This window comes from Mobula hypostoma, chromosome 3, assembly GCF_963921235.1.
Source record: "Mobula hypostoma chromosome 3, sMobHyp1.1, whole genome shotgun sequence".
NCBI lineage: Eukaryota > Metazoa > Chordata > Chondrichthyes > Myliobatiformes > Myliobatidae > Mobula > Mobula hypostoma.
Genome location: NC_086099.1, coordinates 43,448,402 through 43,592,580, shown reverse-complemented (window position 1 = coordinate 43,592,580; position 144,179 = coordinate 43,448,402). Strand labels below are relative to the sequence as shown.

The following is a 144,179-nucleotide window of genomic DNA, read 5'->3' as shown; positions in this document are numbered from 1 at the left end:
ACAGGCTTTATTTTCTGAAGACTGGTTCTGAAGTTTCTTCTGATCTGATATTAATTAATATCTGCTATTCATGATCTCATAATTCCAGAATAATCTCAAACATCTTGATCAAAGATGAGCGTTCATTCCGTTTTATTTTATCTGTGTTTTAAAGCAGCAGTCTTAATACCATCGAATGCTTTGATGGGTCATTTCAGAAAGCTGTTGGCGAAGAATTACACACTGCTCAGGTATTTCCTGAACCATATTGATGATCTTGGTAGGTTTCTAACGACAATCTGCTGATGATAGTGTCTAGCAATTTTTTTAAATTCCCCATACACCACAGTAGGATTTGACTGGTCTCCAGATAATTAGTCCGGGTTTATTGGATTATTGGTGCAGCAGTTAATCCACAATGTCAGTCTTTGATTGTACTTTTGTTCTACATTTAAATAATATGTACCTTCTCTTTGCCCCCACACTCCAAAGTATTCCATTTTCCCCTTAGGTTCAAAGACCTTAACTTATCCAGGATGAAAACTCCTGAGAACTGAACAAAATTAAATGTCTATAGAGAAAGGTTTGTTTTTCATTGAATGCATTTCACTTCCATCTTATAGGAGCACAGTGCAAATAAAAGTCCGCATCACGTCTGTTTTCTTCAATGTCTTGCCTATTCAAGTGCCTTTATAAATGTATCTTACATACAGAAATTCTATTCAGCAACATTCATCAGTACATCATCATTTCCTATATATGCTCTACTCCTATATGACATCACCCCACAAGTATCAGGTTTAAGTTCCATGTACAACCTTTCTCCCTATCCACAAAACCTCAAAACCAATCCTGTATCAGCCAAAAACTTACTAATTATTCCTTTTATGTTCTCATCCAAGTCATTAGTATATTTCACAAACAGCAAAGGCCCCAGCACCAGGCCCTGTGGTACACCATTAATCACAGACTTCCAATCTGAAAAGCACCTTCCACTTTCACCCCCCACCACCACTCCCAGCTTCCTGTTACAAAGACAATTTTCAATCTAATTAGCTGGTTCACCTTGGATCACATGTGCCTTAATTTTAGGACCCTGCCAAATGTATTACAAAAGCCCCTGTAGATAATGACTGCTGTTTTCCCTCAGTAATCTTCATAGTTACCTTTAAAAATACATCAAATTAGTGAGACACAATTTCTTTTGCATAAAGCAATGTTGACTTTACCCAAATCAGCCTCAGCCTGTCCAAATATACTGGGGAATATAAATCCTACCCTTAGAATTTTCTCCATTAACTTCCCTCCCAATAGTGTGACAACATTAGGCATTCTCCACTCTTCTGTTACCTCACCTGTGCTAAAATCTCTGCTAGGGCCCTTGTTTTCTTTTTCTTTACTTCTCATAGTATCCTAGAGTAGATTTCATCTGGCCCTTGGGATTTATCAATAGTTAATCATTCCATGACATCTAACAGCTATTTATTTAGGATTTATTCCTGGATCTACATGGATTACCCCGAGGGGGCCTATTCTTTCCTTGACTCCTGATATACTCAGAGAATGTTTTCCTGGAAGCATTTCCTGGTGAGCCTGTGTATGCTATTCAAATCCAAGACAAGGCTATGGTATAAATAGATTACAATATTAGTTTCATATTTCATATTTTCCTGGAATTTTGTGTTTCTCTATTTTCAACATCATTGCCCCTGAGGAAAACAGGACAACAATTTCATAGTTCCACCCAATAAATGCATGAGCAATCCCCGTTTTTGTGAAATAATGACAATGTTATGTATAGAATTAAAGTTGACAGTCTACAAATTTGAGGGACAATCAATTTTCCAAATTAAGGTGCAATGACCCAGAAATATTAATTACTGTGTTTCACTCCAGTGAATGTCCATTTTTGACGGCACTGTCGAGAAATAAGTGGCCTGTACCATGAAATTTCTAAGTTGGTGGAGCACTTGAAACATTCACTAAATCAGATTTTTACCAAACATTTGATAATTTTCAAGTTCATTGAAAATAACATTGAAATCTGAATGTATTTGCAATTTTCAGTAACTTTAAGTTTCCTTGGTGTTATCACTTCAGAGGATCTGTCCCTGACCCACAGCAAAGAAAGTACAGCACTGTCTCTCCTTCTTTAGAAGTTTGTGAAGATGAGGCATGACATCTAAAACTTTGACAGACTTCTATAGATGTGCAATGGAGAGCATGTTGACTGGTGCGTCACAGACTAGTATAGAAATTCTGATGCCCTTGAATGGAAAATTCTACAAAAAGTAGTGGATATAACCAAGTCCATCACAGCTAAAGCCCTCCCCACCATTGACCACATCTACATTGAGCATTGTTGCAGGAAAGCAGCAGAGGTCATCAGGGACCCCTACCATACAGGCCATGTTCTCTACCTTCTTACTAACGGCAGCAATGAGAACAGGAGACTCAGGATTCACACCCCCAGGTTCAGGAGCAGTTATTAATTACCCCTCAACCATCAGGCTCTTGAACCAAAGGGGATAATTTCACTCAACTTTACTTGCCCCGTCACTAAACTATTTCCATAACCTATGGACTTACTTTCCAGGAATTTTCAACACATGTTCTCGGTATTTATTGCTTATTTATTTATTATTATCATTTCTTTCTTTTCTCTTGCATTTGCACAGTTTGTTGTCTGTTGCACACTGGTTGTTGACCCTGTTAGGTGTCTATGATTCTATATGATTATAGGGTTTATTGAGTATGCCCACAACAAAACAAATTACAGGGTTGTATCTGGTGGCATATCTGTACTTTGATGACAAATTTATTTTGTGCCTTGGTACAGTCTCTGAGCCATCAACATAACAAAAAAAGTAGGTCAAATATGATGGTAGAATACAGTATTAATGGTAAGACTCTTGGCAGTGTGGAGGATCAGAGGGTCCTTGGGGTCCGAGTCCATAGGACACTCAAAGCTGCTGCGCAGGTTAACACACATCAAAGTTGCTGGTGAACGCAGCAGGCCAGGCAGCATCTCTAGAAAGAGGTACAGTCGACGTTTCAGGCCGAGAACCTCGTCAGGGGGGTCTCAGTCTGGAGTGTCGACTGTAGCTCTTCTTAGAGATGCTGCCTGGTGTGCTGCGTTCACCAGCAACTTTGATGTGTGTTGCTTGAATTTCCAGCATCTGCAGAATTCCTCATGTTTGCGTAGGTTAACTCTGTGTTTAAGAAGGTGCACTAGCCTTCATCAACCGTGGGATTGAGTATAAGAGCCGAGACGTAATGTTACAGCGATATAGGACCCTGATCAGACCCCACTTGCAGTACTGTGCTCAGTTCTGGTCACCTCACTACAGGAAGGATGTGGAAACTATAGAAAGGGTGCAGAGGAGACTTACAAGGATGTTGCCTGGATTGGGGAACATGCCTTATGAGACTAGGTTAAGTGAACTCGGCCTTTTCTTCTTGGAGCAGCGGAGCAATGAGGTGACCTGATAGAGGTGTATTGAGCTGTAGGTTTTCTATGTTTCTAGAAAGGTGCTAAAGCAAAGTTCAAGGTACAATTATATAAAGTAAAAAGTATATAAAGATTACCTGTAAGTCCAGTAATTTACTAATTCACCTATATGAAACCTCAACCCCTCTACTGGTTTTTAAAGGCAAATGATTCAGCACACTCCTCAAAATATTTTTAAAGTACAATTTGCCATGAACATGGGCAGTCAAAGTGCAATATAAACCTCTCTTTCTCTCAGGTATACCAGAGGAAATTGATAACATAGTAGTAAATTCAATAACAAAATACAGACAGCACACTTAAAACCACAATATTTAGCTACAGATTCCAGGAGAATTGTTTTTTGGTCATCTTTTAATATAAGTGAACAACTTGCTTTCTGGTCTCTGCAGAGTTGAACTGAAGATATAGAATATAGAACATAGAACATAGAATAGTACAGCACAGTACAGGCCCTTCGGCCCACAATGTTGTGCCGACCCTCAAACCCTGCCTCCCATATAACCCCCCACCTTAAATTCTTCCATATATCTGTCTAGTAGTCTCTTAAACTTCATGAGTGTATCTGCCTCCACCACTGACTCAGGCAATGCATTCCCTGCACCAACCACTCTCTGAGTAAAAAACCTTCCTCTAATATCCCCCTTGAACTTCCCACCCCTTACCTTAAAGCCATGTCCTCTTGTATTGAGCAGTGGTGCCCTGGGGAAGAGGCGCTGGCTATCCACTCTATCTATTCCTCTTATTATCTTGTACACCTCTATCATGTCTCCTCTCACCCTCCTTCTCTCCAAAGAGTAAAGCCCTAGCTCCCTTAATCTCTGATCATAATGTATAGTCTCTAAACCAGGCAGCATCCTGGTAAATCTCCTCTGTACCCTTTCCAATGCTTCCACATCCTTCCTATAGTGAGGTGACCAGAACTGGACACAGTACTCCAATTGTGGCCTAACCAGAGTTTTGCCCACCCTACCTCCAAATAATCCAATCACCTCCTCAATTGCTTGCTGTAATGTCACCGAAGTCTGAGAAAATAATAAAAAGAATACTTGTTCACTTGAATGGGCTATTTTATAATAAGAAAATTCCAATATGCATTTTCCTATATATGGAAATACGTTTGTTTTTGGACTTGGCAGTGTTTGAAGTATGGAACTAAGTTGCCAAATGTTATAGATTTTCTCCCCTACCATTTTTTTTTAAATAGAACTAGTGGATTAGACTTGGATAATTATTTTCTTTTATTCATTAAAGAAATTGGCAATTATTAACAAAACTAGTGATTTTTTTTACAAATTGAACAAAATAGAAGATCCAGAACAATGTCTAAATGAGGACCGATGTGTCTATTCTCATCTCATATTCTGTATGAAGGAGAGCTGTATGCATTAGCTTGTCATTTGTTGGAATTTTTATTTAATTGTCTGTACTAAAGTAACTGCATCTTGCAGTCTGTACATTACCTTCTCCTTTCTTAAGTGTGGGTAACAAAATCATACTATATTTTTATTGTTATATCAGAAAATCACAGCTCACAATGATATTAACTATTCAGTGTGAAGCTGTGCAATTGGAATCTTCTTCCCAGTTAATAAAAACATCAGCTATTTTGTCCCACGACCTTCATTCTCTCTAACCCACAACATATGCTGCTCCTCTGCGAGAGGTCATGTCTGGAATTTATTCCCAGGGGCACGTGCATGCTTTTCTTGAGCTGTCAGCTCAGAACTGAGTGAAGGAGTGCATGTTTATTCACTGGGTTCCTTTACGTTCTTTTGCATGGGACAGTTTATGGCTGTGATCAGGAATTTACTTTCTGAAAACTGTGCACATTTGCTGTCAGCAAGGTGATTTTCTGTCTCAAAGAACATTGTTGAAGCTGTAATCCACATTCTGAGTTAAGACCATAAGATATAGGAGCAGATTAAGGCCATTCGGCCCATCGAGTCTGCTCTGCCATTTTGTCTTGGCAGATGTAATTTTCCTCTTAGCGCCAATCTCCTGCCTTCTCCCATATCCCTTCATGCCCTGACCAATCAAGAATCTATCAACCTCTGCCTTAATTATACATATTTAAGCTGCCTGTGGTAATGAATTCCACAGAAAGATAAGGGCACAAACCTGCTCCCAATACTCTGTGAGGCCACACCAGTGCTTTATAAAATTTCAACCTTACATCCTTGCTTCTATATTCTAGTCCACTTGAAATGAATGCTAACATTGCCTTTGCCTTCCTCACCACGGACACAAGCTGCAAATTAACCTTTAGGGAATCCTGCACAAGGACTCCCAACTCCCTTTGCACCTCAGCTTTTTGTGTTTTCTCTCCAATTATAAAATAGTCAACCCTTTCAGTTCTCTGACTTAAGATGAGATATAACTTAATTAAATGAATATTGCTGTCCTTAATTCAAATGGACATCTCCATGGTTGAAGTGGTTGATAGCAGGAACTGTCACTATGTAGGGCCTCTCCTGATTCTTTGCAGTAACTCCAATGGAAGATTCTTGTGAAAAGGTATATAAGTAATATACAGAAGCCAAACAGAAACTTGGATCACTTAAGTGTATAGAAACATAGAAACATAGAAAATAGGTGCAGGAGTAGGCCATTCGGCCCTTCGAGCCTGCACCGTCATTTATTATGATCATGGCTGATCATCCAACTCAGAACCCCGCCCCAGCCTTCCCTCCATACCCCCTGACCCCTGTAGCCACAAGGGCCATATCTAACTCCCTCTTAAATATAGCCAATGAACTGGCCTCAACTGTTTCCTGTGGCAGAGAATTCCACAGATTCACCACTCTCTGTGTGAAGAAGTTTTTCCTAATCTCGGTCCTAAAAGGCTTCCCCTCTATCCTCAAACTGTGACCCCTCGTTCTGGACTTCCCCAACATCGGGAACAATCTTCCTGCATCTAGCCTGTCCAATCCCTTTAGGATCTTATACGTTTCAATCAGATCCCCCCTCAATCTTCTAAATTCCAACGAGTACAAGCCCAGTTCATCCAGTCTTTCTTCATATGAAAGACCTGCCATCCCAGGAATCAATCTGGTGAACCTTCTTTGTACTCCCTCTATGGCAAAGATGTCTTTCCTCAGATTAGGGGACCAAAACTGCACACAATACTCCAGGTGTGGTCTCACCAAGGCCTTGTACAACTGCAGTAGTACCTCCCTGCTCCTGTACTCGAATCCTCTCGCTATAAATGCCAGCATACCATTTGCCTTTTTCACCGCCTGCTGTACCTGCATGCCCACTTTCAATGACTGGTGTATAATGACACCCAGGTCTCGTTGCACCTCCCCTTTTCCTAATTGGCCACCATTCAGATAATAATCTGTTTTCCTATTTTTGCCACCAAAGTGGATAACTTCACATTTATCCACATTAAATTGCATCTGCCATGAATTTGCCCACTCACCCAACCTATCCAAGTCACCCTGCATCCTCTTAGCATCCTCTTCACTGCTAACACTGCCACCCAGCTTCATGTCATCCGCAAACTTGGAGATGCTGCATTTAATTTCCTCATCCAAGTCATTAATATATATTGTAAACAACTGGGGTCCCAGCACTGAGCCTTGCGGTACCCCACTAGTCACCGCCTGCCATTCTGAAAAGGTCCCGTTTATTCCCACTTTTTGCTTCCTGTCTGCTAACCAATTCTCCACCCACACCAATACCTTACCCCCAATACCGTGTGCTTTAAGTTTGCACACTAATCTCCTGTGTGGGACCTTGTCAAAAGCCTTTTGAAAATCCAAATATACCACATCCACTGGTTCTCCCCTATCCACTCTACTAGTTACATCCTCAAAAAATTCTATGAGATTCGTCAGACATGATTTTCCTTTCACAAATCCATGCTGACTTTGTCCGATCATTTCACCGCTTTCCAAATGTGCTGTTATCACATCTTTGATAACTGACTCCAGCAGTTTCCCCACCACCGACGTTAGGCTAACCGGTCTATAATTCCCCGGTTTCTCTCTCCCTCCTTTTTTAAAAAGTGGGGTTACATTAGCCACCCTCCAATCCTCAGGAACTAGTCCAGAATCTAATGAGTTTTGAAAAATTATCACTAATGCATCCACTATTTCTTGGGCTACTTCCTTAAGCACTCTAGGATGCAGACCATCTGGCCCTGGGGATTTATCTGCCTTCAATCCCTTCAATTTACCTAACACCACTTCCCTACTAACTTGTATTTCGCTCAGTTCCTCCATCTCACTGGACCCTCTGTCCCTTACTATTTCTGGAAGATTATTTATGTCCTCCTTAGTGAAGACAGAACCAAAGTAATTATTCAATTGGTCTGCCATGTCCTTGCTCCCCATAATCAATTCACCTGTTTCTGTCTGCAGGGGACCTACATTTGTTTTTACCAGTCTTTTCCTTTTTACATATCTATAAAAGCTTTTACAGTCCGTTTTTATGTTCCCTGCCAGTTTTCTCTCATAATCTTTTTTCCCCTTCCTAATTAAGCCCTTTGTCCTCCTCTGCTGAACTCTGAATTTCTCCCAGTCCTCAGGTGAGCCACTTTCTCTGGCTAATTTGTATGCTTCTTCTTTGGAATTGATACTATCCCTAATTTCTCTTGTCAGCCACGGGTGCACTACCTTCCTTGATTTATTCTTTTGCCAAACTGGGATGAACAATTGTTGTAGTTCATCCATGCAACCTTTAAATGCTTGCCACTGCATATCCACCGTCAATCCTTTAAGTGTCATTTGCCAGTCTATCTTAGCTAATTCATGTCTCATACCTTCAAAGTTACCCCTCTTTAAGTTCAGAACCTTTGTTTCTGAATTAACTATGTCACTCTCCATCTTAATGAAGAATTCCACCATATTATGGTCACTCTTACCCAAGGGGCCTCTCACGACAAGATCGCTAATTAACCCTTCCTCATTGCTCAAAACCCAGTCCAGAATAACCTGCTCTCTAGTTGGTTCCTCGACATGTTGGTTCAAAAAACCATCCCGCATACATTCCAAGAAATCCTCTTCCTCAGCACCTTTACCAATTTGGTTCACCCAGTCTACATGACTTGGCTGAAAGAGTAGGCATCTCCGGTCTTTCATGGTACAATCTCAGTTGCTGCAGAGAAAGCTGTGAATTGTGCTAGAGAATGGGATTTTTATGGATGGATACTTTCTGTCTCATGTGTATATGGTGAGTCAAAGGGCCTGTTTCCCAGTTATATAATCTGTAATTCCAATAGAATGAATAGCTACAGTACATTTTCTGATAACATGAGTCACATCATAAAACCAGGCTCCCTTTAATGGACTCTGTTTACATTTCTCACTGCTTGGGTAACATAGCCAATATAATCAAAGAACTCTGTCACCCCAGTCACTCTCTCTTCTCCCCCACTCTCAAGTCTGAAAGTACATACCATCTATTCTATCCTGCTATTGAAAGGTCCTCTTGTTTGGTAAGATGGACTCCTGACCTCAAAGTATATCTCATCATGGCCTTCCACCATACTGTCTGCCTTCCTGGAGCTTCTTTTGTAACTGTAACATTATATTCTGCATTATGCCAATGTGTTACCTCAATGTACTGATGTACTGATGATCTGAAATGATTTGTATGCATGGCATGCAAAATAAGGGTTTTCACTACGTGTGACAATAATAAACCAATTTACCAAGCTGTTGATTTTGTATGCAAATGAAAGGAGGAAATAACAATTGAGAATTTAAGAACATAGACAAAACAATACAAGGTTGAGAAAGTATCTTGCTTGTACCTAATGTAGTTAAATTAGATATGCTGACAAGCCTGGAAGTAATGAAATGGAGACATTTAGTGGTCCAAGAAATGAATTCAGTAAACATCTGTGCCAAGCTGCAAAAAGTAATCAAAAACATTCATTGGATCAATGGGACTGGATTTCTAAAGGGTAGAAAGTCTGTATTCTAGAGAAAGCTTGGTTTAGACCCCATCAAAGAATTGAAATCAGTCTTGTGTAGCATTATGAAAGAACTAAAATGGCCTTTACGTAATACAGATTCATAAGTGATGAAAGCGATAAATTATGAGGACATTTTCTGTATATTGGATGTTCAAATTCCAAAGTTCAAAGTAAATTTATTATCAGAGTACAAACATATCCCTATGAACACCCCTGAGATTTACTTTCTTATGACCATTCACAGCAAATACAAAGAAACACAATAGAAGCAATGGAAGACAGCATACAAGACGAACAAACAACCAATGTGCAAAAGGCAACAAATTGCAGAAATACAAAAAGAAAATAAATAAATAAATATCGAGAACATGAGACGAATTGTCCTTGAAAGTGAGTCCATAGGTTGAGGGAACATTAGCCTAATCACAGGACAATTTGCAATAATCAATGCACCTATTGAGATAAGAAGAAACTTCATCACTCAGTGAATGGTTGTGGAGGCTCATTGCTGGATATATTTAATGCAGGAATTAATATCAAGGGAATGTAGGATATGGGAACTGTGCAGCGAAGTGGCTCTGAGGAAGACAGTGAGCCCTGAGATTATTGAATGGGAAATCAGGCACAAGAGATCAAATGGCCAACTTCGTTTCAGTTTTTTTTTAATGTTCTAATGTCCTTTTTGTTCCATTGGCCAGCAGAGTATGCCAATCATGTTAAAAACAAACATGCTTTTACATGTTTAACAATCATGTTAAATTCAATGTCAGTACAACCACGGAATTGATTGTGGACTTCAAGAAGGGGAACTTGGGAGAACACACACCAGTCCTCACTGTGGGGTCAGCAGTGGAAAGGGTGAACAGTTTCAAATTTCTGAATGTCAACATCTCTGAAGATCTATGCTGGGCCCAACATGTTGATGTAATTATGAAGAATGCAGAGAGTCGTCAGCTCCATCATGAGCACTAGTCTCCCCAACACTGGCGACATCTTCAAAAAACAGTGCCTCATCAAGGTGGCATCCATCATTAAGGACACTCATCATGCAGGACATGCCCTCTTCTAATTGCTACCATCAGGGAGGAGGCACAGGAGTCAGAAGACACAGACACTATATTTTAAGAATAGCTTCTTCCTCCCCACCATCAGATTTCTGAGTGGTCCATGAACCCATGAACACTACCTTACTATCCTGCTCTCTTTTTGCACTAATTTAATTTTTATATATTTCTTGTAACTTGCAATATAGTTTTTTATGTATTGCTCTGTATTGCTGCAACAAAACAACAAATTTCCTAACATATGTGTGTGTATTATTATTCTGTACTTTATTATTAGTTATTATTATTATTATTATTATTATTATTACTAAATGTGGTTTTAAATATTGCTGCTGTAACAAAATAATTTCCTACTTGGGATCAATAAAGTACTTACTATTATTATATGATTCTGATGTGGCTTTTATCTCACTCATGCTTACATGGATGGATTTGTTACTAGCACACTAATTCAACTGAAAAAGGTCAGCTTTACTACCAATGAGTGTAGAATGTAAAGAAGCAATTATGCACAATCTAAGACATCACATTGCACAGTTTAAATAAATGGAGAAAAAATTGCCACGTTATTTGTATAAAAGGCTTTTGAGTCATAACAAAATTCAAGAATACATGTAAACAACTTAAGTTCCAAAGAAATACACAGTGATAACTGAAAAAAAAACACAGCATTAAGACAAAAGGATGGAAAGGACCAACAAAAATTATTTGAATGTTCATATGCATGCTCCATCATAGTCTCTTAGCGTTACCAAAAAGACAATCTTAGCATCTGACCAGGTTCAGAAGTATAATTATTACCAACATTCATCACATACTCACAAAACCTTTTTGACAACAATGTAATAAAGTTACAATGCACAGTTATGCCCTTGGATTATTTCAGCTACAGACAAGAAGCAAGGTAAGCAACTGCCAACTCAGTGATTAAGGTAATGGGAAATTTAATCTCTTTGCTTCATTCCAGATCAGAGCAAAATACAAACATATTTTTATCTAAATTTCTATTCTCTTGGAAGCATGACTCAGAGGTGTATTTCCATGGTGGCAGTGATTCATCCAGGCAGTACAGTTCTATAGTATACAACGCACATTTGCAAGTATCAGCAGACTAATAGACATGGAGGAGTGTTGCAGCTGCTCATAATTGTATTCTTAGTTGACTTTAACATGCCAGAACTTTTCATTCAGAACTGCTGGAAAATATTCAGGACTGGGCCTCGGACCCAGATTCCTCCCCTGGTCCATACACATCAAAGATTATCAGAACACCAAGGGGAAGCCATTTTCTGCTCTGTATTGGTTAAATGAGAAATATTTGTTTACAATTTTTACAATAAAAATGCCAAGATTATTAAAGGAAAGTCAATCCAATTAATCCAATTAAGGCACTCATGAGACCACACTTGGAGTATTGTATGCAGTTTCGGGCTCCTTATTTTAGAAATGATATACTGACATTGGAGAGGGTTCACAGCAGATTCACAAGAATGATTCTAGGAATGAAAGGGTTACTGTATGAAGAACATCTGGCAGCTCTTTGGCTGTATTCCCTGGAATTCAGGAAAATGAGGGGGGGATCTCATAGAAACATTCCAAATGTTAAAAGGCCTGAACAGATTAGATATGGCAAAGTTATTTCCCATCATAGGGGATTCTAGGACAAGAGGGCATGACTTCAGGATTGAAGGACATCCATTTAGAACTGAGATGCAGAGAAATTACTTTAGTCAGAGGGTGGTAAATCTGTGGAATTTGTTGCCACGAGCGGCTCTGGAGGCCAAGTTACTGGGTGTATTTAAGGCAGAGGTAGATAGGTTCTTGATTACCCAGGGCATCAAAGGGTATGGGGAGAAGACAGGGGAGTGGGGATGACTGGAAGAATTGGATCAGCCCATGATTGAATGGCGGAGTGGACTCGATGGGCCGAATGGCCCACTTCTGCTCCTATAGCTTATGGTCATATGGTCAATTAGTCCAGCACGGTAATTATATCTGGTCCCTCAGATCGATGTGGTTTCCTGTATTGTCAGATATTGTTTTGACTATCAACATATGAAGGAAGTTGAAAGTATTTGCTCAACAGAATTAGTTCCTAAGACCTTGAATGCGTATTCTGCACCTACAGTGCGTACAAAAAGTATTCACCCCTTCCCCCTTGGAAGTTTTCATATTTTTACAACTTTGAGTCACTGTAGATTCAGTTTGACTTTTTTTGACACTGAGCAACAGAAAATGATCTAAATTAATTGCAAATATAAAACACAAACTAATTAATTGCATAAGTATTTACCCCCCTTTTAACATGACACACCAAATTATCACTGGTGGTGCCAATTGGTTTTAGAAGTCATATAATTAGTTAAATGGAGATCTGTTTTTGGAGACCTGTGTGCAGTCAAGGTGTTTCAATTGATTGGAGTAAAAATACATCTTTATCTGGAAGGCCCAACTGCAGGTGAGTCAGTTTCTGGCAAAATTATGATAGCAATGTTATGATAGTCATGGGAGATTTCAGCAGGCAAGTCAATTAGAAAAATTAGGTTGGCAATGGATCTCAAGAGAGTGAGTTTGTTGAATGCTTAAGAGGTAGCTTTTGAGAGCAGTTTGTCATTAAGCCTGCTAAGGGATCCACTATACTGGATTGGATGCTATGTGATGAACCAGAGGTGATTAGTGAGATTAAGGTAAAAGAACCCTTAGGAGACAGTGATAACAATATGATTGAGTTCAATTTGAAATTTGATAGGAAGAAAGTAAAGTCTGATGTAGCAGTATTTCAGTGGAGTAAAGGAAAGTACAGTGGTATGAGAGCAGAGCTGGCCAAGGTAAAATGGAAGGAGATACTGGCAGGGATGACAGAAGAGCAGTAATGGCGTGAGTTTCTGGGAAAAATAAGGAATTTAATAAATGCATATTTGGCAGCAATTACAGCCTTGAGTCTGTGTGGATAGGTCGCTATCAACTTTGCACATCTGGACATTGCACTTTTCCCCCATTCTTCTTAACAAAACTGCTCAAGTTCTGTCAGATTTCATGGGGATCATGAGTGAAAAGCCATTTTCAAGTTCAGCCACGAATTCTCAATTGGATTGAGATCCCGACTCTGACTTGGCCACTCCAGGACATTAGCTTTGTTTTTAAGCCATTTATATGTAGCTTTGGCTTTATGCTTGGACTCATTGTCTTGCTGGAAAAACCATGTCGCTGTTCTCTTGCAGACTTCATCAAGACTTCCACCAGGATTTCCCTGTATTTTGTTGCATTCATTCTACCTGCTACCTTCACAAGTCTTCCAGGGCCTGCTGCACTGAACCATCCCAACAGCATGATGCAGCCACCACCATGCTTCACAGCAGGGATGGTGTGCTTTTGATTATATGAGATGTTTGGCTAATCCAAATATAGCATTTATTCTGATGGCCAAAAAGCTCGATTTTGGTTTCATCAGACCATAGAACCTTCTTCCAGCTGACTTCGGAGTCTCCCAGATGCCTTCTGGCAAACTGTAGCTGAGATTTCATGTGAGTTTTTTTCAACCATGGCTTTCTCTTTGCCACTCTCCCATAAAGTTGTGACTGTTCAAGCACACAGGCAACAGCTGTGTGTGTAGTCTCTCCCATCGCAGCCACTGAAGCTTGTAAGTCATCCAGAACTGTCATGGGTCTCTTGGTGGCCTCCTTCACTAGTTCCCTTCTTACATGGTCACTCAGCTTTTAAGGACAGCCTGCTGTAGGCAGATTTACAACTGAGCCATATTCTTTCCATTTCTTTATGATTGACTTGACTGTACTCTGAGGGATATTCAGTAACTTGGACATTTTCTTGTATCCATCTCCTGACTTGTGCATTTCAATAACTTTTTTGCAGAGTGGCTTGGAGTGTTCTTTTGCCTTCATGGTGTAGTTTCTGCCAGGATAGTGACTCACCAGCAGCTGGACCTGTGTATTACCTGTGTATTTCTACTACAATCAATTGACATGCCCTGACTGCACACAGGCCTCCAAAAAAAAAACTCCATAAAACTAATTTTTTCATTAACTTTTATGGCAGCAGTACAATGAAATGCATAACAAATAAATATAGAGAAAAAAACTGTTACATTAAGTATATACATGTCTATTAAATAATTAAGTTAAAATAGGTAATGCAAAGAACAGTAATAAAAAAGTAGTGAGGTCGTGTTTATGGGCTCAATGTCCATTTAGGAATCGCATGGCAGAGGGGAAGAACCTGTTGCTGAATCGTTGAGTGTGTGCCTTCAGGCTTCTGTACCTCCCACCTGATGGTAACAGTGTGAAGAGAACATATCCTGGGTGGTGGGGATCCTTAAAGGTGGATGACACCTCCTAAGACATCACTCTTTGAAGATGTCTTGGATACTACAAAGGCTACTACTCATGATGGAGCTGACTAATTTTACAAGTTTCTACAACTTAATTCGATCTTTTGCAGAAGGCCCCCTGCCATACCAGATGGTGATGCAGCCAGTCAGAATGCTCTCCACAGTACATTTTCGGGCGTTTTAGTTGATAAACCATTTATTCTCAAACTCCTAATGAAATAAGCCGCTGTCTTATCTTCTTTATATCTGTGTCGATATGTTGTGTCCAGGGTAGGTCCTCGGAGATACTGAAACCCAGGAACTTGAAATTTCTCACTCTGTCTACTGCTGATCCCTCTATGAGGATTGGTTTGAGTTTCCTCGTCTTACCCTTTCTGAAGTCCACAATTGGATCTTTGGTCTTGCTGACGTTGAGTGCAAGGTTCTTGCTGTGACAGGTTCAGTAACTGATATAGAAACATAGAAACATAGAAAATAGGTGCAGGAGTAGGCCATTCGGCCCTTCAAGCCTGCACTGCCATTCAGTATGATCATGGCTGATCATCCAACTCAGAACCCTGTACCAGCCTTCTCTCCATACCCCCAATCCCTTTAGCCACAAGGGCCATATCTAACTCCCTCTTAAATATAGCCAATGAACTGGTCTCAACTGTTTCCTGTGGCAGAGAAATCCACAGATTCACCACTCTCTGTGTGAAGAAGTTTTTCCTAATCTCAGTCCTAAAAGGCGTCCCCTTTATCCTCAAACTGTGACCCCTCGTTCTGGACTTCCCCAACATCGGGAACAATCTTCCTGCATCTAGCCTGTCCAATCCCTTCAGGATTTTATACGTTTCAATAAGATCCCCCCTCAATCTTCTAAGTTCCAACAAGTATAAGCCGAGTCGATCATATGAAAGTCCTGCCATCCCAGGAATCAATCTGGTGAACCTTCTTTGTACTCCCTCTATGGCAAGGATGTCTTTCCTCAGATTAGGGGACCAAAACTGCACACAATTCTCCAGGTGTGGTCTCACCAAGGCCTTGTACAACTGCAGTAGTACCTCCCTGCTCCTGTACTCGAATCCTCTTGCTATAAATGCCAGCATACCATTCGCCTTTTTCACCGCCTGCTGTACCTGCATGCCCACTTTCAATGACTGGTGTATAATGACACCCAGGCCTCGTTGCACCTCCCCTTTTCCTAATCGGCCACCGTTCAGATGATAATCTGTTTTCCTGTTTTTGCCACCAAAGTGGATAACCTCACATTTATCCACATTAAATTGCATCTGCTATGAATTTGCCCACTCACCTAACCTATCCAAGTCACCCTGCATCCTCTTAGCATCCTCCTCACAGCTAACACTGCCGCCCAGTTTCGTGTCATCCGCAAACTTGGAGATGCTGCATTTAATTCCCTCGTCTAAGTCATTAATAGATATTGTGAGCAACTGGGGTCCCAACACTGAGCCTTGCGGTACCCCACTAGTCACTGCCTGCCATTCTGAAAAGGTCCCGTTTATTCCCACTTTTTGCTTCCTGTCTGCCAACCAATTCTCTATCCACATCAATACCTTACCCCCAATACCGTGTGCTTTAAGTTTGCACACTAATCTCCTGTGTGGGACCTTGTCAAAAGCCTTTTGAAAATCCAAATTTACCACATCCACTGGTTCTCCCCTATCCACTCTACTAGTTACATCCTCAAAAAATTCTATGAGATTCATCAGACATGATTTTCCTTTCACAAATCCATACTGACTTTGTCCGATGATATCACCACTTTCCAAATGTGCTGTTATCACACCTTTGATAACTGACTCTAGCAGTTTCCCCACCACCGATGTTAAGCTAACCGGTCTATAATTCCCCGGTTTCTCTCTCCCTCCTTTTTTAAAAAGTGGGGTTACATTAGTCACCCTCCAATCCTCAGGAACTAGTCCAGAATCTAAAGAGATTTGAAAAATTATCACTAATCCGGTTCCTGTACGCCCTGTCGTCATGGTGATGATCCCCATTAAACGGGGCACAATTTTGCAGAGTGCTGTGTTCAGATGTAATGAAATCAACTGAACATGGTTGAATCAGGTTTCACAGGTTTTCTGTGACAAAACCTAGTCCATCTCAGGTGCCATGGTAGCGTGATGGTTAACGTAACGTTATTACAGCTTGGGGTATCAGAGTTCAATTCAGGTGTCCTCTGTAAGGACTGTCTGTATGTCCTCCCTGTGGAATGTGTGGGTTTCCTCCTGGTCCTCTGGTTTCCTCCCTCAGTCCACAGATGTACCAGGTATGTCAATTGATCATTGTGAATGATTAGATCAGGGTCAAGTCAGATTTGTCGGGGTTACTGCACAGTGATCAGGGTCAAGTCAGTTTTGTCGGGGGTTACTGCGTGGTGCAGTACGATCAGATCAGGGTCAAGTCAGATTTGTCGGGGGTTACTGCGCGATGCAGCATGATCAGATCAGGGTCAAGTCAGATTTGTCGGGGTTACTGCACGGTGCAGCATGATCATATCAGGGTCAAATCAGATTTGTCGGGGTTACTGCGCGATGATCAGGGTCAAGTCAGATTTGTCGGGGGTTACTGCGCGGTGCAGTATGATCAGATCAGGGTCAAGTCAGATTTGTCGGGGTTACTGCACGGTGCAGCATGATCAGATCAGGGTCAAGTCAGATTTGTTGGGGTTACTGCGCGATGATCAGGGTCAAGTCAGATTTGTCAGGGTTACTGCGTGGTGCAGTATGATCAGATCAGAGTCAAGTCAGATTTGTTGGGGTTACTGCACGGTGCAGTATGATCAGATCAGGGTCAAATCAGATTTGTCGGGGTTATTGCACGATGATCAGGGTCAAATCAGATTTGTCGGGGTTACTGCACGGTGCAGCATGATCAGATCAGGGTCAAGTCAGATTTGTCGGGGGTTACTGCACGGTGCAGCATGATCAGATCAGGGTCAAGTCAGATTTGTCGGGGGTTACTCCACAGTGCAGTATGATCAGATCAGGGTCAAGTCAGATTTGTCGGGGGTTACTGCGTGGTGCAGTATGATTAGATCAGGGTCAAGTCAGATTTGTCGGGGGTTACTGCGCAGTGCAGTATGATCAGATCAGGGTCAAGTCAGATTTATCGGGGGTTACTGCGTGGTGCAGTATGATTAGATCAGGGTCAAGTCAGATTTGTCGGGGGTTACTGCGCGATGATCAGGGTCAAGTCAGATTTGTCGGGGGTTACTGCGCGATGATCAGGGTTAAGTCAGATTTGTCGGGGGTTACTGCGTGGTGCTGCTCGAAGTTCCAGAAGGGACTGTTCCACACTGTACCACTAAATACAATAAACAAATCTTGACTTCTACATCTTTCAATCCCTCCACTGCTTACTTTACAAAACTGTGTAACCCATATTCTGTTCTGAAGAAATGAAACCCCTGCTTCCTATTAAACATTTGGAAAAATAACCCCATTTTCATCAGTGACTACCAAAAACTCCACCTAAACTCCCAATATCACCCTCAGCCAATTCATCCCCTTGCAACTATTTGAGCTCAACCATGGGAAGTTACTTGACCCAAGCTGAACTTTCAATTCGACCTCTTTCCACTACAGAAACTATTCACTTTCACCATGGTCAACGACCCATTAACATGCTTCCGCCATTTGCCAATGCAGCATTCACTCATGATTTTGCGTCTCATATATTCTACCCCAGAAACATGGGCATTCCCCTAGCTAATCCAGCGTTTGCTTCCAACATAACCTTCATTCTCTTTCAATATTTTTATTGATATTATACAGATTGCAAGAATACAAATACAAAATTCGTAAGGATACAAGTAAATAATATGAATTATATTACATTTAAATCACAGTAGTCACAGTATCCCATATTCCAAATCAATCATGTAGAAAAAAAAGATTGAATTATGAAATGAAATGAAATAAAATAAAATAATTGTATTTTATTAAAAAAATCTACCCCCACTACCAAAATGAGCTGGTTGGTAAAAAAAAAAGAGAAGAAAAAAGAAAAATACCTTACCCTATGATATTATAATAATAATGGCTCAGATCCATACTTTAATAACAGTTCAAAGATTATGAAAATAATTCAGAAAGGGTCCCCATAACATTAGAAAATCATGTTTAGAATCAGAAGTGCGCATGCGCCGGTCGTGCATGCAGCCTGGTACAGCCGTTCCGATCTATTCTTACTTTCTTCTTCTTACTTTTTAATTTACGTTATTTTTTTAATTCTTTTTCTCACGGTAACACGTCGAAGCTGCACCCTCTCTAACATGCCGGAGGATTGGAGAGTGGCTCAGGTTGATCCGTTGTTTAAAAAAGGATCGAAAAGTAATCCGGGAAATTATAGGCCGGTGAGTTTAACGTCAGTAGTAGGTAAGTTTTTGGACGGAGTACTAAGAGACAGAATCTACAAGCATTTGGACAGACAGGGGCTTATTAGGGAGAGTCAACATGGCTTTGTGCGTGGTAGGTCACATTTGACCAATCTATTGGAGTTTTTCGAGGAGGTTACCAGGAAAGTAGATGAAGGGAAGGCAGTGGATATTGTCTACATGGACTTCAGTAAGGCCTTTGACAAGGTCCCGCATGGGAGGTTAGTTCGGAAAATTCAGTCGCTAGGTATACATGGAGAGGTGGTAAATTGGATTAGACATTGGCTCGATGCAAGAAGCCAGAGAGTAGTGGTAGAGAATTGCTTCTCCGAGTGGAGGCCTGTGACTAGTGGTGTGCCACAGGGATCAGTGCTGGGTCCATTGTTATTTGTCATCTATATCAATGATCTGGATGATAATGTGGTAAACTGGATCAGCAAGTTTGCTGATGATACAAAGATTGGAGGTGTAGTAGACAGTGAGGAAGGTTTTCAGAGCCTGCAGAGGGACTTGGACCAGCTGGAAAAATGGGCTGAAAAATGGCAGATGGAGTTTAATACTGACAAGTGTGAGGTATTGCACGTTGGAAGGACAAACCAACGTAGAACATACAGGGTTAATGGTAAGGCACTGAGGAGTGCAGTGGAACAGAGGGATCTGGGAATACAGATACAAAATTCCCTAAAAGTGTCGTCACAGGTAGATAGGGTCGTAAAGAGAGCTTTTGGTACATTGGCCTTTATTAATCGAAGTATTGAGTATAAGAGCTGGAATGTTATGATGAGGTTGTATAAGGCATTGGTGAGGCCGAATCTGGAGCATTGTGTTCAGTTTTGGTCACCAAATTACAGGAAGGACATAAATAAGGTTGAAAGAATGCAGAGAAGGTTTACAAGGATGTTGCCGGGACTTGAGAAACTCAGTTACAGAGAAAGGTTGAATAGGTTAGGACTTTATTCCCTGGAGCGTAGAAGAATGAGGGGAGATTTGATAGAGGTATATAAAATTATGATGGGTATAGATAGAGTGAATGCAAGCAGGCTTTTTCCACTGAGGCAAGGGGAGAAAAAAACCAGAGGACATGGGTTAAGGGTGAGGGGGGAAAAGTTTAAAGGGAACATTAGGAGGGGCTTCTTCACACAGAGAGTGGTGGGAGTATGGAATGAGCTGCCGGATGAGGTGCTAAATGCGGGTTCTTTTTTAACATTTAAGAATAAATTGGACAGATACATGGATGGGAGGTGTATGGAGGGATATGGTCCGTGTGCAGGTCAGTGGGACTAGGCAGAAAATGGTTCGGCACAGCGAAGAAGGGCCAAAGGGCCTGTTTCTGTGCTAAGTTTCTATGGTTTCTATGGTTTCTAAGGTTTCTATGCTGGTAGAAAGAGTTTTATTTGGGTTTTCTTTAGCGCTGGAAATCGTTACATCCCGACAGGCGGGACAGAAGCAAGGTCGCATTGTGTATTCCACGGACCAGCAAAGACCAGCCGGCTTAGTGAACAGAGCGGTGGACACTCCTGCTGAAATCCGGAGGAAAACACACAGAGGTGGATCACAAAGCCGAGGGAAGAGGACCGGGTTGAAACAACAGAGTCTTTTGGAGAGGAGGAGTTCAGTGGGTAATACCGTTCCGGCTGACCAGAAGTGCACTGAGAGTGGTAAGCATAAAGGAATTGGGTGCTTACTGTTCTGGCTAACAACGGACGGTGCAATCCGTGGTATATTACGATCGAGGAACGCATTTGCAGACTGGATATTGAACTTTTTAACTGTTGGACTTCGGCCACATTCCACCGTGATACAACACTTGGTGGGACGGGAGATCGTTCCTGCCTGTGGCCATCGAACGTGCAGCTCCTCCTGTGGAGGGTCAGACACCCTGAGCCAATAGACTGGTCCTGGACTTATTTTCCATCTGGCATAGTTTGCATTTTGGTGTTTGATTGTTGGGGTTTTTTGTATTGCTATATTTACGCTCTACTCTTGGTTGGTGTGGCTGTAATGAAACCAAATTTCCCTCAGGATTAATAAAATATATCTATCTATCTATCTATCTAAATCGATCAACGAATCTTCTCTAGATCAAGGCATAACGTAACATTAGATAGTCATTGAACATGAGGGGGCAGGGCGGCCTCCTTCCACTTGAGCAAGATCGCCCTCCTGGCCATAAGAGACATAGAAAACATAGAAAATAGGTGCAGGAGTAGGCCATTCGGCCCTTCGAGCCTGCACCGCCATTTATTATGATCATGGCTGATCATCCAACTCAGAACCCTGCCCCAGCCTTCCCTCCATACCCCCTGATCCCCGTAGCCACAAGGGCCATATCTAACTCCCTCTTAAATATAGCCAATGAACTGGCCTCAACTGTTTCCTGTGGCAGAGAATTCCACAGATTCACCACTCTCTGTGTGAAGAAGTTTTTCCTAATCTCAGTCCTAAAAGGCTTCGCCTTTATCCTCAAACCGTGACCCCTCGTTCTGGACTTCCCCAACATCGGGAACAATCTTCCTGCATCTAGCCTGTCCAATCCCTTTAGGATTTTATACGTTTCAATCAGATCCCCCCTCAATCTTCTAAATTCCAACGAGTACAAGCCTAGTTCATCCAGTCTTTCTTCATATGAAAGTCCTGCCATCCCAGGAATCAATCTGGTGAACCTTCTTTGTACTCCCTCTATGGCAAGGATGTCTTTCCTCAGATTAGGGGACCAAAACTGCACACAATACTCCAGGTGTGGTCTCACCAAGGCCTTGTACAACTGCAGTAGTACCTTCCTGCTCCTGTACTCTAATCCTCTTGCTATAAATGCCAGCATACCATTCGCCTTTTTCACCGCCTGCTGTACCTGCATGCCCACTTTCAATGACTGGTGTATAATGACACCCAGGTCTCATTGCACCTCCCCTTTTCCTAATCGACCACCATTCAGATAATAATCTGTTTTCCTATTTTTGCCACCAAAGTGGATAACTTCACATTTATCCACATTAAATTGCATCTGCCATGAATTTGACCACTCACCTAACCTATCCAAGTCACCCTGCATCCTCTTAGCATCCTCCTCACAGCTAACACTGCCGCCCAGCTTCGTGTCATCCGCAAACTTGGAGATGCTGCATTTAATTCCCTCATCCAAGTCATTAATATATATTGTAAACAACTGGGGTCCCAGCACTGAGCCTTCCGGTACCCCACTAGTTACTGCCTGCCATTCTGAAAAGGTCCCGTTTATTCCCACTCTTTGCTTCCTGTCTGCTAACCAATTCTCTATCCACGTCAATACCTTACCCCCAATACCGTGTGCTTTAAGTTTGCACACTAACCTCCTGTGTGGGACCTTGTCAAAAGCCTTTTGAAAATCCAAATATACCACATCCACTGCTTCTCCCCTGTCCACTCTACTAGTTACATCCTCAAAAAATTCCTTAAGCACTCTGGGATGCAGACCATCTGGTCCTGGGGATTTATCTGCCTTTAATCCCTTCAATTTACCTAACACCACTTCCCTACTAACATGTATTTCGCTCAGTTCCTTCATCTCACTGGACCCTCTGTCCCCTACTATTTCTGGAAGATTATTTATGTCCTCCTTAGTGAAGACAGAACCAAAGTAATTATTCAATTGGTCTGCCATGTCCTTGCTCCCCATAATCAATTCACTGTTTTCTGTCTGTAGGGGACCTACATTTGTCTTTACCAGTCCTTTCCTTTTTTCCATAGAGGCCAATACCCACAAATTAGATGGCTTCAATTTTGTAGCACTATCCTCAACAATACCAAACATGGCAGTCAAAGGAATAACCTTCATTCAAACCTCTGTAATAAAAAGTCACATGTGCAGGCAAGTAACAAATAATGGTGACATTTAAGTTTTTTGGATGTTGGTCAAGTGATAAATAATGACTAAAACTTGTGGTAGAACTCTCTAGTTCTTCAAAATAATTCCAAGGTGTTTTAAGTGGAAAATATAGCCTCAACAAGCAACTGAACCAAACCTTGTGATGACCACAAGAAAGGGCCTTTAGGCATTTCTTCCACATTCCAAATGCTGTGTGAATGCAAGTTGGTCCCAATGTATCAGATAATAGGTTGGCTGCATTTTTTTGTCTAAGTGTTAAAGAAATAGCCAGAGTGTAAATTGCTGATGGTAAAAAATATAAAATATTTAGTCTGTCATAGAGTCATAGAAAACTACAGCAACAAAACAGGCCCTTTGGCCTATCTAGTCTATACTGAAACATTCACCTACAAAGTCCTGACAATAGCCCTCCATACTCCTCCCATCCATGTACCTATCCAAATTTCTCTTCAATGTTGAAATCGAACCTGCCTCCGTCTCTTGCACTGTCAGTTCGTTCCACACTCTCATCGCCCTCTCAGTGAAAAAGTTTCCTTTCATGTTTCCATTAAACATTCTCCTTAGCCATTCATGTTCTCCTTAGCCATGACCTTACTGGATTAAAAGAAGCCTTAGTACACCAATAAAGGTATTTTAGGTATTTGAATATAAACAAGGATCAATTCAGAAAAAAAGTCAAGATCAGCACCAACAGAGAAGAAAACAAGATTTATAGTCTGTCGTATGCTGATAACATGCATCATAACCTTATCTGAAGTAGGTTTAGAAATTATACATGAAGGTAAATCTCAAACTTATAAATAAACTATATAATTTACAATCCAAATCTTAATTTTCATCTCACCAGAGATAATACTGAAAACACACATTAAAGCTTTATAAGTTTTCAGAATATAGAACAGGACAGCACAGGAGTAGACACTTTGGCCCATGATCGCTATGACAACCATAATGCTAATTTAAACTGCATGTGGTCAACATCCCACATTGCTTGCCTGTTCATGTGCCTGTCTGAAATGTTGCTATTGTACCTGCTTCCATCACCTCCCTTGCAGCAGATTCCAGACCCTTTCTACTCTGCTTCATATGATACATTTTCCAGTATTGTTCAGTTCTCTTTCATGGTCTCTCCAGCTTTCCTTAAAGATTTTCTGGTACCATTACCCTAACAATTTGCACAATAACAAGATATTATCAGTGATGCCGGACAACGTTGCTATATACTGTTGGACAATAGAAAGCATCACAGCCTTTCCTACTTTCAGTCAATACCTGGGACATTGGTGTTCAAATGTTAAAGATGACCATGAATTCTTGCCAATGCTTTTCCACTCTGGGTGAAATTAATGGTTTAGGTCAGTCCCAGAATCAGTCTGGCTTATTTTATTAGTGTGTGATGTGGTGTTACTCAAACCCAGTAGGGAAACAAAGAAAAAGACCTCAACGGGTGGACATTTTTATCATTGCATTGTTCTTTAAACAGGAAACATGATATTGGTGAACAGCAAGATACCAATTATTTCATACAAAGAAGCCCTGCTGGTTTGGCAGATTGGGGACTTTATTGGATTGGCAGATTTTCCAGTTATTGTATTTTAATCATGCTAATATCCAACTCACACATTTTTACATCATACAATGCAGTATAATAAATTTTCCAGTCAATCTAGTGAGCTTAAAAGGAATGGGAGATTTTCAAGCACTCTGGATCCTCGTTGTCAAGCTACCCGCTTTCCAGACCCCGAGTGTTCAGGAACCCCTACCCGGCATCAGTCACACACCTAGTCCACAGTACAGACCCTGGTCCTGCATCCACTCTGGACAATGGCTTTGTCTATGCTCCCAACTTGCACTTCGGATTCCAGGCTCACATTCCTGGCTAATAACTGAGCCAGATGCTGGACCATCAAAATTTCCGAACAATCAAACACTAGATTAATTGAGCTTTACTGTAGTTACATGAAATAAAGTATGCTTTGTGTATAGACAGGAAGCACCACTGAGAGACTAGACAAGTTGAAAAGCTCTCACATCTGCACAACTGAAGTTTCGTTTATAAATTACAAGTTAGGGTTTAAGGGCACCACCTGGTGGAAAATCTATTAATTACATCCACCTCTCCCTCGTTTTACATTGCTGAGTTAAAAACATTGCATCTTGCAATAGATATTGCAAAGGAATTTTCAAGATCGAAGTAAATTTATTATCAAAATACATATATGTCAATTTCTTCTGGGCATTCACAGTAAATACAAAGAAACAGAATGGAATTAATGAAAGACTGCACACAAGACGGATGAACAACTAAAGACAACAGCGCAAATAGAAAAAAATAAATACTCAACAAATATTGAGAACATGCAATGAAGAGTCCTAAAAAGTGAGTCCATAAGTTGTGGGAACAGATCAGTGACTGGGACGAGGGATGTTAAATGAAATTATCCCTTCTGGTTTAAGAGTCTGATGATTGAGGGGTAATAACTGTTCCTGAACCTGGTGGTGTGAGTCCTGAGGCTCCTGTACCTTCTTCCTACTGGCGGCAGCAAGAAGAGAACATAGCCCGGATGGTGGGGGTCTTTGATGATGAAGGCTGCTTTCCTGTGACAGCGCTCCAGGTAGATGTTCTCAATGCTGGGGAAGGCTTTGCCTTTGATGAATTGAGCCATATCAAATACTTTTTGTAAGATTTTTCATTCAAAGCATTTGGTGTTTCCATAACAGTCAATGTACTAAGCACTACACATCCATAGAAGGCAGTCAAAGTTTTAGATGTCATGCTGAAACTTTTCAAATTTCTAAGGAAGTAGAGGCACTACCATGTTTTCTTCATAATGGCATTTACATGTTGGACCCAGAGCAAATCGCCTAAAATGATAACACTGAGGAATTTTAAGCAGCCGATTCTCTCCACCTCTGAATGATGATTGGCTCATGGGCCTGTTTTCCTCCTCCTGAAGTCAATAATCATCTCTTTGGTTTTGCTGACTTTGAGTGAGAGGTTATTGTGGCACCACTCAGCCAGATTTTCAATTTCCCTCCTATATGCTGATTCATCACCACCTATGATTCAGTCAACGACAGCGATGTCATCGGCAAACTGAAATACAGCATTGGAGCTGTGGTTAGCCTCACAGTCATAAGTATAAAGCAAGTAGAACAGGGGGCTAAGCATACAGCCTTGTGGTGCCTTGTAGCTTAGGGGAGGTGACAGTGTTGAGTGCACAGCTGTAGTCAAAGAAGAACATCTGATGTATGCATCTTTATTGTCTAGATGTTCCAGGATTGAGTGAAAAGCAAATGAAATGGCATCTGCTATGGACCTTTAGTGACAGTAGGGAAATTGGAGCAGATCGAAGTTGTGTCTCAGGCAGGAATGTAAGTTAGTTTTCCTCTTCACCTTATGGATTGTATTATTTTTTGCAGAAGCAATTGTCAAAGAATATCTCCCATTAACTAATGGAAGTCACTGAGCAAATGATGGACAATGAAATAGACTGAACTAGAGTCAAATGCAGGAAAAGTGAGACAAAAAAGATCTGCATGAAAATATGCAGGAATGAAAAGTAATATTAAAACTATAGGAACATCTTGCCACCAGCAGTAGGATTCCAATTTCACATGTTTCTGGTCCCAGCTTTCGTGGTTGCAGCCCTATTAGAAGAACGCATGTAATGGGAGATAAGGAGATGGCGGAGGAACTGAATGAGTATCTTGCATCAGTCTTCACTGAGGAAGATATCAGCAGTATACCGGACACTCAAGGGTGTCAGGGAAGTGAAGTGTGCGCAGTCACAATTACGACAGAGAAAGTACTCAGGAAGCTGAATAGTCTAAGGGTAGACAAATCTCCGGGACCAGATGGAATGCACCCTCGTTTTCTGAAGGAAGTAGCTGTGGAGATTGCGGAGGCATTAGCAATAATCTTTCAAAAATCGATAGATTCTGGCATGGTTCCGGAGGACTGGAAGATTGCAAATGTCACTCCGCTATTTAAGAAGGGGGCAAGGAAGCAAAAAGGAAATTATGGACCTGTTAGCTTGACATCGGTGGTTGGGAAGTTGTTGGAGTCGATTGTCAAGGATGAGGTTACAGAGTACCTGGAGGCATATGACAAGATAGGCAGAACTCAGCGTGGTTTCCTTAAAGGAAGATCCTGCCTGATAAACCTATTGCAATTTTTCGAGGAAGTTACAAGTAGGCTAGACAAGGGAGATGCAGTGGATATTGTGTATTTGGATTTTCAGAAGGCCTTTGACAAGGTGCCACACATGAGGTTGCTAAACGAGATAAGAGCCCATGGAATTATGGGAAAACTACATACACGGATAGAGCATTGGCTGATTGGTAGGAAACAGAGAGTGGGAATAAAGGGATCCCATTCTGATTGGCTGCCGGTTACCAGTGGTGTTCCACAGGGGTCCGTGTTGGGGCCGCTTCTTTTTACATTGTACATCAACGACTTGGATTATAGAATAGATGGCTTTGTGGCTAAGTTTGCTGATGATACAAAGATAGGTGGAGGGGCCGGTAGTGCTGAGGAAACAGAGAGTCTGCAGAAGAATGGGCAAAGAAGTGGCAAATGAAATACAATGTTGGAAAGTGTATGGTTATGCACTTTGGCAGAAGAAATAAACGGACAGACTATTATTTAAATAGGGAGAGAATTCAAAGTTCTGAGATGCAACAGGACTTGGGAGTCCTCGTGCAGGATACCCTTAAGGTTAACCTCCAGGTTAAGTCGGTGGTGAAGGCGAATGCAATGTTGGCATTCATTTCTAGAGGAATAGAGTATAGGAGCAGGGATCTGATGTTGAGGTTCTATAAGGCACTGGTAAGACCTCACTTGGAGTACTGTGTGCAGTTTTGGGCTCCTTATTTAAGAAAGGATGTGCTGACATTAGAGAGGGTTCAGAGAAGATTCACTAGAATTATTCCGGGACTGAGAGGGTTAACATATAAGGAACATTTGACCACTCTCAGACAGTACTCCTTGGAGTTTAGAAGAATGAGGGGGGAACCTCATAGAAACATTTCGAATGTTGAAAGGCATGGACAGAGTGGATGTAGCAAAGTTGTTTCCTGTGGTGGGAAAGTCTAGTATGAGAGGGCATGACTTAAGGATTGAAGGGCGCACATTCAGAACAGAGATGCAAAGATACTTTTTTAGCCAGAGGATGGTGAATCTGTGGAATTTGTTGCCACGGGCAGCAGTGGAAGTCAAGTCATTGGGTGTATTTAAGGCAGAGATTGATAGGTATCTGAGTAGCCAGGGCATCAAAGGTTATGGAGAGAAGGCGGGGGAGTAGGACTAAGTGGGAGAATGGATCAGCTCATGATAAAATGGTGGAGCAGACTCGATGGGCCGAATGGCTGACTTCTGCTCCTTTATCTTATGGTCTTATGTCATCAAGATGTGTCCCTTAAAATATGAAATAACTGATTAGTAAGTCTACAATGAGATACTTTCAATTTCAGAGCACAAATTCATCCATTTGTTGACATTGACTAAGAAGTTGACAGAAAACAACCCGATTTTCAAAAGGAAATGTAATTAGTGCAAGGAAATGTTTTAGTAAAATATATAAGAATTGAACATTCCAGGCAGAGCCCTTCCAATCATCAAGAACATCTTCAAAAGGCAGTTCCTCAAGAGGCAGCATCCATCATTTCGGACCCTCACCATATGGAACATTCCCACTCCTCATTAGTCTCATCGGTGAGGAGCCGCAGGAGCTTTTAGACCCACATTTAAAGTTTTAAGTACAGCTTCTTCCACTCTGATATCTGTCAGAGATTGTAAACCTGATTCCGGTTCTGAAAGAAAATACCGGTAAAGTAGTCCCTAAATACAGACCAGAGACATTTTTGAAGTTTTTATAGAGATATATTAATAGCAGTTATGTTAGTAATGGGATAATGTAATGCAAATTGCTTACTTTTAAAACTAAGGATCTGCTAAGAAATTGTGGGAGTCATTGAAAAGATAAATTAGGAAAAAGTAAGGTAGCAATTCAATCATTATTAAAATTGGATAGGTGTTTCATGGATTTTACTGGATAAGTAAATAACATTTTTTTAATCCTCTTATTGAATTGAATTAAATTGACTTCATTTCTTACATCCTTCACATAAATGAGGAGTAAAAATCTTTACACTATGTCCCTGTCTAAATGTGCAATGTGCAATCATAGTAATTTATAATAATTTATAATAAATAGAACAGTCAATGTAATGTAGAAATACACTCAAATCAACATGAATTGAGCAGTCTGATGGCCTGGTGGAAGAAGCTATCCCGGAGTTTGTTGGTCCTGTCTTTTATGCTGCAGTACCGTTTCCCAGATGGTAGTAGCTGGAATAGATTGTGGTTGGGGTGACTCGGGTCCCCAATGATCCTACAGGCCCTTTTTTTCACACCTGTCTTTGTAAATGTCCTGAATAGTGGGAAATTCACAACTACAGACGGGCTGGGCTGTCCACACCACTCTCTGCAGAGTCCTGCGATTAAGGGAGGTACAGTTCTCAAACCAGGCAGCGATGCAGCCAGTCAGGATGCTCTCAATTGTTCCCCTGTAGAATGTTCTTAGGATTTATATAGGTAAAGTTCTTCGACTTTATATAGATAAATTCTTCATGTAAACTGGCATTTTTGCAAACCAAAAGAATTGGGTGAGTTCAAAAGCCTACTCTGCAACATTATACAATAAAGTGCCAGCAATAAAATACTGCTCAAATCATTTTAGACTACTAAGCGGTCACCAGAAGCCTTGAACTAAAACATATGAGCCTAGTAAAAATGTTTTTTGAAATACAGAGCAACAGGTAATACAACCTTGCTCTGATAGCCATTAGCCTGAACCCTTGGTTGAGGAAATTTGGACTCCTGACTGACAGAAGATGAGATTCTATGGACAAGGAAGCAAATTGCAACATTGTGTCACAAATATTTGGAAGGATGCCTCCAAGAAGATAGGAATTCTTAAGAAACTCACAAAGGTAAATCAGGGATATCAAGCAACACACATCAAGGTTGCTGGTGAACGCAGCAGGCCAGGCAGCATCTCTAGGAAGAGGTACAGTCGACGTTTCAGGCCGAGACCCTTTGTCCTGACTGTGTTCACCAGCTGTGTTCACCAGCAACCTTGGTGTGTGTTGCTTGAATTTCCAGCATCTGCAGAATTCCTGTTGTCAGGGATATTAATATGCTTGATAAGTATACATGGTTACATATGAAAGCCAAGCCTCTAAGTCTAAAAGTTCTCACTCTTAATAGATACTGAATGAAAAGCATGTGACTCCTACTGTAAAGCTTTCATAACAGACCATGAGAATGAACGAGAAAGGAAGAAAAGACAGAAAGATTTTATGGGAGGAGTCCTACATGAATAAACAAGCAATAAAGTTAATATCTGAAAACAATTATAACATAAAGAGCATCCACCAAAAAACTCTTGAGAAGGTCAATTATTAGAGTGATGTCAATTTGAAGAGAGAGGATAGGGTTGTGTTGATTTAGCATCTTTCATAATCTCAGGATATCTGAAAATGCTTCACAACTAACGCAATTTTTTGAAGTTTATTAACAGATATAATGTAGAAAATGTAGCTAGCATTCAGTTCACACCAACCTCTCACAAACGATAATGAATATATCACAAGATAATCTAGTTCAAGTGTGGATCTTATGTTCACTCTGTCCAGAGGCTGTTTATGATATCGAAACTAAATGATGCAGATTCACAACCTTCTGGATATGCAATTTATGAGCATTGAAATTTAATTGACCCTGAATGAAAGTAAGTTGCCAGACAGTACATCTATTGCCTTCAGAAAGGAATAACCCAAGAGTTTTGGCGGCTTGTGCCCTTCGCTGCATCCATACAGGCAGCACAGAGGTAACACACTGACATCCATGAGCAACAGAATTGTTGAGATTATAACACTTCATTTGACTTGTGTTTTGTGAAGAGCATTAATTTTTCAGTACTCAGGATATAGCGGCAGTACAAAATCATAAGTAGATATTTTGGAAACAACCTAAGATTAGAGAAGCTAATAGTATGTGCTGGAGAGAAATCTGTGGGAAATGAATGAATTTAAGCTAATTACTATATTTATTCAAAGGAATCAAGTATTAATCCTTGCTGAATCTGTCTTCCTTGCTGGACTGTTGGTCTTCAAATGGTTCTTCATCATCGCTCTCAGCCTCCTGCTCTGCCATACTGTCTTCATCCTGTTCTTCCTCTAGGTTGAAGCCCCTTTGTAGGGCAAAGGTATGGAGCATATTGCAGGCTATGAACATTTTTTAGACCTTGTGGGGATTATATTGTAAAACACCCCTTGATTGTTCCAAGCATCTGAAGCATCGCCTGAGAATCCAGATTGTGTATTCAACAGTAATCAGCGTTTTGAATGTGCCTTGTTGTGCCTTTGCTCTGCTTCAGTCTGAGGGCAACGTAGAGGTGTCACGAACCATGGCTGCAGAGGGTACTCTTTGCCACCCAGCAGCCAACCTTCCAGTCGTCCTTCCCCTTCAAATAGCGCTGGCACTGAGGAATTTTTAAAATAACAGTAAGATGTGCATTAACCCACACAATTCTAAGCTGGTGGTCACAAAGAAACTGCATATTTATTGCATAATAGCCCTAACGGTTCACGTAGGCCATGGCATCATGCACAGGTGCACAAATATTAACGTGCATGCATTTAGCGGCTCCTGGGACTTCAGGGAAGCCAGCAGGCTTGCAGAAATACATAAACCCCTTTGCTGCTGCTGTTGCTGATCCATTAGAAAATAAATTAAATAGTCAACCAACAAAATAAAGCATCTTTCACCTCTGTGTTTGGTCCGTCTACAACAAATTGACAAACACTGCATACGTTACCCACGCTTGCTTGGAATGATCCCAGAACGTAGAAGTTCAGGGCTGTGGAGGCTTGCACTGCTACTGGAAGCGTACTGATAGTAGACGGGGTCAGTCAATCTGTGTTCAGCAGATGGCACAGTCCTGTTGCAACCTCCCAGCTAAATCTGAGTCTCTGTAGGCTCCGTTCTTCAGTCACTCCGAGGTAGCTTTGCCTGGGACGATAAATCAGATGGACTGGGTATTGGCGGGATCTGACTGTCGCCTTCTGTGCCATCTTACATCGCGGGCTGCCCTTTCTTGTTCTTCCTGGCCCTCTTCAGCTAGCTAAAGTGCAAGTGACGCGTTGAATCCATTTCCCATAGCTTTCAATGCAGACGAAGAATTTCCTTTCAATCTAGCTAATGACTTCTGACAAAAGTTGTTAATAGCAGCTGTTGCATAACCAGTCATTACTCAACAATCCTAACATTCAACACTAAACATTGCAGGATGGTATGAGGTGATTATTCACTAGGGCTACTGATAAAACTCAGTGCTAAAATATAAATTTGACACTTTCTGCCAACTGCAATCTTTTAGCACCTGCTAAATCCAGGTATTAAGCACACACCATGTTTGAAATTCCTTGCTGTTGTTACAAAAAACAATTTGCAACATTATTAGAGGGGTCAACAGTAGTTTCCATATTGTAAAATTATACTACTTTGCAAAGTATTCCTACTTTGTACTCGTATAATTAAGTGGCCAGATCTGCTGCAAACATGCATATTTATGGGTATCTCTACAACGTTCCAAAATATGTCACAAATTTACAAAGCTTTGACAGATTTGTGAATATTCCATTTTGGAGTTAGTTTACTATAAATCTAAAAGATGCTGGTGAACGCAGCAGGCCAGGCAGCATCTCTAGGAAGAGGTACAGTTGACGTTTCAGGCCGAGACCCTTCGTCAGGACTAACTGAAGGAAGAGTGAGTAAGGGATTTGAAAGTTGGAGGGAGAAGGGGAGATCCAAAATGATAGGAGAAGACAGGAGGGGGAGGGATGGAGCCAAGAGCTGGACAGGTGATAGGCAAAAGGGGATATGAGAGAATCATGGGACAGGAGGCCTAGGGAGAAAGAAAAGGGGGAGGGGGAACCCAGAGGTGGCATGAACATTGACTTCTCAAACTTCCGCTAATGCCCCACCTCCCCCTCATACCCCATCCGTTATTTATTTATTTATTTATTTATTATTTACACACATTCTTTTTCTCTCTCTTCTTTTTCTCCGTCTGTCCCTCTCACTATACCCCTTGCCCATCCTCTGGGTTTTTCTCCCCCTCCCCCTTTTCTTTCTCCTTAGGCCTCCTGTCCCATGATCCTCTCATATCCCTTTTGCCAATCAACTGACCAGCTCTTGGCTCCATCCCTCCCCCTCCTGTCTTCTCCTATCATTTTGGATCTCCTCCTCCCCCTCTCACTTTTAAATCTCTTACTATCTCTTCTTTCAGTTAGTACTGACGAAGGGTCTCAGCATGAAAGGTCGACTGTTCCTCTTCCTATAGATGCTGCCTGGCCTGCTGCGTTCACCAGCAACTTTGATGTGTATTGCTTGAAATTCCAGCATCTGCAGAATTCCTCGTGTTTGCCTTACTATAAATCTGCTGCCCTTGCATAAATTATGCAGCAAAATGTCCCTTTAGTGGAGAACAAAAAAATTATCCCACATTGACATTATTTCGCATCCACAATGTGTACATATAACATACTCCACTGGTACTGCAATCCATTCTGGTATTCTTTTTTGGTTAAATCAAGATAGATTTTAAGAAACGGAGAAATTTAATTAATTCCATTTTGAAATATCTTACACTACCCAGCTGTGTTCCTGGATCAGTCAAGTATTCAGGAATCAGGGAATTTAAGCAATGTCAAAGCTCAGTGAAGAGGTGAAGGAGAACCTTGCACGTGACATTCCCAAACATGTTGGTCAATGCTTTTTCTGTTAGGTTTCAGGAGCTGGTGGTGGAAGATGTAGCTGAGCTCATTCAGGTTGCAATAAATTTTAGATAACTGCCCACCCTGTCAAGAGAGAAGAAAAGGGTTTACTAGTTGGTTCCCTACAAATGTACTGAATTAGTGCTTAAATAACAAAATGTTCAAATTGTCTGGAACCTTTGAACAAGCCACTACGTGAACAACCCAAACAAATTGACAATTTCACTCAAGAATACTTCCCCTCTGCCATCCGATTCCTAAATGGACATTGAAGCTTTGGACAACACCTCACTCACTTTTTTTTAATACACAATATTTCTGTCTTTGCACATTTTTAGTCTATTTATAATTTAAAATAATTTAGAAGTGGAGAGTTCATTATTGTGCCTGACGCCGGCCCCCTAGGCCTGAGTCGACGTAGTAGTAGTAGTTAATCTATTCAATATACGTAATTGATTTACTTGTTTATTTATTATCATTCTGTTTTATTTTTTTTTTCTCTCTGCTATATTATGTATTGCATTGAACTGCTGCTGCTAAGTTAACAAGTTTCATGTCACATGCCGGTGATAATAAACCTGATTCTGATTATTTGAGAACAAGCACTTTGGCAGCAAAGTCAAGCCCAAAGTGGAAGCATGGTGGGTAATTATTGTTTTGCATGTCATGTTTACAGGATAATATGGTGATAATACTTTTCCAAAAAAAATAAGATAAGACACTGGAGCAGATTTAGGCCATTCAGCCCATTGAGTCTGCTCCACCATTCCATCATGGCTGATTTATTATCCCTCTCAACCCCATTCTCCTGCTTCTCCCCATAACGTTTGATGCCCTTACTAATCAAAAACAATATCAACTTCCACTTTAAATATACCCAATGACTTGGCCTTCTGTGGCAATGAATTCCACAGATTCACCACCCATTGGGTAAACAAATTCTTCCTCATCTCTGTTCTAAAGAGATGTCCTTCTATTCTGAGACTGTGCCCTCTGGTCCTAGATTTGACCACTATAGGATGCATCCTTTTCATCTCCACTCCACCTATCGGTAAGTAAACCCAACCAAGCAAATGACCCATTGTGGACATTAAAGAAAGGTGTTTGAAGCATTTTATGAAATTAATATAGCCAGATCTCCATGTGCATCTAAACTGCAACATCAGAAATAAATTTCCAAGAAGAATTCACATCGGGAAACGGGAGGTGAAAATTTAAGGAGTTAATGAAATTATTGTGCTGACATCTTCAATCAATTCAGCTGAACTTCAGAAAAAAACTTACTGGAGGAGTCTTTGAAGGTATTTACTGGCTGCAGTGGATCTTTATGGCATGAATTGACATTTACATTTTTACAGACCTTCACACATAACCTTTTATTTTTTTTTATTGCATCTCTTTTCTTTTACATGAGATAAACTCTTCTTTTCCATGATGCTATCTCTGATGACTGGGCACTTATTAGTAAAGTTCCATTCCAATTAAAATTTCAACTGAACTCTATTGCTGGCAGCAACTCGTGCACACTATTATTGCAAGTACACAACATAATTGTTCCACATCTAAGTAATTGTGCCTCCTGCAAATCCACCTACTACTATTTCTAACATTAATACCAATCTACTGCTTTCATTGTCATACTTGTCAAAAAGTTTTTTTCTCTCTGCTCTTTTTAGCCTGGGTACATCTAAGTTTTGCAGCTCCCATTGCCACATCTATTGTCATATCAATGACATTTCCCCAAACATGACCATTATATCTGGCTGACTCACAAACAACTTCACAAAACAAAGTGCTTTAGATTTTCCATTTACCTTTGTTGCATTTGTTAAACAGATTGTGAAATCAGACAGAAAGAGACAATAGGAAGTTGCATTGACTAAAGTAATGTCTGAAGGCCACTTAAAGATATGAGTGAATAGAACGGCTATACAATTGTAATTACCTTACCTTATAAGTAAAGTAAATTTTAGCAATAACAATGGTGTACTGTACGAAATACGCATTTAAAGCAAATTCTGCTGCTGAAATCCCATTGTTGTCCTTGGAATAAGGGCAACTGAGTCTGTCTCATGCTCCGTTTGAGGGTTCATACCAATGCCTTCCTAACTTCCATCTTTGAGTGCACACCATCTACAAAATGCATTGAAATTTCCTGCCTGGACACTCAATAATGCATCCCTGATCTCCATTGCCTAAAAGGGCATGAAGGGCTGCAAGCATTTGGGAACACCCCAACTTAGGTTCATGTCCTAGTGACACCAGGAAAACATCACTGTTGCTTCAGTTTTGTCAGTTCCAAATCTTGAACATCCTAGTAAGCAATATAGTGGGTTAATTTCACCAGAAGTACTATTGTGGTTCAAGAAGTTAGCTCATCCGGTAGCTCTTAAGCAAAAGAGACCTATCTGGTTGGCTGCTGGTAACCAGTGAGGTTCCACAGGAAGCTGTGTTGGGACCACTTATTTTTGCATTGTATGTCAACTTTTTTGGATGACAGAATTGATAGCTTTGTAGCCAAGTTTGCAGATGATACAATGATTAATGGAGGGGCAGGTCATCTTGAGGAAGAATGGGGTCTGGAGAGGACTTGAACAGATTAAGAGAATGGGCAAAGAAGTGGCAGATGGAACACAGTGTAGGGAAGTGTATGGTCATACACTTTGGTAGAAGGAATAAAGGCATAGATCACTTTCTAAACTGGGAGAAAATTCAGAAATTGAAGGAGTATAGGGATTTGGGAGTCCTTGTGCAGGATTCCCTGAAGATTAGCTTGCAGGATTAGTTGTTAGTAAGGAAGGCAAATGCTATGTTTGCATTCATTTCGAGAAGACTAGAATTTAAGAGCAAGGATGTAATGCTGAGCTTTTATAAGGCATTGGTCAGATTGCACCTGGAGTATTGTGAGCAGGTTTGGGCTCCTTATCTGAGAAGGGATGAGCTGGCATCGAAGAGGGTTCAGAGGAGGTTCACGAGAATGATCCCAGGAATGAAAGGGTTTACATAAGATGAGTGTTTGATGGTTCTGGGCCTGTACGTGTTTGAGTTTAGAAGAGTGGAGCACAGAGTGGTCTCACTGAAATGTATCGAATATTGAAAGGACTGAGTAGACTGGACATGGAGAGGATGTTTCCAATAGTAGGAGAGTCTAGGACAAGGGCGACATAACAAAGATGTGCCGGTTGGTGGGTTAATTGGCCGCTGTAAGTGGTTAGTAAATTTGACGGAAATGTGGACAGACTGAGCTGCTGAGGTAATTAGTGGGGGGGGGGTGAGTGCTGTGAGAGCTGGCATAGACTCGATAGGCTGAATGACCTCCTTCCATGTGATGAAGAAAGATGGAAGAAATATGATAGATGCAATTTAATGAAGATAAAGATAACCTGATGCACACTGGGAGGCCAGTAAGAAATAATGTTAAGTTGTACTGCTTGGGGATGGTGTCTATTTACAAATCCTTGGAAGTGAAAGAAGTTGATGATAACTGATGATACAAAAGGTATATTTGGTCTTATAAAGAAAGACTTTAAATACAAAGGCAAGGAAGTCATGCTGGGTCTTTACAAATAATATTAGCATTAAAATTTTGGGCTAATCATTGATTCCTGGTCATGTGACATTCCATCACATGACATTTAATAAAGTGTCTTTTTGTGCAGACTTCTACAAATAAAACTAATTTGTTACCAAATAAAATTTGTCCTCAGTAACTGAGCACATTTGATTGTTATGTTGCATCAGTAGCTATTGCGTAACAAGTTTAATTAACCAAGACCTCGTCCGTGAGTGTGCAAAATGAAGAAACTGAAGCCGAGGAAGAGAAGAAATAAAAAATAAACATCCTTTGATTCAGGGTTCTTCTAACAATTAGGAATTCCTTATCAGTGAGAACTAGTTTATGAAACCTGCGCTTCTGGAACCTTTCAGATTCACGACTCTCACAGTGATACCAGGCAGTGGTGCACAGGGTGGTTAAGGAAGGTGGAGGCAATTGGTGCCATTGAATCATTCTGGACAGAAACTTGCCTTTCAGCCCATCACGTCCATGCTGATCACCAAGTACCTATCTGTACTAACCCTATTTTCCAGATCTTTGTCTGCTGTTCACCACGCCTTTGTGATTCAAGTACACACCCAGGTGCTTTTTAAATATTGGATTATCCATCATCTCCCAGGAGTGTTGAAATGCACTAAGATGGGAAACTTAAATTGCTGCCAATCTCTCCATTGCTCCCTAATTCTGGGAAGTGCAGTGATTCAGGCAAGGTTGGTGACTCTAGGCCTCAGCAAGGGTAATGTGTACAATTCTGGGCACCACACCTAAGCGAAGACTTCAGGGATATTACTGAGATTATATCAAAATTTGGAAGCTTCAACTATGGAGATATTGGTGCTCTGCTTAGAGCAATGAAGTTTGGGAGGAAAAGTCTTTCAACTTTTTGAGCACCTTCTCCCTTGAAATAGTACCTGCCCTCACTTCTCTTCCCTCACATCCTTCAACACCTGGCACATTGGTAGTCTCTTCCACAGTGAAGACTGATGCAAAGATGTCCTATCATCTGCCTGCCCTCCTAACAGTCTGATTGCACTGTCTTTGTTTTTTAACCATCTGTCCTCTGTTGAGTCTCTTTACTCCTGTTTCCATCACCCTGCCAAATTAGTTTAAACCCACACCCACAGCTCTAACAAACCTGCCTGCAAGAATATTGATCCCCCTTGGGTTCAGGTGCAACCCATCCCTTTTGAACAGGTCATACCTCCCTCAGAGGTGATCCCAATGATCCAAGAACCTGAAGCCCTGCCCCCTGCACCAGCTTCTCAGCCACGCATTTATCTGCCACATCATCCTGTTTCTATCCACCCTGGTAGCAATCCAAAAATGACTACCCTGGCAGTCCGTTCCTGCTTCTCAGCTTTCTACCTAGCTCTCTAAATTCTCTCTTCAGGACTCTTTGCTTTTCCTTCCTATGTCATTGCTACCAATATGTAGCAAGACATCCAACTGCTCGCCCTCCCCCTCCAAAATGCTATGGACATGATCCAAGACATCCCTGACCCTGGCACTGGGAGGTAACATACCATACAGGTGTCCCATTCATGTCCACAGAATCTCCTGTCTGTTACCCTGACTATTGAGTCCCCTATCACTACCGCTCCCCTCTTCTCCCTCTTTCCCTTCTGCACCACGGACCCATGCTCAGTGTCATTCCCCTGGTCTCCACGGCATTTCCCTTGGGATGTCATCCCCTACAACAGTATCTAAAACGGTATACCTATTTTTGAGGGGAACGGCCACAGAGGTGCTCTGTGTTAACTGCCTATTCACATTTCCATTTCTCCTGACCGTCACCCAGCTACCTGCCTCCTGCAACTTAGGGGTGACTACTTCCCTGTAACTCTGATCAATGATCTCCTCACTCTCCCATACAAGCCAAAGGTCATCCAGTTGTTGCTCCAGATCCCCAACAAGGTCTTCAAGGAATTGCAGCTGGATGCACTTCATGCAGATGCAATTTCCTGGAAGTCTCAGGGTCTCCCAGGGCTCCAACATCCAGCATGAAGAACATACAATGGCCATTTAAACTACACTAAGTACTCCTGACACAGCAAGAGAAAAGGAAACTTAACAGAAACTTACCCAGACAACTTACCCAGAGCTGAATCCTCTTCTGAGCCAAAATCTCCTTTGAGCCAAAGCCTGACACTCCCATTCTCACCACTGGCCCACTCACAACAATGGCCGCTCCACGTGTCCATTCTGTACTTCTACTTACTCCTCTCTGCGCTGTTCCCACCATTGACTGGGTTGCTGGAATGACACAGAATGTCTCATGGCTCTGGAGACGGGTGGATCAAAGGTTGGTGTCCGGGCAGGAGATCGGTGTGTCAGGGGAGAGGGAAGATCTAAGGCTGTGTGCCCAGAGACCCGATATCTTTGGGCACAGAGTTTGGAAAAAGCAACGCAACAGCCTTTTAACATCGTAAACCAACAAGTTGTTTGTTATGTCTCCCCTCTCGCTGTGAAACGGAGACATCTCTTTCTCCCTTATTAGGAAGAGAGAGAGCCTGTGGTATGTTGAATACCGGGTGAAGCAAGTAGTCTTTGAAGTACTGCAAGTCTGTGTCTTTACTGTTGCTTTGCTCATGCTTGAGTGCTCGGTGGTGGGTGCCAATGCTTTTTTTTGCCAGTGGGGGTAGGGGGGGATCATTGCTTGCTGTAGCTTATGCACGGGTAGGGGGAGTTGGGGTGACTTCGGGGTTCTAAGATTTAATTGCTATTCATTCTTTGGGGGCACTCCTCTGTTTTTCATGGATGGTTGTGAAGAAAAAGTATTTCAGGATGTATATTGTATCCATTTCTCTGACATTAAATGTACCTTTGAAACTTTTGATCTTCTTCTGTAATACTATGCAATTCTAGGCATAGTAGCTCACCTTTGTCAGACTCTGTGTTGTATGATTCTGTTTTACATTCGGTCTCTTTATGCATTTGCTTAGTTTAGTGTTTGAAACTTTTCACTCGGTTGTGTTTTTTGGCTGCCTTGCACACTCTCTTTGTGTGACCTTATCTGTGGCATTTTCTGCAAACTTTTCCTTTGAATCAACAGTCATTTGCATCATGGAAGGATTTGCCACATCAATGACATTTCTGGCTTTTTGCACTAGTCAGGGATATTTTGTGCATCTCACATTCTAACCCCTTTTTCTGTAATTCTGCTACATCCTTTGCTGCAGTCTCTAATGATATTACAATGGTCAATACCTGTTCTAAGGTTAGGCCTCTTTCTTACGGTAGCCTCTTTTGAGTGCTTTGACTATGCATGCCACATACAATCCTGTCTCCTAAAGCATCGGGAAGTCTCTAAAGTCACAGTACTGGGAAAGTTTGTGTAGTCCTGCAATGTATTCAGAAATGCTTTCAAGCTTTGACTGGTTCCTTTAGTAAAATCTAAATCACTCAGCTATTACCAGTGGTTTAGGGCTCAAGTGATTTTGTAAAATTGTAACAATTTCATCAAACACCTTGCTTGCTGGCTTTTCAGGGGTTACTAAGTTACTTAATAGACTGTGTGTTGTTGCATCCATTAAGCTATGAAGCGTGAGGGCTTTCTTTTGCTCAACCATGTCATTCACCTTACAATACAGTTCAACCCTCTCAATATACGACTCCCAGCCTTCATTAGCACTCTCAAATTTGTTAACTTTCCCTACTGAAGCCACCAAAAACAGCCAGCAATACAGTACCAAGTCAGAGCAGTGCATGATTCGGAGGGGAAAACGTTAAACCAGATATTGGTGAGTAGGTTATCAGGGAGTAACTTCTGTTGAATATCACTGTTGACAGCTTCAATCACATTGTTGGTGATGAGGAATGGACTATTTGGCAGTAATTAGCTGGATTGGATTTAACCCTCCCTGTGCCAGCCAGTGATCATCTCCAAAATCAGCTGAGCTTCACTGAGACGGTTCAATTGAGTTTAACCCATGGAATTTATTAATCTGACTCAGCACCCACACATTCTGAGAGGGTGGAACAGAAGTAATCAGGATATGGGGCCGAAAGTATTAACTGTCTCTCTTTCCACAGATGCTACCTAACCTGCTGAGTGTTTCCAGCACTTTCTACTTTTATTATTAGGAAGAGTGTGGGAGGGAATGTGCCGCATATGAACGGGCGGGGTGACGTCCTGAGTTCGTCAGGAAACTTACTCAGCAAGTCAGGCAACATCTGTTGAGAGTGAGAGAACACTGAGTTAACATCACAGGTTGATGATCTCTTATCCGAAGTAGCCAGTTCTGCAGATGTACAGTATTCTCCAAAACAGTTATGCAATTTGTGTTTACCATCACTGTCCGGGGGGGGGGGGGGGAATACCTAATCATGATCAATTCATCAGGAAGGACTGCGTAGGAGCTGCTATTCTATCTGCAGTGATGGTCCTGAGTGGCTATTTGCCTATTACTTTAATTTTCTGAGACATTTCCCTTTCCATGTAAACACAAGGAATTCTGCAGATGCTGGAAATTCAAGCAACACACATCAAAGTTGCTGGTGAACGCAGCAGGCCAGGCAGCATCTCTTTGAAGGGGTACAGCTCCTTCAGTTAGTCCTGACGAAGGGTCTCGGCCTGAAACGTCGACTGTACCTCTTCCTAGAGATGCTGCCTGGTCTGCTGTGTTCACCAGCAACTTTGATCTGTGTTTCTCCCTTTCCATGTAGATTGCTTGAAGTGCTGAATATTTACTATACTTTCTGCTCGTATTTCAAACTTACTCCAACTTTAATTTGGTTGCATTCTCATATCCTTTTTATTTTTAGTCAGTGCTATTATTATTTGCATTCTTATTGACCTTTGGTTTCGGCTGGAGACATGCCATAGGCAATAATGCTTAACATGGTGCAGCATATCTTTTTTTTCCCCCAAACATTAGTTTATTTGATCAATATTCATGACTAATTACAACTGTGCATATTTTCTTATAGCAGTTTTGTTATATTATTAATCTTTGGAAATGTGCAATGTAATTTCCCAAACTGTAAAAACAACATGTCCTGAAAAAGGACAGATTGTGTAGAATTCTGAAACATCATCGTTCAGTGGCTTCTCTGAATGTTTCTGCAGCCTAGCAATGCAAATTATTGATTCACATATTCTTCAAACAAATGAGAATTGCATTCTTACATTAGTAATAGGCAACGAATTATCTTACCACTACTAGTTATTTTGGATTATTTTTAAATACTCATAAAATAAGCATCTTTTCTGCCATTTAATATTCTGTATACCCAAAGTGCACTGCCAGTTTGCTCATGCTCAGTCTGGATATGAAAACCCTTGTTCATGATAAGATACTGCTATTTTGTTTCAGGAAGTATTCCTATGCTGCTTTCACCTGCACCTTCCTCAAGTGGGAGATTCCTGGTGGCTGTTTCTCGTCCTGATAAAATGTATGTTGAGCAGTCTTCCCCACATCTCTAGGAGGAACTCCTAGATGTTCTTCACTCGGATATTGTCTGGATTCATTCAGTGAGCTCATCTGTTCACATCAGATGTAACCTTCCAGAAGCAGCCTGTGGAAAACAATTTGTTTCAGTGATAGTACAGGCCAGCACTATTACTCTCCTCGACAACCAGTGGCCGTAAAGTGATTTATTCCCCAAAATATTGCTTGACGACAGATGCTATTCTATTTACTGTAATCTCAATTTTCTGCTTGAAACAGTGGAGGTGACATTCACTTGATCCTGTTAAATAATGATATAGAAAATGGATTTTAGTTCCTCATCTGTCTTTGATCAGCATAAAGGTATGTTTCTTTTTGTTCTGAATTAAAGTAATAGCAGTCTGCAATCCAGCTGTAATTTCTACTGAGATGTACATTGTTTTGAATCATCTGTTTTCCTCAAATAAAAGTAAATGGACTGACTACCTGGGTATCAAAAATGCTACCTATGTTTTACTTCACTTGATGAGCTTCTGAAGCAGAAATAGCAGTTTTTCATATTTATATTTGTTTAACATGTTAAAATTAGAGCTTTTGTAGTGATTATTCTACAATGATTGGGATATTACACATTAGAGAAAAGACAGTTCAGAGAGAAAAATAAGGGCAAATTGCTATCTACAATCTGGTTATACAGTACATAGTAATGATGGAGGTCTACTATTCAGTTTTGTAACTTATTGGTAATTTGCTACAAACGTATTTAAATTTAATCAACTGACTTTATTTGTAAAACTAAACTAATTACATTAATATTCTGCTGGGGTGATTGTGTTACTAAGCAATATCTTTTGCAAAGAGGAAATATATTCATTTTGTTTGATAACAATTACATTTTGTCTTATTATGATCCAGATTAGATCAGCCACGATCTTACTGAATGGTAAGGCTGACTTGAACAGCCAGATGTCCTAATTCTGATCCAGTTTCTTTCATTTATTAATTGTGTAAATTCTTCATGTTACTAGCTTACATGATCAGTAATGTAACAGTATTTTTTTAATTGTGCCAAGAATACTATCTGTTCGCAAACAACAGGAATTCTGCAGATGCTGGAAATTCAAGCAACACACATCAAAGTTGCTGGTGAACGCAGCAGGCCAGGCAGCATCTATAGGAAGAGGCGGTCTCGGCCTGAAACGTCGACTGCGCCTCTTCCTATAGATGCTGCCTGGCCTGCTGCGTTCACCAGCAACTTTGATGTGTGTTGCTTGATACTATCTGTTCATTTGCTTATGGTGTTGCATATTTCACTTATTTTGTGCCACCTGACACACAAAGGATTTTAACTTTTTAGCAAGTAATTTTGTGGTGAAGGGAAGGTTGTTCTCTATTTACTTTCAAGTTATTTTAACATGGGCAGATGCTGTAATGAGTTTCATAACCTCAGAAGGGTACCTCTAACAGCACTGTCGTGGTATTTCTTCAATTTTTCACCCATCATCTTTCTTTCAAGTGCACATTAGTGCTCACTTAGGGAGAGTGATATAGGGCCAAGTAAACTTTATTGAACTTCAGATCACAGAGCAGAAATGAACACTAAGCATCTGACATTTTGTACTGACCAACTCTCAGGCATCAACTTCTCAAATCAATTGTGATGTTATGCAAGAAAATATTACCGGAACTCTGAGTTAAAAATACCTTTTTACATTCTTTATAAAAGTAAAAATGTGTACAAAGAATGCTTCATTGCAAAATAATTGATTTCACTTTGGTGAGAAAGAAGCTGGGAGTGAAAACTGATCTATTTCCCACTTCAAAGCCGTAACAATCACATATCAAGAAAGTGAACCTTCCATTTTTTGTGCAATCAATGATCTGTGAATACTTGTTGAGAACATTAAAAAAGAATCTTCTACTACCTCTATTATATTGCAGTCAAATGTTTTGCTCAACCAGTGGTTGCTCTTACCCACAAGCTTGCCTTCATCACCTCCGATTATTTTAATTCTTCTCTGACTAGCATTCTGACTCCTTTACCTTAAGCTCGTTCAAGGCCCTGCAGCCCATTTCTTACCCTCAGTCCCAGAAATCAATCATTAGAGTCCCAATAGCCTAATGCCCTATTTAAATTTTGAAGTAATATCACATAATCCTGCAATCATCCATTTTAGACTCTTGTTCTTCAACATTGGTCCTATGCAAACTCTCAACTCACCGATGGCCATTTTTTTCAGCATGAATGCCTTTGATTATGTCCTTTTGTTAATTCCCATGCACATCCACACAGTACCCAGTCTGAAGAATGTCTAGCTGTTACATCTAGTAATTGTTTAATTTTTATATCATCCTTTATGTAAAGCTGTCTGAAAACTCATATACGTGAAAACATTAACTTGGGTTGATGATCCCCACTATCGAGGACAGCTTCAGAAATCTATGCCTCAGAAAGGCATCATCCATCGTTCAAGGCCCCCACCACCCAGGATATGCCCTCTTCTTACTACCATCAAGGAGGAGGTACAAGATCCTGAAGACACACACTCAACATTTTAGGAACAGCTTCTTCCTCACCACCGTCAGATTTCTGAATGGACAATAAACCCATGTATAGTACCTCATTATTTTTTCTCTTCATTTGGTCTCTTTCTGCACTAAATTTAATTTTTAATATATATTCCCTTTTGTAAATCATATTTTTTTTCTTATGTATTGCAATTTACTGCTGCCACAAAACAACTTACTTCACGGCATATACCAGTGATCACTTAATTCTGATTCGGATTCTGATGTACTTTTAACAAGACTAAATTTCTAGTTGTTGTTTTGATGTAACGGACATTGGCAAGGTCGCATTTATTGCCCATTCCCCACTACCCTGAACTATGTGTCTTGCTAGCCTATTAAGTTCACAGGAACATAATCAAACAAATATTAACTAAATTTGCGAAAGAGACACAAGATTTTAAAAGTATGTCCAAAGGAATGACTTAAAGAAATATAGAGTAGTAGAGGGGTTTAAGAAGAAAATTCTGAAGCTTTAGGTTTAATTTCCCCAAAATTAGAAGCCACTACGGGGGGTAAAAGAACAGCAAAAATTATGTAGTAGAGTTGAATACAAGGCTGGATAAAAGTGGAAAACCATAGGATTTGAATCTGAAGGTAATAATTTTAAAATGAAAGCATTGGTAGACTATGAGATAGCATGAATCAGCAAAAAGGATACAAAAAGTTATTATAGAGGCAGCAAAGCTTTAAATGAAATCTTATTAATGGTGAGAGTAACCTTGTAAATATTTGTCAATGCTGGTTCATGGAGAAAACAGGTAATTAGTGAAATAATTAAACGTGAACTGCTCATCCTAATTGGATAACACCAATAGCCAGAACTTTGTGGTCAGCGGCTCACCTGGCATTAAATTTTCCACAAGGATCTATGATCTCTGGCATTAATTTTATTCTAAAGTCAGCTGTATCTTATATACAAATGCTATTAGGTTGCCTGAGCAACGAAACATGTTGAAGAATTTTCATTAATTTTAAATTCACAAAAATAGAGTAATAAGGATTAGGATAAACAAGTAAGATTAAGGCAGAAGCTAAATGCTATAGTTTTTAAAAAATAATTGTTTTAAAAAACAAGGGATTATGAAACGATTATTCTTACAGAATTTGACCATGTGCAGAAAATTAGTATTTTGTAACTAGAATGAGGTTAAGGATCAACAAAGGCTTTCGATACCTTTAAAAACTCTCATATATACCAATCAGGCCTAAAATTTCAATAAATTTTGAAAATGGCTCTAATAATTACTGGTTGATTCTATCTCTAAAGGTTACAATCATTGCTGGAAAAGGAGCATGGTCATGTACATTTGACGATGAGTCCTAAATTTCCTAAAAATTCCATTTTGACATTCTACTTTAAAGTATTTTTTACATTAAAAAAATCAACACATCAAATACATACAAAAAGTACACCTTAAAACTTAATTAAAACCATCGAAGCTAAAAAAAAACTAAAGTAAAAAAGCAAAAACCCCTTTCTTTTCTCCTGGTATTAGATTTGACTCATTCTTGTCAATTGGAACTATTGTAACTTGTGCCATTTTGAACACAGTCAGACTCAGCAGACAGATTTCTGAGCCTGAGAACAGGGAGGCCTACAAAATATAATGTCAACTACATTGGATTTCATGAGAACTTACTTGGGTAACCAAGTGGTAGCCACAGAGTAAAATTACCACCGCTCACTTCAGCTGACTCAGTGCTGAAAATTGGATACCTAGGGAAATTACATTAGTTCTAACATCAGTGTGGGAAACATAAATATGCTCATATGTTCAATTACTGACTGCTTGTTTATTGGTGAACCTCACACTAGGTGACTCCTCAGAGGAAATTGATCTCACTGTGGTTTATCAGGCAGCATCCAGTGGAGATATCAACACCCTTACTGCAGTGATCCGTGAGGACCCTGCCATTTTGGAATGCTGTGACAATGAAGGCAAGGTTTTTATTATTAATACTCCAAGCTTAAGATTAGACTAACTTTTATAATCATTCGAAATATTCAGGGTGCAAAATTAAATATACATTTCTGCCAATGGTAAAGGATAAGTTAATTTACTGGTATTGTGTACAACAACCAAGAGGTGCAGGTTCATGGTTTGCTTTCTTCTTGGTGCTCAGTTAGCTGATGCCATGCGGGGCAATAGTTGGAATTCATTAAACCTCCCCGTACATAAAGGCCTGGTGTATTGATGGGCTGAGTTTGTCATACTGGAAATGGTAGCATCGTTACCCAGCACCAGAAAGATCATGTCTTAGGTTGGAAGGACTTCTTAAGATATCACTTTACTTATTTGGCATAAAGTTAATGTTACATCCATAAAATTTACAGATGTTCTGCCACAGCTACTCATTTGGACAACTCAGATTAGATTCATGGTGTTATACAGCCCAGAAACCATCATACAACCCTGTACACTAATCCTACCCTTATCCCATTTTCAAACAAGAGAAAATCTGCAGATTCTGGAAATCTGAGCAACACACACAAACTCAGCAGGCCAGGCATCATCCTTGGAAAAGAGTACAGTCACTGTTTCAGGCTGAGATCCTTCATCAGTGATGCACTATCAATTACTCCAAAAGACTGGAAGTACAGTAAATACTGAAAGGCTTTTATTAGCAGTAAAATGTGACCTTGACCATGCTGAGTATCTGCCCCTGGACTGAGAGGAGGAGCAATGGTGCAGTCGCCTTTATTCAGGGGTCTGTGGGAGGAGCCACAGGAGCAGTCAGCAGAGGGGCCTGTCCAGACAGGTAACCCAGTTACAACGCATATATATGGTTTACCACAATCAGGACACCCATTGTATTCTCCCACACTCCACCCAACTGTTCCTATATTCTACATATGCCTACACACTGAAGGTGATTTACAGTAGCCAATTAAACTACAAACCCACATCTTTGGGATTAGGGAAAAGAAAACAAGCACCTGGAGCAAACCCGGAAGGTCATTGGGAGGACATACAAGTTCCACATATGCCAGAGATCAGGTTGAACTTGGGTCACTGGAGCCGTGAGGTAACAACTCTACTCACCATGCCACAGTGCGACCCATGTGCTTTCAAACTGTCGTAACTGGATCATAAAAGGAGAATCCAACATTTATCAATGAGCTGGATTCCTGATATTTTTGTTCTGTTTTGATTTTTAGACATTACATTAATGGTATTCCCCTAATTCAGTATGTACCTACTTTTGAAAAGAACATGAACAACAGACTGAAAAAATTAAATTAGGATAAACAAAGTAACGTAACAGGTTGATAACTGATGTCAAGACCAAGCAATTATAAAAATATTATTATTATAATTTATTGTAAGCCACTATTGAGGACAGCCCAGAAGTTATTCCTCAACTTATCAATATGACATGTTAATCATAGTAATAATAGCGTTAAAATATCTTATTCCAATATGCTTATATCTGAAGATAAAGCAGTAAAATAAAATCCTCATGCATTTCTGAGTTTGTAATACAACTGCAGAGGTACAGCTAAGAACTTTAGAGGTAGTATTATATATGATTCTTGCTGGTGGAATTTTGAGAACATTTTAAATATTGCAATTGTGAGAACCTTACTAGATCAACTGTTTAAAATATTTCAGGCTCAACTCCATTGATGCATGCAATATCAGGCCGGCAACTAGATACAGTAAAGCTGCTACTCAAGATGGGGGCTTCTATCAATACTGAAGATGCCTGTGGAAGAACTGCCCTATCTTTAGCTACGTACTTGGTACACATTTCCTACCATTTTATTTACCTTAATTGCAATGAATATTTGCATCACATATTCTTACATACTTATTAAGATTAGAAAGCATTTTAGATGTTTTTCTACATCCTGTTTTCCATGCATTTTTTTGTTGTGTTTATAAATTAAAAACAACAAACCAGATTTTGCTGTGGCAAGGCATTTCATGTGTTCAATTTAAAGACTTTGTTGATGAGCAATTCAGCCCTAATTATGTCCTGCACAGTTATTGCAGCACATTGAAATTTCTCTTTGAAATTCATTCCATTATAGACAAAGCATATCAAGATTTTGTTTGTTGAATCAGAACCAGAATTAGATTTAATATCGTCGGTATATATGGTGAAATTTGTCAACTTTCAGTCAAGATGGCACCTGTGCACAACGTTCCTTTGGTCGACATCTTCTGAATAGATCATGAAACCATATATTTCACTCTTTTATGTCTTTTGTGTTTGTTTTTTTGTCTTGAATGTAATTCTGGAACAGTTTAAGCCTGTGATTTGCAGTTCAGAGATTATTTGGGTGTTTCAGTGCTCTGCAGTGCCTGAGAGGAGGTTCTGGGAGGCAGAGGCAGCATGCACAAACCTCATGCTTCCATTATTTGCCGATTAAAGCGATGAGAGAGATTGAAAAATTGAGGCAAATGCAGAAGGTGAGGGCTGGCTGCCTGCCTTTTGATCACCCTGCTACCGGAGAGAGAACACTGCCTTTTAATCGCTGGGGGATCGCTCTGCTACCGGAGAGAAGAGACCGCCTTTTGATCACTGGGGGAATCACTCTGCTACTGGAGCGAGAACACTGCCTTTTGATCACTGGGGGACCACTCTGCTACTGGAGCGAGACTGCCATTTTGATCGCTGGTGGAATTGCTCTACTGCCACAAAGAGAAAGGCCTGCCATGATGCCCAGAGAATGTTACCCAGCTTTTCTGCATTTTGAAAATGGACTTGGAATATGGAATTTTTTTTCAGCCTTAGAGTTTTTTACATTCTGTGTTTTTCACCCAATCTTTCTCGTATTTTTGTGTGCGGGAAGGGGATGTGGGGGTCAACGTGCCTGTTCCATTTTTTTTGAGCAGGGAGGAGGGATGTGGGGGTTGATAATCATGATGACATTTTTTTTCTTTCCTGGTTTCGTGGCCATCTGGAGAAGAAGAATTTTAGAGTTGTATACTTTGATAATAAACGAACCTTTGAACCATTCAATTTTGCAGCAGCAGTCCAATCCATGATAAATATAGAAGAAAAGAACTAAAATACAGTAAATACGTGAAAATATACATTAAATAGTTAAATAAGTAGTGCAAAAACAAGAGTAAGAGGTAGTGAGGTAGTGTTTGTTCATGGGTTCAGTGTCCATTTAAAAACTGGATGGCAGAGTGAAAGCTGTTCCTGAATCATTGAGTGTATGCCTTCAAACTTCATTACCTTCTTCCTGACGGTAGCAATGAGAAGAGGGCATGTCTTGGGTGGTGGAGATCCTGAATGATGGATGCCGCCTTCCTGAGGCACCGCTCCTTGAAGATGTCTTGGATACCATGAAGGCTAGTACCCATGATGCAGCTGAATAAATATTCCCACAAAATTTCTGGTAGTGCGAGCTGTGAAAAGTAAAACAAAGATAAAAGTATATCTGGATTTCAGTGAATAATGAAACAAACGCTGTATCTCCTTAACCAATATGATATGAAGGTTGAGAAACCAATTGAGAGAAGACAGTTTGAGCAGATGAATTCAATAGCAAATCAGATGCCAAAGATAACTAAAGAGAGGGAATGAAAGGCTGCAGTGAAAATAGGCCACAAGAAACTTGAAAAAAATAATATCTAAGTATTATAATTATTGGCCTTCTCCAGAGGTTTACTGACAATCAGATGTTCGTGCCTACCAACCCACCTCTATAAGTAGAATGTACATTGTTGAAAGGGCTCTTTTATAATCACTACTTACTTTTTGTGGCTAATTTAGCAGGCAATTACGGTGCAAATGCAGCTAATTTGAGAAAATGTTTGCTGCGGCTTATACAAAGCTAACAATGAAGCAGTGCAAATCATCCAGCAATTTACAATGACTCACAGAATGTATATCAGATAGGTAAAAGTACAGTACTTTGACTGCTTTTTTTATTCTAATAAGGGCTGAGCAACCACAAATCTTTTTCACCATTATTTATTTATATTATTGGCGAGTTCAGAATCTGACTTGGTCCCACTTATTTCTCAAGTACTTTTTTAAGTCAATGCTATACTTAATGCAGCTCCTCATTTTCTCCAATTTTGCCAATTTCTATTACTCCTAAGAGTATTTTTATACCTTCTGACATAAAGACATACACAACGTAATTGCTGAACTTCAGTCTGTTTTATATTTTGCACCAGATTACTTTTGTATTCTGCTTTCCTAATCAATTTATTGGTTTCCCTTTGCTGAACTCTTGGTTTTTTCTCAATCCTCAGTTTATTTCTGTTTTTGGCACAATATGGTTGAGCATTTGCTAGGAAGACAACACAATGCAGCATTATAAACCAACACAAGTGTAAAACTAGATTATTTTAAAGCAAGATTTATTTTTAATTGCCCCTTAAATGCTAATTTTCAATGTGATCCTTTTATCATAGCTTAAGCCTGTGATAGCACATGACCTTCAAGTTCACAACTCCTATTAACTGGGTGTCAATATGATGCCAGGATCCAACCAGCTCAAAGCTCAATAAATGGAGCATAAGGAATCCACTGAATGGGATTTTGTCCCACTGCTTCTATTTCCACAACAAATCCACTATTTTTACAGTTTTGCTTGTTGAGGGAAAGGGCTGCACTTCAGGCAGAGAACTGCTGTTACAAAGTTGTAAGTATAAATAGACTTGTCTTGATATTTCCAAGTAGTTTACTTCCTGGTTGACCTAAGTAGGCTATCCTTCCAATATCTTATTGAAAAGGGATCTTACTTAAATCTATGTATTTCCTAAAGTACTTGATGAATAAATATTGAATCAATTACAAATCTAATCAATGCACTTAGTTAACCATAAAGAAGGCAAGACAGTGGGTATATTTCATTAAATGCTTGAGGAGATTAGGTATGTCACCAAAAACACTTGCAAATTTCTACAGATTTGTGGATAGCATTCTAACTGGCTGCATCACCATTTGGTATGGGGTGGCGGGGAGTGGGCGACTGTACAAGATCCAAGTAAACCGCAGAGAGATGTAAAATTAGCCTGCACCATCACGGATACCAGCCTCCATAGTATCCAGGACACCTTCAAGGAGCGATTCCTTAAAAAGGCGGTGTGCATCATTGAGGACCCCCATTACCCAAGATGTGCCCTGTTCTCATTGCTACCATCAGGAAGAAGGTACAGAAGCCTGAAGGCACACATTCAACAATTCAGGAACAGCTTCTTCCCCCCGCCATCTGATTTCTGAATGGACATTGAACCCATGAGCACTACCTGACAACTTCTTTACTTCTATTTTTTTCACACTAAGTTAATTTAACTATTTTATATAACATACACATACATATACACACACACACACACACACACACGCACTTACTGCAATTCACAGTTTTTTCTTTCTCTATTATTTTGTATTGCATTGTACTGCTGCTGCAAAGTTAACAAACTTCACAACATATGCGGGTGATATTAAACCTGATTCTGATTCCTATTACAGTACAAATCTTTTCTTTCCAATTCTCTATCTCAAAGAGTTATGGATTATTGAGTATATTTAAAACTGAGACTGACAGATCTCGGAGTACTAAGGGAATTAAGGGGTATGAGGAGAAGGTTGAAATTCAGCCATGATATCATTGACTGACAAAGCAAATTTAGAGGACCATAGGCTCACACTTGCTCATATTTCTTAAGTTTTTATCTGCTGAATCATTGGCTCCTGCCAATCCAGAATCAGACTGTCTTTCTACCTTGGTAATCTTAGTTTCCTCTACAATAATTTTGATCTTAATATTCACTAGAAGTTTAAAGATTAAAAAGAGAAGTCTATGCAAAAACACCAATTATAGAAAGCAGATTGACTGACATTATCATTTATAGGGCTGGCTAGATGGTTGTGTAACACTACTCCGAAATGGTGCCAAACAAAATATCCCAGATAAAAATGGAAGACTTCCCCTTCATGCAGCCACTGCTGAAAATAATGTCAGGTAAAGCTATTTTTTTTTCCTATTTTTAAACAAGAAATAGTGCATCTGATTAAATTCCATTGTTATTTTGTTTATGGAAAGAAATATGATGGGGGTATTTTTCTTGGTTATGAGAATATTTTAAAGTCTCTGTGTTAATGGCAAGACTTTATCAGTGTTGATGAGCGGAGGAGTGTAGTGGTCCAAGTCCACAGCTCCCTGGAAGTGTCTGCACAGGTTAATAGGGTAGTAAGAATCAGGAAGTTAGGTTGCAACTTTGTAAAGTTCTAGTTAGGTCACACCTGGAGAATTATATTCAATCCTAGTCACCCCATTATAGGATGGATGTTAAGGCTTTGTGGAGAGTGCAGAAGAGGTTTCCCATGAATGTTGCCTGGATTAGGGGGCATGTGCTCATAAGGAGAAGTTGGACAAATTTGTTTTCTTGAGAGCAGCAGAGGCTGAGGAGAGGTTCAAAGGTTGATAAGATAGAAGCATAGATAGAGTAGGAAGCCAGTATCTTTTACTCGTTGTTAAAATGTCTAATACTCCAGGACGTACATTTAACATGAGGGGGTAAATTCAAAGTCGATGTGCGTGGGAAGTTTTGTTACACAGAGAGTGATGGGTGGCTGGAACGCGCTGCAAGGGGTGGTGATGGAGGTAAATGCAGCTGAGGCATTCAAGAGGCTCTTAGACACATGAATGTGCAGGAAAGACTTTGTGTAAGCAGAAGGGATTAGTTGAGTTGGGGATTTGATTAATTTTGGCACAACATTGTAGACCGAAGAGTTGGTTCATGTGCTGTACTATTCTGTATTCTATGTTCCAGATATAAGGTTGATCCAGTGTTTCTCTGATCCACACCAACCTTCTTTCAGTGTAATCAATTTCCTTAATTAATGAATATCTCAAATGAGATTAGAGTGAGAATGTGTATCAAACACATAGAATAGTTTGCGTCAGAAGTTTGCTTTTCATGGAGCCCAGTCAGATTGGGAAGGAGAGAGGAGGCTGCTCTCTGGTCTGTGAGTGAGATTTAAAGACAGAGTGTTTGCGGGCTTTCAGCGTTTTTCCAGCAGCCCAGTCAAATCACAATTCATTAGCAAGAGCAAACAAAAATAAGACTAGGGCAAGTGGAGTGCTCATTGTGTGAGTGGACCAGTGTTGGAGTGGGAAGGGTCTGGTTCATCAGGCTTCAGCGAATACAGGTTTGGGCAAGGGTAAGCTTCTGGTAAATTTCTTCTTCACTCTTCCTCTATTAGTACACAGTTCGTGCAGTGAGGATGGCTCCGGCGGTGGTGCTCTGTTCTTTGTGTGAGATGTGGGAATTCTGGGAGAGCTCCAGCCTCATGGAGAACCACATCTGCACCAGGTGCAGCTCCTCAGAAAACACGTTAAGGAACTGGAGCAGCAGCTTGATGACCTTTGGCTCATACGGGAAACAGAGGAAGCGATAGATAAAAGCTTCAAGGAGGCAGTCACTACTAAGTTACAGGAAGAAGGTAGCTGGGTGACTGTCAGGAGAGGGAAAGGAAATGGGCAGCGGTAGAGAGACTCCTGCGGCTTTTCCCATCAATAATAGGCATACTGCTTTGGATAATGTTGCAGGGGGAGGACCTGTGGGGGGTGGGGGGAAGCTGCAGCGATTGGGTCTCTGGTACTGTGGCTCAGAAGGGAAATGAGGAAAAGAGAACTGCAGTATAATAAGGGATTCCATAGTTAGAGGAATAGACACAAGAGTCTGTGGATGCAATAGAGACACCCTGATAGTATATTGCCTCCCAGGTGCCAGGGTCAGGATGCCTTGGATTGTGTCCACAGCATTCTAAATGGGGATGGTGAGCAGCCAGAAGTCTTGGTACATATTAGTGCCAATGACATGGGGAGGAAAAGTGAGGAGGTCCTGAAGAGAAAATTTAGGGAGCTAGGTAGAAAGCTGAAATGCAGGACCTCCAGGGCAACCATCTCTGGATTGCTGCCTGTGGTACGCACCAGTGAGGGCAAGAGTTTGACAGTTGAATGCATAGCTAAGGAACTGGTACAGGGGCCTGGGTTTCAGATTTCTGGATCATTGGGGTATTTTCTGGGGAAGGTATGATCTGTCCTGGACAGGTTAGACCGAACCCAAGGGAGACCAATATATATCGTTGAGGGCAGGTTTGCTAGAACTGGTGGTGGGGTAGGGGAGTTTAAACTGATTTATTGGGGAGGGGGGTTAAAAGCCGAGTGATAGGGCTGAGGATAGGGCAATTGGCAACCTTAACAGAATCAATGAAGTACCACCTAACATGAGCGTTCAACTGGAGTGTCGAAGACAACAAACTGTGCAAATGCAAAAAGAAGAAACAATAATATAAATAAATAGGCAATAAATATCGCAAATATGTAATGAAGAGTCCTTGAAAGTGAGTCAGTTGGATGAGGGAACATTTTAATGATGGGTCAAGTGAAATTGAGTGAAGTTCTCCCCTTTGTTCAAGAACCTGGTTGAGGGGTAGTAACTGTTCCTGAACCTGGTGGTGTGAGTCCTGAGGTTCTTGTACCTTCTTCCTGATGGCAGCAGAGAGAAGAGAGCCTGACCTGAGTGGTGGGGATCCTGATGATGGTGCTTCCTTCCTGCAACAATGTTTCATGCTCAATGATTGGGAGTGCTTTACCTATGATGGACGAGGATGTATCCACTACGTTCTGTAGAATTTTCTGTTCAAGGGCTTTGGTGTTTCCATACCAAGCTGTGATGCAGTCAGTTAATATACTCTCCACTAAACATCTATAGAAATTTGTCAAAGTTTAAGATGTTATGCCAAATCTTTGAAAACTCCTAAGGAAGCAGAGGCACTGTCATGCTTTCTTCATAATTGCACTGACATGCTGGGAGCAGGACAGCTCCTCTGGAACAACAACACCTCAGAACCAACAAATTGGAGTGGATATAAGTCGCTTCTCAGGCAGGACTCGAAATGTGTCATCATCAACCTCTCAAAACACTTTGTCACTGTGGATGTAAGTTCTACTGGGCAATAGTCACTGAGCCAGGTCACCTCCCTCAGTTTGAGCACTGGTGTGACTGAAGTCTGCTTGAAGCAGGTGGGTAGCACACACTGTCGAAGCGATCTCAGTGAGCACACCAGCAAGTTGATCAGCACAGGTCTTTAGTACGTGGCCAGGCCGAATGCTCTTTGTGAGCTCACCCTCCACAAGGCAGCTCGCACATTGGCCTCACTGACAGAAATCATAGAATCATTGAGGGATATTGGAGGTTATGACGGTTCCTCCATCTTTCGATGATCAAAGCAAGCAGGGAAAGCATTGAGTTAATCTGGAAGTGAAGTCTTGCTATCTCCCATATCACTTGATTTTACTTTATAAGAGGTGATAGCTTTCAAGCCTTGCCACAAATGTTGAGCATCCTTTGTTGATTCAAGTTTGGTCCGGAATTTCCACTTTACCTGTGAGAAGATTTTCCAGAGATCGTACTCCCTGGACCTTGTGTAACTTTGTTGTCACCAGACTTGAAAGCCTCTGACCTAGCTCTCAGCAGATTTTGGATCTTGTGCTTGATCCAGGGCTTCTGATTGTGGAAAACTCTGAGTGATTTAATGGGGACACACTCATTTACAGCTGTTTTAATAAAGTCCAGTACAGCCATGATGTATTCATTCAGATCCATAGATGAGTGCTTGAACACGGCCCAGTCTGTTGACTCAAAGCAATTCTGTAGTTGCTCCTCTACCTCCTGCGAGTACCCCTTTGTTGTCCTGATCTCTGGAGCTTTGCACTTTAGCCTCTGCCTGTATGCAGATAAGAGGAGGACAGCCAAGTGATCCGATTTACCAAAATACAGTCTGGACATGGAACGGCAGGCATTCCTGCTTTTAGTATAACAGTGGTCTAGTATGTTGGGACCTCTGGTGCTACAAATTATATGCTGATGGCAGTTGGGCAGGGTTTCCTTCAAACAAGCCCAGTTGAAGACAAGCTTGGTTGAGTTGAAATGTGTTGGGATGGATTGTTTCTTGTTTGGAGACGTCATCACGCAGTATCACAAGCGCTTGATTATAGTTGGCCACTGGTGGTATGTAAACTGCGGTCAGGATAATGGAGAGCTCTAGGTAAATAGAACGGATGGCATTTGAATGTTAGGTGTTCAATAAAACTGCCACAGCGGAGCACAAATGGGAGTTTATCATAAAACACACACTTTCTCCTTTTGCCTTTCCCAAATCAGTAGTTCAGTCCATTCTGTAAATCGAAAAGCCTTTGGATTTGATCAATGTATCTGGTGGGCCTGGAGAAAGCCACATTTCAATCAAGCATACAACAGAACAGGCTCTCAGTTCTCTCTAATACAACAGTCTTGCCCTCAGCTCCTCAATTTTGTTCTCCAGTGACGACACATTTACCAACAAGTTGCTCTTCAAGAAGGGAGGGAGGGAGAAGAAAGGAAATGATAGGCCAGTTAGTCTGACCTCAGTGGTTGGGAAGATGTTAGAGTCAATTTTTAAGGGTGAGGTTTCGGGGTACTTGGAGGCACACAATAAAATGGGCCTAAGTCAGCAAGGTTTCCTTAAGGGAAAACCTTATCTGACAAGTCTATCAGAATGCTTTGAGGAAATAACAAGCAGGATGGTCAAAGGAGAACTGGTAGACATTGTGTACTTGGATTTTCAAAAAGCTCTTGACAAGGTGCCACACATGAGGCTGCTTAGCAAAATAAGAGCCCTGGTATTACAGGAAAGGTACTAACATGGATAGAGCATTAGATGATTGGCAGGAAAGAAAGAGTAGTAATAAAGGGAGACTTTTCTGATTTGCCAACAGTGACTAGACATTTTTTGCGGAGGTCGGGGCTGGAACCGTTTCTTTTTATGTTGTATGTCAATGATTTTGATGAGAGAATTGATGGCTTTGTGGCCATGATTGCAGATGATATGAAGATCGGTGGAGGGGCAAGTAGAGTTGAGGAAGCAAGGGGCTGCAGAAAGACTTAGACAGATTAGGAGAATGGGTAAAGAAGTGGCAGATGGAATACAGTGTTGGGAAGTGTATGGTTATGCACTTTGGTAGAAGGAATAAAAACCTATAATATTATCTAAGTGGGGAGAAAATTCAAAAATCTGAGGTGCAAAGGAAGTTGGGAGTCCTTGTGCAGGATTCCCTAAATGTTAACTTGCAGGTTGAGTCAGTGGTGAGGAAGGCAAATTCAACGTTAGCATTCACTCCGAGAGGACTAAAATATAAAAACAAGAAAATAAAGCTGAGGCCTCACTTGGAGTATTGTGAGCAGTTTTGGGCCCCTTATCTAAGAAAGAGTGTGCTGTCATTGGAGAGAGTTCAAAGGAGATGAGGTTCATGAAAATTATTCCAGGATTGAAAGTCTCATCAGATGAAGAATATTTGATACCCTGGGCCTGTACTCACTGGAATTTGAAGAATGAGGGGGGAATCTCATTGAAACCTACTGAATGTTGAAGAGTCAATGTAGAGAGGATGTTTCCTATAGCGGGGAAGTCTAGGATCAGAGGGCGCAACCTCATAATAGAGGGATATCCATTTAGGATGATAAGGAGGAATTTCTTTAGCCAGAAGTTGCTGAATCTGTGGAATCTGTTACCATAGGAGGCTGTGGAGGCCAGATCATAGAGTGTATTTAAAGCAGAGGTTAATAGATTCTTGATAAGCCAGGGCATGAAAGGTTACGGGGAGATGGCAGGAGAATGGATTTGAGAGGGAAATGGATCAGCCTTGATCAAATGGTGAAGCAGATTTGATAGGGCAAATGGCCTAATTCTGTTCCAATATCTTATGGTCTTTTTAATAGTGATATCATACAATAATCAGTAAGCCATTTATTGGCACTATTATCAACAATGATTCATTAATGCTGCGAAAGGTAGAAGATACAAGATATTCTGATGCTGGGGCCAGCAGTGTCCCTTGTTTGGATATTTGCAATGCCATTTGCTTTTTGCACATCTTAGACACAAATCAATGAAGGTATGGTTACTTTTCTCCAGACGGATAATGATATTAATTTTAATACTGATTTGGGACCAAAGCTGTAATTCTTATAGGTCAACATCAGTTCTTGCCCATCCTGAAGCAACTAAGCATACACTGAACAGCAGGAAACAAACCTACCAGCACTACTTAAAGTGAACATCAAATGATCGGAAATCAAAGCAATTACAGATGCTGGAAATCTGAAATAAAAACAGAAACTGCTGGAAGCACTTACCATATCAGACAGTTATTCGAGTCAAGTCAAGTATTGTGGAAAGAGGAGCAGGATTAGTGTTTCAGATTGAAGATTGTACTTTAGAGCTTTCCTTCTCTTTCCATAAATGCTGCCTGAACCCGCTGAGTGTTGCCACCATTTTCCGTTTTTCTTTCATGAACAACTTAGAAGTTATTTAGTGTTTGATATTTTTTCTGAATGCTGATATAGGTCCGCAATATAATGCTTTTTTTTCTGTAGTTGCACTGTTGTAAAACTCTATGAGAAATGTTGAAAGACTGTTTTCAGACCTGAGGAATCCTGTACAAACCAGTTGCTACAAACAAATTAGTAGGAATTCCTGTTGGAACATTTCATGACTGGAGGAATGAACAGAGAGAGGGCAGAGCAAAAATAACCTGTTAGTGAAGAGTGGGGCTGGTAAGAATAGTAAAGGATTATATAGGGCTTTAACGGATACCAATTATTAACCTATTCTTTAGGATGGAGAAATAGATCAATAAAGGGAAAGAAAAAATCTCAAAGTTGGACTGTGTATAAGTGTATACAAGGAGAAAATTGGCATTAAAATGATGGAACTCTTGAACCACGTAAAGCAGCGCCAATACATTATCGATGTACTGGAAAGCGGGCCAAAGTAGAATTAAAACAAATATTTCTCCATGAATCAACAATAGACATATTTGTTATATAACCCATTTTATGATACGGTTCGAATATGGCCCAAGGGCAGAGTGAGAGACACTGAAGCAGGTCGATAGTTCACAGACTTTAATACGAACCGTATTAAAGTGAAAATAAAACAATAAACACTAGGCCAAACAGGGCTATTAACTAAATCTCTTAAAGGAAAACGAAGCTTACTGAAAAGAACATCTAAACATTAAACGAATACTGCTAGTCTTCAGAGTCAGTTAATTTGGAAGTCCAATATCTCAGGGAAGGTCGAATACAAAACAGCAGCAAAGTGTTGCTATGCTATGTCCAAGTCTCAACAAGCACCACGATGACAAGAATGGAGTTAAATACTATCACAATTAAATAATAATTACCTGGCACGTGCAAATTCACAAGCACAATTGCCGTATCTACTGCCCTGTTGAATCCGTGGTTGTGACACATACAGTTCAACCATGTTTGTTTCCCATAGCTTCACTTTTGATCTAGAGAAAGTCAGCAGAGTAAAAAGAGACGCTGTTCTAAAGGAAAATGCGCTCAGCCAGGTGAAGGAGGTTGGTGATGGGGGGAGCAGCTTTGACTTCTATTCAAAGAAGTGACAGCCTAGTGTTGGGAGTATACTGTATATATTCTTGATGAAATTCTGCTGGGTATGACCAAAACTGTACACGGAGAAATCACTGAAGGGCATCAGAGGTGACTTCAGGTGCAATTTGGAAGAAAATAAACAATGGTACAAAAAATGAAGTCAGGGTACAAAGAAATCAGTGGGAAAACAATGAGGTGACCAGGATGATCAAGACTGTGTATCTTGGGAAGGAGATAGGAAATGTGTGTTTGAGAAAGTATGAAGTTAGCGATGTATAGTGAGGTTTTTCAGAGGAAATTTGGCCATTGACAATTTGGGAGAATGTGCCCCGATGTTCAGTGTTGGTGCCTTTGTCCTAAGATGAATGGTTACATTATTTATACCTTGCAAATCTAAAGAGACTATGGGTCAAAGTGTAAAGGCAAAGTAAGAAGGAAGATTAGGTATGAGAATACCATACTCTTCAATCAGTTCAGCCTGATACAGCATTAGAAAAGGTTTCCACATTGATGGTGAGCATCATTTCCTCTATGGGATAAATCATGCTGTGGCTGCTGCCATTTGTGTATTATATTGTCCCTTACAAGAAAGGGAAGTGTTTTACTGAATAACATACTGCTTGGGGAGTTGCTAAGGCTAATCAGCTGGTTGCAAGCTGTGATAAGTGAATGCAAGGTGTATGTGAAATGAAGTGGAGGGGTGAAAGTAGATAGTGAACCGCTGGAAAACGACGCTGGTGAGATAGTAAAGGGGGACAAAAAATGGCGGACCAAATGATTAAGTATTTTTTCTGCTGTGGAGGCCAGACCTTTGGGTGTATTTAAGGCAGAAATTGATAGGTTCATGATTGGACACAGCAAAAATGGTTCTGGGGAGAAGGCCAGGAAGTGGGTCTGAGGAGGGGATCAACCATGATTGAAGGGCAGAGCAGATGCAATGTGCCAAATGGCCTAATTCTGCTCCAATGTCATGGGCTTATTGTATTTTGCATCAGTCTTCACTGTGGAAGACACTAGAAGTGTGCTGGAAGTTCGCGAGTGTCAGGGGTCAGAAGTGTGTGAGGTTGCCATTACTAGGGGAAAGGTTCTTGGGAAACGCATTTGATGTACTAAACGAGCTCTTTCTAACGCAACCCTGCTGGTGCACCCACTCCTCAGTGCACCCATAGTTATTACAACTGATGCCTCAGACTGCGCTGTGGGTGCTGTGGACGAACAGTTGGTCGGAGGTGTGTGGTACCCTCTCGCCTTCTTCAGTCGGCAGCTCCGTCCCCCCGAAAGGAAGGACAGCTCGTTTGACCGTGAACTTCTCAATTTCTATCTGGCTGTCTGCCATTTTCATTTTCTTCAAATGGGTCTCCATTTCACAACATTCGTTGACAACAAAACCTTCATGCATATGATGGCCAAAATAACAGACCTTTGGTCTACACGGCAGCAACGTCCCCTGGCCTACATATCTGAGTTCCCAACGGATATACAACATATCAAGGGGAAAAGTAATGCCACGGCCAATTGTCTCCCATGGCCAGCCGTTGAGGCCGTACACATAGATTATGTTGGCATGGCAGCTGACCAAGTGACTGACCCAGAGGTCCGGGCTTACTGAACAGCAATCGCGAACCTGCTGTTGGCTGACATTAAGTTCAGGGAAGCTGGGATTTTTCTCCTGTTCAACGTCTCCACCAGTTGCCCTTGCCCACTGTGCCCGCAAACTGGAGATGGACCATTTTCGACTCCATACATGGCCTCTTGCATCCAGGCCAGAAGGCCTCACAGAAACTGAATGCACTAAAGTTTGTTTGGCGCAGCCTCAGAAAGGACGTGCGCGATCGGACTGCAGCTTGTGTGGAGTGTCAGAGGGCAAAAATTAACCGTCATATTCGGGTGCCATTGGAACCTTTTGAGGTCCCTGAACGACGGTTTGACCATGTCAATGTGGATCTTGTTGGTCCTCTTGCCCCCCACCCACCAATTTCATGCAACTTCTTACCATGATGCACTGTACCCCCAGCTGGACAGAGGTCATCCCTCTAGCACCGATGACAGCCACAGTTATGACTCAGGCATTCATCAGTACCTGGGTTGCTCAGTTTGGTACTCCATCTGATATTTCCTCTGACCACGGTCCCCAATTCATTTCAGACCTCTGGGCAGTCATGGCCCAGAAATTTGCTGTTAGGGTACATCACACACGGCATATCACCTGCAGTCCAATGGCCTAAGCGAGCGGTTTTACTGCTCTTTGAAGACTGCTCTGAGAACTTCCCAGACCGACAGGTGTTAGCATGATCAGCTCCCATGGGTCCGGCTGGGGTTCAGAACTGCCCCAAAAGAGAAGCTGCAGTCGGCCACGGCTGAGTTGGTGTACGGGCAGCCAATACGAGTGCCAGGTGATTTCATTCCTGACCCCACGGCCACCTAGTCGGCCTCTCGATAACGTTCCACCCTCCTCAGTACATTCAATTCCTTCTCACCTAATCCTACTTCCCGTCATGGCATACACCATTCTTGGGTTCCTGTTAACCTACATGACACCTCATTTGTTTTCATCCACCGTGGTGCACAATTGGAGCACTGCGCAGACGCAACAGAAGTGTTCCTGCACAGGTCTGGTAGAGAGCTTTAAAAACCCAGTCTCTATAAAAGAGAGGTACCACCTAGCAGAGCATCATGGGTGTAGCCGTCATCGGAGTAGTCTGAGTAAAGCCTTGGCTCAGCAAGAAAAGGCAGAGGCAAGGTAAGTAGGTAAGTTCATTACTTATTTCTTACTTCTTTTTTTCTGAAATGAACTCCTGAGAGAATAGGGGGTATGTCTGCAGGCCACTGTTCTGTTCTGAGTGTCAGATGTGGGATTTCCTGGAGATTACCAGTCTCCCCGATGGTCACATCTGCACCAGGTGCATCCGGATGCAGCTCCTTAGAGACCGTGTTAGAGAACTGGAGCTGCAGCTCGGTGACCTTCGGCTTGTTAGGGAAACTGAAGCAGTGATATAAACAGGACCCTCAGGGAGGCAGTCACCCCAAGGCCACAGGAGACAGATAAATGGGTGACTATCAGGAGAGGGAAGGGAGAATGCCAGATAGTGGAGAGCTGTCCCCCTCAACAATAAGTTTTGAGCACTGCTAGGAGGTGGGACATCCTACCTGAAGGAAGCAACAGCGGCCGTGCCTCTGGCACTGAGTCTGGCCCTGTGGCTCAGAAGGGGAGGGAACTGAAGAGGATGGCAGCAGTAATAGGGGACTCTATAGTTAGGCAGACAGATTCTGTGGACATGAAAAAGAAACACGGATGGTAGTTTGCCTCCCAGGTGCAGGGTCTGTGATGTTTCTGAACGCACCCGCAATATCCTGAAAAGGGAGGGAGAGCAACCAGCAGTCGAGGTACATATTAGTACCAACAACATAGGTAGGAAAAGGGAGGAGGTCCTGAAAACTAGAATACAGGGAGTTGAGTAGGAAGCTGAAAAGCAGGACCTCAAGGTTGTAATCTCGCGATTGCTGCCTGTGCCACGTGACAGTGTGGATGGGAATAGAATGAGGTGGCAGATAAATGCGCAGCTGAAAAATTGCAACAGGGGTAGAGATTCAGATTTCTGGATAACTGGGACCTCTTCTGGGGCAGGTATGACCTGTAAAAAAGGGACAAGTTGCACCTGAATCTGAAGGAGACCAATTTATCCTTGCGGTTTTCTAGAGCTGTTGGGAATGGTTTAAACTCATATGGCCGGGGGATGGGAATGAGTATGATAGAGCTGAGGACAAGCCAGCAGGTTTTTAAGATGATTTAATATGTTATATGAATGTAAGGAACAACAAGCCAATTGGGTACAAATGCAGACAAAGCAAAGATTTAAATTGTACCACAGAGGCAAAATTCATAAGGGCGAAGAATGCAGGACTGAAGGTGTTGTATTTAAATGCACGTAGCATTTGGAATAAGGTGGACGAACTCATGGCGCAATTAGAGATTGTTCGGTATGACATTGCGGGCATCACTGAGTCATGGCTGAAAGAAGGTCATAGTTGGGAGTTTAACCTCAAAAGATGTACATTCAATCAAAAGGACAGACAGGAAGGCATTGGCAGTGGTGTGGCTCTATTGGTAAGAGATGGAATTACATCTTCAGAAAGAGGTGACAGGGTCAGAGAATGCTGAATTTTTGTGGGTGGAGTTAAAGAAACTGCAAAGGTAAAAAAAATTATGGGAATCATATATAGGCCTCCAAATAGTAGCCAAAATGTGGGATTGAGATTGCAAAAGGAGCTGGAAAGGGCATGTAATAAGGGTACTGACACAATTGTAATGGGGTCTTCAATATGCAAATGGATTGGGAAAATCAGGTTGGTGTCAGAGAGAAAGAGAGAAAATTTGTTGAATGCCTACGAGATGGCTTTTTAGAACACCTTGAGCTCAAGCCTACTAAGGGAAAGGTTATCTTAGATTAGGTCTTGTGTAACGACCCATATCTTATTAGTCAGCTTAACATAAAGAAACCCTTAGAAGGCAGTGATCATAATATGATTGAATTCATCAGCAATTTGAAAGGGAGAAGCATGTCATGTGTATCAGTCTCTCAATGGAATAAAGGGAATTACAGAGGCATGAGAGAGGAGTTTGCTCTGGCAGAATGGACGGGGATGACGGCAGAACAGAGGTGGCTGAAGTTTCTGGGAATAGTTCACAAGACGCAGGATAGATATGTCCCACAGAAGAAGTAGTTCTAAAATGGCAGGGCTAGACAAATGTGGATGACAAGGGATGTTAAGGACTGCATAAAAGCCAAAGATAGAAGCTTTTAAAATCCAACAAAAGGCAATTAAAAAGGCCAGAAGGGGAATTATGGAATATGAGGGCAGACTAGCAGATAATACAAAGCAGGATATTAAAAGTTTTTTCAGTTATGTAAAGAATAAAAGGGAAAGTGAGAGTTGATATTGGAACACTAGAAAGTGATGCTGGTGAGGTAGTAATGGGGGATAAAGAAATGGCAGATGAACTTAATAAGTAATTTACTTCAGTCTTTACTGTGGAAGACACTATCAGTGTGCCAGAGGTCTGCGAGTGTCAGGGAACAGGAGTGAGTGCCATTGTTATTACAAAAGAAAAAGTTCCAGTTAAACTCAAAGGTCTTTAGGTGGATATGTCATCTGGACGAGCTGGACTACATCCCAAAGTCTTGAGAGAGATTGCTGAAGAGATAATGGATGCATTGGTCATGATCTTTCAAGAGTCACTTGATTCTGGCACGGTTCCAAGGGACTGGAAAATTGCAAATGTCACTCCACTCCTTAAGAAGGGAGGAAGACAAAAGAGAAGAAATTATAGGCCTATTCACCTAACCTCAGTGGTTGGGAAAGTGTTGGAGTCTATTATTAAGAATGAGGTTTCAGAGTACTTGGAGACTAATAATAAAGTAAGTCAAAGTCATCATGCTTTCTGTAAAGAGAGATCTTGCCTGACAAACCTGTTAGAGTTCTTTGAGGAAGTAACAAGCAGGGTGGACAAAGGAGATGAAGTGGATGTCATTTACTTAGATCTTCAGAAGGCATTTGATAAGGTGCCTCACATGAGGCTGCTTAACAAGATAAAATCCTGTGGTGTTACAGGAAAGATAATGGCATGGACAGAGGAATGGCTGACAGGCAGGAGGCAGCAAGTGGGAATAAAGGGGGCCTTTTCTGGTTGGCTACTAGTAACTAGTGGTGTTTCTCAGGGGTCAGTATTGGGACCACTACTTTTCACATTCTTCGTCAATGATTTAGATAATGGAATTGATGACTTTGTGGCAAAGTTTGTAGATGATATGAGGATAGGGGGGTGTAGGTAGTGCTGAGGAAGCAATGCAATTGCAGCAGGACTTAGACCAATTGGAAGAATGGGCAAAAAAGTGGCAGATGGAATACAGTGTTGGGAAATCTTTGATTATGTGTTTTGGTAAAAGGAACAATAGTGCGGACTATTACCTAAATGGGGTGAAAATTCAATCATTGGAGGTGCAGAGGGACTTAGCTGTCCCCATGCAAGACTCCCAGAAGGTTAATTCACAGGTTGAGTCTGTGGTAAAGAAGGCAAATGCAATGTTGGCATTCATTTCCAGGGGAGTAGAATATAAAAACAGGGAGATAATGCTTTATAAGACACTAGTCAAGATGCACTTGGAGTATTGTCAACAGATTTGGGCCCCATATCTCAGAAGGGATGTGTTGTCATTGAATAGTCCAGAGGAGGTTCAGTGGATGATTCTGGGAATGGAGGATTAACATGTGAGGAGTGTTTGGCAGCGTTGGGCCTGTACCCACTGGAATTTAGAAGAATGCATGGGGATCTCAATGAAACCTACCAAATGTAGATAAGGTGGATGTAGAGTGGATGTAGAGAGGATGTTTCGTCTTCTGGGGGTATCGAGAACAAGAGGGCACAGCCTCAAAATTGAGTAGTGACCTTTTACAACAGAAGTAAGGAGGAATTTTTTTAGACCAAGAGTGGAATGCTCTGGCACAGACTGCTGTGGAGGCCAAGTTCATGGGTATATTTAAAGTGGAAGTTGATAGATTCCGGATTGGTTGAGGCATTAAGGGATATGGTGGGAGGGCAGGTGTATGGGGTTGAATGGGATCCAGGATCAGACATGATGAAATGGTGAAGCAGACTAGATGGGCTGAATGGCCTAATTCTGCCCCTATATCTTATGGTCTTAAGGACACACACCAACTTCCCCTTAGGCCCCCTTACAATGGCCTGTTCGGCACTTTGGAAAGGAGAGAAAAGACTTTTATCGTAGATAAGATGGGTCAACCTGAACATATTTCAATAGATCACCTTAAACTGGCCCACCAAGATTTGAAGTATTCTGCTGCGTTGCCCCGGCATAAGCATGTTAACGCACCTCTGGACGAGCTAGCGGCACCTGCATTTCCTCCAACCATGGAACTCAGGACCTAAGCCAGCCAGCTCGTCCAAGCTCCAGACAGGCCCAACATAATGATGTTATTATGAAAAAGGTTTTTAGCGTGCTTTCGTTGTGTAAGTTTTGGAGTTCAATAAAATGTGTTATGGGTTTCGATAAACATAAAACGCCTCACTTCGTTTTATTTGCGGAAAGCTACGATACTGCCAAACAGCGCAAGGCGCTTGCAGCCCTGCAGCAGTCATTCCTCCAAATGCTTATTTGTGTGCAAAGGCTGTGCGCAGGTCGAACACTCACAGCCCGGGAAGGACCTGCACTTCATCAATAATTAAAGGTTGAACAAATCTACTTGAGAGACTAAAGCAAAACCTCAAGGATTCATAGATGCCATACTGAACAAGCCTGCAGAAGAGGTCAATAGCTCTAGCGAAGTCTCTTCAAGATAAGAATTTCAGAGATCCTTTTCTGCTTAGTTCCATTCAGTGCTGAACTAAGAGTCTGTGGTTGGGCTCTCTGTGGACTTCAGTTCAGAATGCTATTTGCTTGCATTTATTGTTAGCATGAGTTGTTTTTTTTCTCTGCACATTGAGTGTTGACAGGCTTTTTATGAGTTTTTTTCTTGATTTCTTTGTTTTGTGGCTTCCTGTTAGATAAAGAGTTATGGCAAAGTTATTGATGTGGAAAAGGTATTTCCCATGGTAGGGCACGACTTCAGGATTAAAGGACGTCCATTTAGAACAGAGGTGTGGAGGAATTACTTTAGTCAGAAGGTGGTAAATCTGTGGAATTTGTTGCCACGAGCGGCTGTGGAGGCCAAGTCATTGGGTGTACTTAAGGCAGAGATAGACAGGTTCTTGATTAGCCAGGGCATCAAAGGGTATGAGGAGAAGGTAGGGAAGTGGGGATGACCAGAAGAATTGGATTAGCCCATGATTGAATGGCGGAGCAGACTAGATGGGCTGAATGGCCTTCCTCTGCTCCTATTTCACAAGATCACAAGACGAAGGAGCAGAAGTAGGCCATTCGGCCCATCGAGTCTGCTTCACAGCTCCCCCATGAGCTAAACTATTCACCCATCTAGTTCCAATTTCCGGCTTTTTCCCCATATCCCTTGATACCCTGACTAATTAGATACCTGTCAATCTCCTCCTTAAACACCCTCAATGATCAGGCCTCCACAGCCATATGTGGCAATGAATTCCACAAATCCACGACCCTCTGGCTAAAAAAATTTCTCCTCATCTCTGTTTTAACTGGGTACCCTCTAATTCTAAGACTATGGCCTCTTGTCCTGGACTCACCCACCAAGGGAAACAATCTTTCCACATCTGCTCTGTCCAACCCTTTCAACATTCGAAACGTTTCTATGAGATCCCCTCTCATTCTTCTATTCTAATGAATACAATCCAAGAGCCGACGGACGCTCCTCATATGTTAGCCCCTGCATTCCAGGAATCATCCTCGTAAATCTTCTCTGAACTCTCTCCAACATCAGTACATCCTTTCTAAGATAGGGGGCCCAAAACTGCACACAGTATTCCAAATGAGGTCTCACTAATGCCCCATAGAGCCTCATCAACACCTCCTTACTCTTATACACTATTCCTCTTGAAATGAATGCCAACATAGCATTCGCTTTCCTTACCGCCGATCCAACTTGGTGGTTAACCTTTAGGGTATCCTGCACGAGGGCCCCCAAGTCCCTTTGCACTTCCGATTTTTGAATTTTCTCCCCATCTAAATAATAATCTGCCCGATTATTTCTTCTTCCGAAATGTACAACCGTACATTTATCAACGTTGTATCTCATCTGCCATTTCTTTGCCCACTCTCCTAAACTGACTAAGTCTCTCTGCAACCTTTCCATTTCTTCAACATTTCCTGCTCCTCCACCTACCTTGGTGTCATCCGCAAACTTGGCCACAAAACCATTTAATCCATAATCCAAATTATCGATATACATCGTAAAAAGAAGCGGCCCCAACACTGACCCCTGCGGAACACCACTAGTAACCGGCAACCAATCAGAATAGGATCCCTTTATTCCCACCCTTTGCTTTCTGCCTATCAGCCAATGCTCCACCCATTTCAATATCTTTCCGATAATTCCATGGGCTCTCATCTTACTAAGCAGCCTCATATGCGGCACCTTATCGAAGGCCTTTTGAAAATCCAAATACACAACATCCACAGCCTCTCCCTTGTCAATCTTATTTGAGATTACCTCAAAAAATTCCAATAAGTTGGTAAGGCAGGATCTTCCCTTCATGAAACCATGCTGGCTTCGGCCTATCTTGTCATGCACCTCGAGGTGTTTCATAACCTCGTCCTTGAGGATTGACTCCAATATCTTTCCAACCACCGATGTCAGACTAATAGTTCTGTAATTTTCTTTTTGCTGCCTCCTTCCTTTCTTAAATAGCAGAACTACATTTGCAACCTTCCAGACCTCCGGAATCATGCCAGAGTCTATTGATTCCTGGAAGATCATTTCCAATGCTTCCATAATCTCCAAAGCCACCTCCTTCATAACCCTTGGGTGCACCTCATCCGGGCCAGGAGACTTATCTATTCTTAGTCCACTTAGCTTCCCAAGCACTTTCTCTCTAGTTATCTTGACTGTACCTATTTCTATTCCCTGATACCTCTGGCTATCAGGTATATTGCTCATGTCTTCCACTGTGAAGACTGATGCAAAATACTCATTCAGTTCCTCCGCCATCTCTTTGTTATCCATTATAATTACTCCAGCATCATTTTCAATCGGTCCCATATCTACCCTTGTCACTCTTTTACTCTTCATATATTTTAAAAAACTCTTAGTATCCTTTTTTATGTTAATCGCCAACTTCCTTTCATAATTCATCTTTTCTTTCCTAATGACTTTCTTAGTTTCTTTCTGTAAGTTTTTAAAGGTTTTCCAGTCCTCATTTTCCCCACTTATTTTTGCTTCCTTGTACGCCGTTTCTTTTGCTTTTATTTTTGCCTTAACCTCTCTCGTTAGCCACATTTGTGCCATTTTTCCATTCATGATTTTCTTTTTTGTTGGAATATATTTTTCCTGCATTTTCCTTATTTCTTGTAGGAATTTCATCCAATTCTGCTCCGCCATCCGTCCATTTAGTTTACTTTTCCAATTGACTTGGGCCAGTTCCTCTCTCATACCACTGTAATTTCCCCTGTTCCACTGAAATATCGATACACCTGATACCAGCTTCTCCTTTTCAAATTTGAAACTGAACTCAATCATATTATGATCACTTCAAATGGTCTTATGGTCTAAGCCTCAAGATTGTATAATGTATACATACTTTGATTTTAAATATACCTTGAACTTTGAACTTCTCCACATCAGCCCAAGATAAAGCATCAAAAGTGTTGGAAAGCGATATAAACAATAGGAATATAACACTTCTGAAACTAGTCCCACGGTGGGAAGAAATTTAATGACCACATCAATCTATCAAAGTTAGTGGGATTAGCCTCAAATTCCATTTAAGAAGAAAAATAGTGTTACATTTGCACACCTAACACTCATTTTACAGGCATAAATCTCATACCACACATATACAGGCGATTTCTCAACACTGACGGATAAGCACATGGCAACAAATTCACAATCTTCCCTCTTTCTTGCAATCAGTGCTGCAAGGCATAACAGGAAAAGGCTCCTTACAGTCTCAAAAGTTCATGAACTTGGACAGAAGTTGTTAGTTGTTATAGCCTCTGCCTCTATGTAGCCAATCACCACTGGATATTTAGAAAACATTGAATATATGCACAACACGTATTCAATCAGTCCCTTCACATTCCCTCATCCAACAATATCTCCTTTCTCTTATTTGTCTTTTGAAGCATGAGACTTGAATGCATTAATGATAATTTTTCAAAACTCGTTAGATTCTGGACTAGTTCCTGAGGATTGGAGGGTGGCTAATATAACCCCACTTTTTAAAAAAGGAGGGAGAGAGAAACCGGGGAATTATAGACCGGTTAGCCTAACGTCAGTGGTGGGGAAACTGCTGGAGTCAGTTATCAAAGATGTGATAACAGCACATTTGGAAAGCGGTGAAATCATCGGACAAAGTCAGCATGGATTTGTGAAAGGAAAATCGTGTCTGACGAATCTCATAGAATTTTTTGAGGATGTAACTAGTAGAGTGGATGGGGAGAACCAGTGGATGTGGTATATTTGGATTTTCAAAAGGCTTTTGACAAGGTCCCACACAGGAGGTTAGTGTGCAAACTTAAAGCACACGGTATTGGGGGTAAGGTATTGACGTGGATAGAGAATTGGTTAGCAGACAGGAAGCAAAGAGTGGGAATAAACGGGACCTTTTCAGAATGGCAGGCAGTGACTAGTGGGGTACCGCAAGGCTCAGTGCTGGGACCCCAGTTGTTTACAATATATATTAATGACTTGGATGAGGGAATTAAATGCAGCATCTCCAAGTTTGCGGATGACACGAAGCTGGGCGGCAGTGTTAGCTGTGAGGAGGATGCTAAGAGGATGCAGGGTGACTTGGATAGGTTGAGTGAGTGGGCAAATTCATGGCAGATGCAATTTAATGTGGATAAATGTGAAGTTATCCACTTTGGTGGCAAAAATAGGAAAACAGATTATTATCTGAATGGTGGCCGATTAGGAAAAGGGGAGGTGCAACGAGACCTGGGTGTCATTATACACCAGTCATTGAAAGTGGGCATGCAGGTACAGCAGGCGGTGAAAAAGGCGAATGGTATGCTGGCATTTATAGCAAGAGGATTCGAGTACAGGAGCAGGGAGGTACTACTGCAGTTGTACAAGGCCTTGGTGAGACCACACCTGGAGTATTGTGTGCAGTTTTGGTCCCCTAATCTGAGGAAAGACATCCTTGCCATAGAGGGAGTACAAAGAAGGTTCACCAGATTGATTCCTGGGATGGCAGGACTTTCATTAGAAGAAAGACTGGATGAACTAGGCTTGTACTCGTTGGAATTTAGAAGATTGAAGGGGGATCTGATTGAAACGTATAAAATCCTAAAAGGATTGGACAGGCTAGATGCAGGAAGATTGTTCCCGATGTTGGGGAAGTCCAGAACGAGGGGTCACAGTTTGAGGATAAGGGAGACGCCTTTTAGGACTGAGATTAGGAAAAACTTCTTCACACAGAGAGTGGTGAATCTGTGGAATTCTCTGTCACAGGAAACAGTTGAGGCCAGTTCATTGGCTATATTTAAGAGGGAGTTAGATATGGCCCTTGTGGCTACGGGGATCAGGGAGTATGGAGGGAAGGCTGGTGCAGGGTTCTGAGTTGGATGATCAGCCATGATCATAATAAATGGCGGTGCAGGCTCGAAGGGCCGAACGGCCTACTCCTGCACCTATTTTCTATGTTTCTATGTTTCTATTACCTGGAGTGAATAGTAACAAAGATATTAGAATACCAATTTACTCATCTGGTGAAATATTCCAGTGACATGAGTTCAATCCAGCTAGAGAATCTGCACTCAATCAAATAAAGCCTTAAACAAGAGAAAATCTGCAGATGCTGGAAATCCAAGCAACTCACACACAAAATGCCAGGCAACATCTATGGAAAAGAGTACAGTTGCCGTTTTGGGCCGAGACCCTTCAGCAGGACTGGAGAAAAAAGATGAGGAGTCTGAGTTAGAAGGGGGGAGGAGGGGAGGAGAACCACAAGGTTGTAGGTGAAACCAGGAGCGGGGCGAGGGGTGAAGTAAAGAGCTGGGAAGCTGATTGATGAGAGAGATACAGGATTGAAGAAGGGGGAAATTAATAGGAAAGGTCAGAAGGCCACGGAAGAAAGACAAAGGGGAGGAGTACCAGAGGGAGGCAATGGGCAGGCAAGGAGATGAGGTGAGAGGGGGAAAAGGGGTGGGGAATGGTGAAGTGAGGGGCATTACCGGAAATTCGAGAAATTGATGTTTATGCCATCAGGTTGGTGTCTACCCAGATGAAATGCAAGGTGCTGTTCCTCCAACCTAAGCATGGCCTCATCACGACAGTAGGGGAGGCCATGGATTGACATGTTGAAATGGGAAGTGGAATTAAAATGGGTGGCCACTGGGAGGTCTGCTTTTTCCGGTAGATGGGGGATAGGTGCTCGGCAAAGCTGTCTTCCAATCTACGTCAGATCTCACGTTATTCAGGAGGCCACACCAGGAGCACCAAGTACAGTAGATGATCCCAACAGACTCACAGGTGGAGTGTCACCTCACCTGGATGAACTGTTTGGGGCTCTGAATGGTAGTGAGGGAGGAGGTGTAGCACTTGCTCCATTTGCAAGGGTAAGTGCAAGGAGGGAGATCAGTGGGGAGGGACGAATGACAATGGAGTTGTGTAGGGAGCAATCCCTGTGGAAAGCAGAAAGTGGAAGAGAGGGAAAGATGTGCTTCTGTTGGACATGGTGGAAGTTTTGGAGAATTATGTGCTGGATGCAGAGATTGGTGTGGTGGTAGGTGAGGACAAGAGGAACCCTATCCCTGTTGGGGTGGCAAGAGGATAGGGTGAGTGTAAATGTGAGTGAAATGGAAGCGATGCAGTTGAGGGAGTGTTGATGGTGCTTTCGTACTTTTTATTTATTTTTAAACTGTACTACCACTAGAAAAAAAAATCAGGACCTATCTCAGTGCTAATAAATATCATTCTGATTCTGGGAAATGTTCCAGTATTCAAACTGCTCTGAGAACAATGAGAATTAAATTGACTCTTTATTGCCTTAAAAATGGCCTTGCAAATCATATACAGTAATTGTGCCAAAACAACTATGTCAAAGCATAAGGATGAACAAATCAAGCAAAATGCACTGAACAGATGATACAACATTGATATAAGCATCATCTACCATTATGATATCCCTAATTCATAATCATTGGATAAACTAGATAGCATCAATACAGATGTAGCAAAGAGATAACTAAAATAGTCAAGTCCTCTCCACAAATGGCTGCGAACGTGTTTAAACTGAAAAGGGTAAATTCATAAATGAATCAAGCCTAGAGTCACAGGATCATTCATTTTAGTCAATGTGCCATACTCCTCTAAAAGAATCTCTAGGTATGTTCTAACCCACCAGATGTGGCAAGAATCAATTTGTATTGTGACCAGATATATAAAGTCAGAAGACAGGATGGGACAGGACAGCATGGTAGCACTGCAGTTAGCACCATTGTTTTTCAGTGCCAACTGTAAGATCAAATTCGATTCCTGCTGCATTCTTCCTGTGACTGCATGGGTTGCCTGCAGATGCTCCAGTGTCCTCACTCATTCTAAAGACATACAGTTAGGGATAATGAGCTGTGGGCATGCCATATTGGTGCTGTAAGTGAGCTGCCCAGCACAGTCTTCGCTGATTTGATTTGATGTAAATGACGCATTTCACCATGTTTTGGTGTACATGTGACAAATCAATCTAATCTAAAAGTGAAATGAATTGAATTGACTTTATTCTTATACCCTTCACATACATGAGGAGTAAAAATCTTTACGTTATGTCTCCTTCTAAATGTGCAATGTGCAATCATAGTAATTTATAATAAATAGAACAGTCAATGTAATATAGAGCACATTCAAATCAACATGAGTTAATCAGTCTGATGGCCTGGTGGAAGAAGTTGTCCCGGAACCTGCTGGTCCTGGCTTTTATACTGCGGTACCGCTTCCCAGATGGTAGCAGCTGGAATAGATTGTGGTTGGGGTGACTCGGGTATCCAATGATCCCACGGGCCCTTTTTTCACACCTGTCCTTGTAAATGTCCTGAATCACGGGAAGTTCACATCTACAGATGCGCTGGGCTGTCCGCACCACTCTCTGCAGAATCCTGTGATTAAGGGAGCTACAGTTCCCATACCAGGCAGTGATGCAGCCAGTCAGGATGCTCTCAATTGTGCCCCTGTAGAAAGTTCTTAGGATATGGGGGCCTCTGATTGGCTATAGGAGACTTCTGTATTGATTCTGGACTCCATGAGATTTCATGGACCAGGTCAAACACAATCAGGTAAATTCCCTGATGATTACTACCAATAATCTCATCTATTGACTATTGATTATTGAACGGACTGTCCTATGAATCAGTACTTTTCCTTAATAAACTATACTTGGAAACTATATATGAAGCTGGAAAATATGAATGAGATTCTTCACAAATACTTTGTATCTCTTCATCCAAGAGGAAGACAATATCAACACCATGGAATGTTGATTGTGGACAAACCTCCAACCCCAGGTGAAGTATATCCTAGGGTATTATTAGATACAAGGAAGAAAACTGCAGAGACTTATTTTTCAGTACCCTCTGGTTACAGGAGTGGCAGTGTGCAGGAAGAAGTAAACTGAGTAATTATAAACAAATTAGTTTAGCTTCATTGGTGGAAAACTAATTGGAAATAAATGTGAGACACACCATAAAACTCAATTTAAATGGAAACTAACCAGGGATAGTCCATATAGATTTGTTAAGGGAAAATTGTGGCTAACTCAAAAGTGAAAGTTTTTGACTACAACATCAATGAGGATAGCGCATTTGATATTGTTGACATTGATTTTGGCGAGGCTTTTGACATGAACTCATGTAGCAGACAGGCTAAAATAGCAAAGGCCATGAGATTTAAAGGATTCTGGCAGGTTAAATCCAAAGTTGATAATGTCAGTAAACAAAAGATAATGTTTGATATTTGTTTTGGCGAGTGGAAGGCTTTCACCAGTGGAGTTTCATATGGCTCTCAGACCCTTACTTCTTACAATGAACATCAATGGTTTGAATTAAAATATAGACAATATCATAAAGAGAGTGTACTGAGGTTAGTTGTGATTGGGAGGAGAAACATTTTCAAAAGAAAGAATGTTTAGATGGCCTGATCAATAGAGCAGAAAAGTAATAAACAAAATTCATCCACGGAAGGTGGAGGTGCAGGTAGGCAAGTCAATCAAGTTCAACCTCAGTTTAATTGTCATTCAACCATACATGAAACCCATGAATACAGCCAGACGAAACAGTGATACTCCAAGGTCAAGGTTCAAAACACAGTGCCAACAGTCATACACAGCACAAGGCACATATAGGATAGCAAGTATGTATGTATACTGCAAGATAGTAGTAAAACACAGTCACACAAAATAAATAGTCCAAGTTCAACATTCTAAGTAAATTTATTATCAAGATATATTTATGTCCTTTTCCTGAGGTTCATTTTCATGCAAGCTTACTCAATAATCCGTAGAATAATAACTATAACAGAATCAATGAAAGACCACACCAACTTGGGCATTCAACCATTGTGCAAAAGACAACAAACTGTGCAAATACAAAAAGAAAGAAATAATAATAAATATATAAATAATAATAAGCAATAAATATTGAGAAGATGAGATGAAGAGTCCTTGAAAGTGAGTGCATAGGCTGTGGGAACATTTGAATGATAACGTAAGTGAAGTTATCCCCTTTGGTCCAAGAGCCTGCTGATTGAGGGATAATAACTGTTCCTGAAGCTGGTAATGTGAGTCCTGAGGCTCCTGTATGATCTTCCTGACGGCAGCAGTGAGAAATATGCGTGTCCTGGGTGGTAGGGGACCCTGATGATGGATGCTGCTTTCCAACAACAATGTTTCGTGTGGAGGTGCTCCATGATGGAAAAGGCTTTACCCATGATGGACTGGGCTGTATCCACTACTTTTCGTATGATTTTCCATTCAAGGGCATTGGTTGTTCCATGCCAGGCTGTGATGCCTTCTATACATCTATAGAAGTTTGTCAAGTTTTAGATATCATGCTGTAGCTTCACAAACTCCTATGGAAGTCAAGGTGCTGCCGTGCTTTCTTTGTAATTACACTTATGTGCTGTACCCAGGACAAGTCCTCTGAAATGATAACACAGATTTATTTAAAATTGCTGACCCTCCCCACCCCTCATTTTCCGATGAGGACTGGCTCATGGACCTCCGATTTCCTTCTCTTAAAGTCAGTAATCAGCTCCTTGGTCTTGCTGACATTGAGTGAGAGGCTATTCTTCTGGCATCACCCAGACAGATTTCCAATCTCCCTCCTTTGTGCTGATTCATCACCACCTTTGATTTGGCCTATGAGAAACGTCGTCAGCAAACTTGAACATGGCATTGGAGCTGGGCTTAGCTACACAGTCATAAATGTAAAGTGGGTAGACTGCACTGCCTTGTGATGCACGAGCGCTGACAGAGATCGTGGAGGAGATGTTGTTGCCAATCTGTACAGACCGGGTTCTGCAAGTGAGGAAATCAAGGATGCAATTGCACGTGGGGTTATTGAGGCCAAGACCTTGGAGTTTATTGTTCAGTTTTGTTGGGATAATGGCACTGAACGCTGAGCTGTTGTCAATAAAGGGCATCCTGATGTCTGCACCTTTGCTGTCCAGATGTTCAGGATTGAGTGAGGAGCCAATGAGATGGCATCTGCTGTGGATCTGTTGATCTGGTCGGCAAACTGGAGCAGATACAATTCACATCTCAGGCAGGAGTTAATATGTTTCATCAACGACCTTTCAAAGCACTTCATGACAATGGATGTACGTGATACTGGACAATAGTCATTGAGGCTGGTCACCACGTTTTTCTTAGGCACCAGTATAATTGAAGTCTGCTTGAAGCAGCTGGGTACATCAGACTGCCAAAATGAGAGATTAAAGATCTCAGTGAACATTTCAGCAAGTTAATCAGCACAGGTCTTTAGTAATTGGCCAGGTTACCCATCTAGGCCAGATGCTTTTCCCGAGTTCACTCTCCTAAATGCTGCTTACACGTCGGTCTCAGAGACTGCAATCACAGGATCATCAGAAGCAGAGAGAGTTGGTGATGGTTCCTTCATGTTTTGAGGGGCAAAGAAATCACAGAAGGCATTGAACTCTTCTGAAAGCAAGGACCTGCTATTGCCTATGTCACTTGACTTAACTTCACAGGAAGTAAGAGTATTCAAGCTCTGGCACAGCTGCCGAGCATCCTTCATTGATTCAGGTTTACTCTGGAATTGTCACTTTGCCCAAGAGATGGCTTTCTGCAGATCATGCCTGAACCTGTTGTAACTTTCTTGGTCTCCAGACTTGAATGACTCTGATCTGGCCGTTAGCAGATTGTGGAACTTATGGTTCATCCAGGGCTTCTGATTGGGGAAGACTCTGAATGATTTTGTGAGAACACACTCATCTACAACTGTTTTATTAAGGTCCTGGGTCCATGAATGTTACAGCTGAACACTATATATATGAATATGCGTATAGTACTTCCACAGATTCACTACTCACTGGCTAAAGAAATTCCTCCTTATCTATGTTCTAAATGGACGTCCCTTTTCTGGGGCTTTGCTCTCCTTGTCCTACCCACCATAGGAAACATCCTCTCTATTGAGGCCTTTCAATATTCGATGGGTTTCAGTGAGGTCCCCCATCATTCTTCTAAACTCCAGTGAGTACAAGCCCAGAGTGATCAAACATTCCTCATACATTAACTCTTTCATTCCTGGAATCATTCTTGTGAACCTCCTCTGGACCCTCTCCAATTTCAGAAAATCTTTTCTTTAATAAGGGAAACCTGCTCACGATACTCCAAGTGTGGTCTGACCAATGCCTTAAAAGGCTTCAGCATCACTTCCTTTTTTTATATTCTAGTCCTCCCAAAATGAAAGCTAACATTACACTTGCCTTCCTTACCACTGACTCAACTTGCAAGTTAACCTTTAGGGAATCCTGCACAAAGACTCCCAAGTCCCTTTGCACCTCTGATTTTTGAATTTTCTCCTTGTCTACATCTTTATTTCTTCTACCAAAGTGCATGACCATAGATATTCCTACGCTATATTTCATCTGCCATTAATTTGCCTGTTCTCTTGATCTGTCTAAGTACTTCTGCAGACTTCCTGCTTCCTCAACACTACCTACCCCTCCACCTATCTTTGTATCCTCTGCAAACTTGGCCACTTAACCATCAATCTCATCATCTGAGTTATAAACTCTTGCTGAATGCCAGATATCACAGACAGCTAACCAAAAAAGTCCATCTTTATTCTTACTCTTTGCCTCCTGCCAGTCAGCCAATCTCCTATCTATGCTAATATCTTTCCTGTAATACCATGGCCTCTTATATTGGTGAGCAGCCTCATATCCTGCACAGCCGTCTGAAAATCGAAGCAAGCAACCTCCACTGACTTTTCTTTGTCTCTCCTGCCTGTAATTTCCTCAAAGATTTCCAACAGATTTGTCAAGCAAGATTTCCCCTTAATGAAACTATACTGACTTTGGCCTATTAATTTGAATCAAAACTTGAGTAATGTGCATAGTTCAGGTCATCATATCACTGGAATAGTACCACTGCAATGGAGAAGGTATGGAGGATTTGCCAGAATGAAAAAAAATAGTCTCCGAAGGCAAATTGGATAGAAAAAGAAAACGCTCAAAATACTTAGCAAATAAGGCAGCATTTGAGGTAAGAGTAACAGTGTTAACATTTGAGGTGAATCACCTTTCATTATAATCTGAAATTTTATCTCTGTTTCTCTTTTCACAGGTACTGCCAAACCAATTGAGAATTTCCAGCATTTATTATTGTTATTTCAGATTTCCACAAAGGAAATATGGTTCATTATTGTCATATATACCGAGATACAGTGAAAATCTTGACTTGCATACTGATCAAATTACTATACAGTGCGTTGAGATATGGAGAACGAGGTAAAACAATAACCATGTTAGATAAACTACAAAAGCTACAAAGTATATGTGGGTAAACAATAAAGGGCAAGATCTTAACAAGATAAACAGTCTAACTTATCATACAAGAGGTCTGTACAAGAGTATGATAAGTGTGAGATAGAAGCTGTTCATGGGCCTGGTAGTATTTGCCTCAGGCCTTTGTACCTTCTGCCCAATGGAAGAAAGGAGAGATTGTCTTGGGTTGGTGAAGTACTTGGCTGGCTGCTTCACTGAGACAGTGAGAAGAGTGGAAAGAGTCTGTAGAGAGGAAGCTGATTCCATGACGTGCTGAGCTGTGCCCATAGCTCTCTGTAGTTTCTTGCGGTCATGTGCAGAGCAGTTGCGATACCAAGCTGTTATGCAATCAGACAGAATGTTTTCTATTGTGCATCAATAAAAATTAGGAAGGGTCAATGGGAACATGCCAAGTTTCTTTCACCTCCTGGGGAAGTAGAGGCATGTCAAATTATACACGGCCTTATATGGAAGGCCTTCTCCCTTTGGCAGAGATTTAATTGATAGTAGGATTAGAGACAAGGTGAAATATTTTATGATCGTGGGGTCACTGTGGTAAGATATGGAAAGATGGTGGAGGTAGAAACCCCCATCGTATTTATAAAGATAATGAATATATACTTGAAAAACTCTTACTGCAAGATATTTAAAGATTGAGTGCAGGAAGTTAGGATTGGGGCTAGGTTGTTTTATCTTACCTTCATGGACACTTGAAATTCCACGGCTATATGTCAGCAAGCTCTGCTGGCAAGAGAGATAGAATGCACCCTTACATATACATGGAGCCATCGGCGTACTGTACTCAAGGAAATCCGAAGGTCCTCGGGGCAGACCTCATTGTCTGGAGATTTGCTATCAGTGGCTATTACTCCTTTTCACCATACCACACTTCCATCTCACCATATCACACTTCCCTCTCTCGCTGTTAATATTCCAGCCGCCCTTTCCTTCTAGAAGTGCAGCATCTTAATACTGTAACAAGTGCGTGCATATTGCCTGGAATACACTGCAGGGAGACTCCTTAATCTATCAAGGGACTAGATCCTATCTTGAGGACCACTGGTCTTGTTGCACAGCTTTCTATTGCTCTTTTGGCTACAACTGTAATTTATTACTGCAGCAGGATCAGGAGGCAAGGAGGGATGGGAGAGCTCCTCCACCCAACTGAGTCAAGCTCCATTCGGCAGAGTGACATATCCCATTCTCAGCAAATTATCTGTGAATAAATGTTTACCTCTTTAGCTTTTACTTATAAAATTGCTAATTATATACACTCAGTGGCCAAGTATTAGGTACACATATACATCTGTTTGTTCATGCAAATATCTAATCAGTCAATCATGTGGAAGCAATTAATGCATAAAAGCGTGAGGTCGTGGGTCAAGAGGTTCAGTTGTTGTTCAGGCCAAACATTAAAACGGGGAAGAAATGTGATTTTAACAACTTTGACTGCACAATGATTCTTGCTGCCAGACATGGTGGGGTCAGTAACCTAGAAACTGCTGATCGCCTGTGATTTTCATGCAAAACAATCTCTAGGGTTTGAAGAACAAAAAAAACACCCAGTAAGCGGCTGGTTCTATGGGCAAAACTGCTTTGTTAATGACAAGTTCAAAGGAGAATGGCCAGACTTGAACTTGAAGTGGATGGGCTACAATGGTAGAAGATTACATACACCCAGTGACCACTTTATTAGGTACAGGAGGTACCAAATAACATAGTCACTGAGTGTATATTGTATGTGTTGGAATTTCACAGGTTGCCCCTAAATGAATGTTATCACCTGTCCATGCCCTCAATGTTCTTAATGCTAATGGGCCACGCTTGGAACTTGAATGATGCATATTATTTTAAAATATTTGAATTAAATTTTAGAAGCAAAATGCAACATGCAGATATCAATTTTTGAGCGTTTAATATGTACAACATTCATGCTCCCAAGTTTTGAGTCCAAATTTTGAATGGAAGACTGGAGAACTTGTCTCTGGAGAAGCACTATGGGTAGAACTGAGAAATAAGAAAAGTTTGACCACATTAATGGGGCTATATTACAGACCACCCAACAGTCTGAAGGATTTAGAAGAACAAATTTGCAGAGAGATCACAGACTGTTGCAAGAAACAAGGTTCTTAAAGTAGATGATTTTAACTTTCCTCATGTTGGCTGGGTCTTCCATACAGTAACATGACTAGATGGAATAGAAATTGTCAAATGTGTCAGTAAAGTTTCCTTAATCAGTACATAGAAGCTACAACAAGAGAGTATGCAATACTCGATCTGCTAACAGGGAAGGAGATGGCAGGTGACGGAAGTTTGTGTAAGGGGAACACTTTGCATCTAATGACCAGAAAACCATTAATTTAAAAGTAAAATGCAGAAAGATAGATCTGGTCTGTGGGTTGAGATACTAAATTGGAGAAAGGCCAATTTGGATGGTATCAGAAAGGATCTTGCAAATCTGGATTGGGACAGGCTGCTTTCTGGCAGAAGTGTACTTGATAAGTGGGAGGCCTTCAAAAGTGAAATTTTGAGAGTACGAAGTTTGTATGTGCATAATAAAATGAAAAGATAACAGGTGTAAGGGACCTTGGTTTTCAACAGAGATTGAGGCCCTGGTTAAGAAAAAAAAAGATGTATAGCAGGTTTAGGCAGATAGGAACAAATGAGGTGCTTATGAAGTACAAGAAATGCAAGAGAACCCTTAAGAAAGAAATCGGGGGGGCTAAAATAAAGGCATGTGGCAATCCTCACAGACAAGGTGAAGAAAAATCCTAAGGGATTCTACAAATATATTAAGAGCAAAAGGATTGCAAGGAACAAGATTGGTCCTCTGGAAGATCAGAATGGTAATCCATGTGTGGAGCTAAAAGGGATGGTGGAGTTCTTAAAATAAATTTTTTGCATCTGTACTTACTCAGGAGATGGACAGAGTCTATAGAAGTGAGGCAAAGTGGCATCAACTTCATGGATCCTGTACAGATTACAGAGCAGGAAGGAGGTGTTTGCTGTCGTGAGTCAAATTAAGGTGGATAAATCCCCAGGGTCTGACAGGTGTTCCCTCAGGCCCTGCGGGAGCAAGTGCAGAAACCTCCAGGGCCCAAGTAGAGATATTTAAATCATCCGTAGTGACAGGTGAGATACCAGAGGATTAGAGGATAGCCAAAGTTGTTCTGCTGTTCAAAAAAAGGCTCAAAAAATAAACCAGGAAATTATAGGCCAGTGGGCCTGACAGTCAGTAGTGGGAAAGTTATTGGGGGACAAGATATATGAGTATTTGGACAGATATGGACTGATTAAGGTTGGTCAGCATGGCTTTGTGTATGGTAGGTCATGTCTAACCAATCTAATGGAGTTTTTCGAGGAAGTTACCAGGAAAATTGATGAAGGCAAGACAGTGGACATTGCTACATGGACTTTAGCAAGGCACTTGACAAAGTCCCACATGGGAGGTTGGTAGCGAAGGTTCAATTGCATTCAGATAAGGTAGTAAACTGGATTAGACATTGGCTTTGTGGGAGATGCCAGAGGATGGTAGTAGATGGTTGCCTCTCTGACTGGAGGCCTGTGACTAGTGATTGCCACTGGGATCAGTGTTGGTCCATTGTTTTTTGTCATCTATCTCAACTATCTGGATGATAACGTGGTTAACTGGATCAGCAAATTTGTGGTTGACACCAAGATTGGTGGTGTAGTGGACAGCGAAGAAGGCTATCATAGCTTGTAGCGGGATCTGGATCAGCTGGAAAAATGGGCTGAAAAATGGCAAGTGGAATTTAAAGCAGACGTGTAGGGTGTTTCACTTCAGTAGGGCACTGAGGAGTGTGGTAGGGCAAAGGAATCTGGGAAAACAGGTCCATAATTTGTTGAAAGTGGCGTCACGGGTAAACAGGGTCATTAGAAAATCTTTGGAACATTGGCCTTCATAAATCAAAGTGTTAAGCGCAGAAGATGCAATATTATGTTAAAGTTATATATGACATTGGTGAGGCCTAATTTGGAGTGTTGTTTGCAGTTTCAGTCACCTACCTACAGGAAAGTTGTAAAGAAGGTTGAAAGAGTACAGAGAAAATTTGCAAGAATATCGCTGGGTCTGGAGGACCCAAGTGTTAAGAAAAGTTTGAATAGATTAGGACTTTATTCTGTGGAACGTAGAAGATCAAGAAGAGGTTTGATAGAGGTATACAAATTTATGAGGGATATAAATAGGTTGAATGCAAGCAGAGTTTTTCCACTGAGGTTGGATGGGACTTCTTATATGTTTTGGCATTTCTTAGCCATTGTTTAACTGATTTTGTAGTGTGAGTAGTTGAAGCTAACTTCGAACAGAGCTCGGTATCAGCATTATGAGTTTCAACATGTCTAACATTAGGTCATGTTCACCCAAATGAAATGATATCTCATGTGGGTTATCATGACCTAATGTTAAGAAGCTGACAGTATTGGAATGTATCTAAAATTATATTTAACACATTGCATGCTATTTAGTTTTATCATTGTAACTTCCTTTTAGTTTTTATCACTTCTCATCCTGGAGGCTTGATTTTCTCCTATTCCGAACCATATATTGAACATTATTTTTTCTCTGCAATTTACATTGATCTTTGCATTGATCAGATTTTGCGGCAAATCACTTGATTTTTTTGCTATCTGTCATATTGAAATCTCAGTGTTGCTTTCATAATCACAAAACTGACCCTGAGTTCAACAAATAACCAGACACCTAATTAAAGAAAGATGCTGACGAAAGCAGAAATGTTCGCAGGTACACAGGATGTCAATCAGGATGTTTATGCAGAAAAGACAAATTATCGTTTCCGGCATTCACTCCTCAGTAGTAAGTGTTTTATCCTGCAAAGCCATAAGCAACTTCGGGGAAATGTGCCTCAAACATAGCTAAGAAAAAGCCTAATTTACTGACCTAGTGGTGTGCACTGCCATCACTGAATCACAGATTCACATTATAGAACATTAGTGCACACAGTGAGGGTTTTCACTCAACTGTGTCCAGACTGGCTAAAAAATAAGCCACTTAGGTTATTTCCACTTCACAGATTTCAGACCTTGGCCTTGTATGCTGCAGCCCTTCATGGATTCCAAACTCAATCAGCTAAATATTAAATATGATGTGAATTTCTGCCTCCACCTTCTCTTCAAGAAGTGAGCTAATTGGATGGTGTTTTTAACTCAATTCTCCTCTAATCCAACAAATAACAACATGTCCCTATTCATTGATCCCTCTGCCAAATGAAAGAGGCCTTTCTTATCCACACTGCCTGGGCACTTCATGATAATATTTTGAAGCATCCTCCACATTCATTGTCAGGTTGATGTTTTACTGAAATGTCCTCCAGCTCATAACCCAAACAATAAAAACGTAAAACTAATTACTCTTGAAAGAAGAGTTTGTCACTAATATCAATTGCAATTAAGTTCAGCTCCAGAAACAAGTAGCTAGTCTTCCGTGTGCCTGAATTCCTCTAGCTGCAACTACCGATGTGATTATAATTGTAATTAGAGTATTTAAAAGGAAGGTAATATACAAACTCTATGGCAAAGTTTCAAAAACAAGAGGCATTCAAACAATATAAATATACTAAGCATAAGTAACAATATTGTTACACAAATAAACCATTATAATAAATTTTAATGTATATTGTGGTCTGTGATACTCTCATACAATTAATGTTGAGTTAATTCATGAACGCCACTGCTGAAAAGTTCTCCTTATAAGGTCAAATGATCTGTCATTGTACTAAGAAACAGCAATAGTTGTACAAATAAACAAACTAATTGAGTCCAAAAAAACTTTCCTCCATGTCTCTGCAAGGGCCTTTTGATATTACGTTTGTACAATTTGGTAGAGAATCAATGCCACCATTACTACATTATAAATGAATGATTAACTTGATCAAATTGCATGGATCAGGTAATCCAACTCAGTAGGACTGGCACTGAAGAATGCTGGTCTTTTTAGGTAAGGATTCTTTGCCGTGTCCAGTTACTTGCAATGCGTCAAACCTAAAAGGCAGCATTTACTTCTTATCATATACTGCCTTCAGAAAGGTGAACCCAAGAAAAGTATTCGGCTCAGACAGGGTATCTGGCCAGGTACTTAAAACCTGCACTGATCAACTTGCTGGAGTGTTCACTCAGCTCTTTAACCACTCACTTTGGCAGTCTCAGGTACCCACCTGCTTCAAGCGGGTTTCAATTATACCAGTGCCGAAGAAGAAAGTGGTAACCTGCCGCAATGATTACCGTCCAGTACCACTTATAACCACAGAGATGAAGCATATTGAGAGGCTGGTAATGAAACATATCAATTACTGCCTGAGAGGTGACTTGGATCTGCTCCAATTTGCCTACCGGAGCAACAGGACCACAGCAGATGCCATCTCGCTGGCTCTTCACTCAATCCTGAACATCTGGACAGCAAAGGTGCATTCATTGGATGCTCTTTATTGACTACAGCTTGGCATTCATCTCCTCAAAACTGAACAATAAGCTATAAGACCTTGGCTTCAATACCTTCTTGTGCATTTGGATCTGCAATCTCTTCACTTGCAGACTCCAATCAGTTCAGAATGGCAATGACACCTCCTCCATGATCTCCATCAGCGCATGTGCGCCAGAAGCCCGCGTGCTTACTCCCTGCTCCGCTCACTTCACATTTGTGACTATGTAGCTAAGCACAGTTCCAATGCCACGTTCAACTTCACTGTCACAGGCCAAATCAAAGGTGGTGACAAATCAGCATATAGGAGGAAGATTGAAAATCTGTCTGAGTGGTGCCATAACCACAACCTCTTACTCAATGTCAGCAAGACCAAGGAGCTGATTATTGCCTTCAGAAAGAGGAAACTAGAGGTCCATGAGCTAATCCTCATCAGAAGATCAGAAGTGGGGAGGGTCAGCAACTATAAGTTTCTCGATGTTATTATTTCGGAGCAACTATCCTGGGCCCAGCACGTAAGTGCAATTACAAAAAGCGTGGATGGCAGCACCTTTACTTCCTTAACAGTTTGCGAAGGTTTAGCATGACTTCTAAATTTTTTCAAATTTCTATAGATCTGTGGGGAGGAGTATATTGACTAGCTATCCTTGACCAGAAAATCCTACAAAAAGTAGTGGATATGGCCCAGTCCATCACGAGTAAATCCCTCCCCACCATTGAGCACATCTACATGAAACGTTGTCACAGGAAAGCAGCATCCATTATCAGGGATTGCCACTACCCAGGACATGATCTCTTCTCACTGCTGCCACCTGAGGGAAGATACCGGAGCCTCAGGACTCACACCGTCAGGTTCAGGAACAGTAATTACCCATCAATCATCAGGCTCTTGAACCAAAGGGGATAACCTCACTCAACTTCCTTGCCCTATCAGTGAAGTTTTCCCACAATCTATGGAATCACTTTCAAGTTTTCCTCATCTCATGTTCTTGAGATTTATGGTTTATTTCTCTCCTTTTTGAATTTGAACAGTTTGTTGTTTTTTGCACACTGGTTGAACATCCAGTTTGGTGCAGTCTTTCATGGATTCTATTATGGTTATTATTCTTTTATGGATTTATTGAGAATGCCCACAAGTAAATGAATCTCAGGGTTGTATATGGTGTCATATATGTATTTTGATAATATATCTATTTTGAACTTTGAGATAACCTCCACTTGTTCTACAATATCTGCCCATGTTTACTTTGCTTTCTTAAAACTGTTCAAAAATAAACAAAAACTGGTGCAGCTTTCTTTCCTGACTTGACTGCAGTTCTATTGCCTAAATCCTCCTCTTTATCAGGCCTATGCAGCCAGAGCTAACCTGAAGTAGGCCATGCAAAATCTTGAGCCTTTCACCAAAAATTTGTGAAAGAGCTGATCATGTGCCAGAAGAACACAACTGGGTCTTCCTAAATGAATTGGGAAGAAGTGTATGGACAAGATTTAGGAATATTATACTGCTGAAAGTTCAAAATAAATTTATTATCGAAGTATCTACAGCATACATTACTGTATACAACCCTGAGATTCATTTTCTGGCAGGCATTCACAATAAATCCAATAACCATAAAGGAATCGATGAAAAACTGCACCAAGTGTGGACAACCAGCGTGCAAAAGACAACAAACTGTGAAAATACAAAAAGAAAGAAAATAATAACAATAAAGAAGCAATAAAATATTGAGTACATGAGATGAAGAGTCCTTGAAAGTGAGCCCTTAGGTTGTGGGAACAGTTCAGTAATGAGCTGAGTGAAGTTATCCCCTTTGGTTCAGATACCTTATCTTCAACTGTCCCTGAACCTGGTGGTGTGAGACCTGAGGCTCCTGTACCTTCTACCTGATGGCAGCAGCAAGAAGAGAGCATGACTTGGGTGATGGGGGTCCATGACGATGGATGCTGCTTTCCAGCAATAGCACTCCATGTAGATCTGCTCAAAAGTGCAGAGGGCTTTACCTGTGATGGACTGGGCTATATCTACCACTTTTTGTAGGATTTTCCGTTCAAGGGCATTGGTGATTCCATACCAGGCTGTGATGCAGCCAATCATTTTAGTCTCCACCACACATCTATAGAAGTTCGTCAAAGTTTGAGATGTCATACCGAATCTTCGCAAACTCCCAAGGAAGTAGAGATGCTGCTATGTTTTCTTCGTAATTGCACTCACGTGCCAGCCCAGGACAGGGGTCTGAAGTGATAAGACTGAGGAATTAAAGTTGCTGACCCTCTCCACTGAAGATCCCCCAATGAGGACTGGCACAAAGACTTCTGGTTTCCTCCTCCTGAAGTCAATAATCAGCTCCTTGGTCTTGCTGACATTGAGTGAGAGGTTGTTGCAGTGGCACCACTCAGCCAGATCTCCCTCCTATGTGCTTTTTCTTCACCACCTTTGATTTGACCAATGATCAGCAAACTTAAGTGTGGCATTGGAACTGTGCCTAGTCAGACAGTCACAAGTGTAAAGGGAGTAGAGCAAAGGACTGAGCACACAGGCTGGTGGTGCACCTGTGCTGATGGAGATTGTGGAGGAGATGTTGTTATCCATCCAAACTGACTGGGGTCTGCAGTGCTGAAATCGAGAATTTAATTGCACAAGGAGGTGTTGAGGCCAAGGTCTTGAAATATGACTGATCAGTTGTGAGGGGATGATAGCATTGACTACTGCAGTGTAGTATGAGCAGGTCTGCTGCAGCACCAGCAGCAACGGCTACATTTACTACAAACTCTATGACTTCCAGGGGCACGAACAAAATCTATTCTTATGTATCTAGCAACCAAAGTTGCAGGATTGTCACTAGTAAAGTTCTACCATATAGTGCTACTTTCCATTGTGACTTTCATTAATGTGACTTCCAAAAGAATCATAGAAAATCACCTATACTGTTAAGACTAGATTGGCTTTCCAGTCCAATGAATAAACATAGCTTCTGAATTTTGGCAACAGGAAAGATCGATAGACAAGAAATAATGTTGCATTTCATGGAAACCAGTCAGTAAATGGGATAAAGGGCTTGATTTTCCTCTCTTATCATATTGCTACAGTGGTTAATTAGATAAGCTCGGCACTCTTAAAGCACTCTTAAAGAAGCTTCTGCCAACATCTAAATCCGAAAATCCAATGTCTGTGCATTTGTTTTTTTCAAAAAAACAATATTGATTACAAAAAGAGAACAGTTTTATGTCTGGAAAATGTGCTAGTTAGGTGCCCCTATTCCTGCAAAACACCGGAACATAAGTAGTATCAGAGGTTAAAAAAAAACTAGGGAAGGTTTTTATAAAGAAAGGTACAGTAACCCCATTTCCTTGAATTATAAGGGCTGAGGCCCTTATAATCTACTGATTAACAAATAATTTTGCCATATATTACTAACGGTTATAATAATTTGTTAAAAGCTATCTTTCATTTGTTGTAGACTCCTGGCTCTACTGTTGCAGAAAACCACAATGTGTGAAATAAATCACCAAGACAACGAAGTGAGTGAAAAATGCTTTGCTTTTAACTTGTTGGATACATAGTTTGAATAAATGTCTGAAAATTATCAATACCACATTGGGCCATGTTAACAATGTTAAAATCCGGAAATGTCCAAATCTCTGATTGTAAATTAAGCAGGTGACCCAAAGAGTGCATTAAGAAAGCATTCAAGGCACAGTTTATATATATCTTCTCTAAATTAATCGCTGAGATTAGGACACCATTCAGGAACTTAGAGGATGCAAATTCTACAAAAAATACATTAAAAAGAGGAATGGTATTTGCATAAATTACAATTTTGACTCATCCAGGATATTTAGTGCTTGAAAGCACATTTTTCACTACTTCAATTCTCATGAGATTTTATAACTACATATCTTGCCAGCTTAAAATGACAGTGGCATCAATTTTGAGCAGGCCACTGGACATTCATTCTAACCCTCACCCATTGTATGAAACAATTCTAGTCAAACTGTCCACTTGGCTTATTGTTCCAAAGCTTATATATTTCTTTTGCCATATCAACTTCACCTTATTAACACTGAGATACAATTATGGTCCAGATAAATAATGGAGCAGAGATATTAAACAAAAGTCTGCTTAATTTGTTCTAGTAGTATTTTTCAGGTGAGGAAAAGTAATGCTGCCTGAAGTCCAATAACAAATGACCATCAACCTCTTGTGCAATATTTTTACCTTTACCATCTCACAATTCGTCTTCTTGCTTGAATGTTCAAAAATGTCTGAAAAATAGCACCTGAAGATTAAATTCCTGAAAATTCAGATCTTCATATACTATCTCAAGAAAATCTGTTGTAAAATTATTACACAAACATACGAGACTTTGGAATCTTGATCTTCATTTTCAAGTTGACAACACTGTTCAGTCTTCATTATGTTAAAGCTACGTAACAACTATAACAGCGCAATCATATTTTCAGGCATGTTTTTTAGAAAAGTTCTAGCACGCACCATTGTAAAATTTTATTACTAGTTTTTAATCCCTATGTCTTAATGTCAAGGGAATGACTCCACTCCATTGGGCTGCTTTTCATAACCGGCCACAACATGTCCAGGCTTTACTGCAAAAAGGAGCTGACCCAACCTTGGTTGATAAAGACTTTAAAACAGCCCTTCATTGGGCAGTGCAGGTAAGATTATATTGCTAAAACAAATTCAGTTACTTGAGTTGGTTGCTGACGGCTTAAATGGTATGCTCTGAAAGGGTCAAGAGGTATAATCCGGCAGTTAACAAAAAAGACCAGCAAGATCTTAAGTTATATTTTGTTCTCAGCTGCTTCTAGGTAGGAATACTAAAACTGACATTAGTGTCCTCTGGCTGAGTAAGATTGAGAAAATGTTCAAGGAGAGCTTGTTCTTTTGAACAATAGTCAATAGAAACATAGAAACATAGAAAATAGGTGCAGGAGTAGGCCATTCGGCCCTTCGATCCTGCACCGCCATTTATTATGATCATGGCTGATCATCCAACTCAGAACCCCGCCCCAGCCTTCCCTCCATACCCCCTGACCCCTGTAGCCACAAGGGCCATATCTAACTCCCTCTTAAACATAGCCAATGAACTGGCCTCAACTGTTCAGACATACAGACATAAGGTGAAAATATACGTAACTTTCCACTCACTGTATGGGTAAAGAGATGGATGACACAATATTTATTACCGAAATACAACAAACAGAATCCCACCAACCAATACAGTGCAAGCCCCCACAGAAATGTTGCCAGACGGGGCACTTCGTGACAGACGGAAGTGGTGCACTCTCAACGGAGCGAGAGCGGGAGTTTGTAGGACGGGAGACAATATGGTGAAGTGGGGCTTAAAGACCAGCGAATCCTGTGAGTGTGGCGAAAGGGTGCAGAACATCGAACACGTTCTGCGCAACTGCCCACTCTCACCTGATTTAGCTGACACTGACCTGCTCAATGTCAACCAAACAACACTAGAGTGGCTGATTGTGTGGTGTGACAAGCTATGATGATGACCGAAATACAAGTTATTAGCAAAACTAAGAAATTCATCACAGTTCACTATTTGAGTGATTCAGGAAAACAAAACCTTCTTTGAAATGAATAAACTGCCTGCAATGATTTACAGCGGCTGTAAAAATGGATGGCACAATAGACCTTTAATTATTCTGAGAAGAAATATTTTCAAATCATATTCTTATCTTTCCAGTAGAGTGACATCTTCCCTCATTTTAATAGAGTTGACCTAGATTCTTTTTCACCAATAATATTTAATACTGTATTTGCAGAGTGTCAAGCAATTGGATGCAGAATTAATTATTTACCAGAGTACACCAAAGTGAGCTCCCTGTTACATGGTTCTTAAAATTAAGAAAACCAAAAACTGCCATAATTAGTAGATCATGTGACCTTTATATTCTGATGGATTAGAAGCTCATTATGAAGCCCACTTGACCTTCATTTAACTGAAAGAAAGAAAGATCATTCTGCACTTTAACAAGTAAATGATCTGACCTGCGGATTACTGATGAGACTAATTTCTGCCCAGACATAAGGCAATAATCTGCCTGTGGTAGGTATGAACATCTGCTTAATACATTCAAACAGAGTTTTCAATCTATCGTTTTAATGGAGATGTTACACTTTTTGCTTAATCCTCAAATTAAAAGACATTGACTATCATATAATTAATTTAAGGGTTTCAGTTTGCTGAGGGAGTAACAAGAGGCAGTAAAAATAGCCTTGAAATTTCTGATGTACATGTAGTTGAATAGATTCCAAATCCGTAAGTTGACAGACCTTGTTGTAAATCCCAGAACTTGGTCAGAACACCTTTGATATGCCTGCCCTGGGCCACTAGTGTTGGAATCCAATGTTTTTTTTAATACCTTTTATATTAGATGAATTAATGAATTTATACTTTTTTATCAAACTCATGTATTTTTCACAGTATGTGGTGTTAGTCCCCACTTACTGACAGAAAGCAGTATTGCAGTTACAGAAGAGTTTATCATCTTTCTCATTTTTCATTGGCACATGACCCACGAGATGTAATTGTGCAACCATTGATTGGCTCACTCTTATCTAAGGAGTTTCTGTTACCTGGATGCTAAAGGTGAAGGATTTTTTAGAGTGTCATTTTTTTCTTTTTCTTCATCTTCACTTTTCATTGATCTCTGCTTTTGCTACTCAGCTCTTCACCTAGTTTCAAATGTCTGTATCTCTGTTTAAACTTTAAAATAGATGATTGTTAAGACTTAATACTCCTGGCCCTTCTTAACCCCCAAAAGAACCCCAAGAATCAGAAAAGAACAGAAACCCAAGACTAATCAGACATGCAGAATACACAATTACACTGTATGAAAGATTCTCCTGTTCGGGTCATCCAGTTCTGAGGTAATAAGCAAAGTTTCCAACTGCAACAGTTAATTACATTTTCCCTGTGAAGATTTAGAGAATTTACAGAAACATAGCGGGACACATGCACAAACCCATCCTGGTTTCCAGAATTTAAGCAGATGTAAACAAGTATCTAGCCAAAAACAGGGCTTTGCTCCAAAGTTGTACTCACTGGGAAGAAATCAAGCTGTTCTTATTCTCCAGCTGCAAGACAATTTAGGATCTATTACTTCAGGCTCATATGCCAAGCAGTTGTTGAGAGAACTGAGTGAGATAATCTAACTGTGGTGCAAAGGTAACCTGAAAATAGTAAAATATGTGAATATTTATTATCTTTTCATGCATTATGAATACCTTACCTTAATCCCATGGTTTTGTAGGATTTATAGAGGTATACTGTTCAGAAAAAAAGGCTCTTCAATCCACCAAGTCCACGCTGACAAGCAGCTATCTGTACTTATTTCACTTACCAGGACTTAGTGTGTAGCCTCATCTCGTTACCACTTAAGCATTCAGAGTCCCTACCTCCGCTACCCGCTGTGGCAATAGGTTCTAAATTCTACCTGTCATTGAATGAAATAGTTCAGAATCAGAATCAGGTTTAATATCACTGGCATATGTCATGGAATTTGTTGTCTTTTGGCAGGAGCACATTGCAATACATAAGAATAAAAACTATAAATTACAATATATATTTTTAAAAATAAATTAAATAAGTGGTACAAAAAGAGAGGGAAAAAATACTGAGTTAGTGTTCATGGGTTCATTGTCCATTCAGAAATCTGGTGGCAGAGGGGAAGAAGCTATTCTTGAAATATTGAGTGTGTGTCTTCAGGCTCCTGTACCTCCTCCTTGATGGGAGCAATGTGAGCAGGGCATGTCCTGGGTGATGGGGGTCCTTAATGATGGATGCCACCTTTTTGAACATCGCCTTTTGAAGCTGAGCTGGATGCTGGGGAGGCTAGTGCCCTTGATGGAACTGGCTGAGTTTACAACTTTCTGCAGCTTTTTCCAATCCTGCGCAGTGGCACCTCCATACCAGACAGTGATGCAACCAGTTAGAATACCAATTCTTCTTCAGATTCCCTCAACATCTCTTATCCTATGCCTGTGCCCTTACTTTTAGAAACCTCTGCTTAGGAGAAAAGTTTGCCACAATCTACTCAGTCTTTGCGCTCATTATTCTGTAATGCACTATTAGGGCATCCTTGGCCTTCTCCACTCCAAGGGAAGCAAAACCAGCCTACCCAGTCTCTCATCATAACTGAAATGTTGCATTGTAGGCAAAATCTTGATGAAACTCTTTTGTGCCATTTACAGTTCAATCTTGTCCTTCCTATAAAGTGGCAAACAGAAGTTTATAGAGTACTTCAGATGTGGCTCAGCAAATATTTTAAAAAGTTACACCATAACGTCTCTTACAGTTCTATGCCTCTGATAATGAAGGCAAGTATCCTACATGCTTTCTTTACCACTTTCTTCCGTCACCTTCCCTGATCCTTGAACTTGTACACCGATGTCCCTCTGTCCCAAACTCCCTAAGGTACCATCATTCATTGTGTAAATCCTAACCTTACTCGTACTCCCAAAGTGCATTACCTTGCTCTTATTAGAATTAAGTCAGCCTTACTTAAGAATGATAAGCAAGGTTTCATCAACATATTTAATGAGGATTCAAGTCATAAAAAGCATGGAAAAATTGGGGCAGGGTTAGCTTTGAGCATGTTTTGCCATTCAGTATGATCATGTTTGATCTTTGAGCTCAATGCCATTCCTGCTCTCTCTCTTTACCCACTAATAACATTTGTAGCTAGAAATCTATTTTCATCTTTGATAACTTCAGCAATTTGACATACACAACATTCTGTAGCAGAGAATTCTACCCTTTGAGGGATGAAGTTTCTCCTCAACTCAGTTTTAAATTCTTTTTCCGTGTCAATAAGACTGTGAACCCTAGTTTTAGGCCTACCAGCCTGCTGAAATATCTGACCTGCGTCTAGTATCCAGAACTTTATACATTTCAACGTGGTCTCTTTTCATTATTTTTAACTCAAGTGAATGTATCAATCCAATTGATTCTCATTTAACATCCCTGATATCCCAGAAATTAAGATAGTGGACATTTGTTGTAATCATCCAGGAGACATGAGTATCCTTTTTTTGATAAGGTGAACACAAGATACTCCAGATATAGTCTCACCAAGGTCCTGCATAATTGTGGTAGGAATCTTTGCTCATATGTTCAAAACCTGTTATAATGAAGTCAACATACTCATTATGAAGCGTTATGAAACATATCAAGCTTCTTAAATGCTTCCTGAACCTGCCTGCCTGTTTGCTTTTTGCGATTGGTGCATAAAGATATCCAGATTTTTTTTCTACATCTTTGACTTCTCTTTGACCTTTGGACAAGTACATGGATAGGGTAGGTTTAGCGGGATATGGGCCAAATGAGATAAGTTCAATTTGGCAATTTGTTGGCTATGGATGAGTGGAGCGGAAGGGCTGGTTTCCGTGCTGCGTACAGTATATAACTCAATGGCTCTATCATCACTTCCCAATTTTTAACAGTTTAAGTAAAATTCTGCCTTTCTATCTTTCATAGCAAAGATAAAACTTCATATTCATCCAAATTTATACTCATGTCTTGTGAAAATGAATGTACTTATCAAAAAGGAAATGACTTTCAGAACGTCCAAAATGACTTCAAAATCAATTGTATGTTTTTGCACTGAAGACACTGGTACTAAATAGGAAGTTATTGTAATGTAGCAGCTATTGATTTTCTTTTAGTTCTAAGCTCAACGCTAAACAACTATTGGGTAGATTATTAGCAATAACGTGAAATTTTACTACTTTATATGTATTTTCATAATGAAAGCATTATAACTGACTGTTCTGATAAACTAATAGTATTTCTGAATGTCATGGTTGTTGCACTGTAAGAAGGGCGAAGGGCATACCTAGAGACATTGCTTTGGTAATTCACAGTGTTGTAAAAAAATCTTGAGAAGGGGAATGTAATGTATTGTGTGAGTATTCGTAGCGTCAGAGTGGGTATGATGTCAGAACGTGGAAAAGGTTAAAAAATGGAAGTCTGGTGAATAAACGGGGTTGTTCAATCTACAGCGGTGTCCGAGTCATATCAATATTATATGGTACTCAACACAAAATACTTCTTTTCATTACCACTCAATTGAAATTACCTCAGCTCATGATATAAGAAAATTGAAGACTGTCATCAGCATTGAATGTTAGAATAATGTTAATCCTCTGTGCTTTTCACCAGAGTGGGAATAGAGTCATGACCTCTATCATTTTGGATCATCACCTGACCCCATCCATAATAAACTATGATGATGAAAATGGAAAGACTAGTGTTCATATAGCAGCAGCCGCCGGATACAGCGATATCATCTACGAACTAGCAAGGATACCAGAATGCAATTTGCAATCACTCGATGTGGACGACAGGTACTATTTCCAATTATATTAACATCACTTGATTCTGTATTCTGTAAAAGACATGCCTAAGATAAAGAGTAGTGTGGTAAAACTTTATCAGTACAATAGTTAATTAACATGCACCTAATGATACATAAACTTCCCTATCCCAGAAGTCAATAAAACATTTCAACATCACTTGAACTATTGCCACTCTTTTGCCTTTCTTATGCAGTATTAAATCAAACTGTGATGTACAATGCCATATAATTAACAAACATGTATTAAATTCATTGTGATATGAAACCAGACTGTTTGCACTACTTCGAGAAGCAAACATCTTTTTATAAATTTTATGTTACATTTAACCAAAACCAAAAACATTATGTAAGAGACTTTTTTTCCATGTTAAGATTGCTTTGAAGCAGGTTTTCTAAAATTGGCTCATGTAGTTATTTATTCAAAGGCATACTAATGAATGTGCCCTGATAATCACTTGTCTCATCTTATAGAGACCACACAGGGAACAAGTAAAGTGAGAGAACATGGAAGAAATAGCATAAGGATGATATGTTCCTAATGGGTCCAACTATCAAACAGGACACTCGGAGGAACTTTGCTTTTAGGGATTAAGGTTTCATCTTCTTATTTCAGGGTGGTCTGTATCTTCTTTAAATCTTCTTTGCTCCCCATCATTCTTTGCCTGGTACCCCAGGTCCCCAAATGCAGCAACATTTTGCGATACTGGATGATGAATATAACTTCAGTGAGGACTCAAGTGCAAATTACAGTAAAATTCATTGGGAGTTATGGTTATCTTGGCTTTGAAGCTTACATGCATGCTATGGTAGAGTAGCAGTTAGTGCTATTACAGCTCAGGGTGTCAGAGTTCGAAGTTCAATTCCAGCGTGCTCTGTAAAAAAATTTGTACATTCTTCTTGTGTGTGGGTTTCCTCCCACAGCCTAAAGAGGTACCGGTTCATTGGTTAATGGGTCACTATAAACTGTCCTGTGATTAGGCCTGGTTTAAATTGGTGGGTTGCTGGGCAGCGCTGCTCGGTAGGTAGAAGAGCCTGTTTGCGCTGTAAAAATAAGATAAGGTATACCCATCTCCCCTTCATTGATGTTAAGGACATAATGCCAAACTTAGCTCTGTAGTACTAGTCTCGTCCCTAAAATTAGAAGGTTGTTGGTTCAGGACCAACTTCAAATGTAAGTACAAGTTCACCTAAATCCTCAGTGTTGCTCATTGAAGGCAGTTTCCTTTGGATACAACATTCTACTGTACCTCTTCTGCCCTGTTAGACTGACATAAAAGATCTCACTGCATTATTATAAGAATAAGAAGGGGAAGTTCTCCTGGTGGCCAAATTATAGTTATCGTTCAACCAACATCCCAAAAACAGATCAACTCTTTGCACAACACACATCAAAGTTGCTGGTGAACACAGCAGGCCAGGCAGCATCTCTAGGAAGAGGTACAGTCGACATTTCAGGCCGAGACCCTTCGTCAGGACTAACTGAAGGAAGAGTTAGTAAGAGATTTGAAAGTGGGAGGGGGAGGGGGAGATCCAAAATGATAGAAGAAGACAGAAGGGGGAGGGATGGAGCCAAGAGCTGGACAGGTGATTGGCAAAGGGGATATGAGAAGATCATGGGACAGGAGGTCTGGGGAGAAAGACAAGGAGGGGGGGAACCCAGAGGATGGGCAAGGGGTATAGTCAGAGGGACAGAGGGAGAGAAAGGAGAGTGAGAGAAAGAATGTGTGTATAAAAATAAATAACGGATGGGGTACGAGGGGGAGGTGGGGCATTAGCGGAAGTTAGAGAAGTCAATGTTCATGCCATCAGGTTGGAGGCTACCCAGACAGAATATAAGGTGTTGTTCCTCCAACCTGAGTGTGGCTTCATCTTTATGGTAGAGGAGGCCGTGGATAGACATGTCCGAATGGGAATGGGATGTGGAATTAAAATGTGTGGCCATGCTGTTTGTGAGTGTTGCAGGGTGAAAATCATACATTACAACAGTTACTACACTTAAAAATATTTACTAGCTATGAAGCTCTTTGGGACATCCTCTTGTCATAAAAGGTACAATATAAAAAGATTATAAAAGATTATCTTACTAGAGCACAGCTAATTTTAATATTAACCAAACTTAATGTTCAAATGCAATTCAGCTGTATAATTAATTATATCAGTATAATAATGCATTAGAATAAGGTTTAACTTTGTGGTATTGTAAGATTATAAGAACTAGAGGAATAGTATTTACAGAATAGGATAAAATCATATACTAGAAGGAAAGTGCCTTGATGTCCCTCACTGTAAATACCAGGCAGCTATGCAAAAATACTAAGGCTTTGTCTGCTTTGATGCAGGAAAAAAAAAGAGAATTGGCTTTTGCTCGTTTGCTAGCGTATGGTTCAAGAGATATAAGAAATCAAAATATAGATGTCAAGAAACATATTGTCTCAGTCTCTAAGATATTTGGAAAATAGGAAGCGAGATGATAAACAAAAATCTGGGCAGGATTAAAACTTCGTAAATGTACCTTTAGTGCCTGTTTCAGCAAATAATAAATAATAATTTAATAAAGAAAATATAACAAAATGATTTCCTTTCATGTTCTCAGACAATCTAAAGTTCTTAACATTTGATTATTTTCAAATCTAGGTTACTGTTCTCAAACATGCTCCAGTTACACAGAAAGCAGGAAAAGCAGCAAAGATCCAGTGCTGATTATCTGCCCTAAACCTCTAAACCAATTTTAAAAATAAGCTCCCGTGCATCTTATGCTTTTCAAATACTGGCCAAAAAGCTGAATGCCAGCTTCGAGTTCCAGACATCGAGAATCTCCTTCAGTTTTCAGAAAAGTGATTCAGAGTTTTTAGATAAATAGAGAAAATATATGCCTTGCAATCTGTTGTCATCCTCAGATCTCTTATGTAAATTTCACCATTTGGCTTTCACATACTGTATCTCACATTGAAGCATCTGATCAAATATTCATCATTATTCAAGGTATTAGGTATCTTAATACCCATTCAGAGGTAAAATTGTTGCCTTTTTGGTGTGCTTTCATTTCCCTAGGACACCACTTCATTGGGCTGCTGCTGCAGGGAAGGCAGACTGTGTACGGTCTTTGATACAGCTCGGCGTAGACAGCAGTCCAAGAGACATCAACGAAAACACTCCTTTAACATATGCAATGTACTGTGGGCACACAGCATGTGTTAAGCTTTTCTCACAGGAAAATAAGTAAGTTCCACATAAACCTATCAATTATTTGTGTGAAAAGAATGTTGGGTAAATAATACATTGCCCTGAGCCAGAGTAATACCTGAACACAGTATAAAAAGGTTCAAACTCTCAAGTTTATATTCTATGCTTTTCAAATCAAGCTACTTTACTTTTTTGTAAATTGAATGAAACAGTTATAATAGAAAATGACAATTTTTCAGTGACTAAAGAAAGCATAATGCTTAAACTAATGACAAGGTTTGCCCAGTTCCATCAAAAGCATCACTATTATGAGATGACACTGCATGTGTTATGCCACTTACTGCAGAATTATGGACAGCTTTCAGGGCAAAGATAAAAAGGAAGTTTAATAGGTCATGTCCAGAATTATGTATCTTATCCCCATGATTGCACCATTCAAAAGATAAGCCATGGTGTTACAACGCAAAATGAAAAATAAATGTGAAGCTATGACTGCAAGAACTAATACTAACATTGTTCATGACGACATTGGCCTTGTCATAGTCAGAGTATTACGAAGTTACTAGTAAAATTAATTAGCTATTTGTGGAAGTAATGCCATATAAGTGTTCATCGCCAGTATGTAAACAGTGCTTACCCGCTATTTCGCCAGCTGATACAGTCAAATCTACCACTGCCTGATCCAAGACTTTTTCCCAAAAATCACTGAAAAAAAGATTCAGATTTATTTATCACATGTAATTTCTAAAAGTTTCTAAATAAACAATATTGCATACTAAAAGTAGAATTTTAAGCACAATAGGAATTCTCCCAAATAATTAAAACAAACAAAATAGAATGGTCTGGAGCACCTTCACTTGCCTTTCATAAAAATGACTGCAAAAATGGTCATTCTTTTATATTCCTTTTTCCCTCTTTCAGAATACAGTGCACCAAGCTGAATAGTATATTGCAGCATTTAGAAATCTATAAAAAGCTCATAGTAACCAAGTACTTGCTCTGCTTTTAACAGCAGGCTATTAGTATTTCTCATGATTACTAGGCAAAGTTTCCTTCATGTGCAGAGACAGTGAAACAAAGAAATGCATAAGTTTTTATCAGTGATTCTCATCTCCACCAGTGGAAGAACCACCTGTCTCCAATGATGGAACCATTAATGAAAATGCTGTTGAGACTTTACGAGCTTCTTTACTGCCACTTACATTTGAATGTTTGTATTAAAATCTTGAAAAATAGAGAACCTTTGAAGGAAGGTCTAAGTTTTTAGTTGAAACTCCTGCCACACTTAATCAGCATTCCATGGTTCCATTCAAAGAGGGGCAGATATTCTGGCTGACATTTTCTTGCAACCAACATTAAACAAAAATAAACAAAGTGTCCAGTGTTACAATTGATCCTCAAAGAAAAGTTAAGCAAAGTTGAACTTACAGTATACCAAGCAAGAATTAATTGTGTGGAATAACGTGTACCTTGGAGAATTAATGGTACAATAACCATTCACATAGAATCAGCACCCAAAAACCTCTTAATGTACAATATACTGTACTTTGAAACAATATCAAATAAGCAAATCAGTAACTGTGCCTATGCAGCATGCTTCAATATTTAGTTAATAATATTTTCAAATATTAATTCCTTTAAAATCAGGAACTAAATAATGAATGTCTTTATAAAATCTACTGAGAAATTCTTGTGAATTATGTTATTGACCACAGATCTGATGCTATAAGACAGCAACCTGCCCAAAGCAAGAAAAAAGAGGGACGCTTCAGTGTACTGAACCAGATATTTTCCTGTAAGAAGAAAAAAGATGAACAAAAGGTCACTTGGAAAGACAAAAATAGGGATAAATGTCTAAGAGATGAAACTTCTGAAGTTGATGACATTATAACAACTTTTGACTGCATCTTGGATCCCAACAACTGTGATGACCTGGAGGAACAGGCAGAGAAGAATAGACCAAGGAAAACAACCACAGAACTAACAATTCGAAGACGCCAGCAATCAAACAAAAAACAAATATACAAAAGTCTTCCCCCTATACAAACAGAGAGCCTCCCACCATTAATTCATAGCAGGCCTCTGTTTTCAAATTCACCTTGCATGGTTCAGAACACAGACAGTAAATCTAGTACACATCACTTTGCACACAGGTCTCAAAAAAGCCGCAGTGAACTTGACTTGTTTGAGAATCGAACCAGCACTCAACAAATTTTAGAATGTCTGTGGGCTAAAGATACCAACCATATTTTGCCTCACAAAGCATGGACTGCTCCTCCTTCGACAAAGCTGCTGGAAGTTTTTCTGCAAGAAAGAGCCAAACAAGTGGAACTCGCACATCATCCTCACATCCCTTACTTACATAACAATCCTAAAGGTAACTCTTAAAATATTGTATTAAAATACTTGACATCTCATAGCAATTCACGTGATAATGACTCAGAATTCCTCAGGCAATGAATCAACATGATGTCATGTGAGTAAAGCCCTGTTAGTAACAGATAAACTCTACAGGCTTTGAAAGATCTCTCCACACTTAAATAAGTGCAAATACACGGCATTATATGAGGGGCCCACACCTTTTTTCCTCCCAGTCAACCTGACAAACTTAATCTGTATTAATTAACATCAGGGCTTTAGCTCTTAAAGGGAAGTTACCAATTAATTTTCACTAACACTGGAAATAATCCTGGCACTCTGTTGGCAGTAATTTATTCTCAGCTGGGCAGTGAGCAACTAATATCTATATCGGAACTGTTTCATTCTGCATATGGTCCCAGTGGTAAAGAAAATTTCTCTCCCTTTACTCGTTTGATTTAGGAAAGTGATGTAATGCTGAAATATCATCTGACAAAACTAGCATAACGATGCTCACAACACTTACTACCCCTATAGCACGCATGCACACACACTCACACACAAAATGAAGGAACAGCGGAATATTTCCAAGTCAGTGGGGTGTGTGTGACTTGGAGATGAACCTGCAGATGGAGTACTGTATTTTCATGTGTCTGGTGCCCCATCATTCTTGATATCAGAGATCATTAGCTTGGAAAGTCCTGGCATAAACTTTAGCGTCTTCTGTAGATAATACACACTGCAGCTATAGTATGCTGAAGCTGAAGGAAATGAGTGTGAATAAGATGCCAATCAAATGATTTGCTTTATCCTGCTTGTGTCAAGTGTCTTTATTATAGCTGGAGCTGCAATCATCATGCAAAATATTTCATTACTTCAATGTATTGAGATTGGGATTATGATGTTGCAGTTACAGAGAAAATGCAGTGCAGGTGGACAGTAAGGTAAAACTGGTCATACAGGTAGATTGTGAGGTCAAGAGTTCATCTTACCATACAAAGGGACTGTTCAATAGTCTTATAGCAGTAGCGTAGAAGCTGTCGAAGAGGGAGGCTGGCTTCCATGATGTACTGAGCTGCATCCACAACTCTCCGCAGCTTTTACCAGGCCACACCAAGCCTGTAATGTATCCAGATAAGATGTTTTCCATAGTGCACCTATAAAAAAATGGTGAGGATCAAAGGGGGTAGCCTCCTGAGGAAATAGGGAAACTACTTGTGCTTTCTTTGCTATGCGATAGGCTGGCGAATAAACCCTTCGCAAGCTGACAGCCGGGTACAGCTGTCAATTTTAACCAATGTTTCAGTGACAAACTCTGCCACCTTCATCAGGGATGATGTCTAGTCTGGTGGTATTTATACTCCCATCATCAATCCCTCCTGATTGGATAGTCCTTATCCAATGAGGTTTCCACTGTCCCACCTGGTTTACAATCGAATTCCAGTTCTTACTTAGAGCGAGACTTTTGTCTTTGTTAAAATTCTTTTCCTCTAGTTTTATTTCGATGGCTTCCTCCACCAGGCAGTCCCAAAAGCCATTGATGCCTCACAGTAGTTGGCATTTATGGCTGGCGTTTACAGGATTCCCTGTGAATATGGAGCAGCACATATTGGCCAGATGGGATGCACGGTGGAAACCCACATCAAGGAGCACAGGAGGTGTATCGTTTGGGTCACCTGGAGAACTCGGTGGAGCAGAGCATTGCATGTAACCCAAACGGATACACCTCCTGTGCTTCTTGATGCAGGTTTCAACCGCATGTCCTATCCGGCCGATATATGTTGCTCCATATTCACAGGATATCCTGTAAACACCAGCCGTGCCGAGTCCTAGGTCATCTTCAACCCACATAAGCTGTGATTTGAGCTTCCTTACAGGATTGTGAATTGTATTAATCTGGTATTTCTTCAGGATCCTCACAATCCTTCCAGAAACCATTTGGGTTACCCAGAGAAATTGGCAGTAGCAAAACATTGCATAGGACTGACTTCAACAGCTCAAAACTACTGACCGCGCCAATAGCTTTTGGGACCACTTGATGAAGGAAGCTATTGAAATAAAACTAGAGGAAAAGAATTTTTAAAAGAAATTAAGAACAGGACTTCAATTGTAAACAAGGTGGGAGAGCGGAAACCTTATTGGATGAGAACAAACCAATCAGGAGGGACTAACGGCAGGGTATAAAAACCACCTGACTAGACATGCCAAGGCATCATCCCTGATGAAGATGGCAGAGTTTATCATCAAAACATTGATTAAAATCAATACCTGTACCTGGTTGGAAGCTCAAGAAGAGTTTATTCATCTTATACACCAGGAAAGCAGTAGATCCTCTTTTTTTTAGATGAGCTGTTTATTCTCACTGGAAGAGGCAGAGGGTTAATCTTATGGAGGTTTATATAGTTGTGACAGAGTCTTCTTGCCAGAGCACGAGAGTCTATAACTAGTGGGCACAGGTTTAAGATGACAGTGAAGGAATTTAAAGATTTGAGGGGTAAAGTTTTTCACACATGGGTATTTGCAGCCAGAAGAGGTGGTAGAGGCAGGAACAATTACAACATTAAATGGTTTGGATAGAAAGGGGTAGGGAGATACAGGCATAATTTTGGCAAATGGAATTAGTGTAGATGAGTATCATGGATGACATTGACCAGATGGGCCAGATGTCCTGTTTCTGTGCTGTACACTCTATGACTAAGTAGTAGTTGCACGATATTGCTGGCTAAGAGTATCATGGACAATGTCTTCCAAGTTGAAGAATGTCAATGTCAACACCTGTGCTTTGGAAAAAAATATAGTGCACCAGATTTATGTGTAGGATCTATCTGCCCTCTAAAGTATTCACAGCTAATGTCAGCTGTTGTAGTCCCGACCAATTTTGAGCAAATATTTTCAAGTATATTTTCTAGTGCTGCCTTTAAAACTATATTCAGCTAATTTTGCTAAAAGACTCCTGCTCCTAGACAAAGATACGTTAGTTGCTTTTTGTCTGTTTATTTTTACTTAAACAGAAACACTTTCCAATTGTGTTGGTTTCTGGAGAGACACAATCTAAATTATCTGTTATTGTTGTTGAGTGTTGTCTATGGATAGTGTAGTTGTCCATAGGGTCTTCATAGCAAGATTGGGAAGTAGATTGTCGGGCCTTTCTTTCATGCAGATACTGCTGCAGCCTATGTTGGGACCTGGCCAGATTCGAACTCAGGACCATCTACCTCAGAATCCAGTGCTGATGACACTACACTACCGGCTGGCCCATATCACCTGTATCCTGTCTAAAATTTACATGGAAATACTCTGTTTTACATGGAAATATACTGTTTTCATTTATTCATAACAAAGAGAGAAGTTTTTTAAAAAATGGTAAAGTATCTATTCCCCTTTTTATTCTATATGTTTTCCAGCAGCTGGTAATCCCACTGAAGTTTGTTGGACAAGTTTACAGCATCATTTCATCCATTTCTCTTTTGTCTTGCAGTTATACATTTCAAGTAAAATCAAACTTTATTTGTATTCAACACGTGATGAGTCTAACTTTGTACATTTAGCACAGCTGTTTGGTTCCCTCATACTTCCAGCACTCTAAAGAACGACAGTAAATTACAGTTTGCAAAGCAATGTTGCCTACATCAAAGTCAAAGAGCCCTATAATGCACTTATCCACAAATCCTTCAAGGACAAACATTTTACATAAACAATCTCAATCTGGGTCACTCAATCTCAAATAAGAATCCTGATGTAACTGTTCTTAACCCCCTTGAAGAACATGCTTTATTAAGCACGTCCTGCGGAACGGTTTTGGCCCGAAATGTTGACTGTACTTTTTTCCATAGATGTTGCCAGGCCTGCTGATTTCCTCCAGCATTTTATGTGTCTTGCTCAGATTCCAGCATCTGCAGATTTTCTGTTGTTTATGGTTTATTAAGTATTACCTTTCGCTTAATGATTATTCCCCAAGCCCTTGTAAACAGACCCTAATTATTTATGCACAACTGGCCTAGTCTACTTCTGTGCACTTGAAGTCAAACAAAATTCATGTCAAATTCACACCAAGTCCTATTCATATATCATCCCTCCATCCATCCAAATTAGTAAGCAACAGTTCAATTTTAAAATCTTTAATATATTTTCAAGTCCTTTATCTGCCTCTGTAAACTCCTCCAGCTCTCAAATTTTGCTGTTTTGATTACTTAAGAATTTATTCCCTCCACCATTAGCACCTCTTTGATCAATCTTTTAATAATTTTCCCTAATATGTCCTTATGACATCTTAAAATATCCCATAAAGCATCATAGCATATTTTAATGCAAAATAACCAAAATATTTTGTTATGTTTGCAATCCTTCATACAGCATTTCAGAACAGAGGCTATATATTCCTCTATTAGCACTTCAAAGGCATCTGTCTATTCCTTCATCTTGCACAGACTGCTAAAACAAGAAAGAGGAAATATTTTCTTCACTACCTACTAATTAATAAAATGTCAGATGTAATCCAGTTCAAATGACATGACTCTCAAGATGAAGAAATATGTCAAATCAAACAGGAAGCTTTCTTTCATAAGAGAAACCAAAAAGAGGGAAGCATCCTTAAGAGAAACCAACAAGTTACTCCAGCTGTGGCAGATGTAGCTGTCTATGAGTTTAGTGGTAGGAATGACCTTTGTGGAAATGAAGCCCCATCTTCACACTTAAAAGCACCCACCAGTGTTTTATGTGATTGTATTAACAGGATAGATTCAAAACAATTCCCACAGCTCAAAAATAACCATTCATGAAGGGCTTTATAAACTCATCATCAGCTGAATTGAATTTTACTACGTGTGCAATCTCAAGGCTTGGCATTTTTCCAACTATATGATTACAGTTTGCAGTTGGTTTCCTGAATCAATGGAGAGTGTGAATGAGCACGCCATACCTCCAAGTAAAGGAACACTATATATCACTTCACTATTATGCCAAAAACAAGACCTCGTTCAGGGCAAATCACCCAGCAATTTGCTTGGTTGACACACTTTCCACCATCTACCATCTAAAACATACACCTCTATTGCTAACGTACTGTGGTAGCATTATGAAACAGCAAAGATCTGCTAATTTATATCAGCTTTTTCAACTTCACCAACAGGAAACCAACTGCATTCCCCATTAGTCACAAATTGTACAGGCTTGGAAATGCAGATAAAAGCACTGTAAAATTACCACTGGCACAACATCTTATAGGAATCAATAATAAGGGCCACTTTTCAACATAATTGTATAAGGGCTAAGAGAGTTGTAAAAGAGCGCCTGAAGGCTTTGTGTGTCAATGCAAGGAGTATTCGTAATAAGGTGGATGAATTGAAAGTGCAGATTGTTATTAATGATTATGACATAGTTGGGATCACAGAGACATGGCTCCAGGGTGACCAGGGATGGGAGCTCAACGTTCAGGGATATTCAATATTCAGGAGGGATAGACATGAAAGAAAAGGAGGTGGGGTGGCGTTGCTGGTTAAAGATGAGATTAACGCAATAGAAAGGAAGGACATAAGCCGGGAAGATGTGGAATCGATGTGGGTAGAGCTGCATAACACTAAGGGGCAGAAAACGCTGGTGGGAGTTGTGTACAGGCCACCTAACAGTAGTAGTGAGGTCGGAGATGGTACTAAACAGGAAATTAGAAATGTGTGCAATAAAGGAACAGCAGTTATAATGGGTGAACCAAATTGGTAAAGGTGCTGAGGAAGAGGATTTCTTGGAATGTATGCGGGATGGTTTTTTGAACCAACATGTCGAGGAACCAACTAGAGAGCAGGCTATTCTAGACTGGGTTTTGAGCAATGAGGAAGGGTTAATTAGCAATCTTGTCGTGAGAGGCCCCTTGGGTAAGAGTGACCATAATATGGTGGAATTCTTCATTAAGATGGAGAGTGACATAGTTAATTCAGAAACAAAGGTTCTGAACTTAAAGAGGGGTAACTTTGAAGGTATGAGACATGAATTTGCTAAGATAGACTGGCAAATGACACTTAAAGGATTGACGGTGGATATGCAATGGCAAGCATTTAAAGATTGCATGGATGAACTACAACAATTGTTCATCCCAGTTTGGCAAAAGAATAAATCAAGGAAGGTAGTGCACTCGTGGCTGACAAGAGAAATTAGGGATAGTATCAATTCCAAAGAAGAAGCATACAAATTAGCCAGAAAAAGTGGCTCACCTGAGGGCTGGGAGAAATTCAGAGTTCAGCAGAGGAGGACAAAGGGCTTAATTAGGAAGGGGGAAAAAGATTATGAGAGAAAACTGGCAGGGAACATAAAAACTGACTGTAAAAGCTTTTATAGATATGTAAAAAGGGAAAGACTGGTAAAGACAAATGTAGGTGCCCTACAGACAGAAACAGGTGAATTGATTATGGGGAGCAAGGACATGGCAGACCAATTGAATAATTACTTTGGTTCTGTCTTCACTAAGGAGGACATAAATAATCTTCCAGAAATAGTAGGGGACAGAGGGTCCAGTGAGATGGAGGAACTGAGCGAAATACATGTTAGTAGGGAAGTTGTCTTAGGTAAATTGAAGGGATTAAAGGCAAATAAATCCCCAGGGCCAGATGGTCTGCATCCCAGAGTGCTTAAGGAAGTAGCCCAAGAAATAGTGGATGCATTAGTGATAATTTTTCAAAACTCGTTAGATTCTGGACTAGTTCCTGAGGATTGGAAGGTGGCTAATGTAACTCCAATTTTTAAAAAAGGAGGGAGAGAGAAACCGGGGAATTATAGACCGGTTAGCCTAACGTCGGTAGTGGGGAAACTGCTGGAGTCAGTTATCAAAGATGTGATAACAGCACATTTGGAAAGCGGTGAAATCACTGGACAAAGTCAGCATGGATTTGTGAAAGGAAAATCATGTCTGACGAATCTCATAGAATTTTTTGAGGATATAACTAGTAGAGTGGATAGGGGAGAACCAGTGGATGTGGCATATTTGGATTTTCAAAAGGCTTTTGACAGGGTCCCACACAGGAGATTAGTGTGCAAACTTAAGGCACACGGTATTGGGGGTAAGGTATTGGTGTGGGTGGAGAATTGGTTAGCAGACAGGAAGCAAAGAGTGGGAATAAACGGGACCTTTTCAGAATGGCAGGCAGTGACTAGTGGGGTACCACAAGCCTCAGTGCTGGGACCCCTGTTGTTTACAATATATATTAATGACTTGGATGAGGGAATTAAATGCAGCATCTCCAAGTTTGCGGATGACACGAAGCTGGGCGGCAGTGTTAGCTGTGAGGAAGATGCTAAGAGGATGCAGGGTGACTTGGATAGGTTGGGTGAGTGGGCAAATTCATGGCAGATGCAATTTAATGTGGATAAATGTGAAGTTATCCACTTTGGTGGCAAAAACAGGAAAACAGATTATTATCTGAATGGTGGCCGATTAGGAAAAGGGGAGGTGCAACGAGACCTGGGTGTCATTATACACCAGTCATTGAAAGTGGGCATGCAGGTACAGCAGGCGGTGAAAAAGGCGAATGGTATGCTGGTATTTATAGCGAGAGGATTCGAGTACAGGAGCAGGGAGGTACTACTGCAGTTGCACAAGGCCTTGGTGAGACCACACCTGGGGTATTGTGTGCAGTTTTGGTCCCCTAATCTGAGGAAAGACATCCTTGCCATAGAGGGAGTACAAAGAAGGTTCACCAGATTGATTCCTGGGATGGCAGGACTTTCATATGAAGAAAGACTGGATGAACTAGGCTTGTACTCGTTGGAATTTAGAAGATTGAGGGGGGATCTGATTGAAACGTATAAAATCCTAAAGGGATTGGACAGGCTAGATGCAGGAAGATTGTTCCCGATGTTGAGGAAGTCCAGAACGAGGGGTCACAGTTTGAGGATAAGGGGGAAGCCTTTTAGGACTGAGATTAGGAAAAACTTCTTCACACAGAGAGTGGTGAATCTGTGGAATTCTCTGCCACAGGAAACAGTTGAGGCCGGTTCATTGGCTGTATTTAAGAGGGAGTTAGATATGGCCCTTGTGGCTACAGGGATCAGGGGGTATGGAGGGAAGGCTGGTGCAGGGTTCTGAGTTGGATGATCAGCCATGATCATAATAAATGGCGGTGCAGGCTCAAAGGGCTGAATGGCCTACTCCTGCACCTATTTTCTATGTTTCTATGTTTTAATAAATCCTGGTCTTGCCACCAACATCCATATTCCACAGAAAAATTAGGAGACTCAAAATTGCACCAAATATCTTTGTTTTGATTAAATTTAGCATCGATTTTAGGAGAAGGTGGTAGAAAAGAATTCAAAGGGGATAGAAGAAGAAACTTCCCATTGGCTGGAGTTGCATTTCACATAAATGAAGATGGTTGTTAACAAGCTTGTTTTTGACAAGACTGGGTATTAACAATCTAAAGCTCGACAAATCCCTTGAATTCTATGACCTGTATCTTATAGGCTTGAAGCCACTGGCAGTATACATAGAGAATTGTGAAATCCCAAAATTCTCCAGACTCTGGGAAGATTCCAATGGACTGGAAAACTGAAAATGTGGTAAATCTATTGAAGGACGGGTGGAGACAAATAAGGCAGGTAGCTACAGTATCATAAACATGAGAAATTCCTCATTTGCTAGAAATCGAAAGCAAAACACACAAAGTGCTGGAGGAACTCAGCAGGTCAGGCAGCAACTATGGAAATGAATAAGCAGCCAACCCTTTTCACGCTGAAACCCTTCTTCAGGGTGTTATATCTTCAGGAAACTACAAGCCAGTTAGCCTAACATTTAACATTGAAAAAGTGCTGCAATATATTATTAAGGATTATTAGAGGCAGGTTATTTGTAAAGATATAATGTAATTAAGCAGAATCAACAAAGATTATGAAAAGGGAAATCATGCTTGACAAATATTAGTATTCCTTGAGAATTTGAGTAGCAGTATGGACGTAATATATCTGGATTTTCAGAAAGAATTTAGAAAGGTGTCAAATTAAAGGCTAATGCACAGAAGTCACAGAACTGGGGATGATATTTCAGTGTGAATATTGGATTGGTTACCTAACAGAATCTATTCACACTCCTATTTCCATAGCCTCCACTACTTCAATTCTACCTCAGGAATGGATATTATGAAATTCAATTGCAAGAAAAATAGCAAAAATGTCTAAATAAATCCAATTCTCCCCAGCATTAATGCTCCACTCAATTCTTCTTCCATCTTTTCTTATGTAAATCTATCAGCATAACATACTATTCACTTCAATTGCTTCCCCTATGTTCTATATCCTCATTACTCTTTGGTTAAAGATGTTTCTTCTGAACTCCATGTGGGACTTTTTGTTGCCTTTCTTGTATTGATGGCTTTCCATTAAACTCATCCCCCAAGATGGAAATATACTCTGTTCCCCTCTTTCAAAACCTTTCATCGTGTTAATAACCTTTATTAAGTCACTCTCAGCTTTCTTATCTCAAGAAATATTTACATGTAATCACTCAAATGGCCCATTTTACATACCTCATTTGTATTAAACATCTGTAGTATTATAAACTAAAACCTACCTAATAGGTTCAAAGGAGAGAACAAAGATTCTGAGGAAATTAAATTGTAATGGGTCAATATTTCCCTTTAATTATCATTTTAACTTGATACACTAATATTAGATATTTTAGGAACAACTTCTTTACCTTTGCCATCAGATTTCTAAATGGTCCATAAATCCACAAAAACTATCTCATTATTCCTCTTTTCCACATTTTTTCATTTATTTTTTTATTACTATTTATAGTATTTTTTATGTCTTGAATTGTACTGCTGCCACAAAACACAAAATTTCACAGCATACATCAGTGATAATAAACCTGATTCTGATTATGATTCTGAATTCTTTTATTGGTTTTCTCAATGCAGTTTTTATTTTTTAATCTGCTTGTTACAACTGTTTTGAAGTGCAACTTCTGCTGAGTACCAGAGATAATATTTCTGCACACATAAGAAATTACAACAAATTAGAAACTACAACATTTGAATCTATCGCCTTGTTGTAATTGCTATGTTGTTTTTTTTTAGTGTGTCGCACTAGACAGTCAGCCATTCTTGTCAGGCACGTGGTGTCAGGATTGGTCTCCCTTCGGATTAACCAGGTCACGATATGAACGTTCCTGACTCGACCCTTTTTTTTTATGAGGCCAAGTGGCTAGCTCAACGCTGAACCCGGCACGGATGGGAAGTGTGCTCGGGGGGTGGCCCGACTTGGATTCGAACTCGGGAGCCTTCACTCCGGAGTCCGGTGCTGATGCCACTACCCCATCAGCCAGCCAGCCATGTTGGTCATAAAGCAGTTCATTGGACCACATCCAGACATGGCAATCAATAACAAAACTGATTTGATCATCTCAAGTGATAGAGTATACTTAATGCAAAAACAGTCAAAAGAGAAGTCTATTTTCGTGCAAATCACAATATTGAAAATACACTCTGCGTCACTCACTTGTTATTCATTTTACATTCTCTTTTAGGAAATGTACATATAACCCCCCTTGAAAGAAAGAAAGTTAAAGATTCACTTCCTGCAAGATCCTACCTAAGTCCTATTGCTGATGACTCGGCTCATAAATGTAGGTGACTTTTTCTTAAACTATTGGAGCAAATCTTCAAAGAAAAGTCAGCATAGCTGATAGATTTAGATTGCTACATTTTAGGATTTAAATTCAATGCTTCTAATCAAAATATTTAACATTCTATTTCTCATTTTGCTGATATGTAATTCGGGCCATACATAGAATATAAGAGATGGAGTATCATGTTACAAAGTTATTAAACACTAGTGTGTTCGTCCATTGTCGACGTCGATAAGGACCTCGACACCATTATGATGGTGTCGAGACTAGCGCGTGATTTGGATTTAAGTGAGGGAGAGTTGCGCAGCGTCACCCTCACTCTCTCTTCCCAATTCCCATCTGGATCCAGTGGCAAGACAGAGTCAAGAGGGCTGGAGATGGGACTAGGCGCAGTGGATGACCTGGATGTCTTCTGTGTCTTGTCCTGCTCTACACGTTCCACGACGCTTGCAGAGACCGCCTTCTTGACCGTTGGACCTTCCATTGGTCTCATCTGCTCAATCGGCCGGAGTCTGTCATCACATGCTGGGATAGACAACTCCCTATCTCACTGAGGGTTTGAGACCCGTCGGCTACCCTCACCTGGTTTAGCCAGCTTGTCGAAGCCGTTGCCCGGGGTGTGGCCGCTTGTCGCATGCAAACAGCTACAGGGAGCCACAGATGAGAGCTGAGTGCCAGGTGTGGACTAAAGGTGGACAAACCGCCTTGAAAAGGACGTGACATGTTCCCCCACCAGAGGTGCTACCCCTCCCTGACACCCCATACACCCTTAAACACTAGTAAGGTCTAATATGAAGTAAAGTACCTTGTACAGTTTTGATGACCACAATTCAGGGTCGATGTGATTACAGTGGAGTGACCACAGAGGAGATTCATCAGGATGCTTCCTAAATTAGAGCATTTTGTTCGAAATGAGGGAGTGGATGGTCTGTTAGTTTTCTCAGGAATGGAGAGGACTGAGGGCTGATCCAATAGAGGTATATAAGATGATTAGAGGAATAGATAGGACAGAAGAAAAATATGTTTTTCTATGGTCAGGTGTCTAAGAGAAAAGAGGGAAGTTTAAGGTGAGAGGTAGAAGTTTAGAATAAGGATCTGAGGAGGAATCCTTTCACAGAGAGAGTGCTTGGAACATCATACATTGCCTGAAGAGGAGGTGAAGACAGATACTCTCTCAACATCCAAGATGTATCTAGCCAGGGATGGTGAACCTCTGGTGCATGGGCCCAAGATGGAATGTGCAAAAATTTTGTTGGCATATTAGAGAGTATGCTTACTTTCAGTACAGTAACAATACTCATTAGAAATAATGTGATTTTCAATTGTCTTTTTGAAAGATTAACATGAATAATTTTTGAACAGGTTTTCTAAAATGCTTCATTTATTTCAATCTGTATCTATTATACTTCTATTAATATTAAAACAATAAATACATGGAAATAATACATTTTTAAAGAATTACAAAAAGACCTTAGTTATGCTTTTCTTAACAACGTTGTCCATTTGAAATATATTCGTGCTAAGTATTTTTTCTTTTGATTGTAGGTAATCAATCTTCAGAAATGGCAAACATTAGAGCACTGCCTCAGAACTCTATATGGACTGCTCCAGTAAATACCCCACCAAGACTTCCTTCAAGAATACAAAGAGAGGAAACTGGCCAAAGTCATTTGCCAGTCATACCAGGTGATTCTATGAAGGTCAACCCTGTACTTCCTGCTATCCCATCTCAGAAGAAAAGTACACATTCAGAAGACTCGTTCAAGTGTGAAACCAAATCCCAGACAGAGAGTCAATAAATGTAGGAAAGTAGATGAAAAATGTAGAAATTAAGTTTGATATATCGTCCGTTCTAAATAAGGTGATTACAGCCAGTATATTAACAGAAAGTGAAAAGCTATCATCATAGCATTTCAAGATTCAAAAAAATTTATTGTCATTCTAACCGTACAACAGCTCTGCAGGGCAGAATGGGACAGCGTTTCCCAGGAGCAGTGCAATCATAACATAACAAACACAACACTAAATAATAAACATAACAATAAATAGTAAACACAACAGCCACATTTCAGTTAAAATCAAGTTATAAGTGTCCAGTGCAAGTTAGAAGTGTCCAAAGCACAGTCAGGTAGAGCAGCTATTTAGCAGTCTGACTGCCTGTGGGAGGAAGCTGCTTAGTAGCCTTGTGGTTTTAGTTTTGATGCTCCTGTAACGTTTGCCTGATGGCAGAAGAACAAACAGTTCATGGAGAGGGTGTGAGGGGTCTTTAATGATGAACTGTGTCTTCTGGAGGCATCGACTCTGAAAGAGGTCTTGGACAGAAGGTAGGGAGACCCCAATAACCTTCTCTGTTCCCCTAACCACCCTCTGCAAGGCTTTTCTGTCAACAGCACTGCAGCTGGAGTACCAGGTTGTGATGCAAAAGGTCAGCACACTCTCAACCACGACTCTGTAGAATGTAGTTAAGATGTTAGTGGGGAGTGATGCTTGTTTAAGCTTCCTCAGAAACTGCAATCTCTGCTGGGCTCGTTTCACAATCCCAGTGGTGTTCCTGGACCAGGTGAGATTGTCCGAGATCTGCACCCCAAGGAACTTGATGTTTTCCACTCTCTCCACTGTGGAGCCGCTGATGCTGAGGGGTGTGTGCTCAGGTTGAGACCGTCTGAAATCGACAATCATCTCCTTGGTTTTGGTGACATTAAGCATCAAGTTGTTATCCCTGCACCAGCTCTCTAGGTATTTGACCTCCTCCCTGTACATAGTTTCATCATTTTTGCTGATGAGTCCCACCACTGTGGTATCATCCGCAAATTTAATGATCAGGTTCTCCTTGAATCTGGCTACACAGTCATGTGTTAGCGGTGTAAACAGCAATGGGCTAAGCACTCAGCCTTGTGGGGATCCAGTGTTCAGCGTGATGGGGTCAGAGATGTTTCTGCCAACACAGACTGACTGTGGTCTCTCTGTCAAGAAATCCAGAATCCAGCGACACATGGCAGTGTTAAGACCAAGCAGCAACAGTTTCTCCACTAGTCTCTGCGGGATGATGGTATTGAACGTTGAACTGAAATCAGTGTACAGGATTCTGGCATAAGTGTCTTTGTTGTCCAAGTGAGAGAGAACTGTGTGCAGTGTGGTGGATATTGTGTCCTCTGTAGAGCGATTTGGACGATAAGCAAACTGCAGAGGATCCAGCGATGAGGAGAGACTGGCTGTAATATGAGGCTTGACAAGCTGTTCAAAACATTTCATCACTATGGGGGTCAGGGCAACGGGACAGTAATCATTCAGACAGGCTACAACTGATTTCTTTGCTACAGGGATGATTGTGGAGGTTTTGAAGCATCTGGCGACAATGGCTTGACTAAGGGAGATGTTGAAAATGTCTGTCAGGACATCTGCTAATACATCAGCACATTTCTTGAGCACACGTCCAGGGATGTTGTCGGGACCTCCCATTTTTCTGATCATTGCTCAGTGATCCTTTCTGAACACCCACAGGTGTGGACATTAGGTAGCTATGGACTGATCAAGTTTGACTCTGTTATCTCTGTTATTATTCCATGAACAATAGCTTGGTACAAAATAAGACGATGATAAATTTTCTGAGATCTGGCTAATGCAATGTTTTTTGTTATACTCTCACTAGGATCATCTCCAGCAAACAGACCACTTCTTTATTTAACCAATTTCCAGCATCTGCAGAATTCCTGTTGTTTACTTCTTTATTTACCACAGTATATGAAGTATACAGGCTGTGATCTCCTTATTCTGCATGAATTGGATATCACACTATTATTTGGATAGTTCATCTACGCAATATGTTAACAATTTGGCATATGGAAAAATCATATTCATTGGATTTGCATAGAAACCATAGAAACCATAGAAACTACAGCACAGAAACAGGCCTTTTGGCCCTTCTTGGCTGTGTCGAACCATTTTCTGCCTAGTCCCACTGACCTGCACACGGACCATATCCCTCCATACACCTCCCATCCATGTATCTGTCCAATTTATTCTTAAATGTTGAAAAAGAACCCGCATTTACCACCTCGTCTGCAAGCTCATTCCATATTCCCACTACTCTCTGTGTGAAGAAGCCCCACCTAATGTTCCCTTTAAACTTCTCCCCCGTCACACTTAACCCATGTCCTCTGGTTTTTTTCTCCCCTTGCCTTAGTGGAAAAAGCCTGCTTGCATTCACGCTATCTATACCCATCATAATTTTATATACCTCTATCAAATCTCCCCTCATTCTTCTATGCTCCAGGGAATAAAGTCCTAACCTATTCAACCTTTCTCTGTAACTGAGTTTCTCAAGTCCTGGCAACATCCTTGTAAACCTTCTCTGTACTCTTTCAACCTTATTTATGTCCTTCCTGTAATTTGGTGACCAAAACTGAACACAATACTCCAGATTCGACCTCACCAATGCCTTATACAACCTCATCAGAACACTCCAGCTCTTATACTCAATACTTTGATTAATAAAGGCCAATGTACCAAAAGCTCTCTTTACGACCCTATCTACCTGTGGCACCACTTTTAGGGAATTTTGAATCTGTATTCCCAGATCCCTCTGTTCCACTGCACTCCTCAGTGCCTTACCATTAACCCTGTGTGTTCTACCTTGGTTTGTCCTTCCAATGTGCAATACCTCACACCTGTCTGTATTAAACTCCATCTGCCATTTTTCAGCCCATTTTTCCAGCTGGTCCAAATCCCTCTGCAAGCTCTGAAAACCTTTCTCACTGTCTACTACACCTCCAATCTTTGTATCATCAGCAAATTTGCTGATCCAATTTACCGCATTATCATTCAGATCATTGATATAGATGACAAATAACAATGGACTTAGCACTGATCCCTGTGGCACACCACTAGTCACAGGCCTCCACTCGTAGAAGCAATTCTCTACTACCACTCTTTGGCTTCTTCCATTGAGGCAATGTCTAATCCAATTTACCATCTCTCCATGTATACCTAGCGACTGAATTTTCCTAACTAACCTCCCATGCAGGACCTTGTCAAAGGCCTTACTGAAGTCCATGTAGACAATATCCACTGCCTTCCCTTCATCCACTTTCCTGGTAACCTCCTCGAAAAACTCCAATAGATTGGTCAAACATGACCTACCACGCACAAAGCCATGTTGACTCTCCCTAATAAGTCCCTGTCTATCCAAATGCTTGTAGATTCTGTCTCTTAGTACTCCCTCCGATAACTTACCTACTACCTACTACTTGACTACTTTTAGCATGTTCCCACACTTTTTTTACACTTCCCCATTCAAATAATTGTGTATGTTACATCAATGTATTTAAAAATTGTTGGAAATCCACATTAGGTCATTTTCTACAGAAATGGTTTGCCATTGCCTTCTTCTAGGTAGTGTTTTTACAAGGTAGGTGACCCCAGTCATTATTAATACACTTCGGGGGTTGTCTGCCTGAGGTCAGTGATTGCATAATCAGGGCTTGAATATGTACCGGCTGCTCATATGACCACCCAGCACCTGCTCCTGTGGCTTCACATGACCTTTATCAGGGCGCTAAGCAGGTGCTACACCTTGCACAAGGGTGAGCTGCAGGCTCGTGAAGGGAAGGAACGCCTTACAGCTCCTTTTGTAGAAATGTATCTCCACCCGCCACCCAATCTTCCAGTACTTCCTCGAACTCTGGAGGAGACTCAAGCCCCTGGGGGAAGCCTACACACTAATGGGAAGAATGCGCAAATGCCACATAGGCAGCACCAGAATTCAGGAGGAAAATTAGAAATTGAACATCTATAACTGTAAAACAGAAGTACTTCTTTTCAAGTGTACGATCAAATTAGTGAAAAGCTAAAAGCCTTTCTGTCCTGATAAGTAATGCCACATTTCAAGATCAGCCTTCTGATGAAAATCTTCCATGCTTTTTTCATTCTAGATGTATACATGGCATAGAGTGCCTATAAAAAGTATTCACCCCCCCCCCCACCACCCCTTGGAAGTTTTCATGGTTCATTCTTTTATAACATTGAATCACAGTGGCATTTTTGACACTGGCCATCAGAAAAAGATTCTTTCATGTCAAACTGAAAACAGATCTCTACAAAGTGATCTAAATTAATTACAAATATAAAGCTACGAAATAATTGATTACAAATAAAAGCGGGATTCAGCCCTCTTTAATATGACAAACCAAATCATCACAGGTACAGCCAATTGGTTTCAGAAGTCACATAATTAGTTAAATAGAGATCTGTTTTTAGAGACCTGTGTGCAGTCAATGTTGTTCAATTGATTGTAGTAAAATACACCTGTATCTGGAAGGTCCCACTGCTGGTGAGTCCATATCCTAGCAAAACTTCTCCATGAAGCCAAAAGAACATTCCAAGCAATTCCATGAAAAGGTTATTGAAAAGCTCAAGTCAGGAGATGGATACAAGAAAATATCCAAGTCACTGAATGTCCCTTGGAGTATAGTTAAGTCAATGATAAGGAAGTGGAAAGAATATTGCACACCTGTAAATCTGCCTGAGCAGGCCATCCTCAAAACTGAGTGACTGTGCAAGAAAGGTACTAGTGAGAGAGGCCACCAAGAGACCTATGACAACTCTGGAGGAGATACAAGCCACTGGCTGAGATGGGAGAGACTGCACTACAACTACTGTTGCCTGTCTGCTCCACCAGTCACAGCTTTCTGGGGGAGTGGCAAAGAGAAAGCCACTTTTGGAAAATCTCACATGAAATCTCAGCTAGAGTTTGCCAGAATGCATGTGGGAGACTCTGAAGTCAGCTGGAAGAAGGTTTTATGGTCTAATGAAACAAAACTTGAGCGTCTTGCCCATCAAACTAAACACCATGTTTGGTGTAAACAGACCATCCCTACTGTGAAGCATGGTGATGGCTGCATCATGCTGTGGGGATGCTTCACTGCAGCAGGCCCTGGAAGGCTTGTGAAAGTAGAGGGCAAAATTAATGCAGCAAAATACAGATAAATCCTGGAGGAAAACCTGATGCAGTCTGCAAGAGAACTATAACTTGGGAGAAGATTTGTTTTCCAGCAAGAAAATGACCCCAAGCATAAAAGCAAATGTACACAGGAATGGCTTAAAAACAACAAAGTTAGTGTCCAGGAGTGGACAAGTCAGAGTCCCGACCTCACTCACGATCCCCATGCAATCTGACTGAGCTTGAGCAGTTTTGCAAAGAAAAATGAGGAAAAGCTGCAGTGTCTGGATGTGCAAAGCTGATAGAGACCTACCCACACAGAATCAAGGCTATAATTGCTGCCAAACATCTACTAAAAAATACCAATTTGAAGGGGGTGAATATTTATGTAATCAATTAGTTTGTGTTTTATAGTTGTAATTCATTTGAATTACTTTGTAGAGATCTGTTTTCACTATGAAACGAAACAATCTTTTTTCTGTTGATCTGTGCCAAAAAAGCTAAGTTAAATCCACTGTGGTTCAATGTTGTAAAACAATAAAACATGAAAACTTCCAAGGGGGCAGAATATTTTTTATAGCCATGCAGATAGAAGGCAGAGTATGTTGACCCTTAACAATGTTCATTTGGTATTGTACCAGAAGGTGACCGGTGTCAATGGACCAATGCATCAGAATAGGAGACCAGAAGAGACAAGAAAATGATGTTGATAGAAGAAAAATACAAAAGGATGAGTAAAATAAGATTTGAAGTTTTTATAGATATGCAACAAACTTTGAGATTCAACAACTACCTAAATTTGTTTGTTAAAGGCTTTAACTTTCAGTTTTGTGCTGCAACTTCTCCCTCCAAGCCTGCAACAATAATTCTTGAGCCACTCAACTTAAGATGATGGTCAATTATTTTCTTTCTCATAAAAATGCAACCTATGCCAAAAGTATTCAATTATTTTTGCAGTGGACTGTATGAAATTCTCCATAAACTGAGATGATAAACACATGGTTAGATTGTAGTTTTTATCGCTATGGTCATGATATAGCCTATCGCATTAATCCCATTTGCCAGTATCTGATCTTTTGCCTTAATGCAATTTAAATATTCATCCTGATCCTCTATGTATCTTTAACCACCCATTAACCCAACACATTCAAAATTCCAACTGTTGTCTGAGTGAAAAACTTCTTCCTTGGAATCCCACTAACCCTAAACATTTACCCTGTAGTTTTAGATGACTCTACCAAGTGGAAAATATTCCTACCATCTTCTCTATCAAGGCATTTCATAATTCTGTATATCTCATCTAATCCCCCTCAGCCTTCTCTGTTGCAGGGAAAAGAAACGTTGCCTATCCAGTCTCTCTTCATAACTGAAATGCTCCATCCCAGCCAATATCGTGGAGAATCTGCTCTGCAGCCTCTCCAGTACAATTATGTTCTTTTTATAGCGTGGCAACAAGAATTGTACACTGCACCCCAAATGTGCTGTAACCAACTTTTATAAAGTACTATCATAACTTCCCTCAAAAATTAAAATTTATGCTCAACCCAATGAAGGCAAGTATCCTCTGTGCATTCTTCACCATTTTATCCATTTCACAACAACTTTGAGGAATGCTTTGACCAAGATTCCTCCGTTCCACAGTATTTCTTGGAGCCTATGAATCTTCGTATCTGTCTAGTTCAAAGGTCAAAGTAAATTTATGATCAACTTACGTATATATCATCATATTTATTTATTTATTGAGATACAGCATGGAGTAGGCCCTTTGAACCACACCACCCAGCAACTCCCGACATAACCCTAGCCTAATCAGAGGACACTTTACACTGACTAATTAACCTACCAAGCAGTAGGTACATCTTATATACAACCCCGAAAATCATTTTCTTGTGGGCATGCATGGTAAATACAAGGAACACAATAGAGTCAATGAAAGACTGAACCCAATAGGACAGATAGACCACCAATGTGCAAAAGACAACAAACTGTGAAAATATAAAAGACAAAAAAGAAAGAATAATAATAATAAATAAATAAGCAATAAATATCAAAAACATAAGATGAAGAGTCCTTGAAAGTGAGTCCATAGTATGTGGGAACACTGCAGTGATGGGGCAGGTGAAGTTGAGTGAAGTTAATCCCTTCTGGTTCAGGGGCTTGATGGTTGAGGGGTACAAACTATTCCTGAACCTGGTGATGTGGATCCTGATGTTCCTGTACCTTCTTCCTGATGGATGCTGCTTTCCTGCGATGGTTCTCCATGTAGATGTGCTCAGTGGTGGTGGGGAGAACTTTACCCGTGATGGACTAGGCTCTATCCACTACTTTTTGTAGGTATTTCTATTCAAGGACGTTGATGTTCTCCTAAAGTAACCAATCAATATACACTCCACTACACATCTAAAGAAGTTTGTCAAAGTTTTAGATGACATGCCAAATCTTCGCAAACTTAGTCCTCTCAAAATGGAGCATCTCACACTTAACAGGATCAATTCCTGTCTGCCATTGTGCTACCCAAATTACCAAACATGCCAACTACTGCTTACAGTTTCAGTGAAACTTCATTATTTAGTGCAATTACATTAAATACTTTGTTCAAATAACAAACTGAAAATGTTGCTTGATTACCAGTTTGTTAAAAATGGTGCAAAAAAGCAATTTCTACTTTGATGTATGAAACTACTGTGTGCCCATCAGCTGTGGAAACTTTATTTCCTGTCTACTGTTGTTTGGACATGCAACATACGCTTTTGTGCTGTTTGTCATTTACAATAAATTAGCCACATAAGTAGAAGGGTATATTTGTTCTTATATTTCCATGTGCTAAAATCAACAGGTGATTTTTCATTAACGGTCTGGAATATCTTACATTATGCACAATTCCTCTTCAGAATCATGAGAGTGAATGCAGCAGTTACATGAAAACAGACCAAAACTGCTCAGAGACTGAGTATCAGGGATGACACTGTACGACGTGCTTCTAACACAAATCGATGAAAGTACGTTCAACCCTTTATTAAGAAATTAGCAAAGACGAACAATCTTATGGCGATCAAACTACCAAAACTAAAACTAGCAATACTGCAAATTTAATGTTCCGAATAGCGTAACTAAACACTACAACCAAGCGAACTAGCGGACAAGAAGTTAACAAAGTTAGCATGATAGGGAAATTAATGATCAAAAAATGTCACACCAGGCCCACCCACTGGTTCTAATTAGACTCAACTGAAGTAACTGAAACAAAGCGAGAATATGTAGCTATATTTGCTTCTAGCACACCACAACCCACGTGACAAATAAATGGGCAACTCCAAATACAATACAGACAACAGAAAATAAATACATGGCTCCTACAGTAAATAACAAAATAATTTTCAATCTACCTGTCAAATTTTGTTTAATTCATCTTATACAGCATTTTATATCTTTGTATCAGATATCATATTTTAACAGTATTATTTCTATCCTCTTCATGGCAGGCGTCATGGTAAGATCACCATTTATCGCCTCTCAGAAGATGGTAGTGAGCCATTTTTTTGACCTGCTGCTGTGCCTCTGATGGTGTTCATGTGTAACTGCTACTCCTAGTCCTTTCCTTGTGTTTAGAAGGCATATCAGAGGGACTGCACTATATATAACTTTGCTGCTCATAATTGATGCCACATACTGCAAGCACGGTGTAATGGTGGTAGAGAGAATGAAACAAATATTAATCAAAGGGGTTGCTTTGCTCTGGATGGTGCTGATATCTTGAGTACTGAAACTAAACTCATCCAGATAAATGGAGAGTATTCCATCACGTTCCTTACTTATAGGGGGTGAGACTTTGGGATATCAAAAGGTAAGTTGTTAATTAGACAATACACTACTCTATGTTCAACTTGCTCTTGTGATTTCAGTACTTAAGGTCCTGGTCAGCTGAGTTTCTAGTCAACTGTGACCTCACCTCCACCCAGCCCTCCCCACCCACTGGGGGACTTCATGTGGTAAGGATAGATGGTTAGGCTCTCACTTGCTGGAAAAGAGCATTATTTGTCACTTTTATTATTTGGATGCTACTTGATACTGCATCCACGTTTGGGCTACTTCATTTTCCACCTAGCTGACAAGGCTGGAATAACTTGTGTTGCCATTAAGAGCTTTTTTATTTTACCAATTTCCCGCGATCTTGAATCTTGACTGGCGATGAATCATAATGGGATACAATTAAACAATTATCAACAAAACCCCAACAGCTTGTCGAGCAGTTATTTCTGTGAGATGCTTGATAACTATTGCTGACACAAGCATTCACCTATGGGAATCGTCATTGTCAAACTGTTGTGTCTGCACAACTACATATCAAATAAATAAAAGCTCGCATGCGGGAGATGGCTTTAACTGGTGTATTCACATTGCAGTGAGAGAGACAGAGAAGATCAATGAGCATGTGTAGACAACAGATCATTGCGCATAGTTAAGTTATTGGTCCATACGTTGTGCTAAGGGGCACACATCAAAGTTGCTTGAATTTCCAGCATCTGCAGAATTCCTGTTGTTTGTGCTAAGGGGAGTCATTGCTCTAAAAGAAACAAATCCATGCATTACACTTCCTCTCCTTTTAGATTAATGCAACATAAAACTGTATATGTAACAAAACGTTCTTTTTCCCTTTAACAAACCATATTCAAATAAACATGCTTTCACAATAACAGTCCATAACTAACTTCACTATACTAAAGATTCAGTCTTTTGGGTGGCCCTCTCTTTCTTTCAGGATAGTGCCTTTGGACCTGTGGAGTGGCATCAGGTTTGGCCGGTGTCTTGTCAAAGACAACTTTCTCTGTTGCAGGTGTCACTTTGCTGTTAGTGACATGATCATCATTGAGAGGTAATTCTGGTGGCTGTAATGTGTCCGTCTTGTTGGATGCATTTGACTCGGGTGTGTTCTTCAGATGAGCATCCAGTATCTTCTCCACGTGACGTCTCCATGTATGATCCCCAACCTCCACTGTGTACATCAATGGTCCAGTTCTCGTGGCTATCCTGCTGGATGTCTACTTATCTTCTCAGTAATCACATGCTAGGACCCCCTGCCCATCCGCGAAGCTCCTTGCTGCTTCACTTGGCAACTGGCTGAACTGTTTATTCCACAATTCCCTCCATAGATCTGGTTTCAGGAGATCTACGTGGGATCTCAGATTCCTGCTCATGAACAGCATTGCAAGTATTTGATTTGTCATTGCATGAACAGACTTCTGATACACAAATAAGAAGTTGTCCACCTTGAGCTGTAGAGAAGGGTCCTCCTTGTCCACAGCTTTAAGGGACTTCTTGAAGGTTTGAATAAACCTTTCAGTTAACCCATTCATTGCTGGGTGGTGAGGAGCTGACTTGAAATGGTTCATGCCATTTTTCTTCATAAATAGTCTGAACTCTTCTAACATGTATTGTGGTCCGTTGTCACTCACAATTCGTTCAAGTAAGCCATTTCTGGCAAAGATGGTCCTCAGAGCAGAAACAGTCTTTTCTGAGGTGGTTGACTTCATTGGTATGACTCCAGGCCAGTTTGAATGAGCATCCACAGCAATCAGAAATATGGAGTCCATGAATGGCCCAGCAAACTCAATATGCACTCTTTACCATAGTGTCAGCAGCCCCTCCCAGAGGTGTAACGGTGCCTGTGAGGGTGCTTTTTTGACTTTTTGGCATCCTGAACAGCATTTGGCCATGTCTTAAATCTGTTTGTCTATTCTTGGCCACTACACAAAGGGTCTCGGCCCGAAACGTCGACTGTACCTCCTCCTATAGAGGCTGCCTGGCCTGCTGCATTCACGAGCAACTTTCATGTATGTTGCTTGAAATTCCAGCATCTGCAGATTTCCTTGTGTACACATAGCTCTGGGTGAGATTCTTCATTTTGACTGCACTCAAGTGTCCTTCATGCAGATTCTCTAACACTCTGGTGCACAGTTTAGAGGGAACCACAACATGAAATCCACATCTCAGCATTCTTTGGTCTCGTCTCACCGAGAACTCTGGAAACATAGGTATCCCATAAACTGCCCATCCTTGCATGGTGATGTCATAGACTTTTGATAATGTTGGGCAACTCCTTGTTTCTCTTTGTATTTTCAGAATTTGTTACCAGCAATTGGTTCACCAATGCTGTGTGAAACACTTCTGCTGAGTCACAGTATGAAGACTTTTCTTCTTCAGCTGCCAACAGTGGAAGACGTGACAAACTGTCAATGTTACTGTGTTGTTTGGTACTCTTGAAATCTGTGTCATAAGAGAGGACTCTTAGGAAAAGTGCCCAACATTGCAACTGGGTAGCAGGCTTCACTGGAATTCCTTTCCTAGGATTGAAAGTGGACACAAGGGGCTAGTGATCTGTCAGTAGCGTAAACGTTTGTCCATAGAGTTAGTGGTGGAACTTCCTTATTCCCCCATACTAGACGAAGGGTCTTTTGGTCAACCTGTGCGTAGTTACATTCTGCGCTCATCAGCAATCTGGAAAAAAATGCAATTGGACGTTCAGATCTATCTTTCATAGTGTGTGATAAAACAGCTCCAATGCCATAAGGGGATGTATCACACACCAGTCTGATGGGCAGGGATAGATCATAATGGGTGAGCAGTTCATCTGATGTTATTAGTCTCTTTGTTTCTTTGAAAACTCTTTCACATCTTTCTGATCATTCCCACTTTGCTCCTGTCTGCAACAGTGCGTTCAATGTAGCTGTGTTTGGGAGAAACCAGCAGTAGGAGTTTACAAGGCCAGGTATGAACTGAGTTGTGACACATTTTCCAGTTTGGGTGCCTGCAGCACTGCTTCAATCTTCCCTTGTGACTTACGTAAGCCTTGCCTGTCAATGACATGTCCACAATATGAGATTTCATTCTTGAAAAACTCATATTTCTCTCTCTTTGTGCATGGACCATACTCACTCAGCCTGGTAAGCATCTTACCAAGGTTCTGGAGGTGCTCTTCATCATTCCTCCCTATCACGATGATGTCATCAAGGTAACATTGTGTTCCTGCGGTATCTTGGAAAACTTGGTCCAATGCTCTTTGCCAAATTGTTAGAGCTGTTGTGATGTCAAAGGTGAGGCAATTATACTGGAACAGTCCCTTGTGAGTGCTGGTTGTGAGCAACTCCCTGCTTGACCCCTTAATCGCCATTTGCAGATAGGCTTGTGACAAATCAGTCTTTGAAAACCTCTCCGCACCTGCCAAATATGTCTTCTATTCATGGTAGGGGTTACTGCACAGTATGTAGCAGAGGTGACAATCACCAATTGCCTCTGATCTGAGCCAACATTTACATGCCGGGTGGCACCTAATTAATTAGCTTGTTTATTTTGGCTTTTTTCTTAAAGATGTGCTGAGTGTGTTCCAGCTACCGCTGCACCGCTGCATGCTTCGCGGCAATGTATCAGTCCATGGCCTGAAGGTTGGGGACCACTGCTAACAGTACCTGCCCCTCCACCAATCTTCACATCATCTGCAAACTTAGCAACAAAGCCATCTATTCTATCATCTAAATCATTGATATACGGCATAAAAAGAAACAGTCCCACCACCTGCTCCTGCAGAACACCACTAGTCACTGGTAATCAACCAGAAAAGGATCTTTTTATTCCCACTCGCTGCCTCCTACCAGTCAGCCAATGGCACCAACCACATTAGTAACTTTCCTGTAATATCATGGGCTCTTAATTTGGTAAGCAGCCTCATTTGTGGCACCTTGTTGAAGGCCTTCTGAAAGTCCAAATATACAACATCCACTGCATCCCCTATAACTATCCCATTTGTAATCTCCTCAAGGAATTCCGACAGGTTCATCAGGCAGGATTTTCCCTTAAGGAAACCATGCTGACTTTGTCCTATCTTATCCTGTGTCACCAAGTACTCCATCACCTCATTACAACAATTGATTCCATTATCTTCCCAACCACAGAGGTCAGGCTAACTGGTCTATAATTTCCTTAACTTTCATCCTTTGACTGGTTCCATTTTTTAAAATCTAAATCTCTCATCTATCATCAGCAGTTTAAGGCTCAAGATATTTTGCAACAATATAACAATTTTTTCAAATGTCTTGCTTGGTTGCTTTTCAGGAGTTACTAAGTTGTGTAAAAGGCTATATATTTTTGCACCCATTAAGCGAAGAATTGTGGATACTTCTGTTTCCTCTTCCACATCACTTATGTTACAATGAAGTTCAACCCCCTCAATGTACGATTCCCAGTCCTCATCAGCGCTATCAAATTCATCAACTTTCCTGACCAAGGCCATCGTCATGTTATTTTTACTTTAACTTTGCTAGCTGTGTGTCTCTCACTAAGTACTGTGCAGTTACTCATGTGCCCTTTGCTAGAGTCCACGACTGCCTTCTCTGTACTGATTAACTCTTTCCTTTCGCTGTCTCTCCCCAGTCTGCTGTCCCGTAACTCCTGGTGCCATTACTGATATTCGCTGGCTTTCCAGTTTGTACTCATTGCCAATTTGTTGTGTCCGTACAACTACGTAACAAATAAATAAAAGCACGCACGCAAGAGATGGCTGTAACTGGTGTATTCACATTGCAGCACGAGACAGAGACAGGGAGAGGGAGCAGATCAATGTACAAGGTTATCAGTTCACACGTACTGCTAAGAGGAGTCATTCCTCTGAGAGAAATAGATCCATACATTACACAAACCATAATGCTGCCTTTACAAGCCTTTCATAACCATGAACTTTGCTCTTTAATCATGATGATAGGAATTAGACTTTAAGATAATAGAAAGGATATGCATTAATTGAGCAAGGACTTCTCATTTACATTTTGTAATATTTTGCTGAATTTATTAAATGATAATAATTCCATGCGTTTTTAATTATATATCAAAAACTCTATTTCTGCCACACTGGTCACTCACTAAAATGTTTACCCACAGAACAGAACCAATAGAGCCCTTACACTCCTAGAAAACAGGGACACGTTTGTCAAAATGCTGTTTCTGGATCTCATTTCAGCATTCAACACTATTATTCAACAGACCTCGGTGAATAAACGCATACTCCTCAGTGTAAACACAACACTGCAACCGGATGTTGGACTTCCTCAGACGGTCAGGATGCACAACTGCTCCTCCTTCTCCATCATCCTCGACACGGGTACGTCCCAGGGCAGCGTGCTGAGCCCATTGCTGTATGACCTGCTCACACATGACAGCACGGCCAAACACCACGTCAGTGGTGGCTCATCACCAACAACAACGGGACGGCCTACAGAGGGAAGATGGAAGAGCTCAAGGCCTGATGCCTCTTCCTCAATATTTATACACTTCAGGACTTCGGGAGAACTTGCACCATTCACCTCCCTCTTTCCATCAGCAGCACAGTAGTAGAAACTGTGAGCATATAACTGTGAGCATATAGCACAGGAACAGGCCATTCAGTCCAAAATTATGTGCCAACCAGCTAAAAAGCAAGTCAACAACACCCAAACATTATTCCCTCCTACCTACACCATGTCCTTATCTTTCCATCTTCTTTACATCCATGTGCCTATCCATATGTTTCTTAAAAGCCTCTAATGTATTTGCCTCTACCACTATACCAGGCAGCGCATTCCAAGCATCCACCACTGTCTGAGTAAAAAATTTACCCTTCACATCCCCCCCTGAATCTATTCCCTCTCACCTTCAATGCATGCCCACTGGTATTAGACATTTCAACACTGGGAAACAGATACTCCCTGTTTACTCTATTTCTGTCTCTCATAATCTTATAAACTTCTATCACATCTCCCCTCGGCCTCCGGCACTCTCTCCAAAGCCTCAACATCCTTCCTATAGTGGGGCGACCAGAAATGTGTGCAATACTCCAGTTTCAAACTCCTGAGAACGCATAACTCACATAACCTCCCAGAACACATCCTACACAATCAGGAAAGCTCACTAATGCCTCTAATTTCTGAGGAGGCCGAAGAGAGCTGGACAATGCACATCTATGCTCACATCATTCTACAGATGCACGGTAGGGAGCATCCTAACAAGCTGCATCACTGCAGAAAGGAAGGCTGTACAGTGGGTAGTCAAACCAGCACTGTCACAAGCCCACCCACCACCAAGGACATGCAGTATATACAGAATGGTGCCAGAAGAGGACCAGTAACATCATGATGGATCCCACCCAAACTGCTCATAACTGTTTGTCCCAGTCCTATCAAGGAGGAAGCTACGTAGCATCCACCCCGGGACTCTCATTCTCAAAAACAATTACTTTCCCCAAGCAATAAGGCTGATCAACATCTCCACCCACTAGCCTACTTCTCCACACCCCCAACCACCACCACTTTATCATTTTTTGTCAGTCACCTTATGTTCAGACACTCCTGTGCCTAGTGTCACTTTACGGACAAACAATCCATGTACGTAAGCTATCTTATAAACAGATAGAGCCCAAGTGCAGATCTCCTCGTAGTCACAGCCTTCCAATCGGAGATGGAACTGATTGTTGTTGACCCATCTCCTGTGCAGGTCTTCCAAAATTTCAAATAGACCATATACACTGGTTCTATCTTGCCTATTCTTCTAGTCAGATCCCGAAAAGAGCTCCAAGGTCAAATGGGATTTTACTTTTCACTAAAAAGTTGAGATCCCAGCACTGATATCTAAGCAACATCTTATTACGTCTTGCTAATCAGAAAATAACCTTCTTATACCTATTTCCTGATTCCCCTTAGCCATGCAACACACACAAAATGCTGGAGGAACTCAGCAGGCCAGGCAGCATCTATGGATAAATGTACAATCTACGTTCCCTTCAGCAGGACTGGAGAAAAAAAGCTGATGAGAAAATTTAAAAGGCGGGGAGGGGAGAGAGAAACACAAGGTGATAGGTGAAAGCAGGACAGTGAGAGGTGAAGTAAAGAGCTGAGAGATTGATCGGTGAAAGAGATACAAGGCAGGAGAAGGGGGAGGACAGAAGGCCATGGAAGAAAGAAAAGGGGTGGGAGGAGCACCAGAGGGAGGTGATGGGTGGGCAAAGAGATAAAGTGAGAGAGGGAAAGGGAGATGGGGAATGGAGAAGGAGCAGAGGGGGGCATTACTGGAAGTTAGAGAAGTCAATGTTCATGCCATCAGGTTGGAGGCTACCCAGACAGAATATAAGGTGTTGTTCCTCCAACCTAAGTGTGGCCTCATCACGACAGTGGAGGAAGCCATGGATAGACATATCAGAATAGGAATTGGAAGTGGAATTAAAATGGGTGGCCACTGGGAGATCATGCTTTTTCTGGTAGACGGAGCGTAGGTGCTCGGCGAAAGAGTCTCCCAATCTACATCGGGTATCACCAATGTACAGCAGGCCACACCGGGAGCACCAGGTACAGACTCATAGGTGAAACGTCGCCTCACCTGGAAGGACTGTTTAGGGCCCTGAATGGTAGCGAGGGAGGAGGTATAGGGGCAGGTTTAGCACTTGTTCTGCTTGCAAGGATAAGTGCCAGGAGGGAGATCAGTGGAGAGGGACAAATGGGCAAGGGAGTTGTATAGGGAGCAATCCTTGCAGAAACCAGAAAGTGGGGAGGAGGGCAAGATGTTCTTGGTGGTGGGATCCCGTTGGATATGGTGGAAGTTGCAGAGAATTATGTGCTGGACCACAGAGACTGGTGGAGTGGTAGGTGAGGACAAGAGGAACCCTATCCCTGGTAGAGTGGCGGGAGGATGAGGTGAGAGCAGGCATGCATGAAATGGAGGAAATGCGGTTGAGGACAGGGTTGATGGTGGAGTAAGGGAGCCCCTTTCTTTGAAGAAGGATGACATTTCCTTCATTCTGGAATGAAGTGCCTCATTCTGAGATGGTCCCCTTAGCCATCCAGTGTTTGAAACACGCCAATATATTGGCTTTCATACCATAAGCATATATTTTATGCAATAGTCTTTGACACAGCTCCTCATCAAATGCCTTCATAAAAATCCACCAGCTCCTCGTATCTACAACATGTGTTATTCCTTCAAAATCCCCAATGAATTAGTCAAATGTGATTTCCTTTTCAAAAAAACAGATTTATTTTCCCTGATTACCTTAAAATTTTCGAATTGCTCGGTTGTAACATTTTAAAATATAACTGACATTTTCCTAATGTCATATTAAGTTTGTTCCCTGCCTCCTTTCTTTTTCTATACAGTATATCAATTATTTTTACGATTTTCTGATATAATGGAAACTTCTCCATATCTAGGGAACTCTGGAAAATTAAAATCAAATGTAAAAAGTTAGGAGACCAATGCCGTACACAGCATTCCAGGCAAGATCTCATCAGTTTCCTGAACAGCTCTATCCCTTTCCAATAAATGTCCACAAGCAGGAAGATATTTTCTTAATTACTTTCTGTAGCTGCATGCTAATTTTCTGAGTTTAAAGTACACGCACATCAAACTGTCTCTACACCGCGGCATTCTATAGTTTCCCTCTACTTAAGCAGTATTTTGCTTTTCTATTTTTCATTATATTATGCTCCCTCTACCAAATTATGTTACATCTTGCCAGGTGAAAATAACCCATTCATCTCAACGCTTTACTTTCCATTGGTCCATCTTCTACCTATGCTGATACATTGCCTCCAAGACATGCATTCTTACCTTACACCATAATGCAATGTGGCGTCTCAAATTCAAACACAAATCTGTTGTTCTTTCTTTATCCTCTCTGCCAATTACATCCTCACCAAATTCTAATGAACTTGCCCTGTCACTGATTCTGTGACACAGCCATTTGTTCTTGCTGTCTCTCTCCTATTTTATTCCACGCAAGTATATTACAACTTGTGCTTAAATTTTGAATAATAACCTCTTTCTCAAAAGACTTCTGAAAATCTAACTACATCACATCCATTGGTTCTCCCTTAACTATTCTACTAGTTGCATCGTCAAAAAATTCTAATACGTTTCTTGTATACAATTTCCCTTTTATAACTTCATGTCCCACTTTCCTGCTGCTGATATTCAGTGAGCTGATCTGTAATTCCATGTTATCTCTTTCTTTTCACCTTTAAATAATGCGGTTACATTTGCCACCCTCCAATCTGCAAGAACTATTGCATAATCTATAAAATTTTTGAAATATAACAAATAATTTGTCTACTATTTCCATGGCTACCTCTTATAATACACTATAATGCAGATTGTCAGGGCCTGGTACAACACATAAATATACTACACATTAAAAAATATTACTGATTTCTTAACAAATAGATCCCTTCAAACATCTGTAGAAATGAAGTAGTCTCTAAACTATTACTTTTAATTTATCAACCCTTCTTTTCTAGGAAGGCCCAGTGCAGCTGCTAATTGGGTTGCCACCTCATAGCTCCAGTAACCTGGCTTCAGTCCTGACCTGAGGTGCTGTCAGTGTGGGGTTTACACAGTTTCAGTCACTTCATGGGTTCCAGTTTCCTATGTGCTCCAGTTTCCTCCCACATCACAAAGCATGGGTTCCTAAGTTAATTGACCACAAAAATTTCACTTAGTATGTAGAGGAGTGGAAGAATTATCTAAAATGAGTTCTGTTGATTTTTTATTTTAATTACACACAGGCTGAAAAACAGCATTATGTAATGTAGTTTCTTGGAACATAACTTCACTTCAGAGCAAAATTATTCAAATGTTCAAAGGTTCATTTACTATCAAAGTATACAATGATGAAATTCTTCAGGAGCAACATTTCACAATTATCTAAAAAACTTGACCCAACAACTTTTAATTAAAAGATGATAATCATTTTTGTCTAATAAAGATTGGTTTATGACCATTTATCAGGAATTCTCTAGCTTCCCCCAGCTACAGAATTAAACATATGGTTAAAGATATAATGAATAGTAAAAGAAAGTTCAAGAAACAGGAATACACCAATAAAAGACCAACAGGAAACACCAATAATAGAAATGAGTAATACAGGGTAAATTGACTTTGGCCACATGTCCTGCAGTGCCAACAGGATTTCAATCTTATTTCGACCAAATTTATTATCATGGAATATTTTTTGTGACTTCTTTTTCAATCATTAATTCCTACCTACTCTACAATAATGATTAAATTATTCAGTTCACAGTCAACAATCTACAAATTATTCAGTTTTCTTAAAATTTAAAATAATTATCATTAAACTCATCTTAAACCTAGGAGTAAAATCAAGAGTAGATAAATTCTTTAAACCAACTTTCCAACGTTTTAGGACAAGTTACACGTGTTCTATATAAAAGAAAAGTTTAATTAAGTCATGTGATTTGCTGAGATAGAATTTGCTGTAAATTATATGTTATGTTTGTTAGCATAACATGAAAAATGTAGTTATTTAAAAGTAATTAATAATAATTTATCATTAATATAGTTGTAGACCATGACACCCCATGCTTTATTCCCCTCAACAATATTCTAATTTTAAACAGTAGCAGTTTTAAAGTTTGTATGTACTGCTCCCGCTGTCCCCTACCAAAGAGAGTCTGCCAGAAACAGAGTGTTAGCTATTAACAGTTGGAAATTATTTAACACTACTCATGGAACTTCAAAATCAAACACAGGTTTAAATACTGCTGTTTCCTGCTGATTGTAAAGCCACTATACAATTCCAAAAAAAGTTAGAGCATTAATCTCCACGCCCTCCAATTTGCTACATAATTTATCTCAAATCTGATGTGACAGAAGCTTACAAACCAGTTTTCAAGAGAAAACCTGGACTGTAATTGCAGGCTCAAACATAAGCAAGACAGAGTCAGGAAATTGAGAAATACCTCAATTTTCACACACCCGTGTTAATAAAGATTATTATTTTATGATCACATCCTTATTTGTCAATTCCATATCCTAATATCATCTTTTAAAAGATCTTGGTGCTGTAATATGTTAAGTAACAGAATGTGAGCAGATAATTTTAGTTATTTGCCTTTGAAAGAGGCATACCATTAAAATTCCCAAAGTCAGCAGTATTTCTTCCGCTTTTTGATCGTCAATATTTTTAAAACAATCTACTGAAGCAGTTTCTATATCAGTAATTCAGTGTATGCCAATGAAGCACAAAACACTATTTGCATACAAAAAGGAGCAGCAAATTTCAAAAAGCAAAAAGAAACAGCTAAAGATGTATGGTATCCATCATACAAAAATGATATTAAAAAATATTGTTTAAGGCAAGACAAAGGAGACAAAAAGGCAAAGGACAAATGAAATAATATTTTATGCCCCTTTGTTCATGAATGTGACATTTGTATGCAATTATACGATGTAGTGCAGTGTACAAAGTATCAAAGAAATTGAAATAACAGAATTGAAGTATAATGATACTACAGTCAGGAGTAGTTCTTGAAAACAAGTCAACTTGTATAAACAACACAAAATTTAACCTTGGGCAAAGCCTTTTATAACATGTCTGATGTAGTCAAATCTTGAGGTTGATTTTAGAGCATTCAATACTTTGAGTTAATACCATCAGACTCCCACTTAGTTTTCTGTAACCTATTCTGTACCACCGGCACATTTCTTGTTCACCTGATTCTCCTCCCACTCATATACACTAGGAGTTATTTTACAGTAACCAATTAACCAAAATTTTAATACGTAGGAGGAAACAAGAACACCCTGGTGGAAACCATGCAATCATAGGGAAAATATGCAAATTCCACAGGGCAGCCAAATCAGGATCAAACCCAAATCACTGGAGCTGTGCCACACAAAACTAGCCCTTGGATACTTGTAAAAATTTTGACAAAATGATAGACTTCACACATCTCACACACTTTATGAAAATGAAGAAAACTTCAGGTACTGAAGTAAAGGCAGAAAATGCTGGAAACACTCGGCATGCCAGACAGTACCTACAGAAGAATAAACAGACATTGTATCCAATCTGCGACCCTTCATCAGAACTGGAAAAAAGTAAAACAAGATGCTGCCTGGCCTTCTGAGTGTTTGAGAATTTGCTGCCTTTATTTCACACATACAGTGGCATGCAAAAGTTTGGGCACCCCGGTCAAAATTTCTCTTACTGTGAATAGTTAAGTGAATAGAAGATGAACTGATCTCCAAAAGTTATAAAATTAAAGAGGAAACATTCTTTTCAACATTTTAAGCAAGATCAGTGTATTATTTTTGTTTTGTACAATTTTAGAGCAGGGTTGCCAGATTGAAATTTTAATTTAAAGCCAAACAATACTAGGAAAAAAGCCAGAAAAAAAGGCTGGGTAGATTTCAATATTTTCTTCATACTCACATCATATGAAAAGCTCCAGATCCAGGTCATTACTATCCTCTTCACTGCAATGAGTGGAACATACGACATAAACCTTGTCGGATGTGAAGTTTTTTTAGCATTTCTGGACATGCAGTGAAGTCTTCGCAACATTTGCTTAAAAGCAATACCTCTGCCTTGATTCTCACAATAGCATCAAAAACATTCAGCTACATTCTGTTTCTTGCCTTCCTTTTATCAGAGGATACAAGAGAAAATATCCTCTCAACTACAGCATTGCTGACAGGGGTTATTAGGCAAGTAAGAACAAAGGTGGCGACCTCTTTAAATGCCTGATGCTGAAGTACACCAGTCCAAGACTGTTCAGTGTCTGTAGGGAGTTCACCTTTCTTAAATGGAGTTTCTTCTTTCCAATCCATAAAAGGCATTTTTCTCTATTCTTCTTCAATAGTGCTGACATTGTTTCCTGCAAGGTATATAAAGGGTAACTCGGAAAACAAGGGCCTTCAAGCTTGATTTAAAATTATCACAGGGCTCAATTTTGATAAACTTTCAAATGTATATCTCGCCGACACAAGTCTACCTGTAACTTGACTCAGAGCTTCTCCTAGCATAGACATACATCTCTCTTTGACAGTTTTTATTTCTAGATGGGCCTCAGCACTGTTGTTCTGCTGTAGGAACTTATTACATGCTGTTCAGAATTTGATACCAAAATCAACTTCATGATTTTTTTTCTGTCTTTTGGCATCATACAGTCTGCTCTGAAGACTCTTCTGGTGCAAGAATATTTATCGGTACAATTCATGAGGATCAGCTTTGGTTTGCTGAAAAAGGCTGTTTAGTCTTTCAAATTCCTGCACAACAGGTGTTGCAAACTCAAAGAACAAGTAGTTTCTTTTAGATTATGAGCCCTCCTTTATTGTCATTTAGTAATACACGCATTAAGAAATGATACAATGTTTCTCCAGAATAATATCACAGAAACACATGACAAACCGACTGAAAAACTGACAAAAACCACATAATTATAACATATAGTTACAACAGTGCAAAGCAATACTGTAATTTGATAAAGAACAGACCATGGCATGGTAAAAAGTCTCAAAATCTCTCGAAAGTCCCATCATCTCATGCAGACGGTGAACCTCCAGTGCCGCAAACTTGCCGATGCGGCATCCTGGAAGCATCCAACCACAGTCCGATTCCGAGTCCGTCCAAAAACTCTGAGCCTCTGACCAGCTCTCTGACACCGAGCACCGAGCACCATCTCTGCCGAGCGCTTCGACCCCGGCCCCGGCAACAGGCAATAGGCAAAGCCGAGGATTTGGGGCCTTCGTCTCCGGAGATTCTCGATCGCACAGTAGCAGCGGCAGCGAAGCGGGCATTTCAGAAGTTTCTCCAGGTGTTCCTCCGTGCATCTCACGTCTGTCTCCATCAAATCAGGGTTGTGCACAGCCCCTAGTTTTTGTAGTCTGACAACATTTCCTTTAGGAGACTTGCTTTGAATTTTGTATCAAACTTTGATGGGGCTAGTTCAGCAGAAGTGAAATAAGCCTTTAGCTCTTCCCAGTTCATCAAAATATTAAACATGACCTTTTCATGCACAAGCCACCGAGTAGATGACAGCTTTTCAAAGGGGAGGGGACAGTTCGGGTTAGCTCAGACTCTGTAGCTGTGTTCATCACTCTAAACAATTCTTGTATGCTTTTCATCTTAATTCACTATGGTGAAACCAATGAAGTATTTCTGACAGCAAAAATCCAATATTTGATGGTAGCTTGGATACTGCAAATTGAATGCACAGTGCCAGCGAACGACAGATACATTTGAGTTGCACACAGAAAGGAGACACATCTTTTAGTCTAGACCAGTCAGAGTTGTTGCACCCAACCATGTTTGATGCACCATCTGATGCAAAACCAATGCAATTTGCAAGACTCTGGCCACACCTTTTGATTTCCTCGTCAATCAAATTGAATATGTTTTTTCCTGTAGCCTCTTGCACTGGAATTAAACCTAGAAATCCAGTTACAATTTCCTTTGTCCCATCGCTTAAAAATCGAACTAAAATACACAAGTGTTTTTTGTTTTGAAATGTCAGTAGATTCATCTATAATGATGGCATATTTCTTGTTCTGAAAGACATCAATGAGATCAGTTTTCAGTGCAGGCGAAATGATGTTTTCGATTAAGCATGCACATTTAGTTTTATGTAACTTTATGTGCTCCAGTGTATTCCCATGCCCATGTGCTATCATGATTTCACTCAGATGGTCAACTGTGTGTATCGCACAATGGATAGTCACAGCAATTTGCAGCTCTGCGGCCTTAACTTCATCATTATCTTGCCTAGGAGTCTTTGTTACATTAAGTTGCATCTGGCCTTTTGATGGAGTTCTCCGCTGGTGTTTCTCCGATTTTTCATGATTTGAAAGGTTGCTAGGTCTTGAAACAATGGTGCAGTGGCACAATTTACAATAAGCTGCCTCCAATCCATCAGCAGCCTTTTGGACCCATACAAATGTTTCTTCCCATTTGCTATTGTACTTACGATTACTATCGTAAGAAGCTTTCCATTTCTTTAACAACATGGCTATGGGTGTTGATAATAAATGATTTATATAAACAGCCGAAGGCATCACAGTTTCACCACAAAACATTATTATGTACAGAAAGTACACTTCACGATCGATTTGTATGATTATAAATCACATCCAAACACTTCGGAGGTCCGAGAAAAATTGCACCCGCCCGGAAGGGTCGGCAAGTGATCGTGTTGCCGACTTGCCAGTTCTTGCCCAGACTCTTGGCAGCAGAAATATTGCCAAATGTAACTGACCAAAAAACATTTTTCTGAAAGGAAAATGTTTTAGAAAAGGATGGGATGTAATTTTCATGCAGGTAATCTTAGCATGTAGAAAAGCCAGGAAAAAGCCAAAAACCCAAATGAATTATCTGACACCGACCAAATTGGGAAAAAAGCCAGCTTTCTGCAGTTTAGCACTGAAAAAGCCAATCTGGTAACCCTGTTTTAGAGTGAAAAAAAAGGAAAGGAGCACCATGTTAAAGTTTGGGCACCCTAAGAGATTTGAGCTCTCAGATAACTTTTACCAAGGTCTCAGACCTTAATTAGCTTGTTAGGGCTATGGCTTGTTCACAATCATAGTTAGGAAAGGCCAGGTGATGCAAATTTCAAAGCTTCATAAATACCCTGACTTCTCAAACCTTGTCCCAACAATCAGCAGCCATGGGCTCCTCTAAACAGCTGCCTAGCACTCTGAAAATTAAAATAAATGATGCCCACAAAGCAGGAGAAGGCTATAAAAAGATAGCAAAGCGTTTTCAGGTAGTTGTTTCCTCTGTTCGTAATGTAATTAAAAAATGGCAGTTAGCAGGAACAGTGGAGGTCAAGCTGAGAACTGGAAGACCAAGAAAACTTTCCGAGAGAACTGCTCGTAGAATTGCTAGAAAGGAAAATCAAAACCCCCATTTGACTGCAAAAGACCTTCAGGAAGATTTAGCAGACTCTGGAGTGGTGGTGCACTGTTCTACTGTGCAGCGACACCTGCACAAATATGACCTGCATGGAAGAATCATCAGAAGAAAACCTTTCCTGCATCCTCACCACAAAATTCAGCGTCAGAAGTTTGCAAAGGAACATCTAAACAAGCCTGATGCATTTTGGAAACAAGTCTTGTGGACTGATGAAGTTAAAATAGAACTTTCTGGCCGCAATGAGCAAAGGTATGTTTGGAGGAAAAAAGGTGCAGAATTTCATGAAAAGAACTCCCTCTCCAACTGTTAAGCACAGGGTGGATCGATCACGCTTTGGGCTTGTGTTGCAGCCAGTGGCATGGGGAACATTTCACTGGTAGAGGGAAGAATAAATTCAATTAAATACCAGCAAATTCTGGAAGCAAACATCACACCGTCTGTAAAAAAAACTGAAGATGAAAAGAGGATGGCTTCTACAACAGGATAATGAACCTAAACACACCTCAAAATCCACAATGGACTACCTCAAGAGGCTCAAGCTGAAGGTTTTGCCATGGCCCTCACAGTCCCCCGACCTAAACATCATTGAAAATCTGTGGATAGACCTCAAAAGAGCAGTGCATGCACGATGGCCCATGAATCTCACAGAACTAGAAGCCTTTTGCATGGAAGAGTGGGCAAAAATCCCCCAAAGAAGAATTGAAAAACTCTTAGCTGGCTACAGAAAGCGTTTACAAGCTGTGATACTTGCCAAAGCGGGTGTTACTAAGTACTGACCATGCAGGGTCCCCAAATATTTGCTTCGGGCCCTTTTCCTTTTTTGTTATTTTGAAACTGTAAAAGATGGAAATAAAAAAGTAATCTTGCTTAAAATATTAAAGAAATGTGTCATCTTTAACTTTATGCCTTTTGGAAATTAGGTCATCTTTTACTCGCATAGCTATTCACAGTAACGGAATTTTTGACCGGGGTGCCCAAACTTCTGCATGCCACTGTATGGGTTTGAGCACTTAGTGAAGATATATACAGATGTGAGGTGCCACCATTAATGGCTGTTAAAACTTCAATCCAAGAAAGGTCTTGAAGACAATGATATAGAGTCACAGTCATAGAAAACTAAATCACAGAAACAGGCCCTTCAGCCCTTCTAGCCCATGTCAAACTATTTAAACCACCAATCCTATTGACCTGCATCTGGACCATAGCCCTCCATATCTCTCCCATCCGAACTTCTCTTAAATGATCCACCACTTGCACTGGCAGCTCGTTCCACACTCGCACAACCCTCTGAGTGAAGAAGTTTCTCCACATGTTCCCCTTAAACTTTTCACCTTTCAACTTTAGCCCATGACCTCTAGTTGTAGTCCCACCCAACTTCAGTGGAAAAAGCTTGCTTTCATTTATCCTATCTTTAGCGCTCATTATTTTGTATACCACCATCATATTTCCCCTCAATCTTCTACGTTCTAGGGAATAAAATTTTAACCCATTCAATTTTTACTTATAACTCAGGTCCCCCAGTCCCAGCAACATCCTTGTCAATTTTCTCTGTACTGTTTCAATCTTATCCGCATCATTCCTGCAAGTAAGTGACCAAAACTGCACACCATAGAAACCATAGAAAAACTACAGCACAGAAACAGGCCTTTTGGCCCTTCTTGGCTGTGTCGAACCATTTTCTGCCTAGTCCCACTGACCTGCACACAGACCATATCCCTCCATAGACCTCCCATCCATAATGCAATACCCACCGGATACTTCAAATTAGGCCTCACCAATGTCTTATACAACTTCAACATAACATCCCACCTGTTGTACTTAATACTTTGATTTATGAAGGCTAATGTGCCAAAAACTTTCTTTATGACCTTATCTACCTGTGGTGACATATTCACTTGTGTTCCCAGATTCTTTTGTTCTACCACACTTCTCAGTGCTTTACCTTTCACCTACCCTGGGTGGTCCTGCTGAAATGCAACACCTCACGTTTGTCTGCATTAAATTCCATCTGTTATTCTTCGCCAGCTAGCCCAGATACCACTGCAAGATTTGATAGTCTTCCTTGCTGTCCCCAATCTTGCTGTCTTCAGCAAATTTGCTGATCCAGTTAGCCATATTATCATTCCGGTCATTGATATAGATGACAAACAACAACGGGCCGAGCACCAATCCTTTTGGTACTCCACTAGTCACAGGCCTCCAGTCAGAGAGCAACCATACACTACCACTCTCTGATTTCTCCCACAAACCCAACGTCTAATCTAATTTACTATCTTATCTTGAATGCCAAGCAACCGCACCTTTTTGACAAACCTCTCACGTGGGGCCTTGTTAAGTGCCTTGCTGAAGACCAAGCAGATAACATCCACTGCCTTGTCTTCTTAAACTATCCTGGTAACTACTGGAAAAACTCTATAAGATAGGTTAGGCATGACCTACCATACACAAGGCCATGCTCACTATCCCTAATCAGTCCCTGTCTATCCAAGTACTCATATATCCTGTCCCTGAGGATACCTTCCCATAACTCTTCCACGACTGATGTCAGGCTCACCAACTTCTAATTTCCTGGTTTATTCTTACAGCCTTTCTTAAACAGCAGGAAATTATTTATCTTCTAATCCTCCGGTGCCCACCTGTTGCTAAGGATAGAACATAGAATAGTACAGCACAGTACAGGCCCTTCAGCCCACAATGTTGTGCCAACCCTCAGACCCTGCCTCCCATATAACCCCCCACCTTAAATTCCTCCGTAGTCTCTTAAACTTCACTAGTGTATCGGCCTCCACCACTGACTCAGGCAGTGCATTCCACGCACCAACCACTCTCTGAGTAAAAAACTTTCTTCTAATATCCCCCTTGAACTTCCCACCCCTTACCTTAAAGCCACGTCCTCTTGTAATGAGCAGTGGTGCCCTGGGGAAGAGGCGCTGGCTATCCACTCTATCTATTCCTCTTATTATCTTGTACACCTCTATCATGTCTCCTCTCATCCTCCTTCTCTCCAAAGAGTAAAGCCCTAGCTCCCTTAATCTCTGATCATAATGCATGCTCTCTAAACCAGGCAGCATCCTGGTAAATCTCCTCTGTACCCTTTCCAATGCTTCCACATCCTTCCTATAGTGAGGTGACCAGAACTGGACACAGTACTCCAAGTGTGGCCTAACCAGAGTTTTATAGAGCTGCATCATTACATCGCGACTCTTAAACTCTATCCCTCGACTTATAAAAGCTAACACCCCATAAGCTTTCTTAACTACCCTATCCACCTGTGAGGCAACTTTCCGGGATCTGTGGACATGTACCCCTAGATCCCTCTGCTCCTCCACACTACCAAGTATCCTGCCATTTACTTTGTACTCTGCCTTGGAGTTTGTCCTTCCAAAGCGTACCACCTCACACTTCGCCGGTTTGATCTCCATCTGCCACTTCTCAGCCTACTTCTGCATCCTATCAATGTCTCTCTGCAACCTTTGACAATCCTCTACACTATCTACAACACCACCAACCTTTGTGTTGTCTGCAAACTTGCCACCCACCCTTCTACCCCCACATCCAGGTCGTTAATAAAAATCACGAAGAGGTCCCAGAACAGATCCTTGTGGGACACCACATAGTCATAGTCATAGTCATGGTTATACTTTATTGATCCCGGGGGAAATTGGTTTTTGTTACAGTTGCACCATAAATAATTAAATAGTAATAAAACCATAAATAGTTAAATAGTAATATGTAAATTCTGCCACGAAATAAGTCCAGGACCAGCCTATTGGCTCAGGGTGTCTGACCCACCAAGGGAGGAGTTGTAAAGTTTAATGGCCACAGGCAGGAATGACCTCCTATGACCCTCTGTGTTGCATCTCAGTGGAATGAGTCTCTGGCTGAATGTACTCCTGTGCCCAACCAGTACATTATGTAGTGGATGGGAGACTTTGTCCAAGATGGCATGCAACTTGGACAGCAACCTCTTTTCGGACACCACCGTCAGAGAGTCCAGTTCTATCCCCACAACATCACTGGCCTTACGAAT

At 40.7% G+C, this 144,179-nt stretch overlaps 1 protein-coding gene across 1 annotated transcript; it reads left to right on the top strand.

Annotated features, from left to right (window-relative positions):
* Positions 1-43,089: 43,089 nt before the first annotated feature.
* On the top strand, positions 43,090-115,314 carry ankrd55 (ankyrin repeat domain 55). Its single transcript, XM_063042101.1, has 11 exons — positions 43,090-43,225; positions 47,250-47,372; positions 49,048-49,178; positions 53,263-53,372; positions 90,412-90,472; positions 91,496-91,624; positions 97,150-97,334; positions 100,397-100,564; positions 102,244-102,905; positions 113,391-113,489; positions 115,038-115,314. Exons 1-11 carry the CDS (start codon positions 43,186-43,188, stop codon positions 115,289-115,291), a joined length of 1,962 nt encoding a protein of 653 aa, XP_062898171.1. The 5' UTR covers positions 43,090-43,185; the 3' UTR covers positions 115,292-115,314.
* Positions 115,315-144,179: the final 28,865 nt, after the last annotated feature.

Coding starts and splice junctions, on each gene's coding strand:
- ankrd55 (XM_063042101.1), top strand. CDS start 43,186: ATGGATTTTAGTTCCTCATCTGTCTTTGATCAGCATAAAG. Junction 53,373..90,411: donor ACTGCTGAAAATAATGTCAG/GTAAAGCTATTT, acceptor CATTTGTTGTAG/ACTCCTGGCTCTACTGTTGC. Junction 102,906..113,390: donor CTTACATAACAATCCTAAAG/GTAACTCTTAAA, acceptor ATTCTCTTTTAG/GAAATGTACATATAACCCCC.